The sequence below is a fragment of the Oncorhynchus keta genome, chromosome 14 (genome assembly GCF_023373465.1).
Source record: "Oncorhynchus keta strain PuntledgeMale-10-30-2019 chromosome 14, Oket_V2, whole genome shotgun sequence".
Classification (NCBI taxonomy): domain Eukaryota; kingdom Metazoa; phylum Chordata; class Actinopteri; order Salmoniformes; family Salmonidae; genus Oncorhynchus; species Oncorhynchus keta.
In genome coordinates, this window is record NC_068434.1 from 52,390,651 (window position 1) to 52,534,829 (window position 144,179).

At 42.0% G+C, this 144,179-nt stretch overlaps 4 protein-coding genes across 5 annotated transcripts in view; 2 read left to right on the forward strand and 2 right to left on the reverse strand.

Moving 5' to 3' along the window:
- The window catches only part of LOC118393614 (interleukin-6 receptor subunit beta), a 25,731-nt gene extending 20,729 nt beyond the window's left edge, over window positions 1–5,002 (forward strand). Inside the window, exons 14-17 of the mRNA XM_035786449.2 lie at window positions 160–300; window positions 1,615–1,699; window positions 3,232–3,313; window positions 3,465–5,002. Coding sequence (XP_035642342.1) covers window positions 160–300; window positions 1,615–1,699; window positions 3,232–3,313; window positions 3,465–3,836 — 680 coding nt within the window. The 3' untranslated portion in view covers window positions 3,837–5,002. The remainder of the gene's footprint in view (window positions 1–159; window positions 301–1,614; window positions 1,700–3,231; window positions 3,314–3,464) is intronic.
- Window positions 5,003–8,948: 3,946 nt separating this feature from the next.
- nudt12 (nudix (nucleoside diphosphate linked moiety X)-type motif 12) lies at window positions 8,949–19,160 on the reverse strand. The gene is made up of 7 exons (XM_035786452.1): window positions 19,016–19,160; window positions 12,046–12,269; window positions 10,445–11,013; window positions 10,195–10,362; window positions 9,938–10,051; window positions 9,647–9,846; window positions 8,949–9,479 (listed from the first exon to the last, which is right to left on the reverse strand). Exons 2-7 carry the CDS (start codon window positions 12,249–12,251, stop codon window positions 9,369–9,371), a joined length of 1,368 nt encoding a protein of 455 aa, XP_035642345.1. The 5' UTR covers window positions 12,252–12,269; window positions 19,016–19,160; the 3' UTR covers window positions 8,949–9,368.
- A 117-nt stretch (window positions 19,161–19,277) lies between these two features.
- Window positions 19,278–61,643, reverse strand: LOC118393615 (solute carrier family 12 member 2). The gene is made up of 26 exons (XM_035786451.1): window positions 60,953–61,643; window positions 49,821–49,952; window positions 49,465–49,540; window positions 48,949–49,044; window positions 47,949–48,088; window positions 47,721–47,831; window positions 47,495–47,603; window positions 47,116–47,243; window positions 44,977–45,061; window positions 44,697–44,848; window positions 43,323–43,430; window positions 41,612–41,735; window positions 41,334–41,435; window positions 32,771–32,926; window positions 32,424–32,523; window positions 26,032–26,143; window positions 25,750–25,890; window positions 25,150–25,256; window positions 24,803–24,882; window positions 24,264–24,413; window positions 23,414–23,536; window positions 23,091–23,202; window positions 22,788–22,874; window positions 22,252–22,387; window positions 20,604–20,671; window positions 19,278–20,454 (listed from the first exon to the last, which is right to left on the reverse strand). The coding sequence occupies exons 1-26, from the start codon at window positions 61,421–61,423 to the stop codon at window positions 20,319–20,321; spliced, it is 3,342 nt and encodes a 1,113-aa protein (XP_035642344.1). The 5' UTR covers window positions 61,424–61,643; the 3' UTR covers window positions 19,278–20,318.
- Window positions 61,644–106,722: 45,079 nt separating this feature from the next.
- Window positions 106,723–121,341, forward strand: znf608 (zinc finger protein 608). 2 transcript variants are annotated; one of them, XM_035786453.2, is made up of 9 exons: window positions 106,723–107,386; window positions 112,136–112,364; window positions 114,731–114,818; window positions 116,093–118,388; window positions 118,812–119,214; window positions 119,456–119,610; window positions 119,863–120,010; window positions 120,217–120,276; window positions 120,477–121,341. In XM_035786453.2, the coding sequence occupies exons 1-9, from the start codon at window positions 107,030–107,032 to the stop codon at window positions 120,494–120,496; spliced, it is 3,756 nt and encodes a 1,251-aa protein (XP_035642346.1). In that variant the 5' UTR covers window positions 106,723–107,029; the 3' UTR covers window positions 120,497–121,341. The 2 variants fall into 2 exon arrangements, with proteins under 2 accessions (XP_035642346.1, XP_035642347.1); XM_035786454.2 differs by lacking the exon at window positions 120,217–120,276 and having other exon boundaries at window positions 106,724–107,386.
- Window positions 121,342–144,179: the final 22,838 nt, after the last annotated feature.

Sequence of the window (144,179 nt, forward strand, 5' to 3'; positions counted from 1 at the left end):
TTTATATATTTGAGGGATTTTGCATGAATGTTTGATCTCAAGTTAGGATTTGGTCCTATGTGATAAAGTCATTGTTTTGTCCATGGGTTAACAATCACAGTCTTTGAAACTATTGTTGATATACAGACAGATCAATTGCTATTCTATTCACCATCTCAGCTATCCCTGTCTGGCCAGAGGTATGGCAGCACACATTCTTCAAACTCCGTGCAAACACAGGCTATTCTGTTAATTTACTGGCGGAGACTTCTAATGACAACATTTCAAGAGAAATGATTCCGATTAAAACACATATTTTTGGTAAGTATTTCTTTAAGTACAGTATTGTTGAGAACATACACTACTGTTCAAAAGTTTGGGGTCACTTAGACACGTCCTTGTTTTTGATAGAACATTTTTTGTCCATTCAAATAACATGAAATTGATCAGAAATACACACAGCTGAAAACTGTTATTCTGATTAAAGAAGCAATAAAACTGGCCTTCTTTAAACTAGTTGAGTATCTGGAGCATCAACAATTGTGGGTTCGATTACAGGCTCAAAATTGCCAGAAACAAATAACTTTCTTCTGAAAGTTCTTTGTTGGCAGCTTCATTAAATGCTACCCGCAAAACTCTGCCTAGAAGGCCAGCATCCCGGCGTCGCCTCTTCACTGTTGACGTTGAGACTAGTGTTTTTGCGGGTACTATTTAATGAAGCTGCCAGTTGAGGACTTGTGAAGCGTCTGTTTCTCAAACTAGACACTCTAATGTCCTTGTCCTCTTGCTCAGTTGTGCACTGGGCCTCCCACTCCTCTTTCTATTCTGGTTAGGGCCAGTTTGCGCTGTTCAGTGAAGGGAGTAGTACACTGCGTTGTACGAGATCTTCAGTTTCTTGGCAATTTCTCGCATGGAATAGCCTTCATTTCTCAGAACAAGAATAGACTGACGAGTTTCAGAAGAAAGTTATTTGTTTCGGACTTTTTTGAGCCTATAATCGAACCCACAAACTAGTTTAAAAGAAGGCCCGTTTTATTGCTTCTTTAATCAGAATAACAGTTTTAAGCTGTGCTAACATAATTGAAAAAGGGTTTTCTAATGATCAATTAGCCTTTTAAAATAATAAACTTGGATTAGCTAACACAACATGCCATTGGAACACAGGAGTGATGGTTGCTGATAATGAGCCTCTGTACGCCTATGTAGATATTCCATTTAAAAAATCTGCCGTTTCCAGCTACAATAGTCAATTACAACATTAACAATGTCTACATTGTATTTTGATCAATTTGATGTTATTTTAATGGACAAAATGTTTTGCTTCTCTTTTAAAAAAAGAAGGACATTTCTAAGTGACCCCAAACTTTTGAACGGTAGTGTATTTTATTAGTCAGAAAGCCTTACAGTATTAAGATGGTAGTGTATAATATCATTAGAATTGGGCAATTCTAAATTATGCCATCTACCTACAGGCTTGATTCTGTCCAAATCTGCTTGCTTGTACATTGGTGTATTTTAATGCATACCTCATTATAATGTTGGTAGAATATTAAATACAAGATTATTTTGTCCACATTGGTTTTGATTGACAAAATAAACATAAGTCTGAATATATGAAACCTGTTCCATTTTCAGAACATAATGAAATAATGTTCACCTTCTGTCTAATCGTCCTGCTTACTCTTGGCCTTGGAGTTTTCTTGATCTTATCCAGAACTGTGTAAGTCATACATTTTTGTATTTTTCTTCATAATTAAAACCTACACATTGCTTTTGCTTTCGTCATTGCTTATGTGTACTTAGCTTCATCAGTATCATAACATAAGGCTCAAGGCTCTTTGTCATTAATGATCAGGGATGATGCTTGTTTTTTCCTGTTGCTCTCTGTGATATGTGAATAGGCCTTATCTGACTGTCCTTTGGGTTATGTGTATGCAGCTGTAGGATCTTAACTTGATCAGTATAGTCGTAGCAAACTAATCATTCAGCAACAGGATTTGAACATTTAGTCCATAATGTTGCTTGATCAATGGTTAGGCTATTAGCTGGACAAAAATAGGCAACTGTTCATGAAAAGTGTAATACTGTTAATATAACCTTATGTTAGTGAGGGTTTTCAGTGAATTTATGTAAATCATGAAGCTCATCTGCATTTACTGCTGCGCAGGAAAATTATCTGCACTAAAAGTGTTATCAAATTAAGATCCAACATCTGTATATGAATGACGTGATGGCCAATCAGATAATGCCAATACACATATCACCGAGAGTAATAGAAAAAAATGTCACTCTTATGCGTGTTTTTTTCCCTTCTTATTTTCAGCTTGTCTCTGTATATTCGCTGTGTATGTTTTTGTATGTATGTATTTGGCTTTTTTATGCTGCACAATCATTTTCTTTCGGGGGACAATCAAGACACACTACCGTTCAAAAGTTTGGGGTCACATAGAAATGTCCTAGTTTTTTAAAGAAAAGCTATTTTTTTGTTCATTAACATAAAATCAAATTGATCAGAAATAGTGTAGACATTGTTGATATTGTAAATGACTATTGTAGCTGGAAATGGCAGATTGATTTTTTAAAATGGAATATCTACTGTATATAGGTCCATTGTCAGCAACCATCACTCCTGTGTTCCAATGGCACGTTGTGTTAGCTAATCCAAGTTTATTATTTTAAAAGGATAATTGATCATTAGAAAACCCTTTTGCAATTATGTTAGCACAGCTGAAATATGTTATTCTGATTAAAGAAGCAATAAAACTGGCCTTCTTTAGACTAGTAGAGTATCTGGATGGAGCATCAGCATTTGTGGGTTCGATTACAGGCTCAAAATGGCCAGAAACAAAGTCAGGATGTGGCCCAGAAGTTAATTGACAGCGTACCAGGGCAGATTGCAGAGGTCTTGAAAAAGAAGGGTCAACACTGCGAATATTGACTCTTTGCATCAACTTCATGTAATTGTCAATAAAAGCCTTTGACACTTATGAAATGCTTGTAATTATACTTCAGTATTCCATAGTAACATCTGACAAAAATATCTAGACACTGAAGCAGCAAACTATGTGAAAATTAATATTTGTGACATTCTCAAAACTTTTTGCCACGACTGTTTATTGAATGGAATTGAATTAACCATAAAGTCGAAGAACTGTGTCATGTCGAAGGTTAAGGGCTTTTCTCTATAATTCCACACTGCATATTTAGTTTAAACACATTGTGCATATTATTATTGTGCTCTTTTCTCTGCAGCTACAAAACATATTTCTTTCCAAATATTGCTAACCCTGGGGCCAGTGTTGTTGGACGATGGCTTTTGGAGTCACACCATGAGGTAATTTTCATGGCCACGCACAGTTGCATCCACCATTTGGGACACGCACAACATTTCCGAAATTGTTGTGTACAAAGAGAGAGTGTTGTGTTAAGCTCCTTAAAACCCTAGACCGCAGTCTAATGTGTATAATGTACATTTTCCCCAACAGAAAAACCGTGTGAAGAATGTACTGAAGCTGGAGGAGTTCTTAATCACTGATCTCTCAGGGGAAAACGGCTTTGTTGAGCTGGGGCAAGAAAGGCCACCTGTGAGAGAGGACGGGATTTTTAACCCTGGTTCATCTCACAGTACCCTCAATATAAAACATGTTTTTATTCCGCAAAATACAGAATACATTGAAAATACTCCTAAAAGTAACAGAGAGAACAGGGATTCCTCCCTGATGTTTAACAATGTTGCCCACATAGAGAATGGCCAGGGTACACACGTAGAAAATTGCCGGGGTAGCTTACTTCCAGAAAGCACCCAAATACAGTGCAATTTTGACTATATAAAGAACAAGCATACTCTTGAAAGATAGCATTTTTAGACACCCCAACACCCCAAGCAATGTTGAGTAAATTGAAAACACTTTTTCTCAGCAATAAAATGCTCAATATGGATCGTCTTCAATGGATGCCGTTTTAATATTCTCAATAAACAAACCTAGATTTTACATTTACAATTTGTAAATGTAAATGTTTTTTCCACTTATGTTTTGAGGTGTGACTTTAGCAGGTATAGCTCGTTAGCACATAGGGCGCACCGATTGGTGTCACCTCGTTAGTCAGTATGTGTTAAACCTGTGCCGACCTAGTGCTCTTGAGAGATGTAGAGGGTTAACACTTTTATTCGGCGCTCCTTCTTTTTGATTTCTAGGCAAACAGTCCTTTATCTGATCATCCCTGTTTTCGTTTTGCTCCACTTTTTGGTTTGCTTCCTGTATAAGTTTGGTGTTTTTTTGTTGTTGTTGCCTCTTCTCCGACGTCTTCCAGAACTCCCCCTAAAACCCCACTTGTTTCATTTTCGTTGTTGTTCGTTGTTCCCGCTTCTGTTTGAGAGACATTTTAGGTTTTCTTGCTAGGGAACTTAATTAACAATGTATACAGTATTTGTTCTGCTGTAAAATATATTGTACATATATTTTTACATTTTATATTAAACTTCAACCCTATCCCATGTCATTTTATGGGTTAACTAGATGGGTAAACAATGAGAATGATTCATATATCGGATGTCATTTTTTTGTATGTAGTATTCTCTTTATGTATTATGGGGACTTTAATTCAATTTAAATAGATATATAAATAATTACCCGAATTCAGCTTACCTGACTGATGGTATCCTATACGAAAATAATATACTATGGAATCACTGATAGAGAAAACTATGAAGGGGAAAATACACACTGAGAAGGGACAGTTAAAATATTTGATTAAATAGATGTAGCTGCAGCTCTGGTCCTTCTGTAGCTCAGTTGGTAGAGCATGGCGCTTGTAACGCCAGGGTAGTGGGTTCGATTCCCGGGATCACCCATACGTAGAATGTATGCACACATGACTGTAAGTCGCTTTGGATAAAAGCGTCTGCTAAATGGCATATATTATTATTATTATTATTATTATTATTATTAAATAACTTGTCAGTAATTGTATTGCATAGTAATTTATATTACCTGTATAGAGGGCTTAAAGTTGACGTACGATGCCTCCTGGTGGTCATTCATTCCTTCAACGAAAACAGCCCAGTGGCTACCCAAAACTGTATGATAACAGTGCCGAACCCCAAACCCCATCACCACGGTCATTTTCAGTGTAGTATTTGGCTGCTCTAACAAGACAGGAAAGACAACGGGCGAAAATATGCTTACAGATTCCCTGCAATCCTAAAAATACCATTGTTGATACCAATGAGATGAGACTCAACTGTCAGAAAGGCGAAGAAACCTTTTGGCCCGTCAAATTAAATCAAATTTTATTGTCAAGACTTTAACCCAGACATCTGCCAGTACAAGACCTGCTACTATCATTTCATCACTGGTAAGTACAGTTGAAGTCGGAAGTTTAGCCTTAGCCAAATACATTTAAACTCAGTTTTTCACAATTCCTGTCATTTAATCTGAGTAAAAAAATAATTGTTTTAGGTCAGTTAGGATCACCACTTTATTTTAAGAATGTGAAATGTCAGAATAATAATAGTGAGAATTATATATTTCAGATTTTATTTCATCACATCCCCAGTGCGTCATTGGTCAAACGTTTTGGGTAGCCTTCCACAAGCTTCCCACAATAAGTTGGGTGAGTTTTGGCCCATTCCTCCTGACAGAGCTGGTGTAACTGAGTCAGGTTTGTAGGCCTCCTTGCTTGCATCCGTTTTTTCAGTTCTACCCAAACATTTTCTATGGGATTGAGGTCAGGGAGATGGCCACTCCAATACCTTGACTTTGTTGTCCTTCAGCTATTTTGCCACAACTTTAGAAGTATGCTTTGAGTCATTTGGAAGACCCATTTGCTGAAGACTGATGTCTTGAGATGTTGCTTCAATATATCCACATAATTTTTCTTTCCTCATGATGCCATCTATTTTGTGAAGTGCACCAGTTCCTCTTGGAGCAAAGCACCCCCACAACATGATGCTGCCACCCCCGTGCTTCACGGTTGGGATGGGGTTATTCGGCTTGCAAGCCTCCCCCTTTTCCTTCCAAACAGAATGATGGTCATTATGGCCAAACAGTTCTATTTTTGTTTCATCAGACCAGAGGACATTTTTCCAAAAAGTACAATCTTTGTCCCCATGTGCAGTTGCAAACCGTAGTCTGGCTTTTTTTAATGGCGGTTTTGGAGCAGTGGCTTCTTCCTTGCTGAACGGCCTTTCAGGTTATGTCGATATAGGACTTGTTTTACTGTGGATATAGATACTTTTGTACCCATTTCCTCCAGCATTTTCACAAGGTCCTTTGTGTTGTTCTGGGATTGATTTGCACTTTTCGCACCAAAGTATGTTCAACTCTAGGAGACGGAACCTGTCTCCTTCCTGAATGGTATGACGACTGTATGGTCCCATGGTTTTTATACTTGCATACTATTGTTTGTACAGATGAACGTGGTACCTTCAGGCGTTTGGAAATTGCTCCCAAGGATGAACCAGACTTGTGGAGGTCTATAATTTTTTCAGTGAATTATAAGTGAAATAATCTGTTTTAATGACTCCAACCTGAGTATATGTAAACTTCCGACTTCAACTGTAAGCTCTTCTCTGCTTCAAATGCACAATTTCAAGGGATCCATTGGAAATGCCCTTAAGGCTAATGGTCTAGGACACTGCATCTCAGTGCAAGAGGTGTCACTGCAGTACTTGGTTCGAATCCAGGCTGCATCAAATCTGGCCGTGATTGGGAGTCCCATAGGGAGGTGCACAATTGGCCCAGCGTCGTCCGAGTTTGGCCGGGGTAGTCCGTCATTGTAAATAAGAGTTTGTTCTTAACTGACTAGTTAAATAAATAAAGGTTTAAAAAATCGGTTTGATAGATTGAATCAGGTGTGTTAGTGCTGGCCTTGAATAGAAGCCTGCACACCCAGCAGGGTTTGACGGCCCTGTATACTGTATCTGAGGGACAGAAAACATTACAAAGAAACAGAGATGTTGCTATAGCCTCCGTTTTTCTCTGGAACTGGGGAATAGTTTAATAATGTCCTCCAACAAAGTTACCGGCCATATCCAGGGTAACAGTAGCCTACTCTCCCTTCTTTGACCGCTGGAAGTGCTAGCTAATAATTTCACCCTCTTCCATGGCTGTTAGCTAGCTACCTAACTAATGCATTTGGAGTAAGAATGATAAATCCAACAAGATAGCTAACTGACGTTAGCTAAAATGAAGTTAGCAAGCTGGTGAATTCACGTAGCTAGCTACTGTAGCTATAGAGTATGTACAGTTAGCTAACTAGCAAACATAACTTACATGTTAGCATTTGAGTTAGCCTGGGTCCTTAGAAAAACGAATTAATAGTCAAAGTTTCGGGTGGTAGCAAAACGCAGCAAGCCATATAGACGATTGGAGGACTTTCAGACTGATGCTTGGTGCGGTTGCTAAGCGATTTGTGACGCAACTGCAAGCGCTAATTGACTGCCTGTACAATATGTATTTTTGACAACAAAAATATTCTTTCATATGAACAATTTATAACATTGAATGAGTTTACAATACCTTTCAGAGAGTTTATTTCTGTGATCAAAGACATTCCCAGTGGTTTAACTACACTAATGAAAACTCATCTTAGCTTTGGTGATGATCACAGAGCTTATCCAGAAATCAGTTTGGAAGGCGTGGGCTTACATGAGAAATCTTATTGTACAAATACACAAGGCACATTTTCCATTCACAGAAACAATTTACGCCTAGGGGAAACATTTTCCGGAACATGCTTATTCCTGACATTGTCTGAAAAAAAGCTTGCTTGATGCCTTATTGTATATATATATACACACAGTTAAGGAAGTGCACTTTAAAACTCTACATAAGATATATCCATGTAATTCTATGTTGTCCACATTTGTTGATATTTGCATTTTCTGCTAAAAAGAAGGTGAACATCCAACTCACTTTTTGCAAGATTTTTGGAAAAACCTTGCAGAATACTTATTTACCTTTTTGAACACTGTGTTTTTGACATGAAGAATATGTTACTATTGCAATGATAACAAGATCATTGAAATGATTGTGAATTTCTTGTTGCCAAATACTTTATACACAAACAAAAATTCCAGAATTCTATACCAACATTACAAATATTTTTGATTGAATTTAATCACCTTGTCAAGACATCCATAGTGAATAACAAAAATAATATATTCCTGAATCATTATGAGATTATTTTTTCTGAGTGAATACAATTGCCCTGGAATTGTCATATTTAAAAAAAAGTATTTTGTAAATGTTATTTCTGAGTCCAATCATGATAATGGTGCCGAAGGAGATGGCTGCTGTTTTGCTGATAAAACCACTAATTCCTATGATTAACAGTGTTAAAAAACTTATATGTGAAAACAATATTTTTATGAATTACATTTTTTTTTGTTTAAATTAGAAGGTTGGTAGCAACATGTGAAAATCATTGTGGAAATCTGTTGTAGCTCAAGTTGACTACACAACCCAATGCTCTCTCTCTGGGCTAGCTATCAAATGTCGGTAGACACAATAATACCAAAGTCAATATCAGAATGTGAAGTAGCTACCTAACTGTAAAATCGCCTAAACAAACTGCACTATCAATTTAGGAGTCCATGTCACAGAGTTCAACTTGCAGTTCGCCTCTGCCCAGAGCAGTGGATATAGTATGTTGCTATGGCAACAACGACCCTTTCTCATATTTCCCCGATACAAACAAAATCGCATTGCGAGATGGTACTCGAAAAACTGAGTTGAATAATTTGGTACACTGTTTGATTTAAATATATACTTTGTAATGACCATATAAACGGATAGATGTGTTCCATACCATCTATTGGCTGATTTGGCGATGAAGTGCAGGTATTTTTTTCTAAGTGTTATGAAATGTGATAGTGTGTTATCTCCAGTGACGAGAACCATGTAGCTAGCTATGACACGTTCCTACACAATTTCCTAATTTCACAGACGGACCACTTAGAAGTTAAATCATGGGTAAGATTTTTATTGTACTCACTGATGGATCATAGGCTTTCACAAAATTGACTGGAGTTTCAATTTTTTCTGGGCTCGATTATCCCTTTAAAATGCCTACTTTTTCTTGACATACTTTTCTCCAATTAAAATACTGCAATGATGAAAAAGTATTCCATATAAAATTATAGATTAGTCGTGTTCATATATAAGGCATCGTGGAAATAAAATAAAAATCTACTTTGATCACTTTATGACAATTTAAATGTCTAAATGTGATAATACCTTAGGCGTTATAGTAAACACTACTTTGATTGGATGGAAAATCAGACATGAGAATGTTTTGATAATTCATTAATAGATTTTTCTATTGTATTTCATTATAAATTACATTTAGTGGTGTAATCCATTCTGGAGAAGTGCCCTTCATTAGGTTTAAAGATTTGAGCTCATACCAATCCAATGTTTCACCAACTGATGTGCAATGGCCTGTCTTGGCGGCACGGTAAAAGCTGGTTTTGTTCCCTTGACAATGACATCTATAACCTGCATTACACAGACATAGCACTGAGTTAATACATTGTAACAATACAAGTTCACTGACATAGTTTACATGACTTCAATCACCTCTTATTACATTCAGGTGATGTTTTGTTTCCATCTAGCCCTATGTTATAACATGTAAATCACAGATTAGGAAAAGTAGCATTTACCTGTTGCCGTGTAAACCAACGAGCCTCTTCAATTTCCTTTTCATCGACTTTGATGTCTGTTGACATGGCAACAGCCAGGCATCCAATCATTAGTGAGGAGGGCATTGGCCAGGGCTGACATGACACATACTGAACAGGACCCACTTTGACCCCACTCTCCTCCTCCGTCTCTCTCCTTACTGCATCCTCAATGGCCTCACCTGCATAGAGAGATGTCACTGACATCTATCTGCACACTCCAAAATCAGACTAAATATTAAGTGTTTTGTTTAGTGTGTTTAGATAAACTACCTGGTTCAATGAATCCAGCAAGACATGAAAACATCCCAGCAGGAAAAGTCTTCTTTCTACCCAATAAGCATTGGTTGCCATCTGGGTGAATGACCAACATGATCACCACAGGATCTGCATGCATAACACAACACATTACATAAGTCAGATCATTTTGACCTGATATTGAGGTTAGAACATTATAATAATGATTAAGAGAAAAAAACATGCAGTAGTTCAGTTTCAATTAACAAATTCAAAAACAGGAGGCTCTTTACCAACTCGTGGGTAACAAGTGTTGTGGATGCCTTGTCGGCTTCTGCAGTCTTTGTTGAAGCAGGTCCTCTTATAGCCTCCTTCCTCCACATTAGTGTTACTCCCACATGTTGGGCAGAAGCTGTATCGGTTGTGCCAAGCGAGGACAGAGCTGGCTTGAGCTATGATTCCTGAGGGGAAAAGGGATCATCATTTTTTTTGGGGGGGGTTTCAATAATATTTTGATGAAGAACCTCCCAGAGAAATACTCACCAGCCTCAGCCTCACTAAGTTTCAGAAGACCTGGCATGGGTGGTTTGAGGAAGAAGCTATTTGGATTGGTGAGTTGGAGATGATCCATGGGATTGTCATCAGTATTGAGAGCAAACCAAGCAGTGGGTTCATTCCCTTCTTTTGGAGGAGAGGATGAGGAGCTTCTCTGCTTCTCTACTCCGAGGAAGATGACTGTTGTTCCAGATTTTTGAAGTAGTTCTTTATTAACCGAGCTTGCATCAAGTCGACACAGTTTTATACCTGGATGGGCTGTTTTGCTCTCCTCGGAAGCAGACACAAGAGGATTCAAGTTAAAGAACAAGATGAACACGGTGTCTGGAGAAGACTGTTTTGCTTCTAGCCACTTGCTGTCAGACCTCTTTTCACTCATTCTGTTGAAAACTTCTCTGGTGAAGTAGTTTTCATGCTCTTCCATTCTGTCGCTGGGTAGAATCCGTTGACATTTGTTCTCAGTCTTTGCCAATAACCTGGCAATATGTCGGTGTCCCCAGAATTTGGCAATGTCATAGGCAGTTTGAGCAGATTTATTGACTAAAAACATATCACACCTTGAGGGAAAGAGAAGTGTGATCAGTACACACTGATGTTATCTTCATGTTTACATGGTTAATCATCCGTTATCAGGTCATTCATTCACTAGGAACCAAATGGAAGCAAACAGGACAAAATGGGGAGGGACATACCTGAATTCGTATAATAGAAACTCTTGTTTTCATTACAAAACATTTTCCATTGGGAAACATTTTGCTACGGTGTGTTATTTAAAAATATATATATATTTTTTTTACACCCTTTTCTCCCCAATATCGTGGTATCCAATTGTTAGAGGCTACTTGTCTCATGGCTACAACTCGGGGGAGACGAAGGTTGAAAGTCATGCGTCCTCCGATACACAACCCAAGCCGCACTGCTTTTTTACACAGCGTGCATCCAACCCGGAAGCCAGCTGCACCAATGTGCAGGAAAGGAAACACTTTGCACCTGGCAACCTTGCACTGCGCCCGGCCCACCATGGGGGTCACTGGTGCACGATGAGGCCAGGCCCTCCCTCCGGCCAGGCCCTCCCTAAGCTGGACGACGCTAGGCCAATTGTGCGTCGCCCCACAGACCTCCCGGTCGCAGCCGGTAACGACAGAGCCTGGGCTCTGGGGTCTCTGGTGGCATAGCTGGCGCTGCATTACAGCGCCCTTAACCACTGCGCCACCCGGGAGGCCCCTTCCCTGCAGTTATTTTAACCATATGTTTAAACATTTAAAGGCACACTCTCTAAGATGTGAATACTCAAAGTGGGCCACCATAAAAACATAAACAAACAAATGCATCCCATGCCATTTTCAAATACAAAAATAACTTGATTTCTATGATATATATGTAGTGTTCAAGATTGACATTCCATGAGTACTTGTTTGAAATATGATTTTATCCTAATAGACCTACAATCTCCTGTGACAACAAAAACATACACAATTGAGTAATAGTTCTCACTTACTTACTTAGAAAGTAATATTTAGACAATGTAAAACAGCTGTAATAATCTCATGTATCCATGTAATTTTTGTTCAGTATGTTTTGATATTTACCCATTTGAAAGTAGATTGTCTACAATATCAGTGTGTCCATTCCTTGCAGCTAGCATCAACGCAGTCCAGCCATTCTCCCCACTTTCATTGACCAAAAAGCTGGAATGAGAGATCATCCCAGAGACTTTTGCCAGGTCTCCTCTGGAAGCATAATCCAGGAATCTCTCCAACAGCTCCTCTTTGGGACTCATCTGAATATTTGCCATTTGAGTGTGATAGTATACCTGTATGAATATGATAGAACATAGTTTATTTTATGTTTTGCTATGCTGTGTATGCACTGCCATGTGTTTAATATACTGTATGTGTTTTTATTGAGCTGCCTTCTTGGCCAGGTCTCGCTTGTAAAATAGGTATTCTGACCTCAATGGCCAGGTCTCGCTTGTAAAATAGGCATTCTGACCTCAATGGGACTTCCTGGATAAATAAAGGTTTAATTAAACAAATCTTTACTCATGTGTGTATGTGATATTCGGTTACTTGAGACTGAGATTGAATAAAAGAAGTAGGCCTACATCAATTTGCCTATGTCTAGCAATTTACTAACTGGGATTAATGCCGCGTTCATGTGCTGGTCGCAACTAGGAACCTCACAACTTTCTGACTTGCTAACTGGTTGTGCCGAGTTCAAAGTTGGAAATGTCCTAGTTCTGACTAACACGTGAAAGCGGTATAGTGGAGGCTAACTCCACTATGGATCATTGGCCAAAGCCTATGGGGAAATGAATGGGGTTTCGGAGGGTTTTTGGATAAACGCCGAAAATAAGGTCTGTGGAAACACAGGCTTAGGAGAGTTTATATGTTTTGTTCTATGAGATAATCTTCATCAGCTAACAATAATAATAATAAATTACATTTGTAGAGCGCTTTTCTTTTGCAGACATCACTTTTTCAGTATTTTGAAGCATTTATGTAATCAAAAATAGCACATAATTCATGAAGATCATATTAACTGACTGATATTCAGGGTGATAATTTGGGTTTGGAAAGTTGAAGCTCATTTGCTGCATTTCTATAGAATTAATTAAACTTTAAAATTCCATTATCACCTTGGCTGCTGTAAGTTCATTCACCTCAGACGATCTACAAACACATAGCCTATTAGCTATACTATTGTAATGTTATACCCTTAAGGGAAAGCTTGGCTGGAGTTGTCACAAAAAAAATGCACCACACAAAAATGCACCACAAAAAAAAATGCACCACCCTCTCCAATAGGGCTGTTCGATATGGCAAATAAATTGTCACAATCTATATATTTTTTAATTCGATAACGATAATTATCAAATAATGTTTAAAAGGTGCATGTCTGCTTCAGACTCAAGAATGCCTAATGCCTGAGCATTAGAGCGTTGGGCCAGTAACCGAAAGGTTGCTAGATCGAATCCCCGAGCTGACAAGTTAAAAATCTGTCATTCCACCCCTGAACAAAGCAGTTAACCCACTGTTCCCCGATAGGCCGTCATTGTAAATAAGAAGTTGTTATTAACTGACTTGCTGTCATGTCGTGTATGTAGGTGGCAGGGAAGTCAGGCGCAGGAGAATCAAACTTGGTATAAATGGAGTATTTTAATAACTTAAAACACAAACTCCAAAATCAAAGTCCATAATAAAATAAATGTGGGTACAAGAACCCGTCGCACACCAATCCATGAAACACGAAAATAACAATAAACCATCTCTGACAAGGACATGAGGGGAAACAGAGGGTTAAATACACAACATATAATGAATGGGATTTGGAACCAGGTGTGTAAGAAGACAAGACAAAACCAATGGAAAATGAAACATAGATCAATGATGGCTAGAAGACCGGTGACGTCGACCGCCGAGCACCGCCCGAACAAGGTGAGGCATTGACTTCGGTAGAAGTCGTGACACTTGCCTAGTTTAAATAAAGGTTACATTTTTTTAAATTCTGTGAGCTACACATAAAATTATACTTTAAGGAAAATTGGGGTCAATTAAATTGATAAGCCTCTTGAAACATTCCTTTTTGACTATGCTAATTAGCATGTCATTAGCAATGCGATGCATAATAGCATAAACGATGTCTTTGTTTTTTCAATGTTTGCTTGCAGGGCATAAACGCTGTCAGTGTTGACTGCTTATTGGGCAAACATACCTAGATTGGCTGGTGCTTGAGGGGCATTTATCAATACCGTGGAGCAAACTGAAACTTCCTGCACGTTCCGAAGAGTGATTTTGCTTCAGATGTTGAAAAAGATTTGTCGTATTACCAGACTTCGTAGCCACCCATCTACGGCACAATTTGCACCGGACATTGGTCTGCTCTTTGTCGGACTTCAAAAAGCAAAACCACTTACTAATTACTGAAACAGTTTAACCCTTTTTATCAATAATTACTTTGTTGGAAGCTGCTCCTTCTCCATGGCTATAACTGCCACTGTTTTCGCCTACATCACACCTTTTTGTGGTTAGTGGCTACTCCATCACTCAAGGTGCTAAGTTGTTTTTAGTGGGCGTATACCTCTCCACGTGTATATTGTCACTTCTCCGCACGTTCCTGCTGTGTCAGAGGTGAAATGGACTGCTGTACCTAATTATTCTATATCGACATTATCGAAAATGAATCTAAACGTTTTTATATCGTTATTGAGGGAAGACATTCCCTCTAATTATTGATATTGATTTATCGCCCAACCCTACTCTCCAATGTTAAAAATATTTGAACATGACCCTTCCCTTGTAATGTCAAAAAATTGCAAACGCTCCCCCCTCAGAATTAACTCAAAAATAATGATTACCACCACAAATAACAATAACTGTAGCAACCCTGTGTTTATAAACAAGGATATTGACTTGACCATTTCAGCTTGGTTTTGTGGCACAGTCGATTCCACACAGGGCTACAAACCAGATGATTGAGGGTACTCCGACCATCACCGACGACCTCACTCTCGTTGCCTGTCTCATTACACTTTGATCAGAGCCGGCTGCAGACAATTATCAGCTAGGGAGAAATTCAATTTTCAACATTTTGATGCTATATTTATAATTATACAAAATATATGCAACCATCTGATGCCGCCATCAGGTTTCTGTGCCATTGCACCACAACTACCATAAGCAACGCATAACTGCATACCCGACTTTGAGCGCTTCTTCATGGTTTGCGTTTTCAACACCACAATCAAATTGACATACCATATCTCGACAAAAAATAAAATACATCACTCCCTACTCCGTATCAAAGGTTTGGCTTGACGATTTCCGAATGTCAAACTTTTTGGTGTAACAGATGTCACTTTCCATTCATCGAATGGCTGGTCCGCAGTTTGGATGCTAGAATTATATTAGAGTGGAGTGGATGAACATGTGCAGGTAGCCTACAGGAGACTTCTGAAGTAGCCTTATGCCACACATAAAAAGGTAAACAACAAATATTTAGGCTGTATTGAAGCGTTAGGTTCTAGGTCAAGGAAGAGCTGCTCGGATCGGGAAGGAGGCAGAATGGTGTTCAGGTTTCATGAATAACTGGGCCTGCTGAGAGCATAGGCCTATGTGGCTGCACTATATAGGATGACTTGGGAGAATGATGATCGGCAACAAACAGCACATCAGTAGCAAAAATACAGACTGTCCTGCACTGTGCCCTTCTAGACTTTCTAATCTGTCAAGAGTAGACCCACAACTGCCCAAATGGAATGAAGCATTCAAATAACAGGGATTTTGTGCCATTATTCAAATTACACTTTCACTTCAGTTTACAGCCTAGACTAGAATTGTACTCACTTGAAAACAATAATGCAAATATTCATTGCATTGTGGTGTTGTAGGCTAGTGTAGGTATGATCATTTTAATGTCCTTAAGGCCATACCTAGTTGGCTCAGGGATTCAAAACAGCAACCTTTTGGTTACTATCCAAACGATCATGGCTCATATAGCAAAGTTTGTAACAGTATAATGGTTTTGGAATGACATTCACAGGGACCCCCCTAATCCACTATATTGGTGTCAGGTGTTTCTGTCAAGTATCTGTACTGCACATGTGATGGAAGAGTATGCAAAACAAATGTGCGCCTGATTGATACATATCTTCATTATATTATTCTGCCAGGTAGGCCTACTTAGAAGTCAACATTTAATTGTGAAGGTTTTTGGGGAAAAAGTTAGAAAAATGTTCAGCATGCATCACAGAGCCGATTGTCTTCAGAAGTATTTACTTCAGGCTGACGACTACCATCAACTTAATTATGTACAAAATATATACAATTTGAAAGGAAGACGAAAGCTAAATATTTTCCTGTCACTGTTTGCGATTCACAAATGATAATTTTGATTAATCGCTATTTAACCGAACTACTACTAGTTCTACTACTACAATGGCGAAGCACATCATTCAATTCATCACAAAAGAATCATATGAATTCAACGAATCACCATTTTTTTTATTTTACTATTATATATCCATTACATAGTAAATTAAATTTGTATGGCCTAAACAAGATCAATAGGGGAGCTGTTTGAGCTGCTCAATCAGCTAATCCTCTATGTTCTTGTGGATTTATATTGAAAATTGGTGCAGATTCGAATCATTTTATGTGTGGTCTGATTGCTAATTAACCTATCGCAGAAGGGTATGTGTTAGAAAGAGAACAACAGAAGAGAACCACAAGATGCAGGACTCCTTGTTCCCCCAATATCTAAGAAAATAGATGAATACAGGGATTTTTTCTACAGACCTCTTATGTGAGAGAATCACGTTACGTACCTACGCCTTGGACAAATAATCCTTGTCTGAGCATGAATGGCCCATATGGCAGAAGTCTATATCCTGTTTCTGTCATGTAAGGCAGCTTGATGTACAAGTAAACTATACCCCCTGGACAGGGCGCTAGTTCACTAATGCCTTAATGCTGAGAGCCAAGCAGAGGCATCAGGTCCCAAGGTACTGGACTGATGAACTATCCTTGCTCTCTCTGCTTGGTCGGCTCCACACTCTCAACTGGGATTCCATACCACTGACTATTACGGGGGCTGAGTCCCTGGCTTGTTGCAAGCAGGGGTGGCGTTGGAAGGGGCCACATTGTCTCTCGGTCCCCCTGTTCCAGTCTCCGTTGTTTATGCTGCAATAGTTTATATTTTTCTAGAGGCCTTGATCAGCTTGCCTCAGCTGGTGCACTGTGTCTTATCTGATGTAACAAAGCATGTTCCCACTAACCCCCTTCTTTTTTCCTTTTCTACATCTAATAACTCCTGGATGTGCCTGGCCCAAGCCTACTTGGACGTGCTGCTGATCCTGGACTGGGGCTGAGGACATTGGGCGTGCCTACCCCTAGCCCCTCCCTGCACCCCCTAGCATTCTTGTACCTAAGCTAAATACTGTATATTCCATCTCACCCTCTTCTTCTCCTCTTCTGTCTTAAGCCTAGTCCAGGACAAATAAACAATTTTATATTGAATTTATATTGAGCATGGTATTTTGTCAAGGACAATGTGTAATCTGAGTCTGGGAAACCAGACCATACTGTAGGCAATGAAATTATTCCAGAATACTATCAAAATAAAGATTGTTTTCTATGATTATCTATAGTACATTAAACATTTCCATTCTACGTGTGGCATCTGACAAAGAAAACTCTCAAAATCCTATTATATTTGTGGTGTGGTCTGTCCCTCACAGAATAGGATGCAGAGGAGATTTACACAAATGTAAAAAATAAATAAAATTAAAAGTTACCTCAGTGGGAGTTAACACACACACACACCCATCTAAATACAGCAGATAAAGCACATCTAGGACTAAAGACTAACCAATCAAACAAGGGTTAGGGTTGTTTTACCCATTAGCATACTACTTAAGCCTATCCAAACATATCCACAATTTCATATCTATCTACAGACACAATGTTTTACTTTTCATGAGAAGAGAAAGGAGAAAACATTTAGGGGGAAGTTAGGAGAGGAGTGGTGAAGAGAAAACAGAGATGATGGGGTGGAGAGTGTTCGATTTTATTTTAAGAGAGAGAGGGTTCTTTGTAGTTTTTGGTGTTTTTAATAAAGGGAAAAAAATCATAAAAATGAAATCTAGGCAACCAATGACTTTGTTCCACCCTCTCTCTCATGTCATATTCCCATTGCTAACGTTAGTTATTGCTATAGATTCTGTAGTCTAGTGGACAGTTAGTATATGGAATAAATGCCATTCTTCCCAATATGTACTAGTAGAGCTGGGACACCAGGTGGGTGCAATAATGATCAAATTGAATGGGAAAACAGCAGTACTCAGAACCTCTAGCCGCTGTAATCTATGTTCTACGAGGGCAAAATTACTATCTGATAACACAATTCATGTTTGTATAACATCATGTAATGTATTGCTCAGTAGAAAGTATATTTGTCGATTTGTAGCTAGATTTTCCGCAATGGTTCCGTTAGCCACGTGTGAGTCTGTAGAAATTAAGAACAGTCTGCTGTACAACTCGACGCTGTGTACAACGCAAACTCTCGTTGTAGGAATGGGACTTTGACCCCACAACAGTGACAGAGTAGCAAGTGGAGAATTTAGCTATGAAACAACGAAGTGCAGACTAACTGCTACAGTAGGTGTTTTTTCCACATTCTCATTGGTCCATCCGACGTCAATCACATGTAATAATGCCCTTTCACATGATGTAACTTTGTTTATATTTGGTAGACCTTAGCCCCTTCAAAAGATATGTTGCAATCTTTTAAACACATGGATATTTCAAGATTCTTAAGATGTTGCCTGTCCGGCAACTATAACAATGCTGTACTGCTTTTGACAAATATTATTATTTTGGCTACAGGACTCCGGTTATGTCACAACTCCATGTTTAAGCTATAGGCGATACGAGAGGAAATATATATATAAACAAATGCAACTTGTCACGCAAAACAATTATATAGCTTTCACCCGACATGTAACCTATATCGAGTGTCACTAGATAAAACCAACGAAATAAGGCACTTTCAACCACTAACCTTAGTACGTGCCTGCGGTCTGTAGTCCTCCCGAGACTGGCCCAAATGGTTGTATAATTCAGGAGCAAATGCAACAGCGACGCTGGCAAGACATGCTTATTACACTCAAACACAATTTAACTGGCCCAAAGTCTAAGCTTTAGTGCGCTTATTTTCCAATGCTTTTGATGCTTATGTGTAACAGTATATTCAATGTTATGCTTAATTTATACAAATTCTTCAGATACGAAATACATTTCAGACTGACGTACCACACAAATCCTAGTATTGCAAGTGAGCATGATTTATTTTGTGGCCGAACCAGATTACAAATCACACATGACTGTTTGTGGTTGATGTTAATTTCATAATGTACAAAATAGGCTATAACAATGTTATTTAAGAATATAGAGGCTTTGCTTTTAAAGATTGTTTTACATTTTAAATAAAAAATGTAACGACTGTCATCAAAAAGACAAGACAACATACAGAAAACAACCATTGTTCAGATACAAAAAAATCTAATGGAACCTTAATTATTGACCAAACGAATATTTAACATTTTTAAGAAACACAATGTAAAATTAAAATATTTAAATCTCAGATAATACTAACAATCTAGCTATCGTCATCAAGGGGGCAATGAAAACCAACCGGTGTCAAATAATACATAACGACAAACAGCCACACCAATTTCTCATTGGCCTGTTATAACCCCCATCCCTTACATATTAGTTGACTAAATGTAATTTAAAAGAAGCATTATATATAAATAAAAACAAGTCAAAACACTCTGACTGCATTCAAGTCGGCTAACTGGTGTGTGATTTTAGCATGGAATAATTTAGTTCACCACAGCATTGAGGCTCCAAGAGGATGTGACCTACTGCATTCTACATGTGTAACTAGCCTGGGTACTAGTCTGTTTAGGTTACACTACAGTCTTTGTACTCCGTGTCATATGGCAAATCTCAGTACAGGTGTGTTTAGCTGGAAAAGGAGTGGCAATGACTGGAATGATAGCTAAAAAGACAGGTACCCAGACTAGTGTATAACTACATAAATTAGCAAAATGTGTTTATTTAGACACTCCGCAGTATTGTTATGTGACATTACAATTAGGTCTACTGTACTTGTGAATTGTTATGACAGACTATTTATGGTACTGTAGCCTACTTCTACTAATAATACTTGATGTAAAGGGAATGCAATTAGTACACAATTAGTTCCATAATATCCCCATGCACTTTGAGCACCCCCCCCCCCATTCTATAAATTCCTAATATAACAGTTTTGGTCAGTTAAATTGAGAGTGCGAGGAATTTTAAGAGTAAAAAGTAAGGACACTCTGGTGGTTGCCTCGTACTAAGAGAATAGGAGGCAGGTCTTTCGACAGAGTCTCCAACCAGCACATGTAGAGGGCACTGGACACCGTTCCCTTCCGGGCCAATGGCATGCTCCTGTTGGACAGGGAATGAGTCAGTCGGTCAGAAGGACGGACGAACAGACAGACAGTATTAAATAGATAATTAAATAGATCAACAGTCCATTTCAATACCATCACTTTATATTTGTGTTCTAGACATAATGTAATATTATAACTACTTACATAACGATGAGTTTTGCTGAGTTTGAGTGTTCTTTCAGCAATTCATTCAATCTGATCTGTCGGTTAGTCTGTGGAAAAATAAATAGGAACAACTCAGCTTATATTAGTTATATATACAGTGGGGCAAAAAAGTATTTAGTCAGCCACCAATTGTGCAAGTTCTCCGACTTAAAAAGGTGAGAGTGGCCTGTAATTTTCATCATAGGTACACTTCAACTATGCCAGATAAAATGAAAAAAAAAAATCCAGAAAATCACATTGTAGGATTTTTAATGAATTTATTTGCAAATTATGGTGGAAAATAAGTATTTGGTCAATATCAAAAGTTTATCTCAATACTTTGTTATATACCCTTTGTTGGCAATGACTGAGGTAAAACGTTTTCTGTAATTCTTCACAAGGTTTTCACACACTGTTGCTGGTATTTTGGCCCATTCCTCCATGCAGATCTCCTCTAGAGCAGTGATGTTTTGGGGCTGTTGCTGGGCAACACAGACTTTCAACTCCCTCCAAAGATTTTCTATGGGGTTGAGATCTGGAGACTGGCTGGGCCAATCCAGGACCTTGAAATTCTTCTTACGAAGCCACTCCTTCGTTGCACGGGCGGTGTGTTTGGGATCATTGTCATGCTGAAAGACCCAGCCACGTTTCATCTTCAATGCCCTTGCTGATGGCAAAATCTCACGATACATGGCCCCATTCATTCTTTCCTTTACACGGATCAGTCGTCCTGGTCCCTTTGCAGAAAAACAGCCCCAAAGCATAATGTTTCCACCCCCATGCTTCACAGTAGGTATGGTGTTCTTTGGATGCAACTCAGCATTCTTTGTCCTCCAAACACGACGAGTTGAGTTTTTACCAAAATGTTCTATTTTGGTTTCATCTGACCATATGACATTCTCCCAATCTTCTTCTGGATCATCCAAATGCTCTCTAGCAAACTTCAGATGGGCCTGGACATGTACTGGCTTAAGCAGGGGGGGACACGTCTGGCACTGCAGGATTTGAGTCCCTGGCGGAGTAGTGTGTTACTGATGGTAGGCTTTGTTACTTTGGTCCCAGCTCTCTGCAGGTCATTCACTAGGTCCCCCTGTGTGGTTCTGGGATTTTTGCTCACCGTTCTTGTGATCATTTTGACCCCACGGTGTGAGATCTTGCGTAGAGCCCCAGTTCGAGGGAGTTTGGAGTGTGACTCTTTGAGGTTGTGGACAGGTGTCTTTTATACTGATAACAAGTTCAAACAGGTGCCATTAATACAGGTAACGAGTGGAGGACAGAGGAGCCTCTTAAAGAAGAAGTTACAGGTCTGTGAGAGCCAGAAATCTTGCTTGTTTGTAGGTGACCAAATACTTATTTTCCACCATAATTTGCAAATAAATTCATTACAAATCCTACAATGTGATTTTCAGGATGTTTTTCCCTCATTTTGTCTGTCATAGTTGAAGTGTACCTATGATGAAAATTACAGGCCTCTCTCATCTTTTTAAGTGGGAGAACTTGCACAATTGGTGGCTGACTAAAAACTTTTTTGCCCCACTGTATATGCAAATAAAACAACCTCTAACTTTCCCCAGTGTCATCCTCCCTCTATATCTGTTCAATAAAATTAGAAATGAACTTAAAAATCTGTTTTTAAAAAGATCCAGACCTTGGCCCTGTAGAGCTCCAGCTCGTTGTCTGAGATCCTCCAAGGCTCCTCAGCCTTCAACCTTTCTGCAGCGTCCTGCTCCATGTCGTCCTCCTTTAGCTTATACGGCTCGATCATTTCCTCAAAGCTAAGCACACTACAAGAGACAGGTAAACGGTACACACAATGAACGTCATTATTATTGCATTATAATTATGATTACATTGTCATTATAGTCCTAGGCTAATGGTTTCTTTGTACTTCACATATTGCACAGTTTCTTTGACGGAGGCTTCTCAGTGACCTATAAATGACTTCATGTTGAACATGATCTTGTGGCCTGGCTGGTTTAGTAGTAATGCCGCATCCTCCAGCCACATATCTACAGTGTTGGCATAGGTTTGAATCTGGTATACTGCCCTATGGTACAACCTCACCCTATCTTACCCTACTGTTACCCTCTTTCTCTATCTGATCAAATCTTAAAATACATTTTTTTTAAAAATATTTATACAGTATGTAAATAGAGTATGATCTTGACACAGCAGGCATCTTACTTGTGTTTCTTTGGCTTGGTGTTGATGTCCCCGAGCACATAGATCGCAGAGAAATCTATCCTGAACTTGCTGAGCAGAGCAGCCATTCTATTAAAAAACAGGAGAAAGTATCTAAATTTTTCAGACTCAGTTGATAGGTCATGGCGCTTGCGATACCAGGATCGGAGGTTCGATTTCGGCTGGGGCCACCCATACAAAAAATGAATGCATGCAAAGTCGCTTTGAATAAAAGCAGCTGCTAAATATTTGATTATATTATAGATTCCTCAACCTCACATCATGACTGAAGGAACGATAACTCACGCCCTGCGATCATGGTCAATCCTGTTGATCTTCCCACCAATAAAAAGACGGATTTTGCAGTCCTTCCACTTCTTTTTTTCCGTGAGCAAGTACGGAATCAACAGAGCCAAGCCTGTAACATTTGGAACAGATAAATAAGGGATGATGGTAATAAATGACGACTCTTTGGGGTCCAATCTGATTGTTGACACTTGGGTCATATTCATTGGGGCTCACTGTAGCAAAGTGTTTTGTAACAGAAAATGAGCTTTTCCTGTTGGATATAATGCCTATTCATTTGGTGCATACGAATATAATCACAGCATTGACTTGCCATACTGTACCTCCGTCATCAAACAGCCACCACACATCCACTGTGCCTTTGCACTGCTTCTTCTTGAACTGCTGGCTGGCCTCCAGAAGCCTTTGGTCTGTGAGGCTCAGTGGCTTAGCGCTTCTCTTCGTCTCTGTGGAGCAACCACATCAAAGGCAGTCACACAGTTATTATCAAAGACGGTAATTGACTGTGGACTGTTAGAATTTCCCATAGGAAAACATGTCTCACTAGCTGGGCATGCACAGTTGAATACTAGGCAGTGCATCCATGATTTAAATTTTTTTTTTGTGATATTTGTGGACAAAAATGCTCAACTTTGCTGTGGCAATTCTGGCATTTTGTATGACAACAAGGCACATGCACAGAGGGCTCTATCTTGTGCAGAGCACAAGCCCATTTGCCCTTCCAGTTTTTTTTATACATTTTTTGTCGTTCTTGCTCTGCACCCACTGCCTCCATGTCATTGGTACATTCTCATATATGCTTCAGAACTAAAATGTTGCACGTCTTGTTTCAGCATTGGCACACAAAGGCGGGCACGCTGCGCATATTCAGATTAGTGTCAAATTTGAAAGCACTTGCATAATATACAGGGAATTCTTGATTTAGAAAATCCTGGAGGGACTGACCAAGACACATTGTAGCTTTTCAAATGAGCATAAACAGCAGACATTAATTACTTTGGTGCGAGTTAGGCCTGTTTATGGTTGTTTGGAGCTGGTTTCCTGAACCCAGGATAAGTCAACTGGACTAAAAGTGGACTTCAAGACATGAATAGGCTTAATCTGAGTATTTCTGTTTTACAACATTACCTGTGAAGCACTGTGCCTATATACTAATTCTAGTCTAAAGATTACCTCTGAGAATGAGAGGGCTGTTTTGAGCACTGGTGATCAGGGATGGAGGAAAGGAGTTACTGTCCTCGGAGTCTTTACCAAGCATGTTGACAGACACCACTACATCCTTCATACCCGCGTCCTTCTTCTCATGGGATGACAGGAGCTCATCTGGAGAAGGGGCAATCAGACAAATCTCAGAGCACTTTATCTAGTCCTTAGGCTTGCGTCTGAAATGGAACTATATTCCCTATATAGTGCACTACAATAGACCTCTGGTCAAAAGAAGTAATAATAACAGAAGGAAATCTCAGCGCTTTATAAGTGCACTTCAGGGAATAGTGTGCCATTTCGGATGCACCCTTACTACTGTGAAAAAATCCATAGAATAGCTAGAAAGGGGGTGTGCTCAATCCATCTGAAGCTATCCACTGAAGCTAAGCTTCCATCTGAAGCTATGTCTGTACTACTAAGGAATGTCACACTTGATTGTGAGGAATGAGTGTGTTGAATGAGTGCTCCTGGGAAAATGAAGAACACAGCATGACACAATACTGTACCTGGGTCTTGAATATGGGAGATATCAAGACCCTCTTGTAGTCTGATGATGACAACACCATGCTGCAAGTCAAAGGCATCACTGAAACACAACCGTACAGCATGTTACTAACACTGAAGAGGGAATATAGTATAAGAATAGATGGCCAAAGTGATTTCAATCATGATTTCCTCAGGAAAGCATGTGATGTAGGGTGAAATTGCCTCTATATGCTGATCTTGGGTTTAGCATTTTTCCGTCTAATGGTTAAGGTCAGGATTGGGAAGGGGAAGCTGATCCTAGATCTGTACCTAGGGGAAACTTCACCCTAGAGCAAACCATGTAGTCAGTCAAACTAGATACACTTACTGGATGATGTTGATATACATTTCCACATCTTTCATCTCGCCATCACTCCAGTTGTTCTTAAAGCCCATCACAAGTGTGTTGGGCTTCAAACGCCCCAAACCTGTGGCCTTGAAGATGAAAAATGTTTACATCAACATATTAATATTGGAAGGCCATTATCTGACTCTTTCAATAAAAGTCCCTTGAACAACATGCACAAAGTGTAGTCATAACTACCTATTTTATGCGGCAGATAGCCTAGTGGTTAGAGCATTGGACCAGTAACTGAAAGGTTGCAAGATCAAATCCCTGAGCTGACAAGGTAAAAATCTGTCGTTCTACCCCTGAACAAGGCAGATTAACCCACTGTTCCTAGGCCGTCATTGTAAATAAGAATTTGTTCTTAACTGACTTGCCTGGTTAAATACATTTAAAAAAAAAAATAAGGTTAGATGGTGTTTGGCACATTGAAAAAGATCATGATAGACAAGACCACTCCTTTCCACTCCTGGTCATGAAAAAGACTTAACATGATAGCATAAACATATCTGGGACCAGGCTAGGCAGACACCATACTGAGGATATACCACATATTATAGCAGTGCACTGCAGAACAATCACCTGTAAAAGGTACTGAGCTCCATGTCTCAGGTCTTCAGCAAACACAGGGGTGTAGAAGGCCTTGATGCGATTCTTCAGCAGCCAGCGCTGGTAGCGGGCATGATCAAGAGACATCTCCTTGAAGTTTGGCCGACGGGACACCTTAGGATAATGAAACAATCTAAGCTGTTACTCCTAAAAATACAAGTAAGCTGTAAACTATATGTAAGATGTATACTGTGTATGTACAGAGATGCTTTGTAGTTGATAAGGCTTAGCGGCTAGGCTTGTAATGATACGTACCGTGCGGACGTGGCCACACACCATAAGGCCTACGTTCTTAGTGAATGCGTTTACCAGATGGAGTAAAGCAGGCCGGGCATTGGGGTATCCAGTCATCACCAGACACTGGGGTCTATCCCATATGAAAAAAGAATAATAATAATCGATTTACGTTTTTCAGGATACATGTGACATTTTTAAATTGGCCAAATAATGTATTATTTTAAAAATGTATTTATTAGATTTGAATACATTCCAACAGATATTAAGTATTGTACTTACAGTAAAATCTATATATGCGTATGTGTGTAAAATTGAAATCACAATATCTGTTAAATGGATCAGAAAATGCTTTTAAAAATACATTCTGAAATGCATGAATGTATTTTAGATTTTGTTTTTTTACATATATATTAGGTAAATATATTAAAACAATTTATTTGGAAATGTTTTGTGAAATATATTCCAACAGGCACTTAAAAATTATTTGTACATTTTTTAAAAATTAAAATGTATGGCAAATATACAAAATGTGCCAAATCATATTGTAACAAAATGCAATGAAACATTAGTAGGCGCAGTGTACAAACTTAACCTTTAAATTACAGAACGCAACATGACACATTAAAACCACCTAAAGTCTAAGCCCTGTCTACTAAGCTATATGGAACTGTTTTAAGAAGGTCATAACAAGGATCATTTAGCTCTTTGATTTGGAATTTTAAGACTGATTGAAGAATAAAAAAAACATTTAAAAAAATTGTTTGATGAAAAACAATTGTGGGCCTTACTGCTATTAGTCCATACAAAAGCACTGAATAACAAATTCACTACAACAGTCCCCGCAAAAAATCTAAAGGAAATTTGTTCTGAAGTGAGACAGGGATGTTTCTAGAACTGTTCATTAGCCCACCTAAATAAATCAATATATCAGTCAATATATTTTCTCTGTGATTTTATTTTTCTGACAACCGTTCCATCACATCTTAAACTTTCTATCAGGGGGGCACTAGGACCTGGGGGAGGCTGTTGCTGCAGAGGCTGCTGCACACGCTTGTGATAGTTAGACCTACCTGTAGCTAACATTTTGGAAAGGCTCTGACACAACGAATTCATGCAGATAGGCTACGATGTGAATGTGTGGTAAGTTAGAACAGAGAGAGAGAGAGAGAGAGTATTCACTACTATAGACTTTGGTCATAATCAAAGCTTTGTTAACCAATACGTTTTATTTTTTATTTTTATTTCACCTTTATTTTACCAGGTGGGCCTGTTGAGAACAAGTTCTCATTTACAACAGCGACATGGCCAAGATAAAGCAAAGCAGTGCAACAAAAACAACAACACAAATTTACACATGGGATAAACAAATGTACAGTCAATAACACAATAGAAAAATCTATATACAGTAAGATTAGGGAGGTAAGGCAATAAATAGGCCATAGTGGAAATAATTACAATTTAGCATTAACACTGGAGTGATAGCTGTGCAGATGATGATGTGCAAGTAGAGATACTGGGGTGCAAAAGAGCAAAATAATAATAACAATATGGGGATGAGGTAGTTGGGTGGGCTATTTACAGATGGGCTGTATGCAGGTACAGTGATCGGTAATCTGCTCTGACAGCTGATGCTTAAATTTAATGAGGGAGATGTGATATGTCTCCAGCTTGAGTGATTTTTGCAATTCGTTCCAGTCATTGGCAGCAGAGAACTGAAAGGAAAGGTGGCCAAATGAGGTGTTGACTTTGGGGATGACCAGTGAAATATACCTGCTGGAGCGTGTGCTACGGATGGGTGTTGCTATGGTGACCAGTGAGCTGAGATAAGGCGGGGCTTTACCTAGCAAAGACTTATAGATGACCTGGAGCCAGTGGGTTTGGTGACAAATATGTAGCAAAGGCCAGCCAACGAGAGCATAGAGGTCGCAGTGGTGGGTAGTATATGGGGGTTTGGTGAAACGAATGGCACTGTGATAGACTACATCTAATTTCCTGAGTAGAGTGTTGGAGGCGATTCTATAAATGACATTGCCGAAGTCAAGGATCGGTAGGATAATCAGTTTTACGAGGGTATGTTTGGCAGCATGAGTGAAGGAGGCTTTGTTGCGAAATAGGAAGCCGATTCTAGATTTAATTTGGGATTGGAGATGCTTAATGTGAGTCTGGAAGGAGTGTTTACAGTCTATCCAGACACCTAGGTAGTTGTAGTTGTCCACATATTCTAAGTCAGAACCGTGCAGAGTAGTGATGCTAGTTGGGCGGGTGGGTGCGGGCAGCGATCGGTTGAAGAGCATGCATTTGGTTTTACTTGCATTTAAGAGCAGTTGTAGGCCACAGAAGGAGTGTTGTATGCCATTGAAGCTCGTCTGGAGGGTTGTTAACACAGTGTCCAAAGAAGGGCCAGAAGTACACAGAATGGTGTCGTCTGTGTGGAGGTTGATCAGAGAATCACCAGCAGCAAGAGCGACATCATTGATATATACAGAGAAAAGATTCGGCCCGAGAATTGAACCCTGTGTCACCCCCATAGAGACTGCCAGAGGTCAGGACAACAGGCACTCTGATTTCACACACTGAACTCTATCTCAGAAATAGTTGGTGAACCAGTCAAGGCAGTCATTTGAGAAACCAAGATTATTTAGTCTGCCGATAAGAATGTGGTGATTGACAGAGTTGAAAGCCTTGGCGAGGTCGATGAAGACGGCTGCAAGGTACTGTCTTTTATCGATGGTGGTTATGATATCGTTTAGGACCTTGAGTGTGGCTGAGGTGCACCCATGACCAGCTCGGAAACCAGATTGCATAGCGGAGAAGGTATGGTGGGATTCAAAGTGGTCGGTAATCGGTTTGTTAACTTGGCTTTCGAAGACTTTAGAAAGACAGGGCAGGATGGATATAGGTCTGTAACAGTTTGGGTCTAGAGTGTCTCCCCCTTTGAAGATGGGCAGCTTTCCAATCTTTAGGTGGTCCTTCTGTAGCACAGTTGGTAGAGCATGGCGCTTGTAATGCCAGGGTAGTGGGTTCGATTCCCGGGACCACCCATACGTAGAATGTATGCACACATGACTGTAAGTCGCTTTGGATAAAAGCGTCTGCTAAATGGCATATATTTAGGGATCTCAGACGATACGAAAGAGAGATTGAACAGGCTAGTAATAGGGGTTGCAATAACTGCGGCAGATAATTTTAGAAAGAGAGGGTCTAGCCCAACTGATTTTGCAGCTCTTTCAGAACATCAGCTATCTGGATTTGGGTAAAGGAGAAGCGGGGGGAGAGGGGGACTTGGGCAAGTTGCTGCGGGGGGTGCAGAGCTCTTGACCAGGGTAGGGGTAGCCAGGTGGAAAGCATGGCCAGCCGTAGCTTATTGAAATTCTCGATTATCGTAGATTTATCAGCGGTGACAGTGTTTCCTAGCCTCAGTGCTGTGGGCAGCTGGGAGGAGGTGCTCTTATTCTCCATGGACTTTACAGTGTTCCAAAACTTTTGGGGATTAGTGCTACAGGATGCAAATTTTTGTTTGAAAAAGCTAGCCTTTGTTTTCCTGACTGTGTATATTAGTTCCTGACTTCCCTGAAAAGTTGCATATCGCGGGGGCTAATTGATGCTGATGCAGTACGCCACAGGATGTTTTTTGAATGTGACATGCTTATTTAAGCTGGTCAGGAAAGCACTTTTAAAGAACAACCAGGCATCCTCTACAGATGGGATGAGGTCAATATCCGGATCAGGTTGATTAGAAAGGCCTGATAGCTGAAATGTTTTAGGGAGGGTTTGACAGTGATGAGGGGTGGTCGTTTGACCACGGACCCATTTCGGACGCAGGCTATGTGTCACGTTCTGACCTTTATTTCCTTTGTTTTGTCATTATTTAGTATGGTCAGGGTGTGAGTTGGGGTGGGCAGTCTATGTTTGTTTTTCTATGATTTGTGTATTTCTATGTTTCGGCCTAGTATGGTTCTCAATCAGAGGCAGGTGTCATTACTTGTCTCTGATTGAGAATCATACTTAGGTAGCCTGGGTTTCACTGTGTGTTTGTGGGTGATTGTTCCTGTCTCTGTGTTTGCACCAGATAGGGCTGTTTTGGGTTTTCACGTTTCTTGTTTTGTTAGTTTGTTCATGTGTAGAGTCTTTATTAAAGAACCATGAATAGAAACCACGCTGCATTTTGGTCCGCCTCTCCTTCAAGTCAAGAAAACCGTTACACTATGGGGCAGTGATCGCTGAGATCCTGGTTGAAGACAGCAGAGGTGTATTTAGAGGGCAAGTTGGTCAGGATGATAACTATGAGGGTGCCTATGTTTACAGATTTAGTGAGGCTGCCTGTAAGTTACAGTGTAATAGACGATGCGAGATAGCTAACGTTAATGTTTACGGTGTCTTTAAAATTCGACATAAGTCATGTGGCGATGATATCTAATTAACATTGTATTTAACATAGTTTTGCTATCTGTGCCAGGCTATAAATGAGACAGATGACGTAACATCATGCACATATCTTTTCATACTCAATTGCTTTCATTCAGTAGGCCATTGCAAAACAATTATCAGTGGGTCATGTGTAGAAAAGGTGACATAGTGTTGATCACAATGTCATTGTATTATCCTCAATTTCTCAACTGTAGGCTAGCTAACGACTAACGTTAGATGGATATACGGATATTCTTTGAGAGATGCAGTGCCAGCAGCTCTGTCGAAGGCCAATCCGGTGAGAAATGAAGATTTTACCAGTTCAAACAAACAAATCCAAACTGAAACTGATCATCACATATTAAGCCTTGAGTTATTGTAAATATGAGTTTAGTAACGATACATGTCAAAACACAGCAGACAAGAATGAGGGAAAGAAGCTGGAGGCTGACAGGGCTGAGAGGTTAGTGATAAAAAAAGCATGTAGATATTAAGCTTTCAGTTAAATTTGTACAGAATATGACAGCATATGTTTTACTTTTGTTAGGCATAAATACATTTTATTCATGATATCTTAAAGGGTCATGCAGAAAGAGAGGCTTCTGTGCCATGCAGAGATCAACATGCGAGCTGTATAAGTGAGAGTAAGCCCAGACCCCCCTAAAAGAGGCTTAGCCCCCTATCCATGAATCTCTAGTGACTTCCCTGCTGAGAGATATAAGAAGATCTGGAAACATGATATATACATATATTTTTTACATGTATTTAACCCCTTATTTTTAGCACTAAACAGTCTCCTAATACATGTACTTCCATTCATTTTTTAAAACTGGTACCGGGGTACCTTCAGATGAGTCTTGTGAGGCCTGTAGGCATCCTAGAGCAAAACAACCGACATGTACTTGTCCGTGAGATTCTGACCTTTGCACATATTAGTGTGTAGCCCAAACTGTTCGGACACTACAGACAGAAGTTTGCAGATCGTCTGTACTGACTTCAGACGAGTCCCAAGATGCTTGTGGGTGTCGTAGAGCAAAACAAAGAACACCATCGTGTTTGTGAGAAATTTGTGAGAAGACCGATTTTTGGGATGTCTCAAGGTCTGACAACACCACTCTAGCTGTGTCACCTTTCACCGCAGATGCAGAAGTGCGACAAATGCAACAAAAACTTTTTATGGTGACTTTTTTTTACGATACTAATTAGATTTCTGCAGGGCGAAAATATTATCTCTAGCTTTCTTTTTACTGTCTTGAAAATCGGTCTCGTTGGAGGCCAAAAAGCACTACACTCCCAACAAGCCACGCCCCCAATACTTCTAATAGGTTGCCACCGCTACAATATATTTAGTCAGAATGCATTTGTATTGTACATGACACATCCTAATTTAAAGGACTACAAAAATTCTACACGTTAAATGTTAATTTTCTTTTGTGAATCTTGCATTCAATTGCACACAACAAGCTTCCACTCCCCCGTCACAATGGGATTCATGTCTGATTTAACTCATAATTACCAGTTGTGTAGGGCCATTCAGGTGTATTTTTCCCAAATGTGGTAAATTAGTTACCGCTTGGTTATGCACGCACCATAACACCTCTAACCGTCCACTGTATAATACCACTCATTGGAAGCACAATACCAACATATACACTTTCACATATATTGTGGAACATTGTACAATGTATAGTTTTTGTTTAAATTGATAAAGACTGAAATAAAAGAGTAATTTAAGATAATGGTAAAGAGTAATTTAAGATCCCGAATTTGCATTTTAGATGATAATGAATGGACAGGGTGACCTGATCCTAGATCAGTACTCTTGCTCTGAGACACTTGGTATAAATGGGCCCTGATGTTGAACATTGAATGTTGTTGCTGAAGTACACAACGTCAAGGTGCAGGGTTCATTCCATAGTACGTGGGTATTTTTTTAGTAGTGTGCAGTATGATGTGTAACAGTTACGCTGATGCTCCTCTAAAAGGACCTGCTGCTGTGCTACCTGAAGTTTTTGACGTGGTCCTCTACACCAGTGAGAAGGAGGCAGTGTGTCAGGGCATGGTTATAGATCAAGGCTTGAGTGGAGGAGCCCCAGTTAACATCTGTGTGGGAATAAAATAAAAAATGAAAAAAGAATGAAGAAAAAATAAAACAATAGATTAGAGACGAATATTGAACAGAAGTGTAACAACAGCCGACATCAACACTAGAATATAGTGAAAATACATGTAGTATTATAATATGTGTGTATGATAAAGACACAGTGTTCTTACAGCAAAGAGAAAATATTGGCCATAATTTTCTGTCCCAGATTACATACAAATACTATGTGAGAAGAGGACCATTTACCTGGTTTCTTATAGCTGACATATACATAGAGAGCCAAGACAATGATATTGGTCATAAGGGCGGCCCACCAGTTTACAACAAACATGACAGCACAACAAAGCACGGCTCCAGCCAGCGAGACCCACTTATTGAAATATTTGAAGCTTGGCCGCCATCCTATTTAGAAGGGAGAGAGTACAGTAGAACAGAACATTAACAATGAATTCATATTGACAAAACACAGACTGGGAATATATATGTAGTGACATAAGTGTGTAAAAAGTTAGAACGCCATTTAACCCTTTACACTCGCGGGAATTGGCCTATAGGGACAGGTCTGAATTGAAATGTTTCTTTCAGAATAGAAATATAAAAGCATTTGCATAACCATGGTAGCCATTGAAAGGGAAAAGTTTGGAGATAATGGGAAAATTATTAGACCAAAAGGTGGAGACAATTCACCTGACACAATGATGAATCCAAACATTACACTGTTGAATTTATGTGCATTTTACATTTATTGTACTTTTCACCGCGTTTGTTGACAGCGAAATCTGAAAATAATCTGGATACATGATAAGAATATTCCTGGAAAGACAAAAAATTACAAAGGTTTGAGTGAGAGGACTAACTAGTGTCGCCAAGTGGCCAAACACCTCTCCAAAGTGTGCACAGTTCCTAAGTCCTTTTAATGCACTTTTATGACTCAAAGAAGAGTCTTCAACTATAAGGTGCCTTTTGAACACTCCTAGCTGTGCCGTTGAGTATATAGAGCAAGCACGCTTGTAGTTTTTTTGTTTGGAACACAACCCGGCATCCCCACCATCACACAATTACTGTTGTTGTTTACACAATCCAAAAACTGGCCATTATAAATCGCAATCTGGGTCAGTTGGGAATCATTTGAAAGCTTGTTCTATTGCCAACATGCCTAGCTAAGTTATAAAATACGATATTACAGTGTTAAGCTTACACAAAGCAATTCAGGGAAACAGATAATAATTTTGGTGCGCATAGAAAAGAGTCATGATTGCATTCAGGTGTGTGTGCCGTGGCGAACTTGAGTTTTATGATATGGAAATGTGAAGCGCACATTTGGACTCAAGGGTGTTTAGCAAAATACATAGTCCACTTAATTTGCCGCATTTCCCTCACTCAGACAACAAAAACATTTTTTAAAGTTGCCCAATTAGCGGGAGAGATGGGGGAAACTTCTTGTCGCACTAGGTGCTCAAATTCAGAAGGGCTATCAGTCAAAACCCATCCAGTGCTGGGAAGAGAAAAGCCAGCCCACTGGGCACACCACATAATTTCAACGTGGATATAATTGGGTAATATTTGGTTGAGATGTTGATGTTGATATGATTACAACCTACAGTTCAAGTCAGAAGTTTACATACACTTAGGTTGGAGTCATTATAACTTGTTTTTTAACCACTCCACAAAGGTCTTGTTAACAAACTATAGATTGTATCACACTGTATCACAATTCCAGTGGGTCAGAAGTATACATACACTAAGTTGACTGTGCCTTTAAACAGCTTGGAAAATTCAAGAAAATTATGTCATGGCTTTAGAAGCTTCTGATAGGCTAATTGACTTAATTTGAATCAAATGGAGGTGTACCTGTGGATGTATTTTAAGGCCTACCTTCAAACTCAGTGACTCTTTGCTTGACATCATGAGAAAATCAAAAGAAATCTACAAAAAATTGTAGACCTCCACAAATCTGGTTCAACCTTGGGAGCAATTTTCAAATGCCTGAAGGTACCACGTTCATCTGTACAAACAATAGCACGCAAGTATAAACACCATGGGACCATGCAGCAGTCATACCGCTCAGGAAGGAGACGCGTTCTGTCTTCTAGAGATGAACGTACTTTGGTGCGAAAACTGCAAATCAATCTCAGAACAACAGCAGAGTGAAGATGCTGGAGGAAACAGGTACAAAAGTATCTATATCCACAGTAAAATGAGTCCTATATCGATATAACCTGAAAGGCTGCTCAGCAACCACTGCTCCAAAACCGCCATAAAAAAGCCAGACTATGGTTTGCAACTGTACATGGGGACAAAGATCGTACTTTTTGGAGAAATGTCCTCTGGTCTGATGAAACAAAAATAGAACTGTTTGGCCAGAATGACCATCGTTATGTTTGGAGGAAAAAGAGGGATGCTTGCAAGCCGAAGAACACCATCCCCAACTGTGAAGCACGGGGGTGCCAGCATCATGTTGTGGGAGTGCTTTGCTACAGGAGGGACTGGTGCACTTCACAAAATAGATGGCTTCATGAGGCAGGTAAATTATGTGGATATAGTGAAACAACATCTCAAGACATCAGTCAGGAAGTTAAAGCTTGATCACAAATGGGTCTTCCAAATGGACCAAGACCCCAAGCAAACTTCCAAAGTTATGGCTTAAGGACAACAAAGTCAAGTTGTTGGAGTGGTCATCACAAAGCCCTGACCTCATGCCTATAGAAGATTTGTTGGCAGAACTGAATAAAGTGTGTGCGACCACGGAGGCCTACAAACCTGACTCAGTTACACCAGCTTTATCAGGAGGAATAGGCCAAAATTCACCCAACTTATTGTGTGACGCTTGTGGAAGGCTACCTGAAACGTTTGACCTAAGTTAAACAATTTAAAGGTAATGCTACCAAATACTAATTGAGTGCATGTAAACTTCTGACCCACTGGGAATGTGATGAAATAAATAAAAGCTGAAATAAATCATTCTCTCTACTATTATTCTGACATTTCACATTCTTAAAATAAAGTGTTTATCCTACCTGACCTAAGACAGGGAATTTCTACTAGGATTAAATGTCAGGAATTGTGAAAAACTGAGTTTAAATATATTTGGCTATGGTGTATGTAAACGTCCAACTTCAACTGTAAGCCTAAAGGTCGAGACAATAAGTAGACACAGTGACAGAATAAATTCAACCACACCTCTGTTCATTGAAGTCCACAAAGCATATTACATGGAACAAACAGTTACATGACCTACAGAATGGTCAAGCAAGTTAATGTTTCCGACATTTTCGTACCACTTAACAACTATTGATTTAGAACCACGGAGAGTTACCGCAAGTCGCAAAGAAAACAGGAGCTGCCTCCACTATTCCAGCACCATCAACTTCAACATTATCAAATCACCTTTAGTGTAATACAGTGACAACTAAAAGATACCAAAAACGATTTAGTTCAGTCAAAGTAAGCAAAATATGATGTGGCTGTCCATGTATCTGATTTCTGTGCGTGTGTGCGTGCATGTTCGTACAAGTAGAAAAACCATGTTGACTCACCCTACTTGCAGAGAAATGCCAATGCCATCCTGCTCTCTTTCATGTTGACGCCATGGTCTATCACTCTATCATACAATACACACTTTTATTTTTTGTTGTCTTAGGCTACCAGGCTAAAATGCTTGCTCGCTAGCCTAACTTCCTTTCATGGACAACGTTAGTTAGTTATCATTAGCCTTCTACATCTAGCTACATATTGAACTCCCATTCTCTCCGGCCAGGGGCACAATGTATGAATTACTGGTTGGATCAGAATCGCTATTATAATCATTGGCCAGTATGGAGAATTAAGTAAAATTAAGTAAAATCAAGTCCAAATCCATATCTCCATCCATGGCTAATTTAGGAAAGGGACAATTTTAGCTAGCTTGCCACCGGAAGACAAAAACACGAGATGAAACAATTTAAGTTATTTCTGTCAATGACGCATGCTCTCAATGCGATTTGATAGGAGTGAGGCCAAGTCCAAACTGTCTTCCCGTAACACTTTATTTTGGTGCGCCAGGACCATTTACAGTTGAGCTCACTCAGTTTAGCTCAACGCTGATTGGCTATTCTTTAAATAAACAATTTGTCAAGGGAGGCCAATATGCTCACTGGATTCCCTTGCATTCAATGCTTCGGGCGGCAACAATGTCATACTGTTTTGGAATAGACAGCATCAGATAGATGGCCTACACATACAGAGACGAGAGGGGTTCTGTTGTTTTCTCCGGTGAGATACATTCAGTCACTTGCGAATTGAAGGAAAATTATGAAACACAGAGAGAGGAAAGCTAAATAATTGTATGTTTTTTTCATGGTCATTTTGGGGGGAGGCCTGGGTTCCCTTGGCATCCATGAATACATGCCACTCGTTATCACTGTGCTTTTAACCATCTAAAAGTACAACCAAATTCCAATGGAAAAACAATGTTAGATTTTTGGTTTAGTTGTCACCAAATGTCTATCACTGCGCTTTCAACCATATAAAAGCACAGCAAAGTTCAAATGGGAAGACAATGTCAGATATTTTGTTTATTTATAACCAAATCACCTGGATTGCAGTTGATGTGACATTAAAAGTACATGGTGCAAGGTCAATTCTGTTTGAGATTACTCACAGATTATTACAGCAATTGTGAAGATATCCACAAACCTGACACAACCTTTGCATGCTATCTTGAACATGCACACTGTATATGATTACATAAGAAGAAATGTATAGTTACAGTAACATCTAAACTTCAAAACACCAAGATGGAGCCCGCAGACATGGCAGCTCTGCTTCTAGCTCCTTAGCAACTTTGCAATATTTTGTTTCGTTTGTGTGTTATTTCTTACACTATTATCCCAGAACGTTTTTTGTGTTATTACATACAGCTGGAAATTGGTTTTGGATATCAGATCGTTGGTAACTCACCAGCACCACGACCAGGAATACGACATTCCCGAATTGGATCCTTTGTTCCAACCCCCCAGGGCAATTGGACATATCCTAGAGGCTCCTCCAAGAATCCACCGGCAGAGAAGAGGTATTCGGAGTAGCATTCTAGTCCGACTCAGGAGGCAGGCACACCATCCACCACTTCTGAGTATATTACTTGCTAATGTTCAGTCTCTAGACAATAAAGTAGACAAGCTCAGGGCGAAGATCTCATTCCAAAGAGACATCAGGGACTGTAACATACTCTGTTTCACAGAATCATGGCTCTCTCTGGATATACTGTCCCCATCCATACAGCCAGCTGGGTTCTCAGTACATCACGCAGACAGGAATAAAGAACTCTCTGGGAAGCATAAGAGCGGTGGCGTATGTTTCATGATTAACCACTCATGATGTGATTGAGATAACGTACAGAAACTCAAGTCATTTTGTTCACCCAACCTAGAATAACTCACAATCAAATGCCGACCGTATTACCTCCCAGGATAATTTTCTTGTTATAGTCACAGCTGTTTATATTCCCCCCCAAGCCGATACCATGACGGACCTCAAGGAACTACACTGGACTTTATGCAAACTGCAAACCACATATGCTGAGGCTACAGTTATTGTAGCTGGGGATTTTAACAAAGCACTTTTGAGAAAAACGCTACCGAAGTTCTATCAATACATTGACTGTAGTACTCGCGCTGGGAAAACACACGGCCACTGCTATTCTCTCTTCTGGGATGTCTACAAGACCCTCCTCCGCCCTCCCTTCGGCAAAACAGATCATGACTCCATTTTGCTCCTCCCTTCCTATAGGCAGAAACTCAAACAGGAAGTACCTGTGCTAAGATCTATTCAACGCTGGTCTGAGCAATTGGAATCCATGGTTCAAGATTGTTTTGATCAAGCAGACTGGGATATGTTCCGGTTATCCTCAGATGATAATATTGATGTATACACAGACACGGTGACTGAGTTCATCAGGAAGTGTATAGGGGATGTTGTTTCCACTGTGACTATTAGAACCTACCAAACCAGAAACCATAGATAGGTGGCAGCATTCACGCTAAACTGAAAGCATGAACCACCAAATTTAACCATGGCAAAGTGACTGGGAAAACAGTGTAGTTATTCCCTTCGTAAGGTAATCAAATAGGCAAAACGTCAGTACAGAGACAAAGTGGAGTCGCAATTCAACAGCTCAGACACATGTGGCATGGTCTATAGACAATCACGAATTACAAAGGGAAAACCAGCCACGTCGCAGACACCGATGTCTTGCTCCCAGACAAGCTAAACACCTTCTTCGCCGCTTTGAGGATAACACAGTGCCATCGACGTGGCCCTCTCCCAAGGACTGGGGGCTCTCCATCTCTGTGGCCGGCGTGAGTAAGTAATTTAAGCGTGTTAACTCTTGCAAGGCTGCCGGCCCAGGGGGCATCCCTAGCCGTGCTCTTAGAGCATTTGCAGATCACCCTGTAGCACTCACTTCTGTCATCATGAAGTGCTTTGAGAGGCTAGTTACAGATCATATCATCTCTACCTTATCTGACACCCTAGACCCACTTCAATTTGCTTACCGTCTCAATAGATCCACAGACAATGCAATCACCATTGCACTGCACACTGCACTATCCCACCTGTACTAGAGGAATACCTATTTAAGAATACTGTTCATTGACTATCTCAGCCTTCAACACAATAGTACCCTCCAAGCTCATCATCAAGCACAGTGTCCTGGGTCTGAACCCCGTCTTGTGCAACTGGGTCCTGGACTTCCTGACGGGCCGCCCCCCAGGTGGTGAAGGTAGGAAACAACCCTTCCACTTCATTGATCCTCAACACGTGGGCCCCACAAGAGTGCATACTCAGCCCCCTCCTGTACTCCCTGTTTACCTGTGACTGCTTGGCCACACACGCCCCCAACTCAATCATCAAGTTTGCAGACGACACAACCATAGTAGGCCTGATTACCAAAAATGATGAGACAGTCTACAGGGAGGAGGTGAGGGCCAGGAAAATAACCTCTCCCTCAACGTCAACAAAATGAAGGAGCTGATCGTAGACTTCAGGAAAAAGCAGAGGGAACATGCCCCTCTCCACATTGACGGGACCGCAGTGGAGAAGGTGGAAAGCTTCCAGTTCCTCGGCGTACACATTCACTGACGATCTGAAATGGGCCACCAACACAGACAGTGTGGTGAAGAAGGCGCAACAGCGCCTCTTCAGCCTCAAGAGGCTGAAGAAATTTGGCTTGGCCCCAAAGACCCTCAAATACTTTTACAGATGCACAATTGAGAGCATCCTGTCGGGGAGTATCACTGCCTGGTATGGAAACTGCACCGGCCACAACCGCAGGGCTCTCCAGAGGGGGGTGTGGTTGGATAGTTGCATCTGAGCCCCATCATTGGAGGCACACTGCCTTCCCTCCAGGACACCTGCAGCATCCGATGTAACAGGAAGGCCAAAAATATCATCAAGGACATCAACCACCCGAGCCACGGCCTGTTCATCCCGCTACAGTATCATCCAGAAAGCGAGGTCAGTAGAGGTGCATCAAAGCTGAGACCGAGAGACAGCTTCTATCTCAAGGCCATCAGACTGTTAAAAAGCCATCACTAGCCAGCTATCACCCAGGTAATCAACCCTGCACCTTAGAGGCTGCTGCCCTATATACATAGACATGGAATCACTGATCACTTTAATAATGGAACACTAGTCACTAATAATGTTTACATACTGCTTTACTCATTTCATATGTATATACTGTTTCTATTCTACTCTATTTTAGTCAATCCGACATTGCATTTTAGTGAATCCGACATTGCTCATCCTAATATTTATATATTTCTTAAATTCATTATTTTACTTTTATATTTGTGTGTATTGTTGTGAATTGTTAGATATACTGCACGGTTGGAGCTAGGAACACAAAGCATTTTGCTGCATCCACAGTAACATCTGCTAAATATGTGTATGTGACCAATACAATTTGATTTGATTTGAAAATGTGGCCATGAATGTCTTACTCATTTTAAGGTTGAATGCTACATTAGTTTCTAAGATAGCTTTGACTTTAGGCTATTTATTTACTGTATTACAAAGAAAATGTTGAATTGTGTTTGGTTGACAACACAACCAAGTATCAGCTTTTAAAGGAGCTGTTTCTACTGCTTGGATAGTTGCATCTGAGCCCCAATGACTCAGTGGCGACCCGTCATTCAGGGTAGAGCACCAACTGTTTGGACAGTGTCTGTTTTCAGTTTAGCAAACAATGTAAACTAAAAATATAGTTGACAACCAACCACAATTCAATATCACTAAATATCATTACAAGTTAAATAAACCAGAGCTTGAAACACATTGGTTAATTTGCTTTGTTAAACCTACCCTTTGGAATGACTTCAATAGCAACAGTGAATCTATTTGTTTGGAAGTGGAGATCTCTAAAAAAATATTCTCATGATAGTACATTGGTAATAATCAGTGACAAATATCATAGCAGGACTTGATTCAAACCCAGGATGGGAAACCAAAGGGTAACTATAGATACATTTTCCAGTAGGAGGTGCTACCCAGCCTATTGTTTTTTTTCTGATAGTGGATATAATATTGAAGATCTGACATTGTTTTAAATGTACAAATTCAACATATTTTACACAAGGTTTGTTTATGTTGAAATTGGGTTACCGTGATGATGTATAGCATGTTACTGTACAGCCGCTGCATTCCAATTTAGGATTTATCAGTCAGATCTGCCATTTTCAACCAGTATATGGCTACGAGTGTAAAGGGCAACGATTAATTTGAATAAAAAGTGAATATATCGGAGAGTACATATATCAAAACCAATCCTTACCTGGAGAGTTGGCCAGAGATGCATGGAACACAGAAAAATTTATCAAGGCATATGAGGCCAGAAAGAAGTTTGAAATGATGGGAGCAATGACATTCAGCTCAGCTAAGGGGAGAAATCACAAATAAAACTATAAATAGACTGATACATGAGTGACAGGGAAAGAATGAAGTGGATCTTTTCAAGCATTTTGTACACTGTAGTCATCTGTTTGTTGGCCAGTTTGGAAACTAGAATGACTTCATTACCCATAATGCTCAATAATGTACAAAATAACCTACCAATAAGAATGAAGGCCAGACCAATACAGAAGGTGAGGACGTAGCCCCGTAAAGGTTCATTGTTCTTTCCATATCCCTTAGCAAAGACATGGAGCCCTGGGTAGATGTTGTCCTTGCACAAAGCCTAAACAGCCACACAAATACATTGAGAAACCAAATCCAAGCATATAAAGCGGGAAAGGTCTAACATCCAATTAAATTGACTCGTTTTTGACATAATATTGGATATCTTAAATAATCTCTAAGGGGCAGTTTCCCGGACACAGATTAAGCCGCATACGTGTCTTTTTGTTGAGCAAAACTTTTTGTGGAATGTACTACGCTGCGTTCAGACCCCCGCACACTCAAAGTCGTTGAGATATATAGTTTCCTTGTCGGCCTATTTGGCGGGAAACTGTGAAGAGAGCTGTAGCCAATTGCCTGTTTCTGTTTCTGAGTCTTTTATTAAAGAATGTGAAACAATGTTGTGTTTCTTTGCTGCTTTTCATTAAATCATGTAGCTGTTCTTTAGGCTATGGGCAGAATATTATATTTTGTAGCATAGGCTACCGAATTTATGACAATAAACAGTTCATGTGAAAAAGGCCGATATTTGGTTGTTTCAATTGAAAAAAATACTCTTTGTCACATGACAATAGCAATAGCAACATTATGATTTTAGAGACACAAAGTAACAATAGCCTCTATGATTAAAGGGATCGGAGTCCATCTACTATTGGGCTCTCACCATCATCATCAATATTTACATCATTCAAATTCACCAAATCAGTTTGTTTACAAGCCCACTAGGCTACTCATTTGTTTTCATTAAAAGTCCTGAATGAATTGATAGGAAAATACCATTGGGTGTTTGCCTAGGCTATCTTACACTATTGCACACAATAGCCTCCAGTGTCCAATCCGACGCACAGAAACATATGAAAACATTAACTCATTACCTTGATGCTTTCTTTGTTACATCTTGTAGACCCTGCTGCAAATCAAGCAGATAATCAACATAACTGTTTTTGCATCGCATGCTATCTCACAACAGCTGTTTGTCACTTGACTGTCATTCAGAAAAATCCTGGATTAGCTGATGATGGTTGACAATAACACTAGGCCTAACCTAACAGCTGGACACCAAAAGCACATCTAACAAGTAGGTAAATTAGCCTACCCATAGCCTATTGAAGAACCAAGCAAGTTAGGTGACTTTCGGGTAAAAGCGTTCGATTTTGCAATTGCATACATCGTTTTGGATTTGTGTGCCCGTAAAAACTGTTTTCACGGCATGGTTTAAATTATCATTATGAACATTTGATAAAGTGGTGCTGCCATTATTAGCGCACCATCTCATAGACTAGGTTTCTTAGTGTATTCATGATTGATTCGAATGAAACTTTCAGAACATGCGCACTTTGCCTACTGGTCAATTATCTCACAGTCATCTGGACACTTTCCTATGTGCAGTGCAGGTCAGTTATATTTTTGTCTCCTTTTCATATCGAAAAAATGGTAGCTTATTGATTACAGAGCGACCAGCCAGCTGTCACATGTTTATTTATTTATTTTCTACAATATTCTGCCCATATGAAGAAATGTATATACAGTATATTCTCCATTGGCATGCTTTTAGGTCCAGGCCCAATCTGTGTCTGGGAAACCGGCCCTAAAAATGTACTCCTCGAAAATACTCGAAACATAACAAATACTGAAGGAGGGTTCTCACCTGGAAGACTTTTGGGGCACTGACGAGAGAGGCCAGGGCTGATGACAGCGTGGCAGAGAAAATACCAGCAGTGATCAGAGGTCCAAACCCAGACACCAAACTCATGACCTAGCCAACAACAAGCCTAGACGTTACTTCACTAGTTGGCACCTTCAATGATATCAGGCAACACACACATTCTCTCATGAACTGAGATTAAACTACAGCTATTGAAAAGATTGAAATGCAAAAACAAACGTCATGTTATAGAGGGTACCATAGGGGTGCTAAGCCATTAGTGGTAGTGGGGAGAAAGTCATGCAAAGTCATGGCAAAACACCTCAAGGTATAAGAGCATGTCAGAAAATACAAAAAGATTAGTGCTAACCATGACCAATTTGTAAAAGGCTTGCAGTGTGTATTCATAACAAAAAAACAACAACAGCAAGGTGTATTGTTCAACTCTATGTCTGCCGTGCAAACCAATCGACAAGTGCCTTTGTCAGTAATGCCATGTAAGTGCACTTGGCTTTGGTACTGGGTAACCCTGTACCACTTGCCTATGATATCAGTGTCACAAAGAGGGTGGGTGCCTACGCACAGTGGTTGCTGTCAATGGTCTCATTCAAGACCTAGAGAATGCCTTGTGACTCACAACACAAGCACTATTATCCCAGCTCCCATTGTTTACCACTAACTAACACTGCAAGCCCCTACATCTATTGTCAAAAATTCAAGCAGAAAGGAGAATAGCGTAGTGAGAGAAATGCAGCTTCTGAACTGCCGTGAGAGACAAAATAATTATTTGCAGCCCATTTTATCACTAAATTGCCCAACACTAACCCAAATCAAATTCTCAGCGCTCCACATCAAACAACTACCATGGTGTTAAAGGATCATATAAGGTTACCCTCTCTTTTATAAGGCTCTATGCCAGGTGACTATTTTAAAGAATAATTACTTTTGGGAAAAAAGCATATCTGAAAACATCCAAGCAGAGCATTGTGCTAGACTAGAGGTCAACTTTCAGCAGAGGTAGGAGACCTGCTTCTACCAGTAGTTTGAATGACAATCAGAATCGGGGTGGGGGTTATAATGCGTGAGACTATTTTAAAGGGGACGGTTCACCTAAATTACAAAATTACGTATTGGTTTTCTTCCTGACAGCGACCAGGTAAACAAAACCAAATCAGGATAGGTGTCTTACCTTGTCCATAAACTGCTTACACGGTAAGGAAACCAATATGCAGTGTTGTAGTTTGGGTGAACTATCCCTTTAAGTTGTAGGCTCTCTGGCTAATCTTTGTTACATCATGTGAGGTTAATAATTATTGGAGGTGTATGTTAATGTCAATGTTAAGAGAATCCTACACATCACCCCAGGCCCAGACATACTTGGAAATCGTTCATAAGTCCAAATTTGCAGCCTCCTTCCTTACAAATCGAGAAGTCATAACCAAGTGTGCAGGCAGCATCCGTGCAGTTCAAGTCACTGACACTGGAGGTATCATTGTGATCGCCAGTGGCGTCTCTAAGGATACAAGATCCTGTAAGAAAGGATGAGAATATTAACTTGAGTCTTCAATTAACGAATTGTGGAATTTTTATTCATTTTAAGCAGTGTACTCGTCTTGCTACTGTAACTTCATGTTCATTTTATAAAGAGAAAGATTACCAGTAGAAACAGTCACTGCCACATAAGTAATTCCAGTTATAAGGATGGCCAAAAGAGTGCCCTTTGGAATGGCTGACTGAGGATCCTGGGGGACAGAACAAAATATTTCTCAATGTTTTGTTGTGAATACATTAAAAACGCATGACAGTTTTTGCTCTATATTGAAAGTGCTCCATCTTGAAAACGTCACTGCTGACATGCACCCTTTCTAGGGATTATATTAACAGTGGACTAATGAACAAAATGCAAAAATTTAGTTTTCGAGTGTACAGTAGTATTCCTTTAAAGGCCCAGTGAATTCAAAAACTAGGATTCCCTGTGTTTCATATACATTATACATATACATTTCATACACACTATGGAGGTTGAAATAATACTGTGCAATTGTGAAAATAATGATAATGCCCTTTTAGTGTAAGAGCTGTTTGAAAAGACCGCCTGAAATGTTTGCCTGTTTTGGTGTGATGGAGTTTTGGCCTAACCTAGGGTTACAACAGTGGTGTAAAGTACCTAAGTAAAAATACTTTAAAGTACTACTTAAGTCGTTTTTTGGGGTAGCTGTACTTTTACTTCACTACATTTCTAAAGAAAATCATGTACTTTTTACTCCATACATTTTCTCTGACACCCAAAAGTACTTGTTACATTTTGAATTCTTAGCAGGATAGGACATTTTTTCAATTCACACACTTATCAAGAGAACCTCCCTGGAAATCTCTACTGCCTCTGATCTGGCGGACTCACTAAACACAAATGCTTAATTTGTAAAATATGTCTGAGTGTTGGAGTGTGCCCCTGGCTATCCGTAAATTTAAAAAACAAGAAAATGGTGCTTAATATAAATAATTTGAAATGATTTATACTTTTACTTTTGATACTTAAGTACATTTTACCCATTTTATTTATTTTTAATACTTAAGTATATTTAAAAACCAAGTACTTTAGACTTTTACTCAAGTAGTATTTTACTGGGCAACTTGCACTTTTACTTGAGTCATTTTCTATTAACGTATTTTACATTTACTCAAGTATGACAATTGGGTACTTTTTCCACCACTGGGTTGCAAAGCTACCGGTAATTTATCAATGTTACCAGAATCTTCAGTAATTTTGGTAATTAAGAGAAAATCGATGGCAATCTATTGTAACTTTGGTAATTTATACTGGAAAAACTTAAAACAAATGTATTCACATATAGTATTATTTTTTGTATAAATCTGTGTCCATATTGTCCATGAGTTTCTAGTAGATAGACCATTTGGTCCAATAGAAAATATTGGCCTAATTAATAAAAAAACATCTGAACAACAATTTTCAATTACTGTACCTCTGCAACTCATCCAACTATTTACTTTTCCCACAACTGCCACCAGTTTGACGCCAAAACATTGACAAGAAAAACATTGACATAGTAAAATAAATATAAAGGATATTAAATGCTGAAACCCAGGGTAGCCTAGTGGTTAGAGCGTTGGACTAGTAACTGGAAGGTTGCAAGTTCAAACCCCCGAGCTGACAAGGTACAAATCTGTCGTTCTGCCCCTGAACAGGCAGTTAACCCACTGTTCCTAGGCTGTCATTGAAAATAAGAATTTGTTCTTAACTGACTTGCCTGGTTAAATGCCTGGCCTGGTTAAGTAAAATAAAACATCAAACACCAATAGTATTCACTAAGTTGATGGTTTATATTTAGGATAACATTTTACAGCTTTGTCATTCTATTTTTAAATTATCTTATTTAATTATTTCATATATTTTACATGTGATAAGTACACAGAGAGAGCCAGAGATAATTGCAGACACGTGATAAGTTTAATAAAGGTTCAATTTCAAAAAATAATCTACCCAAAAGGGCCACTAGAAGTATTTTGATAGATTACATAAAAGCCTTGAAATATACCAAAATTCTGGTAAAGTTTCCAGTAAAATACCCTCCCTTTGCAACCCTACTCAGACCACTCACAGACAGTCTTTGCAAAATTCTTGGTTGAGAAATTGCTATCTGCTAAGAAGCTTTTTTTGTTTATTTTTTTACCGTTTTAACACAATCACAGTAAAGTATTTCATTGTTACTGGGAAAGGATTTGATATTGATATAAAACGGCTGCATTGGACCTTTGAGAGAGGCCAAGGTCTTACTGTAAGGTCTCCTGAGATGTTGGCACCTGCCAGAATGCCTGTTGCAGCCGGAAAGAAAATGGCAAACATGGAAAAGAATGTCTCGCCGTCTCGGAAATCCGGTCCCATGTTCTCCATCATGATAGCCGCTTCGGATGAAAAAGAACACAACGTGAGAATTTCATCTTGATTCAATGGGGGCAGTCGTAAGCCATTAAATATAATGCTAGCCTGTGTGCCAGTCTGTTTCTGCACTCTTGCCAACTCCTTATGGAATTACAATTAGGTAGGCAAAAGCACAAACACATCTGAGATTAGATTAATGTAATGCATGCTCAACAGAAGGAGAATTACAATTTGGGATATGGAAATGAGTGCATTGTTGAACTATCAGACAAACCTTTGTAGCCAAAGAAGCCTTTGGGCTCTTTTGACTCCATGGTGATGACGGTTCCGATGAAATAGTTGAAGATGGCAGCCAAAAGAATGACCAACAACACAATCTGGGCCTGGAAGGGAATGTTGGGTCAGGAGTGGTCCATAAAGTCACTACGGCAAGAGTCTAAAGTAAAGCAAGGTTTCCTTGTGTTACTATGTGTGACAGTGCATTGCTCTGTAGGTCTTACCTTCGCCTCCCACTCCATCCCTGCCACTGAGATGCCCAGAAGCAGGATGACAGTGAGGGTGCCCACTATACGGACGTCATTGAGCTCATCTGTCATCAGGGCATCTACATCCTGTCAATCAGGAAACAATCACCCAGGGCTGTTACTGTTGTTGCTATGTAAAATGTCAACATTGCACACAGCGATCCAATCAACGTTCACTATACAGGCATATCAAATGTTCCTTACATTAAGCATCTCAACGACAGTTTCAGCAAAGCCCACAACATACATGGCCACAGCCACAGCATTAGCAAAGGCGAAGATGAGACCAATGGAGCCGCCAAATTCAGGGCCCAAACTCCTTGATATGAGGTAATATGCTCCACCTAAAATAGGAGGAAGAATTGAAGACGGGTTAGACCAGAAACATGCTAGGGTTAGACCAGAATCACAATTCAAGCGTGTTAATGCTCAGCACACTATAACTGACTTTAAAGGTAATTTCCGATTGAGCTGACATTTTATGCGTTTATTGTGATTGTGATGTCCGCAAATGCTGGAACATTGCCTTTAAAATCCAGTGTCGACAGCCAGGGGCGTCTGGCACCACAAAAATCTGAGGGGGCACAAATACGTAAGGATGGCTGGGGGGTGGTCTGAAACAGCTTTTTCCTGCAATCTAGAGCCATAAACATTATGCTTAGTTCTATATAAAAAAATAAGTATATTTTTCTGCATATCTAAGCATACCTCTTGAGCTGTCTGTATCCTCCTGACAGTAATTCTGTACAAAAACTAACTAAATATGCTTCTCACATCTCTGAGGAAATCTGGGTAAAAGATTGAAAGGAATGTGAGTCTTATTCAGTACGTTTAATTGCTTGCTTTTCTAGAAAAAGAAGGTCTACCAACCTTGCCCGCTACTTTAACTTGATCGATAGGCTGAAATGCTTTTGGTAACTAGTTATGAGGTTGGGAGATTAGGAACCTATCTGGGTTACACTAAAAGGGCATTATAATTTTTTTCGACAAATCTGAGGGGGCACATGCCCTTCTGCACGGGCGTGACGCTTCTGTCGCCAGTGCTCTACGGATTTAATCCCGGCATCATGAAGGATCCCAAAAACTTTACCAAATTAATACTCCTTACAATCTCTTCTAATACCTAATTTATATAATTCTGCTACAGGATCCTAATACATTGTTAATATATTAGCATTTCATCAGGAATAAAGCTTTCCCTTACCTCCTCGCACAAACCCATTGGTTGCTATGGCTGAGGTGGAGAGTCCAGTGATGGTGGTTACAACTGTTGCCATCAGAATAATAACACATGTCAGACCTGTTAAAAAAAGATGAGTAAATTATCTTTTAGTAGATAACTTTCCCATCATGCTTACAGGTAAAATCGATTGGGACAAAGGCCTGTAGGAATTTGTTTTACCTGACCTGGAAAAACTCTGGGCCCTAGTTATAGACCATGTTACTAGGCCCACTTGGTCAAAAAGCATAATAATAATATACCTGCAAGTATATAATTTTATGGTAACAAACTTTATAACAAGGGGTGTGTTTATTTTGTGTCACCTGGTGCCCCAGGTGGAGATTTCACTTTAAGACCAATGGAATGGTCTAAAATGAACAAACCCTGAAAGGGGTTTGGGTGATGCAAAACTAACATGCCCAATGCTCAAGCAATACTATGAGGTTTGAAACCTTAAATATTTTGGTCTGGATTGAACATGAGTCATCACCTACGTACCAATGCCTGCCTGTCCCACGATCCATGACATGCGAATAAAGAGCATCACACCCCAGATGTTCAACATGCAACGTATCTGAAAACACAGACACACAGGTGACAACATTCATGTTACCAACACATACTTCTATAGTGGGGGGAAACCATTCATTTGAAAGCTTGTTTCTAGATTTGTGTTGGATGTCTTTGAAATGATTTAATTTACATTGATGTGAAATTCAATGATTCACCACAGAGCAATAAGGAGAACATGGTAGAGTTTGAATAGTTCTAAAAGAAAAAAACGGGATGTTTGGGCCAGAGACAACAAAATGTTTAGTTCCCAGATCCAGTTCTGGTCCAGATCCAGTACTAACCAGGACACCTTTGACCCAGCCAAACTTGATGGTTCCTCCCTTTGCTTGTTCCTTTGTTCCTTCTTTGGCTGCAGCCTCCTCAGCAAGAGTAGACTCTTCCCCAATAGGAAAGCCATCCTCATCCAATGGCTCCTGAAAAATACCACACATAACAAATGCTGAAAAAAAAATATTTTAGACGTTCAAACGGCTCTTGTTTCATGAATTGGGTCACATATGAAGCGAACGCAAACTCGGAAACGTTGCCTTTAATATGATCATAGGCGATCGGATTGAATCTAGCCATTAAATCTTAAAATATATTTTTTTAATCAAAATGCGTTTTTTGGGGCAGAAATGCCTTCTCAAACATGTGAACTTTCATGTGCCTTCATAACAACCTTGTATGCCATCTGTAAACACAATTGTTAAATTACGAGCCTTGTTGTTTAAGCCACAGAAAAGGTTTGCAACCTTTCCACTAGCCATGATTGGCTAAGATATTGTGTGGCCTGGACATGCCGAGAAATGAGTTCAGATTGATCTGCCATAGAAGGCTTCTGTCTATTATTTTGAGCTCGTCAGTGTTGGTAATCCTGTCGAACGCGGCTTTTACATTTTTTTTATTGTGTTGTGGACCTGCATAAGTATTGCTCTCCACTTTCTGGAGGATCAAGTTTTGAAATCAATGGAATTAGAGTATAATAGTTAAATAGATGGAGAAAACACCTGTCTCCAATTACATCTTCAAACTAACAGAAACCGTGGTATGGCATTCTTGACAGGGAGATGCGTCCATCATGCATGATGATGTATACACTTAAGATAGTCTAGTGTTAGCTAGCTACATTTTCAGATATTACACATTTCGAACTTTGACAGAAAGTGGTTTCATTTCAAGCTGTGTTCATTGTTGCTTAACTAGCTAACGTTAGCTGTCTGGCTCGTTAGCTAACGTTACGTGAAGTGTGTGATCTTAAATGTTTTTTTACCGAGCTAGGTTCATTGTTTACCCAGCTAAATACAAGTCTTAAGATAAAGTGTACGGTTAGCTAGCTAGCTAATGTTAGCTGGCGGGATTGTTAGCTATAACGTTACGTGACGTGTGTGATCTTAAACGTTGTTTACCTAGCTAGGTTCATTGTTTACTTAGCGAGCTAGCTAGCTACATGTCTTAAGATAAAGTATACTGTTAGCTAGCTAGCTAACGTTAGCTGGCGGGCCCCGTAGCTAACATTACTTGTGTGTGAACTTACACTTTGTTTACCTAGCTAGGTTCATTGTTTGCCTAGTTAGCTATATGTCTTAAGTTAAAGTGTACTGTTAGCTAACGTTAGCTGGCTGGCTTGTTAGCGAACGTTACATGACGCGTGTACAACACCCGTTGAATATGGCCGGTGTCAATAAACATCTGCAAAAAAGCCTAATGAAATTGTTGCCAGCAGAGCTGGTTAGGCTGTTTTCATGTTATCCATAAGTAAACAAATCATCGGCCAGAGCGTCAAGTGGTCCTTCTGTGGCTCAGTTGGTAGAGCACGGCGCTTGTAACGCCAGGGTAGTGGGTTTGATTCCCGGGACCACCCATACGTAGAATTTATGCACACATGACTGTAAGTCGCTTTGGATAAAAGCGTCAGCTAAATGGCATATATTATTATTATATATTAAGTGTGCGCTACGAGAGCGAAACAAGTTGGGTGGGGCTAAAGCTTAAGATGGTGTGAACGATGCTGAATGGATGTAGACAAAGAAGAGCTCTTTGCTAGATACCAAAACATTCAAAGGCCAATTTCTCAAAAGTGAGTTTACAAGTTAATCAACTTTCAAAGCAGAATTACTCTCCCATTGTTCCTCAAATGTAGTGTATGATGTACCATTTTGTAGCTCTGAGTCTCTACTTTTATCCAATGTAGAAAACACAATTTCAAATGTTGCTACATAAGACTGAATCCAGGTGTTGAGTCACATATGTCGACTCAATTGGAAATGACCTTTAACCCTAAAAGCGGCAACATATTTTTTGCTATAATGTGGATCTTCTGATGAACTGAAAATCGGAAGTTCAAACAATAACAAAGGGTCACCGCGTCACTGTTTTGGTTAACAGCTGAGGGATGGGCCTGGAGAAATGTGATTAATCCCATTCAAATTCATAGACAGAGCTATGAATGAAAGGACTGACCATGAATGCTTTCAGAATAATAGTTGTAACCATGTTTTGCATTGTCTGCATTATTTACAAACAATGGAGTAACACAAGCTTATATTTTGGGTTCTGATGGGGTATGACAGTTGAACTAAGGTCATGAGGCATTCCTAAGTTATATTCTTCAAGAATAATTTGGTAGCATGTTATCTATGGTTAAAACTCAGATTGTTTTGCCCCAATGCAATGTGTAGACAGGGCTCCCGAGTGGTGCAGTGGTCTACATTTACATTTAAGTCATTTAGCAGACGCTCTTATCCAGAGCGACTTACAAATTGGTGCATTCACCTTATGACATCCAGTGGAACAGCCACTTTACAATAGTGCATCTAAATCTTTTAAGGGGGGTGAGAAGGATTACTTTATCCTATCCTAGGTATTCCTTAAAGAGGTGGGGTTTCAGGTGTCTCCGGAAGGTGGTGATTGACTCCGCTGTCCTGGCGTCGTGAGGGAGTTTGTTCCACCATTGGGGAGCCAGAGCAGCAAACAGTTTTGACTGGGCTGAGCGGGAACTGTACTTCCTCAGTGGTAGGGAGACGAGCAGGCCAGAGGTGGATGAACGCAGTGCCCTTGTTTGGGTGTAGGGCCTGATCAGAGCCTGGAGGTACTGAGGTGCCGTTCCCCTCACAGCTCCGTAGGCAAGCACCATGGTCTTGTAGCGGATGCGAGCTTCAACTGGAAGCCAGTGGAGAGAGCGGAGGAGCGGGGTGACGTGAGAGAACTTGGGAAGTTTGAACACCAGACGGGCTGCGGCGTTCTGGATGAGTTGTAGGGGTTTAATGGCACAGGCAGGGAGCCCAGCCAACAGCGAGTTGCAGTAATCCAGACGGGAGATGACAAGTGCCTGGATTAGGACCTGCGCCGCTTCCTGTGTGAGGCAGGGTCGTACTCTGCGGATGTTGTAGAGCATGAACCTACAGGAACGGGCCACCGCCTTCTACGGCACTGCATCTCAGTGCTAGGGCCGTCACTACAGACCCTGGTTTGATTCCAGGCTGTGTCACAACCGGCTGTGATTGAGAATCCCATAGGATGGCGCACAATTGGCCAGCGTTAAGAATTTGTTCTTAACTGACTTGCCTAGTTAAATAAAGGTAAAATAAAATTTGCTACATGTTACATGATGTCATGTAGGCTAAATGCATTTGTCTGACGCCTGCTTATGTTTGTGCTACTGCAATATCCTTAGTTATAACAGACAGAAAAGGTTGCATCTACATATTGATCATGTAGTCCTATAGTCCTATATTAGCCTAAAAAAAACATTACCGTTCAAAAGTTTGGGGTCACTTAGAAATGTCCTTGTTTTTGAAAGAAAAGCAATTTTTTTGCCCATTAAAATAAACATATAATTGATCAGAAATACAGTGTAGACGTTGTTAATGTTGTAAATGACTATTGTAGCTGGACTATGGAATATCTACATAGGCATACAGAGGTCCATTATCAGCAATCATCACTCCTGTGTTCCAATGGCACGTTGTGTTAGCTAATCCAAGTTTATCATTCTAAAAGGAAAATTGATCATGAGAAAATGTCACGTTCTGACCTTAGTTCTTTTGTTATGTCTTTGTTTTAGTATGGTCAGGGTGTGAGTTGGGTGGGTTGTCTATGTTCGTTTTTCTATGTTGTGTTTTGTGTTTGGCCTGTATGGTTCTCAATCAGAGGCAGGTGTCGTTAGTTGTCTCTGATTGAGAATCATACTAAGGTAGCCTTTTCCCACATGTGTTTCATGGGTGATTGGTGCAAACACTGAAACGGAAACATTCGGGACTGGTTTCGGTTTTCATTTTGATTATCTTGTTTTTTTGTATTTTCGTATTCATTCCTATTAAAATACACGATGGATACATACCACGCTGCACATTGGTCCTCCGAGCCTTCCTACTACTCCTCCTCGTCAGAGCAGCAGTATCGATCTCTAGACTCCTGGACATGGGAGGAGATTTTGGACGGCAAAGGACCCTGGGCACAGGCTGGGGAATATCGCCGCCCCAAGGCAGAGCTGGAGGCAGCGAAAGCGGAGAGGCGGCGATATGAGGAGGCAGCACGGCAGTGCGGCTGGGACGAGAGGCAGCTCCAAAAAGTTATGGTGGGGGCACACGGGGAGTGTGGCTAAGTCAGGTAGGAGACCTGAGCCAACTCCCTGTGCTTTACCGTGGAGAGAGGCGGACCGGTCAGGCACCGTGTTATGCCGTGAGGCATATTATGCCGTGCGCAGGCATAGCCCGGCACGTTACATTGCAGCGAACTCGTGTCGATAGCCCGGCCGTTCATTCCTATTAACATACATGATGGATACATACCACGCTGCGCATTGGTCCTCCGATCCTTCCTACTACTCCTCCCCGTTACAGAAAACTTTTTGCAATTATGTTAGCACAGCTGAAAACTGTTCTTCTGATTAAAGAAACAATAACACTGGCCTTCTTTAGACTAGTTGAGTATCTGGAGCATCAGCATTTGTGGGTTCGATTACAGGCTCAAAATAGCCAGAAACAAAGAACTTTCTTATGAAACTTGTCAGTTTACAGTGCCTAGCGAAAGTATTCGGCCCCCTTGAACTTTGCAACCTTTTGCCACATTTCAGGCTTCAAACATAAAGATATAAAACTGTATTTTTTTGTGAAGAATCAACAACAAGTGGGACACAATCATGAAGTGGATCGACATTTATTGGATATTTCAAACTTTTTTAACAAATCAAAAACTGAAAATTTGGGCGTGCAAAATTATTCAGCCCCCTTAAGTTAATACTTTGTTGCGCCACCTTTTGCTGCGATTACAGCTGTAAGTCGCTTGGGGTATGTCTCTATCAGTTTTGCACATCGAGAGACTTGACATTTTTTCCCATTCCTCCTTGCAAAACAGCTCGAGCTCAGTGAGGTTGGATGGAGAACATTTGTGAACAGCAGTTTTCAGTTCATTCCACAGATTCTCGATTGGATTCAGGTCTGGACTTTGACTTGGCCATTCTAATGACTTGGCCATTCTAATTCTAATCTCCGTCCCAGTCTCAGGTCTTTTGCAGACTCCATCAGGTTTTCTTCCAGAATGGTCCTGTATTTGGCTCCATCCATCTTCCCATCAATTTTAACCATCTTCACTTTCCCTGCTGAAGAAAAGCAGGGCCAAACCATGATGCTGCCACCACCATGTTTGGCAGTGGGGATGGTGTGTTCAGGGTGTTGCTTTTACGCCAAACATAACGTTTTGCATTGTTGCCAAAGTTCAATTTTGGTTTCATCTGACCAGAGCACCTTCTTCCACATGTTTGGTGTGTCTCCCAGGTGGCTTGTGGCAAACTTTAAACGTCACTTTTTATGGATATCTTTAAGAAATGGCTTTATTCTTGCCACTCTTCCATAAAGGCCAGATTTGTGCAATATACGACTGATTGTTGTCCTATGGACAGAGTCTCCCACCTCAGCCGTAGATCTCTGCAGTTCATCCAGAGTGATCATGGGCCTCTTGGCTGCATCTCTGATCAGTCTTCTCCTTGTATGAGCTGAAAGTTTAGAGGGACGGCCAGGTCTTGGTAGATTTGAAGTGGTCTGATACTCCTTCCATTTCAATATTATCGCTTGCACAGTGCTCCTTGGGATGTTTAAAGCTTGGGAAATACTTTTGTATCCAAATCCGGCTTTAAACTTCTTCACAACAGTATCTCGGACCTGCCTGGTGTGTTCCTTGTTCTTCATGATGCTCTCTGCGCTTTTAACGGACCTCTGAGACTATCACAGTGCAGGTGCATTTATACGGAGACTTGATTACACACAGGTGGATTGTATTTATCATCATTAGTCATTTAGGTCAACATTGGAACATTCAGAGATCCTCACTGAACTTCTGGAGAGAGTTTGCTGCACTGAAAGTAAAGGGGCTGAATAATTTTGCACGCCCAATTTTTCAGTTTTTGATTTGTTTGAAATATCCAATAAATGTCGTTCCACTTCATGATTGTGTTCCACTTGTTGTTGATTCTTCACAAAAAATACAGTTTTATATCTTTATGTTTGAAGCCTAAAATGTGGCAAAAGGTCGCAAAGTTCAAGGGGGCCGAATACTTTCGCAAGGCACTGTATTCTTGTTCTGAGAAATGAAGGCTATTCCATGCAAGAAAATGCCAATAAACTGAAGATGTCATACAACTCGGTATACTACTCCCTTCAAAGAACAGCGCAAACTGGCTCTAACCAGGATAGAAAGAGGAGTGGGAGGCCCCGGTGCACAACTGAGCAAGAGGACAAGTACATTAGAGTGTCTCGTTTGAGAAACAGACGCCTCACAAGTCCTCAACTGGCAGCTTCATTAAATAGTACCCGCAAAACACCAGTGTCGACGTCAACAGTGAAGAGGCGATTCCGGGATGCTGGCCTTCTAGGCAGAGATGCAAGAAAAAGCCGTATCTCAGACTGGACAATAAAAAGAAAAGATTAAGGTGTGTCCTCCCACTCCCACTCCACCGGGGCCTCCCACTCCTCTTTCTATAATTACAAAAGGGTTTTCTAATGTTCAATTAGCCTTTTAACATGATAAACATGGATTAGCTAACACAACGTGCCATTGGAACACAGGAGTGATGGTTGATAATAATGGGCCTCTGTACTCCTATGTAGATATTCTATTAAAAATCAGCCATTTCCCGCTACAATAGTAATTTACAATAGAACATTAACAATGTCTACACTGTATTTCTAATTAATGGACAAAAAATGGGCTTTTCTTTCAAAAACAAGGAAATTTCTAAGTGACCCCAAACTTTTGAATGGTAGCTTGTTCAAATCGTCGCAGGGAACGGAGGGTGGAATGGGGCGGTTCGATCTGGTCTCCTTGCCTCAACCTTAATATAAGAGTCTAAAAATGGGTATAGCAATTGCAGTTTGCCCCTTTAAAGTACAATTCAGTTCCATTTGTGCAATACAATGCAATATTCAAATTCAACTTCCGTTGGCACTAATATCACTCCATATCACGCTTTCCTATGGAAATGGAACCTTTGACATGCAGGTATGCGTGTACAGTTGAAGTACGAAGTTTACATAGACCTTAACCAAATAATCCTTGTAAAAATTCCCTGTCTTAGGTCAGTTAGGATCACCACTTTATTTTAAGAAAATATATTTTGTGAAATGTCAGACTACAGCTCGGCATTCAACACCATAGTACCCTCCAAGCACGTCATCAAGCTCGAGACCCTGGGTCTCGACCCCGCCCTGTGCAACTGGGTACTGGACTTCCTGACGGGCCGCCCCCAGGTGGTGAGGGTAGGCAACAACATCCCCTCCCCGCTGATCCTCAACACTGGGGCCCCACAAGGGTGCGTTCTGAGCCCTCTCCTGTACTCCCTGTTCACCCATGACTGCGTGGCCACGCACGCCTCCAACTCAATCATCAAGTTTGTGGACGACACAACAGTGGTAGGCTTGATTACCAACAACGACGAGACGGCCTACAGGGAGGAGGTGAGGGCCCTCGGAGTGTGGTGTCAGGAAAATAACCTCACACTCAACGTCAACAAAACTAAGGAGATGATTGTGGACTTCAGGAAACAGCAGAGGGAACACCCCCCTATCCACATCGATGGAACAGTAGTGGAGAGGGTAGCAAGTTTTAAGTTCCTCGGCATACACATCACAGACAAACTGAATTGGTCCACTCACACAGACAGCATCGTGAAGAAGGCGCAGCAGCGCCTCTTCAACCTCTGGAGGCTGAAGAAATTCGGCTTGTCACCAAAAGCACTCACAAACTTCTACAGATGCACAATCGAGAGCATCCTGGCGGGCTGTATCACCGCCTGGTACGGCAACTGCTCCGCCCTCAACCGTAAGGCTCTCCAGAGGGTAGTGAGGTCTGCACAACGCATCACCGGGGCAAACTACCTGCCCTCCAGGACACCTACACCACCCGATGTTACAGGAAGGCCATAAAGATCATCAAGGACAACAACCACCCGAGCCACTGCCTGTTCACCCCGCTATCATCCAGAAGGCGAGGTCAGTACAGGTGCATCAAAGCTGGGACCGAGAGACTGAAAAACAGCTTCTATCTCAAGGCCATCAGACTGTTAAACAGCCACCACTAACATTGAGTGGCTGCTGCCAACATACTGACACTGACTCAACTCCAGCCACTTTAATAATGGGAATTGATGGGAAATGATGTAAAATATATCACTAGCCACTTTAAACAATGCTACCTAATATAATGTTACATACCCTACATTATTCATCTCATATGCATACGTATATACTGTACTCTATATCATCTACTGCATCCTTACGTAATACATGTATCACTAGCCACTTTAACTATGCCACTTTGTTTACATACTCATCTCATATGTATATACTGTACTCGATACCATCTACTGTATCTTGGCTATGCTGCTCTGTACCATCACTCATTCATATATCCTTATGTACATATTCTTTATCCCCTTACACTGTGTATAAGACAGTAGTTTTGGAATTGTTAGTTAGATTACTTGTTGGTTATTACTGCATTGTCGGAACTAGAAGCACAAGCATTTCGCTACACTCACATTAACATCTGCTAACCATCAAATAAGATTTGATTTGATTTGAAAATGATTTATTTCAGCTTTTACTTCTTTCATAACATTCCCAGTGGGTCAGAAGTGTACATACACTCAATTAGTATTTGGTAGCATTGCCTTTAAATTGTTTAACTTGGGTCAAATATTTTGGGTAGCCTTCCACAAGCTTCCGACAATAAGTTGGGTGAATTTTGACCCATTCCTCCTGACAGAGCTTGTGTAACTGAGACAGGTTTGTAGGCCTCCTTGCTCACACACACTTTTTCAGTTCTGCCCACAGATTTTCTATAAGATTAAGGTCAGGGCTTTGTCATGGCCACTCCAATACCTTGACTTCTTTGTACATAAGCCATTTTGCCACGACTTTGTAAGTCTGCTTGGGGTCATTGTCCATTTGGAAGACCCATTTGGGACCAAGCTTTAACTTCCCGACTGATGTCTTGAGATGTTGCTTCAATATATCCACATAATTTTTCTTTCCTCATGAAGCCATCTATTTTGTGAAGTGCACCAGTCCCTCCTGCAGCAAAGCACCCCCACAGCATGATGCTGCCACCCCCGTGCTTCATGGTTGGGATGATGTTCTTCGGCTTGCAAGCCTCCCCCTTTTTCCTCCAAACATAACAATGGTCATTATGGTCAAACAGTTCTATTTTTGTTTCATCAGGCCAGAGGACATTTCTCCAAAAAGTACGATATAGGACTCGTTTTATGTCGATATAGGACTCGTTTTACTGTGGATATAGGTACTTCTGAACCTGTTTTCTCCAGCATCTTCACAAGGTCCTTTGCTATTGTTCTGAAATTGATTTGCACTTTTCACACCAAAGTACGTTCATCTCTAGGAGACAGAACGTGTCTCCTTCCTGAGCGGTAATGACGGCTGCGTGGTCCCATGGTGATTATGCTTGCGTACTATAGTTTATCAAGATGAATGTGGTACCTTCAGATGTTTGGAAATTGCTCCCAAGGATGAACCAGACTTGTGGAGGTCTAAAAAACTGTTTTCTGAGGTCTTGGCTGATTTCTTTTGATTTTCCCATGATGTCAAGCAAAGAGGCACTGGGTTTGAAGGTAGGCCTTGAAAAAAACATTGTTGGAAAAATGACTTGTGTCATTCACAAAGTAGATGTCCTATCCGACTTGCCAAAACTATAGTTTGTTAACAAGAAATTTGAGGAGTGGTTGAAAAACGAGTTTTAATGACTCCAACCTAAGTGTATGTAAACTTCCGACTTCTACTGTATACATAAACATTGTGCAATATCTAGATTATTAGATATAGAAGGCCTAGAACCCGTGGTTTGAATAGATGCTACAATATTTTGGCCTGTGGGCTGGACTGATGTATCTACTCTGTCCTCCATTACTAGTGACCTGCCCCCATGAGAGGCATGTGAGTGATCCAACAGGATAGCGTGGCTATAAAGTGTTAGAGACCAGAGACTGGGACACTGGACCATTGAGTATAGGGAAGGGAGAGAGAACCACGGCAGCATTGTTTGTTGGGCATGGGTTTGGGTTTGGGCATGGTCAGAGAGAGCATTGTCTGAGCAAAATGTGTGGGTCATGCCCCTGATGTCACACTGTCCATTCAAAGGACTGCAAAGGAGAAGAAATGTCCCTGTGGAAGGGAATGCTGTGATTGTGACAGACGAGGTCACTTCAGCTTAGCATAGACACATTACACTGGCAGTTGTGATACAGCATCAATGGACTGGCCATTGGGCGTTCTGGCAAATTCATAAATGTTGATTTTTTTAGCGCAGAATGACTATTATTTGGGTAATAACGAGGTGCCTCATGGAAAACAATGGGCCGGGCTGGGGGCCTCTAGGGGAAAAATGGGCCAGTGTGTTATAAATGCACAGGTTGATTTTAGGTCCAAGTCTGTTCCTGTGGTACAGTGTCACTAGGGCTGAATGTACCAGTATAACTTTAGACAGTCCCTCGCCCATACCGGGCGCGAACAGTCACCCACGAAGCGTCGTTACCCATCGCTCCACAAAAGCCGGGGCCCTTGCAGAGCAAGGGGAACTACTACTTCAAAGTCTCAGAGCAAGTGACGTCACCGATTGAAACGCTATTTAGCACGCACCGCAAACTAAGCTAGCCGTTTCACAACCGTTACATACGGATGAACTATAGATTTACATACAGTGCTTTCAGAAAGTATTCATACCCCTTGACCTATTCCACATTTTGTTGTGTTACACCCTGAATTTTTCTCACCCATCTACACAATATACCCCCATGTTTTTAGACTTTTTTATACACTTGGCACCAATATAGGCTATCTCGAGGCGTGCGCTATCAATCCCCACCTGTCTGGTAAATAGCGATGTAGTGGCGCGTCAAAACAGAAGGTGGTAGCAGGTTACATACCTTGTCAAGCTCATCGTGTAGCTCCGAAAGAGTTGGTCGTATCAATTTATCTCCAAGAGGCGCTTCTGTTTGTCGGTAGAAATCGATGTTTGGGACAGCATCAATTGTGTTATGGCCAAATGTTCGCATATAATACGTATTTGAGTGGGTATCTGAAATGTTAGTATGACCGCTTGCGGACGAACGATGGCTGCCCGTGCTCCTGACAGTGTCACCATTCTGAGCCACATCAGATGCATCCGTTCCTGTTCCACCTGAATCAAGAAATTTGACTACGCTAAATCTCCCTTTGGACTCCTCTCCACCTGCCGACCCCTTACTACCAGTCGTACCCGTAGTTCCATCAGTCCCTCCCGACGTGCGCTCTCCAGATGTGACGGGTCCTAACTCCGTTACCTCTGTCACCTGAAACCTGCTTTGACCTGAACCCGCTGTCTTGAGAGCTGGTTTCTGACCTGAAGGTGATGACATGTCCACTGAGTAGTTATCACTGTATAATCAGATGTATTGCAGAAAATTGTTTTGAAAAGGACCATTTAAATTCATTCCTTCAGCAAGGTATGCATCAGTACTCAAGCCAAAGCTGCGCCCTGAGCATCTATCTACCCGATCCACTCTCTCCTGTTCTGGACCCCAACAGTGATGCCTCGAGTGTGGGTCGAATGTTCTGAGAAATTAGCAACTCTGAGTACGTCACTCGCCAACACAAGGTCTAGAAGTCGCAGGGCAGCGTCAAGGAGCAAACATGCAAATTTGTCCAAGCGCTTTTTGTGTGCGCTTTTCAACCGCAGACAACCCACTAAGATTATTAGCTTTGAATGTATGTGAAATTAATATTTTATTGTCATGTATAGTTAGTTGTTCATTCACAGAACTCTAAAGTCAGGCAACTATTTCACTAGTGATTTCAATAGAAAACAAGTGCTACATTGTAAACCTTACTATAACTCCCTAACCCATTAAATAAATTGAGTCATGCCTACTCAAACATCTCCAACTGTCTGTAAAAAACAAATAATATAAGTGGTACTCACTCAGATGTCAATAAAACATGTTAGCACTTCGTTTTTTGTGAGGAATGTTAACAAATATAAGGTCATTGAGTAACTATAACGTTATTTATCTTTGTTCTGCTAATCTAAAATTAACAATTTTGCAAGTTAGGATTATTTAATAGTTTAATGTCAATTTAACATTTATTCAATGTTTATTATAATTATTATTATATTGTTTTACATCTTTATCATTCTAAGTAAAGTATTAGTTAGACACATTGATATTTGAGTAAAACACACTTGATTTATTTTTGTTGTGCTGATAAGCAAATTATGAATACTTCATATTTTTATGTTCTTGCAACAACTTCCCTCGTTTTAATAGAGAACTGTGGGTAATTACATTTTTTAGTCTTTGATACTTTTACTCAATGTTGTATGCATGTTTGAAGAAATATAACTATATTTCTAAAATAGTATTTAACCGTTTGTTGCGCTATGAGGTGTAATGGATCATGATGAACAGATATCAAAACCGTTGGGCAAATTGACGTTCAATAATGAGACAGACAAGCCATTCCCACCATCCTACTATTGCAGGATCCTACAATGCTTACAGCTCTACCTTTAATTACTGCTTGAGGAGTGAGCACTGTGCTCATCAATGCCTGCAAGGTGGGTTAAAATTACAAATGGTCAAATACATAAAACAATGTTAAACATTAAGACACAGCCACTGAAAAATACTAATCACAAATGCTTACTTGACTTCTTCACAAATTTACAATACTTGAAAAAAATGAGCAATGAAGGTTAATAATTTAAGTAGAAGGGACCCTAAATGTGTATGTTTTAGACAACAAATATTAATGTTCAAGTAACTTCAATCATTATATTTCAGAATACACAAAGAAAATTAGTGTACAAAAGTTCATTAAACAAAAAAGTGATGTAATTACAACTTTAAAAAAGATAACCATAAGGAATATTTTGAGTTGAGTTGCTCGATTGGTTCTAGGCAATCGCTTTCCACAAACATTTTTAGTTAGCAGAACTAATGTGTAGACAGATATGCATAGTATTTATTTTATTTATGTCGAATTATTGAGTTAAATAAAAAGTTTATAGTTCATGATCTTCGTTCTATAATTATGAGTTATACTCAATAAAAACAAAGGTATCTTACAAGCCCCACACTCTCAAATACTCATGCATTCATATTCAGACCCTAGTCAATGGAACACAATGTTGTCAGTACTGCAACCACATTAGCATAGTGAACAACAAGTCTTTCACTGTCTGGTACTTGATGATTGTGAATAGAAAAGCTCTCCATACAATGATTCTATAAAACAAAAGTAAGGACTCTATTTTTATTTAGCCAACTGAAAAATAAAGTAAGGGGGAAGATGACTGTGTAGGCTAATACTATTGTAATAACAATGCAAGTCGATCATTGCAGGTAAATTGATTGAAAATCCGCCATCATGTTTCTGAAACAAACAAAGAGGGCAGTGTCCATTTAAGAATTGTATTAATGTTTCAATATTTTAACAATTCAGTATTATAATGTTTCAATCAATTGCTTGTAAGAATAGCTTTGAGTTGTCCTCAATTTACTTTTACTTACTAAAATAAATGTTCTGTTTCTGAAGCTGAACTCTGGACATTATATCCCTTTGCATCATACATCAATTTAGAAGAATAACAATTAAGTGAAAAGTGATGCCTCTTAGCAAGTGTGTCTGTCCATCGAGTCCACAATGGCACAGTACCAGTATTTGTCTATACTAGATACCACCATGTCCAACCCTCTGAGTGAACAATGTGGCAGCTCAGACAATTTCAATCATGGTCAGAAGTGTAGAAATGCTTTGTGGAAGCGACCCCAGAAGTATCATCATGACAATTTAGGTTGCTGTCTGTATAGTCCTGAAATTCACAATACATGTTTTTGAGGTGACAAGGACTGCTTTGCAGGACTGCATGGTTGGTTAAGTTCTATTGTCACATAGATGTACATCGCCTCCTACTGTGACCAACAAAGTGGTTGCTTACTGCCACCTAATGGATGAACATGTACAAGACTGACGGAACGCAAGCAGTCTGACAGGATACTCTTATAAGGGTTGGTATTCACGATAAGGATCTGTATAATTACTTTTAGACACATATTCAATTCTGCAACCACAAAGAGCTCATTACATAAGAGTAAACTATTTCAAGCTGTAAGATGTTTAAAGAAAGGAACATTGGGGAATGACATTTCCTTACATATTTATTGAGGGAATATCTGACTCCATTCCAAACGTTCCCCTGTTCTCTTAGGGATGCTGGTACAGTTGGCGAGCTATGACCACTGAACTGTTGTACATGGAAAAGTGAGTGGTGTTTCGAGCCTCAAGGCCTGTCTGTGTTGCACTGAATGCAGAGGGCTCTAATACCCCACCTCTGTCCTGGCCATGACACAGATGCACGCAGCCCTTGAAACACAGGCTTTCCTCCTGTGGCCCATGAGGAAACTCAGCCAGTGCCTCATTCTGCTCAGGGAGGGATAAACAATATATAGAATAACTTCATTTTCCCCAGAGGAAACTGTTTACCGTATACTCCTGTCTGCTGCGCACATATCCATAAAAAATATTTTTAAAGAAAAAAATACATCCTACTCAATATTTTTAAAGATAGAGTTAAATAATGACTTCGCAACACTTAATTATATGCTCTGTGAGAGTAACGTCAGGAAGTCCGACTAAGTTTAACATGTATTTTAATATAATATTTTAGGTTACAAAAAAACAATATATAATTTTACAAATTGTGACATCTTACCTTCTTACCTTTCACAATGTATGGAATTTCAATAAAGAACTATGTGTTTTTTATTATGGAGAGGAGATGCCTCTCGAAATGATGGCCTCAGCCTAAGCGAGAGTCTCTGGTTTTTCACATCTTGATTCCATTGCATTACATAGAGTTTAGGGAACATTGGATGTTTACTGGAGAACTCTGGGGCATGAGAAAATAAATCCATTAGAAAAATATATAATAACATTGTTATGAGAATGCCTCGCACAGCAAATTTCTCATTATCACACATTTAGTTTTGTACTGAGAGTGCTCTACTTTTGAAAACTTTAAATAACAATGGTGATGTTTGAGCTTAAGAGTTTATAATATATTTTATTGTAAACTCAGCAAAAAAATAAACGTCCTCTCACTGTCAACTGCGTTTATTTTCAGCAAACTTAATGTGTAAATATTTGTATGAACATAAGATTCAACAAATGAGACAAACTGAACAAGTTCCACAGTCATGTGACTAACAGAAATTGAATAATGTGTCCCTGAACAAAGGGGGGTTAAAATCAAAAGTAACAGTCAGTTTCTGGTGTGGTCACCAGCTGCATTAAGTACTGCAGTGCATCTCCTCCTCATGGACTGCTCCAGATTTGCCAGTTCTTGCTGTGAGATGTTACCCCACTCTTCCACCAAGGCACCTGCAAGTTCCCAGACATTTCTGGGGGAATGACCCTAGCCCTCACCCTCCGATCCAACAGGTCCCAGATGTGCTCAATAGGATTGAGATCCGGGCTCTTTGCTGGCCAAGGCAGACCACTGACATTCCTGTCTTGCAGGAAATCACGTACAGAACAAGCAGAATGGTTGGTGGCATTGTCATGCTGGAGGTTCATGTCAGGATGAGCATGCAGGAAGGGTATCACATGAGGGAGGAGGATGTCTTCCCTGTAATGACAACAAGCTCAGTCCGAGAATGCTGTGACACCGCCCCAGACCATAACGGACCCTCCACCTCTAAATCGATCCTGTTCCAGAGTACAGGCCTCGGCGTAACGCTCATTCCTTCAACGATAAACGTGAATCCAACCATCACCCCTGGTGAGACAAAACCCGAGACTCATCAGAGAAGAGCACTTTTTGCCAGTCCTGTCTGATCCAGTGACAGGTGGTTTGTGCCCACAGGCGACATTGTTGCCGGTGATGTCTGGTGAGGACGTGCCTTATAACAGGCCTACAAGCCCTCAGTCCAGCCTCTCTCAGCTTAATGAGAACAGTCTGAGCACTGATTGTGCATTCCTTGTGTAACTCGGGCAGTTGTGGTTGCCTTTCTGTACCTGTCCCGCAGGTGTGATGTTTGGATGTACCGGTCCTGTGAAGGTGTTGTTACATGTAGTCTGCCACTGCAAGGATGATCAGCTGTCTGTCGCATCTCCCTGTAGCGCTGTCTTAGGCATCTCACAGTATGGACATTGCAATTTATTGCCCTGGCCACATCTGCCGTCCTCATGCCTCCTTGCTGCATGCCTAAGGCACATTCACGCAGATGAGCAGGGACCCTGGGCATATTTCTTTTGGTGTTTTTCAGTGTCAGTAGAAAGGTCTCTTTAGTGTCCTAAGTCTTCATAACTGTGACCTTAATTGCCTACCGTCTGTAAGCTGTTCCACAGGTGCATGTTCATTAATTGTTTATGGTTCATTGAACAAGCATGGGAAAATGTGTGATACGCACACCTCTTGGAGGAGGGAATGCACTCTGCTACACTCTACTCCCCGTGGAGTGAAAGAGGTATGTGACTGCAGGTGCGGGTAAGGATGATAGAGGCAGAATATATCACCGTTTACAGGGAATTTATTTTCTTAACATGGTAGTTTGGGGAAAAGGAGCTGGACAGAAGCAAAGCAAAGAAAGTAAAAGTTAAAGAGCATCCTCTCCTTCCCACAACTTACATAACTAGCACAATTATCAAAATACCGGGGATGGTCCAACCAGGTCTTACCTAGTGTGCATAGACATAGTACATACTACGGCTATATGTATGCCCGCAGGCCTCTTGCCTAAGCACTGCCAAGGTGCCTTCCCCTTCCCCCCTGGGAACAAATTAAGCAGAATAATACAAACTTAACGTGGACAATTTCACTAATCAAAAACACAGTCCTAGGGCATACACAAACATCAGCTGGACCGGCTACAAAATACTTTACAAAAATATCCAGACCAACAACAAAACACAGGACATACCAAGAAGCTCTCTCTGAGCAACAACTAATACAGGACATACCCAGACTCTTTATCTGAAGAACAAACAATACAGGACATACCCAGAAGCACTCTCCCTTAACAAAGGGAACACTGGCTTATATCCAGCTGCAGAAGGAGTTTGTAATTGCCAACAGCTGTATCCCTAACGAGAGGGCGGGATCTGACCTCCAATCGCCGATGGGTCCGACCAATCAGCTGCTTCGAATCCAGGAAGCCATTTCCTGAAATACACATACATATACACTAACAAACCCAAAACACAGAAACTGGGAATGTAAACACAGTGTTTGAACCCTTAACAATGAATATCTGTGAAGTTATTTTGGGATTTTTACTAATTATCTTTGAAAGACAGGGTCCTGAAAAGGGATGTTTCTTCTTTTGCTGAGTTTACATGTCTCAAGACATCTCAAGACACATTTTAAAGACATGTCTTGAGACACAGCCTGTCTCAAGACACTCAATACCATGTTTTGAGACATTTTATGTGTGTCTTCAAGACATGTCTCAAGACACTAATGTGAAATAGTGCTATGTCTTGAGACATTTTCTGTATGTCTTCAAGTCATGCAATAATGTGAAATTAAGGCTATGTCAGACATGCTGTTTAATAATTTATTTCACAGTATTTAACTGGGAGTGGCTCCTAATCTGGGACCGAATCTTTAGTTATTTAAATTTTTTCTTGCAGTAATTTTTCTCATGCTGAAACTGGATTAGATACATAGTTAAATGCATTGGTTATTCACAATGTTACAAAGCAGAAAACAACAACCATAACATCAATAGCCACTACAATGTTAAAACATGATTTTGTCATGAGTTCAGTACCATTTGCTTGATTTTGTGTACCCATGACTATTGCGTAGCATGTTAGCGATGCTAATCAGAAAGCAATAGCTAGCTTGTTAGCCTAGCACGCTCTAGACCAGGGGTGTCAAACTCATTTCGCATCGTGGGCCACATACGGCCTAGGGAGATGTCAAGTGGGCCGGACCATTAAAATTATACCATACTCTGCTATAAATAACCAAAATATCATGTCTTTCCTTTGTTTTGGTGTAAAGAAGCACAAGAACATTAGGAAAATATTGAAATTTAATGAACTATCCTTTTACAAAACATTTCATGAAACACCTCATATTTCCTTAGACAAATGTGCAATTTACTTTTGTCATTCACAAATATGCATTGCAACTGATCCCACTGATTGTACAAAGGCACAAAACTTTAATTGGTACTGAAAAATATAGTAATGCACTTTAAGATTAAATGAGACTTTTAAAGAAAGGAATTTTTAAACCACTTACACATACGCATATAAAATCTAAATGTAATCCCTGCGTACACCTTACAAACTAAGGAGAGTGATTTTAAATGTGTAATGAAGAAAGTGTTCGCCTGTCCTGTAAATCTGTAAACTTCATACATGAAACATACATACACATACAATACATACTGAAAATGTATGGAGTTGTATGAACAGTAGAATTCCATCACACAACTTTTGTTTTGAAGCTGCTGACTAACATTAAAGTGCACATTTTTTAAATCACCACAGTAAGGATTCATCTTCACAGAGCTGTATTCTTTCAATGCAAACAGTATCTAAGGCAGCATTTTAAAGGTGTTAGTCTAGTCTGGACTTGTATTTGTACCTGAAACTTGGCATCTTTTGGCCTGTACAAGTGCATCAACACCAGGTGTCATGTCCTGACTAGCTGTCACTTTCAGAATGTCATTTAAGTGCTTGTTTGTGAGCCTTGAACGCATTTTTGTTTTATTGATATTCATCACTGAGAAAATTTGTTCACAAAGGTAGGTTGTCCCAAACATGCACAAAATTGCTTGTACTTTGTCTTTGAACTTTGTCGCGACACCTGCTTTCTTTCCGACCATGGATGGCGCGCTGTCTGTAGCCAGGCTGACAGCGCGGGACCAGTCCACTCCAACTCTGTCCAATGCAGCAACGACAGAGCCGAAAATGTCCTCGGCTGTTGTGGTGTCCATCATTGGCACCAACTCAAGAAACTCTTCAGTAACAGTCAATGTCTCATCAACTCCTCGAATAAATATGGCCAGTTGGGCCACGTCTGTGATGTCAGTGCTCTCGTCAATTGCCACGGAAAATGCAATAAATGACTTGACTCTCTGTTTCAATTGACTGTCTAAATCTGCCGATAGTTCCGAAATCCTCTCTGCTATAGTATTCCTCGTCAGGCTAATATTGGCAAAAGCTTGTCGCTTCTCGGGACATACAAGTTCAGCCGCCTTCATCATGCATCGTTTAACAAAGTCACCGTCGGAATACGGCTTCGATGCTAATGCTATTTCGCTAGCAATTAGGTAGCTGGCTTTTACCGCTGCTTCACTGACTTCTCGGCTCTGGATGAAAGTTGACTGCTGTTTCCTCAGACCCGCCAGCAATTCGTTAATCTTATCTCTTCTCAGTTGTCCTTGCAAGCCGTCATATTTTTCGCTGTGATGAGTCTCGTAGTGGCGTCGAATATTATATTCCTTCAATACCGAAACTTGTTGCAAACACACCAAGCACAAAGGTTTTCCGTGCATCTCTGTAAATAAATAGGACGTGGTCCATTTTTCTTTGAAAATTCTACACTCCTTATCTACTTTTCTCCGTTTGGATAACGACATTTTGGCTAATGAGGGTGTAGCGGAGAGGTAGAGACCAAGGTATTAACAACGTCGTAACAAGCAGCAGATGGTGCATTGATACCGTCTGCTGTTTTCAGTCTGTCTCAGTGATGCGGCTTGTCTTCTACTCTGATGGAAAGAGTGCGCCCCTTAGCGGATAATCCATGAATTGCAGCGAATTAAAAATATTAATTCCATGTCTTTTATGCATTTTTTCCACTTTCAAATTATCCTGCGGGCCTGATCGAACCTCCTTGGGGGCCGGTTCCGGCCCGCGGGCCGTATGTTTGACACCCCTGCTCTAGACCAATGGAAACTAATGTAAATCTGCTGGCTAACGTTACTAGCTAGATGATCAGTGGTGAAAGTGAAGACCCTCTGAGATTCAAGGCTCTAAGTGTAAAAATACTGTTTGATGAGCAAGCTAAGTTAGCTAGCAATGTTCACCAGTTACCAAAGAGAATGCTAGCTAGCTTTGCATGCATGGCAGTGTTGTCAAAGATGGTAAAGTTAGACCGTCTCATGTGTTGTGTCAACTAACTACATTACAACCAGGACGGACTGTTTTATGGGACTCAAAAACGCAGGCACATACACAGATGCAGCTCTCATGCAATGCAATGATCTTTTATTAGCTGTAGTTAAGAACAGTACACATACATTCACATAGGTTTGAGGGAGTGTTGTAAGATGTAAAGTAACTAGCTAGACAATTAGCTAGATGTGTTAACATTAGCTAGATGTGCCATCATCCCCATTATAATAACGAATGATTTGTGATAAAAATGTGATGCAAATGTTGATGCTTTGGGGAAAATCAAACATACAACTCAGCCTGGTCTCATAGACAAGAGGTAGCATAGTAAACATAAATCTGGGACACTCAAATGTGTATGTGTTACTTTTGGTATGGTTGCATAAGTCAGGAGGTTAATTAAGACCAATAATTAAAGGAGGGTTTTTGGTTGGGGTAGATGGGCATATAACACAAACGTCTATAAACCACATTAGCATTTTAGCTAATTTGCAACTACTTAGGCCTACTACCTATAGGCTACTTTGTAACTACTTAGGGTTAGCATGTATGCTAACCCATCCCCTAACCCTTTAACACAACTCCTAACCCTAACCCTAACCTTAGCCCTTTACCCCTAACCCATTAGCCACCTAGCTAACATTAGTGTTTGCCACAACAAATTGGAATTCGTAACATATGATATCTTCAGCAAAATCATACCATGTTGTGCAAATTGGAATTCGGAACGTATCATAGGAATTGTATTTCCTAACATATCACACAAAATGCATGATGGACATCCACAAATTAATACATACTGTACCATATGCAATGTAACATATCATACTAATTGGAGTGTCCTGGATTTACTTTTACTATTTTACATCAACCTGTGAGTCCAGGTTGTACGACCACTATTTGTCAATTAACCTAGCTCTTGTGCTCATGTGAACTCTCCAGCCTGCCAGCACAAACAAATGTGAACCCCTGTGCGCTTCTGCAGGGAAAAAAACTTGATAAAAGGGATTGTCCCATTAACCCTTATTTTCCTATATGAACAATGTGACACTTCAGGACATGCTGGATTTTGTAAAATGATCAAAGAGAGCATAATGTGCAGGTGTAGGCTTAACACTAGGTCAATAGCTGCAACAAGTCAAAGGTGCACTAAAAGTAATTGAACCCAGAAATAAAGTATGCAGAAATTGATTTCGCCATCCATGGAAGACGGAAATCCTGTCAAAGCAAGGGCTGATTTCAAGGTTTTACTGCTAACCTACAAAGCATTACATGGGCTTGCTCCTACCTATCTCTCTGATTTGGTCCTGCCGTATATACCTACACGTACTCTACGGTCACAAGACGCAGGCCTCCTAATTGTCCCTAGAATTTCTAAGCAAACAGCTGGAGGCAGGGTTGAGTCACTAATGTGACCCCCCTGGGTTGTGCCGTGGCGGAGATCTTTGTGGGCTATACTCAGCCTTGTCTCAGGATGGTAAGTTGGTGGTTGAAGATATCCCTCTAGTGGTGTGGGGGCTGTGCTTTGGCAAAGTGGGTGGGGTTATATACTTCCTGTTTGGCCCTGTCCGGGGGTGTCTTCGGATGGGGCCACAGTGTTTCCTGACCCCTCCTGTCTCAGCCTCCAGTATTTATGCTGCAGTAGTTTATGTGTCGGGGGGCTGGGGTCAGTTTGTTATATCTGGAGTACTTCTCCTGTCCTATTCGGTGTCCTGTGTGAATTTAAGTGTGCTCTCTCTAATTCTCTCTTTCTCTCTTTCTTTCTCTCGGAGGACCTGAGCCCTTGGACCATGCTTCTAGACTACCTGACATGATGACTCCTTGCTGTCCCCAGTCCACCCGGCCATGCTGCTGCTCCAGTTTCAACTGTTCTGCCTTATTATTATTGGACCATGCTGGTCATTTATGAACATTTGAACATCTTGGCCATGTTCTGTTATAATCTCCACCCGGCACAGCCAGAAGAGGACTGGCCACCCCACATAGCCTGGTTCCTCTCTAGGTTTCTTCCTAGGTTTTGGCCTTTCTAGGGAGTTTTTCCTAGCCACCGTGCTTCTACACCTGCATTGCTTGCTGTTTGGGGTTTTAGGCTGGGTTTCTGTACAGCACTTTGAGATATCAGCTGATGTACGAAGGGCTATATAAATACATTTGATTTGATTTGAAATCTACTTCAGAATAGAATTGTTCTCGGCCCGACACAAAGTAGGTAACCAAAGAACCTCTAGGCCTTAATCTTGTTATTGCCACATGTATGGCTTTATGGATGTTTTCCCTCTGGGTGTGGTCTTGAGCCAAACGGGATCCTCAAAACAGACAGAAATGTTATCCAGAAATGACCTAATTGGACAGAAAGGGGCACACCCCAACACCCATGAGCAAAAGCATGTTATACTGTAAGGATTTCTATGGTTTTGTTAGATATAAATATATTGAGGAATGTTATCTTAAGCTATATGTACAGTATATGAACCAGAGATGTAATATTTCTCTCATTCTCTCATGTCTTTTTTTGAGCTGAGTCTTGGTCTCGATACACAGGGTCTGGTCTGGGTGTTGATTGCTCTGGTATTGATTTGGATATGAATCATGCCCAAAAACATTCAAGCCCAAATTTGACAAATTCCATACTGTACATGATAGCTCCTGATGTTTACTCTAGTCAACTAGACATGTTTTTCTACTTGCTGTATGTTCAAAAAGGTTGCCCAATTACTATCAAATGCAGGGTAAAGGATGAACAGAAATGTTTTCTTCAGTCTATGAACCTGTCACACAAACATGGCAGTAGTGAGGTGAGTTGTAGGCTATGAATAGAGCGTATTGTGTTGCTCTTTCAGTAAAAATGCAATGTTTTATGCTCCCAGAAACACAAGCCCCCCTCCAAAGAAAACAGCTCACCTCAGAGGAGAAGCAGTTGGCCATCACCATCCTTAATATTCATGGCAGCAAAAAGCTTTTGCAGAAACGGATATTCAACGACACCTGGAAAATGTTAATATTCAAAGATCTTCACTATCTTCAGGGAAGAGCCAAACCATCAAATAACGCATCCACCCTGATAGAGGAAATGAAAAAACTTTCAGGTAAGTACAGTTATCTCTTTTGTCCCTTGAGAATTGTTGCTGTAATTCACAGATCACACTAAGATGATACATGCTAAATGTAAATGTTTAAATATTGTTGGGTTCTGAGAATATGAAATGTTACAAAGGAATGCTAAAGTTGAGGGTCTACACCAGAAGTTAAGGGTTATAGGAGGAAGGTATATAGTGGGTGCAACTAAGCATGGAATGTGTTGAGTGCAGGGAAGTGATTACATGTGGCAGGCGAAGGGTGGAGATTTTAGAAACTAACAAATGTCACTGAGGGAGAGAGGGTAATGTATAACATTTACATTATGTCAGGATATGTTATTGTTAGACATCAGGGATCCTCTGGGAGGAGAAGAGACACAGTCTGGTATCAATAACCATGACAGCCTTGCGTTGGAGTGAGCACTTTGGGGTAGAGGTCAGGCTAGATGAAGTGAGGATGAACAGATATCACTAAGGTTCTGTCTAGCAACAGGAATGCATTGACTGTTTGGTTGTGGAGGAGGACACTCAGTCTTGGTGAAAGAATTAGATATCAGTGCTTGTGTGTTTTTTTCCCTTCTGAATTACAGCTGTAACGACCCTTTGGGAAGAATTAAACTTGGTTAACTTCTCTAGGGTAGGGGGCAGCATTTGGAATTTTGGATGAAAAGCGTGCCCAAATTAAACTGCCTTCTACTCAAGCCCAGAAGATAGGATATGCATATAATTGGTAGATTTAGATAGAAAACACTCTAAAGTTTCCAAACCTGTTAAAATAGTGTCTGTGAGTATAACAGAACTGTTTTGGCAGGCGAAAACCTGAGACAAATCCATTCAGGAAGTAGGATTTTTGTTGTTGTTGTAGTATTCTATTCAATGCCATTACAGTATCCATTGATTTAGGATTAAAATTGCAGTTCCGATGCCTTCCACTAGATGTCAACAGTCTTTAGAAATTGTTTCAGGCTTGTATTCTGAAAAATGAGGGAGTAAGAGCAGTCAGAATGAGTGGACCCTGCCGTGTCACAGAGCTTTTTCATGTGCACGACTGAGAGAGTGCCTTTCTTGTTGACCTTTTATATTGACGACGTTATTGTCCGGTTGAAATATTAACGATTATTTAAGCTAAAAACAACCTGAGGATTGAATATAAACATTGTTTGACATGTTTGTATGAACGTTACGGATACAATTTGGATTTTGTTGTCTGCCTGTTGTGACTGCGTTTGAGCCTGTGGATTACTGAAGAAAACGGGCAAACAAAACTGAGGTTTTTGGATATAAAGAGAGACTTTATGAACAAAAGGAACATTTATTGAATAAATTAATGTCTTCTGAGTGCAACCATATGAAGATTATCAAAGGTAAGTGATTAATTTGATCTCTATTTCTGACTTCTACTTGGCTGGTTACTGTTTGTCATGATTTCTCTGCTGGGCTATTGTCTGCTGGGCTATTGTCTGCTGGGCTCAAATAATCGTGTCACGTTTTATCAAGGTGGGTGGAGTGATTCGACAGTTTATTCTCCGGCGCACAAAAGGAGGACACTCAGTGAGTTCATCCAGTGTGAATGTGGTGTCCCGACATGCCAGCTCCCTGCGGACGTCCTCCCTGAGACTGCATCTGAAATGATCGATCAAGGCCCTGTCGTTCCATTCTGCTCCTGCGGCCAAGGTCCTGAACTCTAGAGCAAAGTCCTGTACGCTCCTCGTCTCCTGACGCAGGTGGAACAGCCGTTCACCCGCCGCCTGACCCTCTGGTGGATGGTCAAAAACAGCTCGGAATCGGCGGGTGAACTCTGGGTAATTATCCCTCGCAGAGTCCGGACCATTCCACACTGCGTTGGCCCACTCGAGGGCTCGCCCAGTCAAGCAGGAGACGAGGGCGCTCACGCTCTCCTCTCCGGAGCAGGACGCACGGTAGCCAGGTATAGTTCCAGTTGAAGGAGGAAACCCTGGCACCCAGCCGCCGTTCCGTCATACTCCCGTGGGAGTGTCAGCCGAAGAGCCCCGGAGCCAGATGTGGTCGCAGGAACAGGAGGTGCTGGAGAAGGGGGTGCTTGAGATGAGGTGGGAAGGCCACTCCTCTCCCATCGATCCATCCTCTCCATCATTTGGTCCATGGCAGAACCAATCCGGTGAAGCACGCTGGTGTGATGGAGGACCCTCTCTTCCATCGATGGGAGAGGAGACGCGGCTGCTCCTGCTAATTCCATGGTGGTGCGGGATTCTGTCATTCTCCGGCGCACAAAAACACACGGTCAACCCAACACACAGGGTGAATAATCCAACACAGGATCAAAATAGACCGGAGAATAAAACACAAGTACTACACCAAATGACATGAATACAAAAACAATCCCGCACAAAACAAGGGCGGGACAACCTACTACATATAAGGACGTTAATTAAACTAAAATACACACAGGTGAAACTAATAAGACAAAACCAACAGACAAACGAAAAAGGGATCGGTAGTGGCTAGTAGGACGGTGACGACGACTGCCGAGCACCGCCCGAACAGTCAGGAGAGCCAACTTCGGCGGAAGTCGTGACAAATCGTAAGGTATGCTTTCGCCGTAAAGCATTTTAAAAATCTGACACCGTGGTTGGATTCACAAGAAGTTCATCTTTAAACCTATGTAAAATAGTTGTATATTTTCTGAATTTCTATAGTGAGTATTTCTGTACTTGAATTTGGCGCTCTGCAATCTCACTGGATGTTGGCCAGGTGGGACGCGTCCCACATACCCTAGAGAGGTTAAGCTTCTCTAATGTCCATGAGTTATAAAATTAGAACATAGAATATGGCGCTGCGAGCAGGGTTCATCACAATTTGTAGTCAAACCAGAGTCCATGTCAGTGGAGCAGAGCTGGCAACAAACAAAGTAGGCAAGTTCCTATATCTTTTTCCACTAAGTTTGACATCTTGGGGAGATGAGAATCTAGGCTGAACAAATTATGAGCTGGAGACCTGGAGAGCCTGAGTTTAATTCGGTAGACCCGTTGTGTAACGACCGGGCTTAGGTTTGTGGTATATGCTAGTACCATAAAGTTTAGAGTAAGTTCCGAGCAGGATAGATCCTGTGGAGGGTAAGTCTCATAGCTTTAAAGAGAGTAAATCCTGAGCAGAATAGATCTGTGGGGGGGTAATCTTATAAATCCCGAGCAGGATAGTTCCTCTGGAGGGTAAAATTTCAAGAATAAGTCCCGAGCAGAATAGATCTTTGGAGGGTAAGTCTCATAAGTCCCGAGCTACTAGATAGTTCCTCTGGAGGGTAGAATCGTATAGATAAAGTCCAGAGCAGAAAGCCTGTGGAGGGTAAAATCTCATAGAGAGAGGGGAAGTCCTGAACAGGGTAGTCCTGTGGAGGGTAAAAACATAGTGTAACGGTATATTGGCCAGACCTGTAAAAAAGGTGCAAGCCCAGTCATGGTGGCCGTGAGAGCGCAGGGTGTGAGTGTGTGTGTGAAAGAGAGGTTAGTTTTATGTCCTGTTGCGGTGGTGAACCATGGCAGATTATGTGGAAATAGGAAGATAAGTGTGAATAATTTTGATGATATGTGTTATCAATAATAAGGATAATGGAGGAAATACAGGACAAAGCCATTAAGTCATCCGTATTCTCCAGTAATACATTTGCAGACGCTATGGTATCGGTTCTAATACAAGGTATTAAGTGCCGTGACCAATCAATTATTATCCGGGGAAGTGTGTAGCGCTATCTTAGAAAATAGTTAATAAAAGGTGTGCATTATAGACGGGAGTGTGAAGAAATCCAGAACACCGTCGGGGGGAGGTTAGGGAATAATAACTATTGATATGGCAACAAACGGCTCCGATTCTCCCTGTAGAACAGAGCAAGAGGATTTTAACCCTTTCATATGTGAGTTCCAAATATCTCTAACGGTCTACCCAGCGTGAGTTTTGTGATGTTAAAACGTTCTCTCCATTCCAGAATGAGAGTGTTATGCAACAATTACATGTAATCCTCGCTGCCCTCAAACCAAGGCACGCAGTCTGTTTTTATTTATTTGCTGTTTTCAACTTGTCAATTTCAAATGATTTTCTAACAAGTTTTTTATTTTATAAGAACAGTTTGAATTGAGGTGTGTTCCGCCTCATTCATTCACATAAAAGTAGTAATTTTTATTGTTTTTGCATGTTGTGTTATGTAATTTCTACTGTAGCATAATATTTCTGTCTATATTTCTTATAACCGCAGACACGCGAGGTAACTTCATAACCTTTATGGTGTTATACTCATTTCATAACCTTTATGGTGTTATACTCAATGCTTAGATAGCTAGCTACATTATTCTATTCGCTCTGGAAAACAATGCTAATTGCGTCAGAGAAGTATTGGCATGTGTTGTATTATGAACCGAACCTGGCCTTATGACTGCCAAATGGTGCAGCTGTCTAAGGCACAGCATCTCAATGCTAGAGGTGTCACTACAGACACCCAGGTTCAAATCCAGACTTTTTTCTATCAAAGTAAGTACCTTATTACGTTATAATAGTTTCTGTATGTCGTGTTATACTGTTTCTACTGTAGCTCACTGTGTGTATGGAGCATAATACACTGCTCAAAAAAATAAAGGGAACACTAAAATAACACATCCTAGATCTGAATGAATGAAATATTCTTATTAAATACTTTTTTCTTTACATAGTTGATTGTGCTGACAACAAAATCACACAAAAATTATCAATGGAAATCAAATGGAGGTCTGGATTTGGAGTCACACTCAAAATTAAAGTGGAATACCACACTACAGGCTGATCCAATTTTGATGTAATGTCCTTAAAACAAGTCAAAATGAGGCTCAGTAGTGTGTGTGGCCTCCACGTGCCTGTATGAACTCCCTACAACGCCTGGGAATGCTCCTGATGAGGTGGCGGATGGACTCCTGAGGGATCTCCTCCCAGACCTGGACTAAAGCATCCGCCAATTCCTGGACAGTCTGTGGTGCAACGTGGCATTGGTGGTTGGAGCGAGACATGCTGTCCCAGATGTGCTCAATTGGATTCAGGTCTGGGGAACGGGTGGGCCAGTCCATAGCATCAATGCCTAGAAACTAGAAAAACTAGAACAAGGGAAAACAACTAGAACAAGGGAAAACAAGGGAAAAACAAAAAGGGTCAAAAAGCACAATGGGGGCATCTAGTGACCAAAACCTGAACAATCCTGGCCAAATCCTGACAACCTTCTCTGTGACCAACATGGTTACAGTATGGACAGTGGAGAGAACATGGATGTCTCGTTTGTCATGGCACTTTACTGCCAGCTGTTGACATTTCTTTTTTTGTATAATGGGTCATTTAAGATGCTAATAGCATTGTTGATGAAATGCAGTCATCGCAGCAGAAGTAGGGAGCAGTCTTGGGAACAGAGGGTGGCAAAGGAGGGAGTTGCAAACATAGGATCTGTGCTCCAGTATTCTCTTAGGGAGTTCTTCTTTACTATCCCCATGAGAAGGACTGTCACCAGGAAGGTATACATTTCACTAATTGTGGTTGTCCCAGCCACCCCTGGATCTCTCTTCTCCTGTAGCTCCAAGGCATAGCGATTGGTCTTTGCTACCAGCATAGCGATTGGGCTCCTCTGTCAGAAACAACTTGAAGCACTCTGCCTCAGATGGAAATGGCGAGGGACATTGCACTCCAGACTGGGACTCATCAAAGCAAACAGCAGGGCCAGGAGGAGTGAAATGGCTAGCAGCCTTCCAGCTACAACAGAACTCCTGTACTTCATCCACTGTCGGTCTGCCTCCATCACCACCAGCATCTTCAAAGGGAACTGGGACTTTGTCAGTGGACAAGGGGTCCTCAGATTCAGGGTTCTCAATTGCTGGGGGCAGCTCCTCACTGTCACTGTCAGAATCTGATTCCTGACTTTCAGACTCATTGTCAGAATTTTTTTAAATCTCCAGAATTTCCGCATTTGTGAGTTGTCTCCTTTTGAAAGGCATTGCTAATGCTAGAGCTTAGCTCACTAGCAACATACATAAACAACAACACTGAATGGCTCAGCGTGGGAGTGAAAGGTTAATTGACTGCCTGCACGTGCCATTTGAATCAATAAATCACTATCAGAATTTCTTTGTGTGGTAATTGATATATTTACTGTTTTATTCACACGCTTTTCAAGTACCGATGATAAATCATGCATTCCGATTCTTGCATAGATTGTAATGGGCATATATTATGTGTGTAAAATACTTTTTTGAAGATTGTACTGATTACGATGAGCTAAGCTAATCCTAGCTATGTGTGAAGCCATGTTTGTTGACATACAATGCATTCTGGGTTTCACGTAATCGTCTGTCAGACCAAAGATGCTATAGCAAAATGAGGTGAGGTAGGGTTCACACATTTTTTGAGAACTTCAGGAAGTGAATGGTGGGATGTGAACGATGGTAGACGACACACCCCTTCAAAATGCATACTATAAATAGACCAAACTCATCTTGCCTTCTCTTATTATCTTTGGTTTCTGTGCGGGAAAAAAGCATGGCGGCACTCTGAAACTAATCATCGCCGGATTTCTACTGTTTTACTCAATTATTTCGAACAATTGTGAGCTCACCCGTGATTAATTAATTGTGAGCTCACCTGTGATTAATTATAGATAGTAATTTCTATTAGCTAATTCATATTGTAGTTTGTCAGCTGAAAGTTATAAAATATGACCACTTGTGTTGCATCAATCTTTCCTCAGTTAGTGCTAGGACAAATGTAGCCTACATTTTTCCAGTTTTGATGATCGCGTTATGCTATGGATACTTCTGTGAATATCTGAACATTGCATCCAAAATAAACTGCTCACATTCTGGACATAACTTTGTAAGGTGTTTGTGTAAATAGTTTCTGAAAAAAATGTGGCCAGCTCAAATGCTGATTGTTGCATCATTTGAAGCTGGCCTTTCTAAATAAGTGTTCTAATCACACAGGTGTGATCGTACGCTTCAGGGACCATTGTAGAATGATCACACACATGTGAAAGGGTTAATATAGCCATTCATGGAGGCGCTAAAAGAAGCGCACCAGCATTCTGAGCAAACTGGATAAAATTGGGCAAACTTCCCTGCTGACGGCGAATTCAAATCAAATAGAGAATACAGGGAGGCAATTATGACTTGGCACAATGACATAAAACCAGAATAAAAAGCTCAATATAACAGCGTTTTGATGTCAGCAGCCTATCAACAAAAAAGGCATCACGATAAACCCGGAATGAGGGTGGAGGGGTCATGAGGAATTAGTATAGGAGTTACCAAACCTAAAATTAACATGACATTTCTTTTGTTGAGAATCATGGGGAAAAGAGACCAGTGAATCGTTAGACTCGGTGGCGAGATAATGTTTCCGTGTCTAAGGGTAGTACATGCTAAATAAGGACAGTGGATTTACAATTAACAGGTTTGGTTTATAATTAATACCTTTGGATTGCTGATTAAAATGTAGCACTGTGAATGCTAACGAAATGTACACTCTTTTCCAAAAGAGGGGGTTTCCTTATTTTTCGTTGCAAGGTCCTCGGAGACTGTGGGGGGAGAGCAGTTAGTGATATTCAGCAGTTTTAGGTATTAACGTATCTGTATTAGGCCATAAACGAGTTCCAGATAATAAGTGAGACCTGTTCATGTGTGTTCTGGACCTACCAGCACACACACACACCATTTACTGGTTACGAATGTGCGTTAGTGGTGTGTTGGTACTGTGGGATTTATTGGATGGGGTCTTTTCAATTCAGTTAAATTGAGTATACAGAAGGATGGAAATGTTTTGAAAATGTATTTAAATGGTTTCTGAAGGACAGGGAAGAAAAGGGATAGGAAACATTTGACTGGTGTCGGATTCCCTGTATCCCGACTTTTTCTGGTGAGGTCTGATCAATCTCACTAGAAATGATTGGAATAGGGGGATTTAATTATAAAATGAATGGGAAACACCAGTCTCTATTCAAATTGTACCATTACTTTAGGAGATTATTTTTATTTCTGTAGCGAGTTATTAAGAGTTGTAATTCTAAGTTGATTAGTATTTCGAATTTCATTTTTTTTTAAATTTAACATGTTGCTTTTGAATCACTTGTTTGAAAGGTGAAAACTACCAGTTCCCTGGGGTCCTGGTCTTTGGGTAAATATACAGAGGTACTGTGTTCAGTCTGCATGTAGAATGGAAAATATATGTTAATAAGGGATGACAGTTACTTCAAATGGATTGTGATATAGGTATTGCTGATTTCATTTTGTGTTTTTGTTTCGATGCAAATTTCACCAGATTGGAATACTGGAGTGGGGGATTTTGCGAGGGGTTAGGTGCTAACTTCATGATCTGGTAACTCTTCTGAGAGCCCGCCAGTAGAGTAAGGGAGTATGGACTAATTTTGAAAATGGTTTTAGCAGTAACAGTATGTTGTTGTGCTTTTTGACATTTGTCGTAGAGATAATGTTATTAAGAAAAGGTTAATGTAATAATTCGTCATATAGTCAATGCTTGTCTGGATTTCCTGAAACAGAAATGAATTGAGCTAAACTGTTGGGAACACTGGGAACTATTTAGACTAAGGATGCGTTGAGATACTGATCTTTCATTACCAGGCCACTTGTGACAGGACAACAGGGACAAAGGGGGGCTGTAATGAGAAGAGTTATTACCGGCAATAAAAGGTTGTTTATAAATGAATGTTCTAACAGGGATGATGTGTGCTAAATTGAGAAGCTGGAATTCGAGTCCTAGACTCAAAGTAAGCCCTAAGGACTGTCATTCTAAATTTGGGTTGGATAGTTTATAAAATGTTTTAGTTATGATTTGGAAACAGCGAGAGAGAGTTGCTACAGAACGGTGAGGGGTGGGGGGCGCTGCTAAAATGTATTTGGCCGAGGGAGTTTCCAGAAAACCTTATCTCTGAGCGTCCTCCTAAAGGGAGGTGGTTTGTGAGGGGAATCACTGGATGATAGCTTGGGACAACCATGAAAGTTTTTTGTTCTCTTTTGTTTCACCATATCGTCACATTTCTTATGTTAAAACGCATCAATGGGTGGTGCAAAGTTATTAAACATGTACTTTTTTTCTCTTTCCTTTTCCAGTCAACATGTTTTTTAGGTTTTGTGGAACATAAGGGTGATCATTGTTCCAGAGGAGGGAATGGTGTATATTGACTAATTGATTTGAGAATGTGTTAGTATGTTTATAACTGTAGAAATGCATTAGGAGTAGTGACTAGTGTGTTATGGGTTAGATGTAATGATAGAGGAGTATCATTCCTAGAGACTGTATATTGTTACAGGAGATCATACGAGAGGGAGGACAGCTAACTGTACACAATATGGGGATTTCACATTGCACATACCCAGATCATGGTGAGAGTAGAAGAGATAGTGGTGACATTTCAGACACTATGGTAAACATTCAGGATACCTGTGACTCAGAGTTTTGTTAGGTTGGATATTTTTCCCAAATCATTAATCTTTTTCCCAATTTCTAACAGCCAGCAAACATTTGACAGATTACATGCAGAAGTTATTCTCACGGCAGTCGTGGTAGGGACAGTAACTGAAGGAGCGAAGGATGCTATATTGATAGCATGGAACTGGACTACTGCGCAATGAGGAGTAATTGTGAGACTATAGTCATGGGCCATGTTCGTAGTGGCAGGGGTTACTTTATTAGCAGTGTTGGGATATCAGTTTATGAGGACTAGTGCCACAAGGATTGGTAACTGGTAACTGGGAGACCGATGGGAGTACAGGGGAAACTGTTTTCAAATGTCACAAATTAGTGATCTTGCAATAAGAGGAGAGTTTATGTTGTCAGGAATGACCCATGTGTTGCAGTGTGTATATCTATTTATGTTCTATTTTATAGTTGTACACTACATGAACAACTAAGGAGTTTTTTTTAGACAAACAAAACATTGTGCAAGACATCTTTTTCCAAATGCAGATGTCCTTCAAAGATTTCCTGAGGTGTAGCTTGTGCACGCAACAAATAAACTCAAGCTCGGGCCAGCAGGTAGCCTAGCGGTTAAGAGCATTGGGCAAGTAACCAAAAGGTCGCTGGCAAGGTGGAAAATCTGTCCTTAAGCAAGGCAGTTAACCCTCAAAAACAATTGCTCCACAGGCCCCGATAACATGGACATTGTTTAAGGCATCCCCCTTCACCTCTATGATTCAGAGAGGTTGGGTTAAATGCGGAAGACACATTTTGGTTGAATGCATTTAGCTATGCAAATGCCTAGGTATCCTCTTTCCCTGATCTCAGGATGTCACTCTATGTTTTCATGGTCATAGATATAAATGGTTAGTATCTCCATTTTCAATTTGTGGACCTTATTGGAAATGATCTCAATATTATTGTTTTGTACGCTTTAGAAACAATGGTTTCTTTATCTCAGGGAAAGTCCGATTGCAGCACTCTGGCTTGTGCAGGATGAGTTTTTTGGTGAACATTCTTCAGATGGTGGGGGTTTTCAAATCTCACACTCTGGATTGGGAAAGGATGAGAGTTGTCAAGGCAGACAAAGACATGACTGAGAGAGGGGTATTCCTCACTTTGCTGCCTGGCATCTCCCTCCTTATCGGTTGGTTTCAGGTGAGAGATCACAACAGACAAGATGGGTATCACCTCAGCCCGACAAGACGTAAATACATCTTACCATAATGTTACAATTGTTTTAACAAGCGGCACCATTAGTTTCCAGAATATCATGACACAAGCCTCACTTCATGTAAATATCGGAATTTACAGAACAATAACAATGTATTCTTTGTGTTAATTTTGCAAGCCTGTCAAGAGATGCTTCTCAACCTGACATGCGAAAAGTACTGAAGCCTATCAGGACCTGCATGACCAGTTTCAGGTAAATTAATTAATAATGGTTGGAGCTGTGATCCTCATTCCTTCTCCTACACTTAGACAAAAATATGTTATCTATTTGAACCAAAATATAAATGCAACATGCAACAATTTGAAAGATTTTACTGAGTTATAGTTCATATAAGGAAATCAGTCAATTTAAGTAAATTCATTAAACCCTACTCTATGGATTTCACATGAATGGGTATACAGAGATGCATCTGTTGGCCACATATACAGCACCTTACAAAGGTAGGGGTGTGGATCAGAAAACCAGTCAGTATCTGGCATGACCACCATTTTCCTCATGCAGCGCGACACATCTCTTTCGCTTGGAGTTGATCAGGCTGTTGATTGTGGCCTGTGGAATGTTGTCCCACTCCTCTTCAATAGCTGTACGAAGTTACTGGATATTGGCGGGAGCTGTAACACGCTGTCATACTCATCAATCCAGAGAATCCCAAACATGCTCAAAAAATGTTGCCTGGTGAGTATGCAAGCCATGGAAGAACTGGGACATTTTCAGATTCCAGGAACTGTGTACAGATTCTTGCGACGTGGGGCTGTGCATTATCATGCTAAAACATGAGTTGATGGCGGTGGATGAATCGCACGTCAATGGGTCTCAGGATCTCGTCACTGTATCTCTGTGCATTAAAATTGCCATCGATAAAATGCAATTGTGTTCATTGTCCGTAGCTTATGCCTGCCCATACCATAACAACCGCCTCCATGGGACACTCTGTTCACAACATTTACATCAGCAAACCGCATGATGACGAGCATGCATATGAGCTTCCCTGAGACGGTTTCTGACAGTTTTTGCAGAAATTATTCAGTTGTGCAAACCCACCGTTTCACCAGCTGTCCGGTTGGCTGGTCTCAGACAATCCCGCAGGTGAAGAAACCGGATGTGGAGGTCTTGGTCTGGCATGGTTACATGTGGTCTGCAGTTGTGAAGCCAGTTGTAGGTACTGCCAAATTCTAGAAAATGCTTATGGTATGGAAATGAATATTAAATTCTCTGGCAACAGCTCTGGTGGACATTCCTGCAGTCAGCATGCCAATTTCAAGCTCTCTCAAAACTTGAGGCATCTATGGAATTGTGTTGTGTGACAAAGCTACACATTTTAGATTGGCCTTTTGTTGTCCCCAGCACAAGGTGCACATGTGTAATCATCATGCTGTTTAATCAGCTTCTTGATATGTCACACTTGTCAGGTGGATATATTCTCTTGGCAAAGGAGAAATGCTCACTCACAGGGATGTCAGCAAATTAGTGCACATAGTATATATTTCCACACTATGTGGTTGGAATAAGTGTGAAATTGTGAAAATAATGATAATGCCATTTTAGTGTAAGAGCTGTTTTAAAACTGTCGTGGAAATTCAGTACTGAGAGAGACTTGGTCATTTCTTCAAACAATCATCTTTATTTAATATCGATTAATTATTGCAATAATGAAACCGTCAGCCCAACAGTATTGACTGATTGTTAGGCTGAGAGCCTAACTCAAGATGAAAAAACAGATATTATATATGTCACATTCTGACCTTAGTTCCTTTGTTTTGTCTTTTGTTTTAGTATGGTCACGGCGTGAGTTGGGTGGGTTGTCTATGTTAGTTTGTCTATGATTTTCTATTTCTGTGTTTGGCCTGGTATGGTTCTCAATCAGAGGCAGATGTCAATCGTTGTCCCTGATTGAGAACCATATTTAGGTAGCCTGTTTTGTATTGTGGGTTGTGGGTGATTGTTCCTGTTTCATGTGTGTGTGTGTGTGTGTGTGTGTGTGTGTGTGTGTGTGTGTGTGTGTGTGTGTGTGTGTGTGTGTGTGTGTGTGTGTGTGTGTGTGTGTGTGTGTGCGCGTGTGTGTGTGTGTTCACGTTACGGGACTGTTTAGTCTTCGTTCATTTTGTCGGTTTATTGTTTTTGTTCGTTGTATTCTATTAACATGGATAATAATCACGCTGCATTTTGCTCCTCCTCTCTTTCGCCCGACGAAAAACGTTACAATATAGGCCCTAAAAAATGGTTAATCAATCATTTCTAACCTTCCCATAAGACACCTTGGTTATCTACACAGGATGGTGTTTGACCCTTAACCCGGCTTAGTTTCCCAGATGCCAGGAAGATGAGGTATTGTTCTAAACTCTTCCTGCTCTCTCTACCTCGGATCACACACACCACAAGTTGTCTATTGAATGCTGGTTTTTAGGTTTTTATCACCAAGTCATTGTCAGCTCAAGCTATCTCTAGCAGACTAACTGCAGGAAGCTAGAGTGGAAACCATCTTTACAAAAACATAATTAAACAGAACAGAAATGTCCTATTTGTTAAGTATTACTTGCTAACTATTAATATTAAACAAATCAGGTAAATATGTAATTGTTCTATCACATTCCCCCATTTGAGAATAATCTCAATTTAAAATTAAAATTAAAAGGATTAAAAATACATTTCTTCCATTTAGTGCCTATTGAACATGACCCAGGTCATGCATCATGATTTCACTATGGATAAGGCAACGCCTTATGTTCCGTTAGCATAAACCTGCTATAGTTCCTGAGTATTATCTTTATCAAAGATTTCAATTTGACAATGGATATAAATCAAGTAGATTAGGATCAGTTTCACTCTGAGAATAGTCTCAACATAGTACACGACTTAACACACACCAATACTGGCAGAATGTACATTTATATTAACATACAATATCATTATAATTAACCCAATTAACTCTCTCATCAGGGTTATAATTACAGATCAGTATCTCAATGCATTCTTAACCTAAATCACTATACATTTTGCAGTGTAGACCTCCCCCATCACCCTGATACCCCAAATAACAATTTCAGAAGTCTAAATCAATTACGGGCACAGTTGACCAACCCCCTCCCCTCTCCGGCACTCAATCTTCTGCCATTTCTTCATTTTTCTTCTTCAGATAGTTATTAATATTCACAGTTCAAAGTGGATGGCCCATGATAATGTCCCAATTTCAATGTCTCACTTGAACCCCTACCACAACTCATTATGTCTTGTCAATTGACAAACAAAGTGTACCAATGATATGAGAACGGATCTCTCTCTCCATGCTCACTCCAAGTGAACTTCTGTTTCACTCATAAGAGAAAAAGGCTGTTGATACTTCAACTGGATGCTGTACACCAGTTGCTGGCTCAGACTCAGGTCTCTCGATAGAAGTGGTGCAGGACAGGCAGTATTACAAATTACCTTCAAATTAGTATTAAATATGACCTTTAAATCACCATCCAATGTCACTCGGCATTCCAGTGAGGGCGATCAAACCACACTAGAAAGTCAGGACAGAGGTTAGAGGTCATTCAAACCCTCCAAAGAAGTGTTACTTTTTCTATTAGACCAATTATCTAAAAACAGTCAAACATGTCATACATTTCATATCCCAGGTTTACAGTAAGTTTCTTAAGTACATTTTTTATCAAAATAATTCACGTTCAATTAAAACTCTGAATTCTTTTGGGGGGAAATTCCATATCTGTGTGTGCCCCTTTAAGATACCTCTGCACTAATTCATATGCATAACCAGTACGTTGTGTGTGCGTGCTGGTGTGTGTGTGTGGTAAACCATATGGCAAAAAAATAAAAAAGGGGCCAGGCCTTATTTAATTTGGTAACTGCTCTTTACCGCCGAATCCGGATACCTTTATACCTATAAAACTGCTGAATTTCAATAAAAAACTTTCACAAGACCATAGCCTCAGGAAACATTTCAAAGAGAGAGAAAAATGACAACCCCCATTCTCCTGGAAGAGTGTCAATTTCTTTAAGCATTTACTATACTGATATCATAATCAGCAACCCAAAGGTTTTAACTACATACAAAACATGATGATAATAATAAGTCCATTGTACTCCCTCAAATCATGAATTGTTCGTTTTAATCTACCCCAATGTTTACGTGCTCTTAATTAAACATGTGCTAGACACAATAGACACAATTAACTCCCATAACGTATTATATGATTGGTCTCTCTTTTCCATAACCATGTAAAATTATCCTGGTATCCTTACTAGACCATTGTCCAATCAACAAGCTGATTCACCTTAGATTCCTGTGAACCTTTATTTAACTAGGCAAGTCAGTTAAGAACAAATTCGTATTTACAATGACAGCCTACCCTGGCCAATGCTGGGCCAACTGTGTGCCTCCCAATGGGACTCAATCACAGCCGGATGTGAAACAGCCTGGATTTGAACCAGGGTGTCTGTAGGGATGCCTCAAGCACTGAGATGCAGTGCCTTAGACCACTACGCCACTCGGGAGCACTAATACAGTGTTTCATTAAGTGGAATCGACACAGTCTAAAATAAACAAACGCATAGTAATCTAATCATTGCAATTGTTGCATTAATTTAGTAAAAATATAAACCTGTTGTATAACAAATGTAGAACCTTCAAAAAGTTGGTGCTGTTTTATTAGCTTAATATTCAATACTTATTTCAATCTACTTTAATTAATGGACACTGTTCCATGTAATGGAAACATAATACAATTTTAGAATACATTAAACTTCCTGCTCAAATTCACTGGTGTTACCTAACTATAAAACCAAGCAGTAATAATAAGAAACTGTCAAAGAATGTTTCTCATACCTCTACTTCAAACGTCCCACTGCCTGCTTGCTTTCAACCGCAGCTAATCTTTTTTTACAATCTCATGGCTCAATCCCTCTACTCATCATTTAACCTTGTATTGAAACCTCAGCTTATCAAATGACTAAAATAACGCATCATTAAAGTGCTATAAAAACATGAATAACATATTACCATTCACGTACTGTCGACACCCATGAAGTTTACATCAATCCTCAATATCAATGTCTTCATCACTGTCACCCATCGTAAGGTTTAGAAAACAAAAGAAACCAAACCATGATAATTCCCTCCATACTAGAAAAATATAGTGTAGTCTACCCTAACAATATTACTCTATATTTTTTATACCAACCTCTGCTTCACACTCATTTAACGTCAATTATTTTAAGATGAACCTGTAATGCGCCAAATGTAGAAAATGCATCAGCCAATTCTTCAGCAATCCAAACAATTCAAATGCGAAATTCTTACTTTCCAATTGATTTACTCTCCTGTGTTACATTCACTAGTTAAGGCTCTGCTCAATCAGTGGCCCGCCCCTGTGAAGAGACATGGATTATAAAACTATGAAAACACACCCTTCTCCCTCCACTATATAAAGCCTTGATGAAAATGTAACCTCCTGTTCCGAGTACATTAGGATGACGATCCAATGTCAGAATGGTTCAGATAATAACTACAGAACGAAGCCAACTTCAGCGTGAGCGTTGGTTGCGAATGGTATGAACTTTGAACTCTTATTCACTACAGGAGTGATACTTCCTAGCCGTTGAGTTAGCAACAGCAGCTGCGAATGTGGGCTAGGAAAGAACAGACAGAGTATCCCTTCTACCACAACAACGTTACTACAACGTATCCAATTTACCAGCAGAGACATTCTTCAAAGGACAAAGGGATCTGTTGGGCAACACAGCCTTCCATCTACCACCAACCTACCGAAGCGCAGCTCAGAGTAAATATTTATTGCATTTTCCTTTTCCAAATGGCCGGTAATTAGAATGCATAAGATACTGTATTTAAGATAGAGACATCGCTTCTCCCTTTGTTCCTCAGTCTTCCCGCTCTTTCACTCAAACCCAGCCCCCTTTTCGTTTGTGTAACCAGCTGTCATATCTGTTCTGTCCGCTAGGGAGGTTTTCCTTTATGACATAATTTGTAATCAAGATATGAATCATTCTGTGTATATGTAATTCTGTTTGATTAGTTAGGTATTTAGTAAATACATAATTAAACCCAAGTTTGTATTGCTGATTCAACTTGTTAGCCAGGGTTCGTGAAGATAACCAAGAATTGACAACTTTCAGAGAAGACTGAAATAAGGTGACGATTAATGTTGACGGCTATTGATGTAAAATATTACTAGGTCTTTAAGAGTTTATTTGGAAGATAACTGCTCTATAAATATTATTTCGTGGTGCCCTGACTTTCTAGTTAATTACATTTACATGATTAGCTCAATCAGGTAATATTAATTACAGAGAAAGGATTTTATAGAATAGCATGTCATATCACTTAATCCGGCATAGCCAAAGACACGACAACAACTTAGAGCTAGGAGGTCTGTACACACATCCTACCAATATGGGTGCCTGGATATGGGTGCCATATAACCTCTACTTGACATACATTAGGTTCCTCCCTCCTCTTGAAAGGTATATGATTCTGATTCTCCACCACCATTCCTATTCCTGTCCCTTAGGCTATATCCATGAATGTTAATTTGCCCATCAATAACAGATGCATCCAAATGCATTTCGGTTAAAGCTAAAATAAGAATATTATTTATATGAACCAAGTTTAAAAAAAACCTCATGTATTTTGTTAGGAATGCTACATATATTAACCTGGGCAATATGAAGTCCTTTATTTGTCAAGTAAAGGACAATAGAGCATGTATTCGTTATAGATGAAGTCATCGTGATACACTCCATCACACAAACTCAGATTTGAACATTGGATTAAAATAGCCAGGGAGTTATTCTAGAGTCCCGATACAGTTCCCGTTGATGTAAAGTTTATCCAGCACCAAGGAGACTCATTGATTCAGGCAACGCTTTTCTTTCATGATGGGATACAGTTTTTTTTCTCATTTCATTGATCTCTGTGGGGAAGTGATCATTCATTCCAAAAGCCGTGTCTCGAGTTCTCTGGCCCTGCTCTTCGCCATTTCCTTTTGCTTAAAATGTTCAAAACATGCAATAATAGCCCGTGACCTATTCCCAGAGGCGTTACCCATTCTATGGACTCTGGAGAAATGACATAAAGTCTCGGACATTTTCCTCACAGCCTCTGCTGTTGTCATTCTTTGGTATCCCTGATACCAAAGATAAGATTTTCCCACATTGATTGACACTGTACATCAAGCAAGGTTTCTTTAAGCTGTTTGTTCTCCCTTTGCACCACCTCCACCTCACCATGAATAGAGTCTACAGTACCTTTCAGCTTCATGTTCTCTTTCCTTTGTTGGATTCGACATTTTGAACATTTAGATATTAAAGACATGATAGATCAGATGTAATATTAAGGAGTGAAAGAGACTGCGTCTCTGTAGAAAGACAGATAGCTGTGGAATGTGTTGGATGAGAGGAGAGCAATGTGTGAAACATGGGAGACAGGTGGACATCTGTGGATTAGATGAAGGAGGGGTTGAGGTCAGGAGGTGAGGACAGATTCTCTTAAGGGAGCAATAAAGGTTTGGTATCCTGTTACCCTCCTTTATTAGCTTCCTGTAGAGCCATACAATGTAAGGATTGGAGAGAGGGAGTGTCTTAAGTAGGATGTACATAACCGTGATGGAGAGAAATGTTTTGCTGTCTGAATACAGCTGTACAGAACAACGAAGGAGTGGCTTCGTAAGAAGCAAGGTCCTGGAGTGGCCTAGCCAGTCTCCAGATCTCAACCCCATAGAAAATCTTTGGAGGAAGTTGAAAGTCTGTGTTGCCCAGCAACAGCCCCAAAACATCACTGCTCTAGAGGAGATCTCTATGGAGGAATGGGCCAAAATACCAGCAACAGTGTGTGAAAACCTTGTGAAGACTTACAGAAAACGTGTGACCTCTGTCATTGCCATCAAATGGTATATAACAAAGTATTGAGATAAACTTTTGTTATTGACCAAATACTTTTCCCCCACCATAATTTGCAAATAAATTCATAAAAAATCCTACAATGTGATTTTCTGGATTTTTTTCTTCTCATTTTGTCTGTCATAGTTGAAGTGTACATATGATGAAAATGACAGGCCTCTCTCATCTTTTTAAGTGGGAGAACTTTCACAATTGGTGGGCTGACTAAATACTTTTTTGCCCCACTGTATAGGAATGCTCACAGTGAGGGCATGTCTGGTGATGCATGAGGGTCCCCTTAGTGGTCTTCTCTATGTTGCATGTTTGGCTGCAAACTGGACATCTCCCGAACAACTGCAGCAATGTACTTCCTCATGTTATGAAGTTATAAAGAAAGGACAATGTTTTTTGATAACGCACTTCACAACCAAAATGACTATACTATTTGTATCTGCTTGGCTGGGTGATTAACCTACTGGTTTATTAAACCGGGTATTTTTTTTATTTAACTTTTCACACAACACATATTACCGTTGTTGATGAAGCCGTCTGTGTCATCAAGGCAGTAACTCGGGTCAAGCTAATTCTAGGTTGTTCGTAGTTACCACATTCACAAAGTTATTAATCTCGCAGATTTCTACAATGTATCTTCTTAAAATGGGATTTTATACCTAACCTTAAACCACACTGCTAATCGTACGCCTACCCCTAACCTTAAGACAAAAAAGCACACTAAAGTAGAGATAGGCAAATAGTTTAGCCAAGCTGACAGAAGCTAGTCAGCATAGCTTGGGGATAGCTATCTGCAGCTGGCTAGCTTATCTAATGTTAGCCAGTGTCACATATACTCCATCTCTGGCGCTCGAGGTCACCAGGCTGCTCATTATTATGTTAACCTGTCACCGTTGTTACACGCACCAGCGCCTCATCAGACTCACCTGGCCTCCATCACCGGCCTGATTACCTTCCCCATATATGTCACTCCCTTTTGTTCTTCCCCTAGGCATTATTGTTTCTGTTCTGTTGTTTCATGTCTGTACGCTATTCGTGTTTCTTGTTAGGTCCAAGTTTGATTATTTATTAAATTATTCACTCCCTGAACCTTCTTCCCGACTCCCAGCATACACATTACAGAATAACACTTCACCAAAACGAAGCATCAGGGAGTGTTTTTTGTTGTTGTTGTTAGTGTAGGAGTGTTGCCACCGTAGCAACCGTAGATGCCTCAGCTGGCTCGTCAGGCTTCCGTGCCTCAGCCGGAACGTCAGGTTTCATGCCTCAGCCGGCTCAGCAGGCTCCCGTGCCTCAGCCGGCTCAGCAGGCTCCCGCGTCTCAGCCGGCTCAGCAGGCTCCCGCGCCTCAGCCGGCTCAGCAGGCTCCCGTGCCTCAGCCGCCTCGGCCGGATTGTCAGGTTCCCGCTCCTCATCAACCTTCCTGATTACCTTCCCTACATACGTCAATATATGTCACTCCTTTTGGTTCTTTCCCTAGATGTTATTGTTTCTGTTCCTGTTACAGTTAGCTGATATTTCTCTGTCAAATCACAGTTTGATAATGCTAGCAATAACCAGTGTCTGGAATGTGTTTCATGAGACACTTGTTCTACAACACCGAGCTACTTGCTCAACGTCAACAGTGAAGAGGCGACTCCGGGATACTGGCCTTCTAGGCAGAGTTCCTCTGTCCAGTGTCTGTGTTCTTTTGCCCATCTTAATCTTTTACTTTTATATGGGAATATGGCTTTTTCTTTGCAACTCTGCCTGTGCTCACTTGAACAGGAAGGTGACACAGCAAATGTTCTCATCAAACTTTCTCATCAAAGTTTGGCATTCTCTGAATTTATGGTGCTTTCAAGACAGCTGGAAACTCTGGGGAAAAAAACAAGGTTGAATCATGACGTCAGTGATCTGTTATGCACTTGAGTGAGGACCCAAAAGCGGTTTAACAAAAACAGAGTCCTTTAATGTAAAAACACAGGGAAGACATAGATCCTCTTCAGATGTATATAATGGCAAAATAGACAACCCGCAGAGAGGGCGACAAATGAAACAAAAAGTCCTTCTGATATTTACAGAAGAGTCCCCCTTCTTAGCAGCAGAGGAGAATAGCTGGGTTAGAGTCCCCTTCTTAGCAGCAGAGAAGAATAGCTGGGTTAGCGGCGACAGACTGCTGGTCTCTCTGGGTAGGCGCGGGTCGTAGAGGACAGAGTTACCTGATCACACGTAGCATCAGATGAACAGGCAGATTCCGACAGGACGGGACAAGGGTGAAGTAAACGAGACGATAGTTTGGTTCTGGCATGAGAAACTCAAACGAGAATCTGACAAAGAAAGAAGCAGGAACAGAGAGAGAAATAGAGACCTAATCAGAGGGAAAAAGGGAACAGGTGGGAAAAGGGTGAACGAGGTAGTTAGAGAAGATGAGGAACAGCTGGGGGGAGGAGAGAAAGAGAAGGTAACCTAATACGACCAGCAGAGGGAGACGGAGTGAAGAGAAAGAACAGGAACAAGACATAATATGACAATACATGACAGTACCCCCCCACTCACCGAGCGCCTCCTGGCGCACTCGAGGAGGAAACCTGGCGGCAACGGAGGAAATCATCGATCAGCGAATGGTCCAGCACGTCCCGAGAGGGAACCCAACTCCTTTCCTCAGGACCGTACCCCTCCCAATCCACTAGGTACTGATGACCACGGCCCCGAGGACGCATGTCCAAAATCTTACGGACCCTGTAGATAGGTGCGCCCTCGACAAGGATGGGGGGAGACGAGCGGGGGCGCGAAGGACGGGCTTAACACAGGAGACATGGAAGACCGGGTGGACGTGACGAAGATATCGCGGGAGAAGAAGTCGCACTGCGACAGGATTAATGATCTGAGAGATACGGAACGGACCAATGAACCGCGGGGTCAACTTGCGAGAAGCTGTCTTAAGGGGAAGGTTTTGAGTGGAGAGCCATACTCTCTGACCGCGACAATATCTAGGACTCTTAGTTCTACGCTTATTAGCGGCTCTCACAGTCTGCGCCCTATAACGGCAAAGTGCAGACCTGACCCTCTTCCAGGTGCGCTCACAACGTTGGACAAAAGCCTGAGCGGAGGGGACGCAGGACTCGGCGAGCTGAGACGTGAACAGCGGAGGCTGGTACCCGAGGCTACTCTGAAAAGGAGATAGACCGGTCGCAGACGAAGGAAGCGAGTTGTGGGCGTATTCTGCCCAGGGGAGCTGTTCTGACCAAGACGCAGGGTTATGAAAAGAAAGACTACGTAAGATGCGACCAATAGTCTGATTGGCCCGTTCTGCTTGACCGTTAGACTGAGGGTGAAAACCGGAAGAGAGACTGACGGAAGCCCCAATCAAACGGCAAAACTCCCTCCAAAATTGAGACGTGAATTGCGGGCCCCTGTCCGAAACGACATCTGTCGGAAGGCCATGAATTCTGAAAACATTCTCGATGATGATTTGTGCCGTTTCTTTAGCAGAAGGGAGCTTAGCGAGGGGAATAAAATGAGCCGCCTTAGAGAACCTATCGACAACCGTAAGAATAACAGTCCTCCCCGCTGACGAAGGCAGACCGGTGATAAAATCTAAGGCGATGTGAGACCACGGTCGAGAGGGAATGGGAAGCGGTCTGAGACGGCCGGCAGGAGGGGAGTTACCGGACTTAGTCTGTGCGCAGACCGAACAAGCAGCCACGAAACGACGCGTGTCATGCTCCCGAGTGGGCCACCAAAAACGCTGGCGAATGGAAGCAAGCGTACCCCGAACGCCGGGGTGGCCGGCTAACTTGGCAGAGTGAGCCCACTGAAGAATGGCCAGACGAGTAGGAACGGGAACGAAAAGAAGGTTCCTAGGACAAGCGCGCGGCGACGGAGTGTGAGTGAGAGCTTGCTTTACCTGCCTCTCAATTCCCCAGACGGTCAACCCGACAACACGCCCCTCAGGGAGAATCCCCTCGGGGTCGGTGGAGTCTACTGAAGAACTGAAGAGACGAGATAAAGCATCAGGCTTGGTGTTCTTAGAGCCCGGACGATAAGAAATTACGAACTCGAAACGAGCGAAAAACAGCGCCCAACGAGCCTGACGCACATTAAGTCGTTTGGCAGAACGGATGTACTCAAGGTTCCTATGGTCAGTCCAAACGACAAAAGGAACGGTAGCCCCCTCCAACCACTGTCGCCATTCGCCTAGGGCTAAGCGGATGGCGAGCAGTTCGCGGTTTCCCACATCATAGTTACGTTCCGACGGCGACAGGCGATGAGAAAAATACGCGCAAGGGTGGACCTTGTCGTCAGAGAGGGAGCGCTGAGAAAGAATGGCTCCCACGCCCACCTCTGACGCGTCAACCTCGACAACGAACTGTCTAGAGACGTCAGGTGTAACAAGGATAGGTGCAGATGTAAAACGATTCTTGAGAAGATCAAAAGCTCCCTGGGCGGAAACGGACCACTTAAAGCACGTCTTGACAGAAGTAAGGGCTGTGAGAGGAGCTGCCACCTGACCGAAATTACGGATGAAACGACGATAGAAATTCGCGAAGCCGAGAAAGCGCTGCAGCTCGACACGTGACTTAGGAACGGGCCAATCAATGACAGCTTGGACCTTAGCGGGATCCATCTTAATGCCTTCAGCGGAAATAACAGAACCAAGAAATGTGACGGAGGAGGCATGAAAAGTGCACTTCTCAGCCTTCACATAAAGACAATTCTCTAAAAGGCGCTGGAGGACACGTCGAACGTGCTGAACATGAATCTGGAGTGACGGTGAAAAAATAAGGATGTCGTCAAGGTAAACGAAAACAAAGATGTTCAGCATGTCTCTCAGGACGTCATTTACTAATGCCTGAAAGACAGCTGGAGCGTTAGCGAGGCCGAAAGGAAGAACCCGGTATTCAAAGTGCCCTAACGGAGTGTTAAACGCCGTTTTCCACTTGTCCCCCTCCCTGATGCGCACGAGATGGTAAGCGTTACGAAGGTCCAACTTAGTGAAAAACCTGGCTCCCTGCAGGATCTCGAAGGCTGAAGACATAAGAGGGAGCGGATAACGATTCTTAACTGTTATGTCATTCAGCCCTCGATAATCTATGCTGGGGCGCAGGGACCCGTCCTTTTTCTTAACAAAAAAAAACCCTGCTCCGGCGGGAGAGGAGGAGGGGACTACGGTACCGGCGTCGAGAGCTACAGACAAATAATCTTCGAGAGCCTTACGTTCGGGAGCCGACAGAGAGTATAGTCTACCCCGGGGGGGAGTGGTGGTTCCCGGAAGGAGATCAATACTACAATCATACGACCGGTGCGGAGGAAGAGAGGTGGCCCTGGACCGACTGAACACCGTGCGCAGATCGTGATATTCCTCCGGCACCCCCGTCAAATCACCAGGCTCCTCCTGAGAAGAAGAGACAGAGGAAACAGGAGGGATAGCAGACATTAAACATTTCACATGACAAGAGACATTCCAGGATAGGATAGAATTACTAGACCAATCAATAGAAGGATTATGACAAACTAGCCAGGGATGGCCCAAAACAACAGGTGTAAAAGGTGAACGAAAAATTAAAAAAGAAATGGTTTCGCTATGATTACCAGAGACAGTGAGGGTTAAAGGTAAAGTGTTTCACGCTGAATCCTGGGAGAGAACTACCATCCAAAGCGAACAAGGCCGTGGGCTCCTTAACTGTCTGAGAGGAATGTCATGTTCCCGAGCCCAGGTCTCGTCCATAAAACAGCCCTCCGCCCCAGAGTCTATCAAGGCACTGCAGGAAGCTGACGAACCGGTCCAGCGTAGATGGGCCGACAAGGTAGTGCAGGATCTTGAAGGAGAGACCAGAGTAGTAGCGCTCACCAGTAGCCCTCCTCTTACTGATGAGCTCTGGCTTTTACTGGACATGAAGTGACAAAATGACCAGCGGAACCGCAATAGAGACAGAGGCGGTTGGTGATTCTCGTTCCCTCTCTTTAGTCGAGATGCGGATACCCCCCAGCTGCATAGGCTCAGCACCCGAGCCGGCGGAGGAAGATGGTAGTGATGCGGAGAGGGGGGCAACGGAGAACACGAGCTCCTTTCCATGAGCTCGGCGACGAAGATCAACCCGTCGCTCTATGCGAATAGCGAGTTTAATCAAGGAATCCACGCTGGAAGGAACCTCCCGGGAGAGAATCTCATCCTTTACCTCCGCGCGGAGACCCTCCAGAAAACGAGCGAGCAACGCCGGCTCGTTCCAGTCACTGGAGGCAGCAAGAGTGCGAAACTCAATAGAGTAATCTGTTATGGATCGATTACCTTGACAGGACCCTGGAAGCTTCCTGCCCAAAAACAGAACGATCAAAAACCCGTATCATCTTCTCCTTAAAGTCCTGATACTGGTTAGTACACTCAGCCCTCGCCTCCCAGATTGCCGTGCACCACTCACGAGCCCGTCCAGTAAGGAGAGATATGACGTAAGCGATACGAGCTGTGCTCCTGGAGTAAGTGTTGGGCTGGAGAGAAAACACAATATCACACTGGGTGAGGAACGAGCGGCATTCTGTGGGCTCCCCAGAGTAACACGGCGGGTTATTGATTCTGGGCTCCGGAGATTCGGAAGCCCTGGAAGTGGCCGGTGGATCGAGGCGGAGATGGTGAATCTGTTTTGTGAGGTCGGAGACGGGCGGCCAGGGTCTCAACGGCATGTCGAGCAGCAGACAATTCCTGCTCGTGTCTGCCTAGCATCGCTCCCTGGATCTCGACGGCTGAGTGGAAAGGATCCGAAGTCGCTGGGTCCATTCTTGGTCAGATTACATTTACATTTACATTTAAGTCATTTAGCAGACGCTCTTATCCAGAGCGACTTACAAATTGGTGCATTCACCTTATGACATCCAGTGGAACAGCCACTTTACAATAGTGCATCTAAATCTTTTAAGGGGGGGGGGGTGAGAAGGATTACTTTATCCTATCCTAGGTATTCCTTAAAGAGGTGGGGTTTCAGGTGTCTCCGGAAGGTGGTGATTGACTCCGCTGTCCTGGCGTCGTGGGGAGTTTGTTCCACCATTGGGGGCCAGAGCAGCGAACAGTTTTGACTGGGCTGAGCGGGAACTGTACTTCCTCAGTGGTAGGGAGGCGAGCAGGCCAGAGGTGGATGAACGCAGTGCCCTTGTTTGGGTGTAGGGCCTGATCAGAGCCTGGAGGTACTGAGGTGCCGTTCCCCTCACAGCTCCGTAGGCAAGCACCATGGTCTTGTAGCGGATGCGAGCTTCAACTGGAAGCCAGTTGAGAGCGGAGGAGCAGGGTGACGTGAGAGAACTTGGGAAGGTTGAACACCAGACGGGCTGCGGCGTTCTGGATGAGTTGTAGGGGTTTAATGGCACAGGCCGGGAGCCCAGCCAACAGCGAGTTGCAGTAATCAAGACGGGAGATGACAAGTGCCTGGATTAGGACCTGCGCTGCTTCCTGTGTGAGGCAGGGTCGTACTCTGCGGATGTTGTAGAGCATGAACCTACAGGAACGGGCCACCGCCTTGATGTTAGTTGAGAACGACAGGGTGTTGTCCAGGATCACGCCAAGGTTCTTAGCGCTCTGGGAGGAGGACACAATGGAGTTGTCAACCGTGATGGCGAGATCATGGAACGGGCAGTCCTTCCCCGGGAGGAAGAGCAGCTCCGTCTTGCCGAGGTTCAGCTTGAGGTGGTGATCCGTCATCCACACTGATATGTCTGCCAGACATGCAGAGATGTGATTCGCCACCTGGTCATCAGAAGGGGGAAAGGAGAAGATTAATTGTGTGTCGTCTGCATAGCAATGATAGGAGAGACCATGTGAGGTTATGACAGAGCCAAGTGACTTGGTGTATAGCGAGAATAGGAGAGGGCCTAGAACCGAGCCCTGGGGGACACCAGTGGTGAGAGCGCGTGGTGAGGAGACAGATTCTCGCCACGCCACCTGGTAGGAGCGACCTGTCAGGTAGGACGCAATCCAAGCGTGGGCCGCGTCGGAGATGCCCAACTCGGAGAGGGTGGAGAGGAGGATCTGATGGTTCACAGTATCGAAGGCAGCCGATAGGTCTAGAAGGATGAGAGCAGAGGAGAGAGAGTTAGCTTTAGCAGTGCGGAGCGCCTCCGTGATACAGAGAAGAGCAGTCTCAGTTGAATGACTAGTCTTGAAACCTGACTGATTTGGATCAAGAAGGTCATTCTGAGAGAGATAGCGGGAGAGCTGGCCAAGGACGGCACGTTCAAGAGTTTGTTGGGCGGCCAGCCGTTACAAGACGCGAGATTTCATCTGGAGAGAGAGGGGAGAAAGAGGTCAGAGCACAGGGTAGGGCAGTGTGAGCAGAACCAGCGGTGTCGTTTGACTTAGCAAACGAGGATCGGATGTCGTCGACCTTCTTTTCAAAATGGTTGACGAAGTCATCTGCAGAGAGGGAGGAGGAGGGGGGAGGGGGAGGAGGATTCAGGAGGGAGGAGAAGGTGGCAAAGAGCTTCCTAGGGTTAGAGGCAGATGCTTGGAATTTAGAGTGGTAGAAAGTGGCTTTAGCAGCAGAGACAGAGGAGGAAAATGTAGAGAGGAGGGAGTGAAAGGATGCCAGGTCCGCAGGGAGGCGAGTTTTCCTCCATTTCCGCTCGGCTGCCCGGAGCCTTGTTCTGTGAGCTCGCAATGAGTCGTCGAGCCACGGAGCGGGAGGGGAGGACCGAGCCGGCCTGGAGGATAGGGGACATAGAGAGTCAAAGGATGCAGAAAGGCAGGAGAGGAGGGTTGAGGAGGCAGAATCAGGAGATAGGTTGGAGAAGGTTTGAGCAGAGGGAAGAGATGATAGGATGGAAGAGGATTCTGTTATGCACTTGAGTGAGGACCCAAAAGCGGTTTAACAAAAACAGAGTCCTTTAATGTAAAAACACAGGGAAGACATAGATCCTCTTCAGATGTATATAATGGCAAAATAGACAACCCGCAGAGAGGGTGACAAATGAAACAAAAAGTCCTTCTGATATTTACAGAAGAGTCCGCTTGCAGTTAGCCACTGATTCCTCATTGTTGAATTTGCCATTTCCAACTTGTGTTAATGTTTATATCCAATGGCCGATAAGCACGGATACATTTGATCTATAATTTCTGTTCATATGACAAGTGTTGAAAACGATTTGCCAGTAGATTGTCAACGTGACTCATGATGATGACTGCTTGTCTAGCTTGCTAGCTAAGATTTTGAAAGTATGATATTGGCATGATCAGTCCGAACAAAGCTACGGTAGATATTACGTGATTTGACGTAATTTTATCTGTGGCCAATGACCTTGAGCCTTCTTGGATGGGTACTTCTAATGTAAATCTATGACAGCACCCAGGGGCTAGAATTTTCCAGCTCTCCCCATAGATTTTGCGTTGACATAGTGTCGCCATGAGTGACAGAACACTGAGCCAATCACTGACGCAACTAGAGAACATTACCAACGCCTACGCTCCTTATTTTCCGCTGGCTGTCCCACCGTCACAGAAAGCACTGAGCTAGACTGAAATATCTGCCTTACTCAAGAAAGCAAAAATTGAAAATTATTGTATGCAGCTTCATTAACTCAATTATATATATATATATATTTTTACATTGGTTGCAAACTGATATTGGACTCAAAACAGGTGGGGCTCAAAACAAGTGGGGCTCTGCCTTACCTGCCCTGAACGACGGGTCACCAATGGTCTTGGAGAGCTGAGGGAAGACCAACACTATTAGATTGCTACATTATCTTCAGTTCAAGAAGTGGCCTTACTAATAACGAGGACAATTCTCTGTAATTCCTTCACTACCATTGTTAGTGAAAAGATGACTTCCTGTGATAATCGGTCTAGAGTGAAGTTCCCCATGAATCTCTACCTAGGGGAAACTTCACCCCAGTGTAATAATGATGAAGAGCTAAACTGATTATACTGAGACTTCGTCCTCACCATCACTTTGATTTTGTGACAGTAGTGAATGGTCGAATGTCTTCGGTCTATTAGAGAACTATACAGAGTATATGACATTGCTCTGCTAAGATATCATATCCTATGGCTCAAGTGTTATAAACGTGTATCTAAGTATAACTGTAACCTATTGGTAGTATTTATGCAGCAGCCCATACTACAACACCAAAATAAACTGACTGTTGTAAAAAAAAGTTGTGCCAAGTGTTAAAATAAGATTTGAGCAGTTTTCACACCTCCCAAGTGCTCATTTTCTTCTTCCAGATGCAATTTCTATTGTCAGTGTTTGACCAGAAGCAGGTCTCCCATTTCTGCTATGTTTGTCCTCTCCCACATTTTCTGCATCTGAACTGTAAGATATTAATGAAGTCAATAAAGATTAGGCTATTACAAAGTTAAGAGTTGTTGTTACCGTGTGGTAGGCTATCCTGCGCATATTGTTCCATATTTGACAATTAGCTCATCACCACAATCTCAATGACATACAAATATGGAAAGGTTCATTCAGTATTATTAAATAAGGAGCTCTTCTAACATCAAATAGCCTACTTAAGTGAATGTGAGATTAAAATGTAAATAAATAAAAGTTATTCTTAATATCATTGTTCTAAATCAAAATAAAACATTAAGACCACGTAAATATTGATTTGACTACATATTAAAATGGATCGAAATAAGGTAGCCTATTTTTGAGCTAAAATGAATGCACATAAACCTACTAATAATCTCTTGCGTCATTCTCGAGGTTTCCTTTAGTACGTTTTCTAACTTCCTCGGGTGCCGCTAAATAGTTTTGAGGTTGTTTGGTTATCATTGTTTGCTTCAAGAGATAGGTCTACTGCTGACCTGCATCTTAGTGTCACGTTCGTCATAATGATTGGACCAAGGCGCAGCGTGCGTAGAGTTCCACATATTTTAATAAATCAAAACTCAACAAAACAACAAAAAAGCACAAACGAAACGTGACGTGACGCTAACAGTGCTACTAGGCAACTATACATAGTCAAGATCCCACAAAACACAATGGGAAATTGGCTACCTAAATATGATCCCCAATCAGAGAGAACGATAAACAGCTGCCTCTGATTGGGAACCAAACTAGGCCAACATAGAAATACAATTCACCTAGATAACCCAGCGCAGTACTGGTCAGGTACCATGTTATGCGGTCAAGTGCAATGCGGTCAAGCGCACTGTGTCACCAGTACGCGCTCATAGCCCGGTGCGCTATAGGCCAGCCCCCCGCAAGTGCCATGTGAGAGTTGGCATCCAGCCAGGGCGTATTGTGCCAGCCGGCTCTGCGTACTGTGTCTCCGGGGCGCTGGGAGGGTGCAGTGCGTCCTATGCCTGCACTCCGCCCGTGCCAGGTGAATGTGGGTATTGAGCCTAAGGGAGAGGTGCGAGTGGTATGCACCAGATCTCCAGTGCTCACCCACAGCCCGGTTCAACCTGTGCCTGCACTCTGGAGGGTCCTGGCTAAAGTGGTCATCCAGCCTGGAGAAGTGGTGCCAAGGCTGCGCACTAGAGCTCCAGTGCTCCCCCACAGCCCGGTTCATCCGGTGCCTCCTCCACGCACCAGGCTGTCTTTCCGTCTCCTCCCTCCAGGTTCTCCAGACCGTCCGGAGCTGCCAGAGCCACCCCTCTGTCCGGCGCTGCCAGAGCCGCCCGTCTGTCAGGAGCTACCAGAGCCGCCCGTCTGTCAGGAGCTGCCAGAGCCGGCCGTCAGTCAGGAGCTGCCAGAGCCGCCCGTCAGTCAGGAGCTGCCAGAGCCGCCCGTCACTCCGGCGCTGCCAGAGTTCCCCTTCACACCGGCGCTGCCAGAGTCGCCCTTCACTCCGGTGCTGCCAGAGTCGCCCTTCACTCCGGCGATGCCAGAGTCACCCTTCACTCCGGCGCTGCCAGAGTCGCCCTTCACTCCGGCACTGCCAGAGTCGCCCTGCACTCCCGCCTGTCCGGCGCTGCCGGAGCCTCCCGTCTATTCGGGCCCGCTGCAAGGGTTCCCAGTCCGAAGTCGCTGGCGAGCGTCGCCACTCCAAAGGCGCCACTTAGTTGGGCCAAGACTATGGTGGAGTGGGGTCCACGTCCCGCGCCAGAGCCGCCACCGCGGACAGATGCCCACCCAGACCCTCCCCTATGGGTTTAGGTTTTGCGGCCGGAGTCCGCAGCTTTGGGAGGGGGGGTACTGTCACGTCCTGACTTTAGTTCCTTTTTTATGTCTCTGTTTTAGTTTGGTCAGGGTGTGAGTTGTGGTGGGCATTCTATGTTGTTTATTCTAGGTTTTGTATTTCTGTGTTTGGCCTGGTATGGTTCCCAATCAGAGGCAGCTGTCGATCGTTGTCTCTGATTGAGAACCATACTTAGTCAGCCTGTTTTCCCACTATGGGTTGTGGGTAGTTGTTTTCTATGTCTGTGTTTTACCATACAGAACTGTTTCGGTTTTCATTTATTTATCTTGTTCTTTTGTATTCAGTGTTCATTTATATTTCATTAAAATATGGACACTTACCACGCTGTGCATTGGTCCGATCTTTCCTACTCCTCCTCAGAAGAGGAGGAAAACCGTTACACATACTGTATAACACCTGCCCCATGAAAGTATTTTGGCCAAATTGAAAATGCATAAGATAGTTTTATAGCTGACCCAACACAATATGCCTAATAAGTAGGCCTAGACTACAATAATATTTGCTTACAGAACTGAGATGGAAGAAAAAGTCCCTTCAACAAGTGTGTATTGTGTAAACCTACAGTAGATGGCAGGCTGACCCATTGTACAAATAACCCTCTGTATAGTTTCGTATTGGCATTATGTTGGTGTGCATAGAAATCATACAGAAGACTTCCAGTCTTGATAATCTCGCCATTTTAGCATATACAAACATGTGGAGGAAAGGGATGATTGTCTCAGAAACGTAGCATGATGTTACAGGTTTTCTTATGTAGATGTAAAGCACCAAACAGACACACAGCCTACTGAAAAAGGTCAAATAACATACCGTTACAACACCAGCCCAGGGGTAGGCGGACAGGCAAGGGTTAAGATAAGATATTATCTTATCTTAAGATATTTCTCCATTGAAGAGATAAGAGGTTGCAATTCAAAGACTGCTCTGATGGGCTTCTGCATAAGTGATCTGACAGCTGAACTACAACAACTGAGTCTTGGCCCATATTTGTTATGCGTCAGTAAGTGAATGACCACTCATAGGCAGCATTGGAAATGTTAACAGGTTCATGCACACCTGGTCCCAGACAAAGGCATTTTGAAGATGTTAACTTCAATGAATGACTGATATTTCATGAATATAGTTATCAATGTTTAGGAAAGGTCTACAGTGACAACCAACATAATGATACATTAGAATAATTGTTTTAAATGGAATGGAGTAAAGCCTTTTCACTTCACTGTAAGTGGTAAATACAAAAAGATAAGTGATATTAAACCCAATATCTGTCATTGTGCAAAAGCAGTTTATACATCAATTCAGTCAATTGTGGTTTCCTCTGTACAGTAATGTTAGAACAGCCATATCAACACAATCACATTCAATATTGAATCAGTACTTCAAATCCCTGCTATAGGGACAACAGGAGTGACTATTGACAGGTATTGTTTTGTTAGGCATCCCAGGATACTTCCCTATTTGAGCGGTGAATCTAATGGTTTGCTAGCTGTTGACTGTTGAGCTTTATTCTAGAGCGTGATGGGCTTAAAGAGAAGAAAAATATCTATAGTTTATAAGTGGTTTGACACAGTTGCTCGGATGCAAGGATTGGCAGACAGAGGGGAATTCTTGTCAAGTGGTTGGCTGGGCAATATGGTAGACTCAATATGACAATGCCATGAGGCACACTAGGGAGAAGTCACACCCTTTTTCTGTAGAATACACATTTGGCCATGTTGGTAGTTTATAAGCTATAAGTTAATGTATAGAAATCTCACAAACATAATTATTTGCATGTTAGTGTCAACAGTGTGAAATCATATGTGTTACAATTGTAGTGGCCCTATCACAACCCCCAGTGCCCTTGTCAAGAGGTTAGGACCTCTTGATGTAATGGCTAAGGTGTTTGACTGACAGTTTGCAGGACATCCAGTTTCAAGTCCCAGTCAGGATACCCCCCAAATACGCTTACCCAGGCAAACCCAGGCTTAAGGACCTATGGGGGGAGATATTGAGCAATGATCTTATACTTTTATTCACTATTAGTTCACATTTCTAATTCGGGGGATTAGGGAACAATAGCAAAGCATGGCAAAGGTCTGCCAGAAGGCACAGAGCCCAACTAGCAACTAGATTGAACGACACAGGTGTATTGAATCTTTATGAGTTTTGAGCTGGGTGCGGCTCTGTCCATTGGCCGTGTTGCTGACATCGCTGATCCTTGTTTTACCTAGCACTGATTGCGGTGCTGTCCAGGTTGCTGAAACATTATTTACGTGTGTGCTGGTTTCATTGCACAACTTAGAGTTACCGTTAGATTCCCTTTATTTTACCTGCAGCCTTTCCCAAACAGTTAGAATAGGAAAAGGGAATATAGCGACCGTAGTATATCTTAGTAGGCCTTAGCCTGTGACATCTTGGTGTAATGGCTATGGTACCCAGGTTTGAGACACCATCGGGCTATGGCAGGATACATTGAGCAATTTTGCACAACAGGAGGTGTCCTCATAACCCCATGGGGTATATTACACCACAATACTTTTGGTTGTTTAAAAAAAATATTCTATTCATTAAATGAGATATACTGTAGGTCTACACTGAACCGAAGGTAGCCTAATGACAATTTATACATGATAGAAGGCATCTGACTATGACTTCCTTTTGTGAAGTCAGGGGGTATCACCGTTTTTCTGTCATAATTCAAGTCAGTCAATTTCACAATAGAATACTGTTAACCAGCTAGGCTGACACGCAGCCTACTACTCCCGTCAGTGATTGCGGTTGGCAATTTGAGAATTGACTTGAATGCTGATTTGAGGAGAGATCGACAAAGACAGGAGATTAGTGGATTTTTTCAAGGAAAAAATGGGACGATGACGGATTGTGAGGAGCTGTCCAATTGTTCAAACGCATCTGCTTTATCAGACAGACTAACAATTCCCTCCGTTCAAATCCAGGGACACTTCAGCAAGGAATCGAGGAAATATAGATTCAAACGAAGCAAAACTTCTAAGGGTTTTGAGCCGTCGGTCCTCGCACTGTGTGGTATCGCTGAGAGGACGCCCCATAGAGGCATTTGAAATGAATTCAGCACTGGGCCAGGCGGTCAGCAACCCAAAGTCGAGTGATGTAACCGTTTCATGCGCCAAAGGCAAAGGGGAAAAAAAGGGAAAAAATCTAATCAGAGGCTGGAAAAGGGAGAGGGATGCTTTCAGAACGAGGAAAGAGAAACATGATGGTCAAAGAAGTCCCATCTTAAATTCTATACCTGACCATTTATGCACCCTCGGAAGCAAAGCGAATCCGTGTCATTGTGCAGGGGGCAGAATGGAAGACATTACCAAAAACGGTTTGGATTGTGGAATAAAGGGCAGCGCTATTGTTGTGAGGAAGAATGACGACACTGTCACAACGGCAAAGAAACTGAGAACAGAAAAGGTAAGCTTAATGCACGTTTTAAAACATGTAGGCCACCAATCATTATCTTATTATCTTAATTGCCGTGGAATATTTTTTTTCATAAGAAAGGTAGCCTAACAGGATTACTTGGCAGATGTTTTATGCATGAGTAAGGTAGCAGCCTAATAGAGATACAGTTATATCATGGTAATCCTTTATGTGCACAGAATACACACAGCTGTTCAAGAATGCAGTTCCAAGGGCCCAGGCCAGAACATCCCCCCAAAATATAGGCTAAGAATGACAAACGAATATATAATGTACAGTGATGTGGCTACAAAACACTACCACACTATTATTTACAATATATGATGTTATTTACAATATGGACAATGATTTAATAATGAATATAATGACAAGGTACCCTAAGCACACACGCAAGCAGAGAGGTTTTGCATAGCTGTGACATGTGAAAGGCTATAACCAGATGTAAACCTGGGGAATCACCATAATCTCAGACCCATCAGTTGTATCCTAACCCGATTAGTTTATTTTATTAGCATGTCCTCTATTTTGTTTATAATATAACTGAAACTCCACAGCAAAAGGAAGGGAAGTTTCTTCGGGTACTAATTTCTTATGCTTATCCTTTTACAGTTTCTGTAATTTATGGTTAATGTTAATGCTATTGGAGGCTATTGCCCACCATTGATTGTTCTCAGGGAACAGTCCCACACTCTCCACAATTTTTACCTGAGTCTTTTAATTTGATTTATCTTAAATAGCTTAGTAGGGACACCACAAAGTCCCAACCTACATAGGCAGTTGTTTTTTTTACAATGATTTAATCTAATTTGTTACAAGAGAAGACGCCTATCTTTCTCCATGACAGATGCCACCAGTAATCAGTGTTTTTCACTCAGCAGCAGGGGAAGTGGAGTGTGTGAACGGTAGCCATCTTTTCTCCCTCCTCTTGGCTATCAGCTCCTCACCGTGCTGCATATTAAAATCACACATAGCCTGTAACAATGAACGCTTGTGTTGCTTTTATGGTTACAAGACAAGGCATTCGTGATGAAGACAAGCCCTAGGTTTTTGACTCATCATTGTGGTCAATGTTTGAGACGTTTGCTGAGTGATTCTGTCTGAGAGAGGGAGGGTACAGGACTGTGGCATTGCATCTTGCAATCAAAGCAGGGGAGCATGCATCAGTCTTTGTTTTTGTCCCTTCATATGTATCTGATCAGACACAAACAACCCTTTAGGAATGACTTCTCTTTCAAATGATGTTATATGCATACATTAACATTTTAAAATGACATAACACATTTAGTCAGAAGTACAAACATGTTCAGCACTGCATATAAACCTAAATAGCAAAAATACATGAATGACAATCTTTTTGCAGTTACAACACAAAGCAATAGTATTGCTTGTTCTTTTTTATTTGTTTCTCAGGTCATGCAGAAATGCTATTTTCATTAGAATATTTCATTAAACTGCTGAAATGTGTACATCACTGGTATTCAAAGATATGTATTTTTTTGAAGATTAATTGTCAATAGCTGCTTGTAATTTTATGAAATTACCAATATGCTTTGGAAAACAACACTTTCCGTTGTTTATTACCATCCCTATGATGAACATAGATATGAGATTATTTATGAATTAATGATCAGGATGCTTAAAGGCCCAGTGCAATCAAAAAAACATTTTTTTTCTGTGTTTTGTGTCATACAGTGCCTTGCAAAAGTATTCACCCCCCTTGGTGTTTTTCCTATTTTGTTGCAGTAATTTAAATATATTTTTATTTGGATTTCATGTAATGGACACACACAAAATAGTCAAAATTGGTGAAGTGAAATGAGAAACATAACACAAAATAAAAAACAGAAAAGTGGTGCGTGCCTCCCCTTTGCTATGAAGCCCAAAAATAAGATTTAGTGCAACCAATTACCTTCAGAAGACACATAATTAGTTAAATAAAGTCCACCTGTGTGCAATCTCATCTGTCACATGATCTCGGTATATATACACCTGTTCTGAAAGGCCCCAGAGTCTGCAACACCACTAAGCAAGGGTCACTGCCAAGCAAGCGGCACCATAAAGACCAAGGAGCTCTCCAAACAGGTCAGGGACAAAGTTGTGGAGAATTTCAGATCAAGGTTGGGTTATAAAAAAAGATCAGAAACTTTGAACATCCCATGGAGCACCATTAAATCCATTATTAAAAAATGGAAAGAATATGGCACCACAACCAACCTGCCAAGAGGGGGCTGCCCACCAAACTCATAAACCAGGCAAGGAGGGCATTAATCAGAGAGGCAACAAAGAGACTAAAGATAACACTGAATGAGCTGCAAAGCTCCACAGCATGGATTGGAGTATCTGTCCATAGGGCCACTTTAAGCCATACACTCCACAGAGCTGGGCTTTATGGAAGAGTGTCCAGAAAAAAGCAATTTCTTAAAGAACAAAATAAGCAAACATGTTTGGTGTGAGCTAAAATACATGTGGGAGACTCCCCAAACATATGGAAGAAGGTACTCTGGTCAGATGAGACTAAAATTGAGCTTTTTGGCCATCAAGGAAAACACTATGTCTGGCGCAAACTCAACACCGCTCATCAACCCGAGAACATCATGCATATGGTGGTGGCAGTATCACACTGTGGGGATGTTTTTCATCGGCAGGGACTGGGAAACTGGTCAGAATTGAAGAATAGTGCTAAATACAGGGAAATTCTTGAGGGAAACCTGTTTCAGTCTTCCATAGATTTGAGACTGGGACGGAGGTTCACCTTCCAGCAGGACATTGACCCTAAGCATACTGCTAAAGCACCACTCGAGTGGTTTAAGGTGAGACATTTAATTGTCTTGGAATGGCCTAGTCAAAGCCCAGATCTCAATCCAATTGAGAATCTGTGGTATGACCTTAAATGGAGGAGTGTTCCTCTGGCGGGATTAGATCAGCGGAAATTTAGAGCGCCACCTATAGTTTTTGATAAAACTCAAACTTTCATTAAAACACACATGTAAGGTACTGAATTAAAGCTACACTCGTTGTGAATCTAGCCACCAAGTCAGATTTGTAAAATGCTTTTCGGCGAAAGCATGAGAAGCTATTATCTGATAGCATGAACCCCCAGAATAGCAGACCGTCACCTAAACAACAGATTTTGCGGTAGCCGGCGCTACCCAAAACGCAGAAATAAAATATAAAACATTCATTACCTTTGACGAGCTTCTTTGTTGGCACTCCTATATGTCCCATAAACATCACAATTGGGTCTTTTTCCCGATTAAATCCGTCATTGTATACCCAAAATGTAATTTGCTGAAGGCCAGTCTGATCCTGGAAAATGCCCCTTTACAAGACGCAACGTCACTTTTTAAAATTACAAAAGTTGCCTATAAACTTTTACAAATCACTTCAAACTACTTTTCTAAACCAACTTTAGGTATTAATAAACGTTAATAATCTATAAAATTGATCACAGGGCGATCTGTATTCGATAGCAGCAAGTCTTGAAATCATCGTCCATGTTTACAATTTCACAACATCCTGTGGTGCGCCTCAAGACAGGAAGGGCCTATACGTGATCTAACCAAGGATAAAGCAGACATGAAATGCCAGTACTGGCGACATCGTGTGGAAGCTGTAGGCGTTTACAGGGGATCCTCATTTATTTTCTGTCGCCTTAGACAATACATTGAATGGCGGATGAATATTTTTTTTGTGTTTTTGGTAAACAGTTTTACCAGGGATTTTTACTCCTAAACACGTTCTGTTATAGCCACAGACACGATTTAACCTGTTTTAGAGACTTCAGTGTGTTTTCTATACACACATACTTATCATATGCATATACTATATTCCTGGCATGAGTAGCAGGACTTTGAAATGTTGCGCGATTTTTAACAAAAAGCTGCAAAAATTTGCATCATCCTAGATTGCTGTACACCAACAGAAACCCATCCAATTTGAAGGGAAAGGAGCCATTTTGCCTTGAAGAATGGGCAAAAATCCCAGTGGCTAGATGTGCCAAGCCTATAGAGCCTATAGAGACATACCCCAAGAGACTTGCAGCTGTAATCGCTGCAAAAGGTGGCTCTACAAAGTATTGACTTTGGAGGGGTGAATAGTTATGCATGCTCAAGTTTATTAGTGTATTATTTCTTGTTTGTTTCACAATAAAAAAGTGGTAAGCATGTTATGTAAATCAAATGATACAAACCCACCCCAAAATCGATTTTAATTCCAGGTTGTAAGGCAACAAAATAGGAAAAATGCCAAGGGGGGAGAATACTTCCACAAGCCACTGTATTGTACAACAGCTGGTAAAATGAACACTGTAACATGTGAAAAAAATGTGATTGGTGTTATTTTCTGATAGTTTCTGGTAGAAAATTCAATCTATACAGGACCTTCTAATCCGCCTGTTTGCATGGGTGGGAGTTTTGGCTTGCATGATGACATCACCAGGCGGGAAATTGGTTAATAGACCAATAACAAAGAGAGTTTCAAAGCTCTCTCCTAATAACAGCTAGTTTTAAGTTTCCCCTCCCCACTCAAACCACTCCAAGACAGTCCTAGTAAAATTCTTGCTTGAGAATTTTTTTTTGCTAAAAAGCTATATAATTCTTGTGATTTTATTGATGGAAAACTATTACAGTAAAATAATTGTTACACAGAAATGATTTGATATTGATGTAAAAACGGCTGCTTTGGGCCTTTTATGTTGAAAAGTCAGAGGTGATATTTGACTCCTCCTCCTCCTTTCCGTAGGTGGATTCAATGTTTACAGTGCCTGCACCCCCGCCACCCGGCCCTCAAAGCCCAATGTCCAATGCCCCCTTCTCTTCACCCATCTCAAAGCAACTTCTGGTGAGGACCAGATCCATAGGAACCAACACACAAGATGGAGGGCCAGACACCGATTCATGTCGCCCTGGCCCTTGTCAGCCAGGCACCAGTGTCAACCTGGAGGGCATTGTGTGGCATGAGACTGAGGAAGGTGAGGATTCCATTCCTCCAGCTCTCCTAAAATTTCAGCATTCCACCATGTGGTTCAGCATGTACATGATTGACCATGAATGAAAGGCTGGTACAGTCGCTCATATCAGTGGGCATAAAACAGTTTATTCCACGGTAATATTATTAACGGTAAGCCAGTATTAATAATTATCATCTGATCAAAGACAGGCCTTAGCCTTGCGGAGATGTAAACATAACCGTATTTACAGTAGCCCAAAACCGAGAGGCTCGATTTAATCTACTTCACTGAAGAAAGCAACATTGCTGGCTCACTTGAGTACTAGAGTGTCACTTATAAAACTGAATTTGGTCTTTGCACACGGCCAACAAAGTGATTTGTGAGCTAGAAAAGGCTTTTGTATTCAAGGCTGGTTTTAATTAAAGGCTCTCTGCTGATGTAACAGTGTAACAGACCATGAGAGAATTCATCTGATGTGTGTTCTGTGTTTAAGAGGCCTATTATTCCTGTAAAACTCGGATTTGAAGAGAAAGGCTGTTGCCGTCTTATTTGGAAGCTATGCCATGGGACCTCCCTAAGTAAGACACCTTAGCGTTCGTGGGCTGCAGAGATGCCGAGTGCATATTGATTAGGCAAATGCTAATTGCAGACCACCATCTTAATGTCCCCCCGACTGTGAGCTAGATTTTGATGTATGCATATCAAAATGCAATTGAGGGGTTTGATTTTATTTTCAGGAATGTTGGCTAATGTATATTAATTGAAAAACACATGTTGTGAAAGAGAGAGTTATTTTTGGGGGGCTAGTGAAAAGACGGACATGATTTTGTTTGAAATACTGAACATTGAACACTGAACACTGAACAAATATAACATTAGTGATTCATTGTATCCAGGGGATGAACAGTGTATATACAATGTGTGTTTTCCTTTTGGAAAAATTGTATGGGGGTTTTACAGGTTTCTTTTCATTAGGATAAATCAATATTTTTGAATTGCATTCTATACATTTTAGGGAAGGATTTAAGGAAGAATAAGGACATTGAAAGTCGTTTACATTAAGTTGCTGATCAAGGTTGGATGAATGGATTCTTATTGTTTGAGTTACACTGCCCGCCAGGGGTTAGCCTACATTATTTTATTTAACTAGGCAAGCCAGTTAAAAACCAATTCTTATTTACAATGACGGCCTACCCTAGCCAAACCCTAACCCAGATGACTCTGGGCCAATTGTGAGCCGCCCTATGGGACCCCCAATCACGACTGGTTGTGATACAGCCTGGAATCAAACCAGGGTCTGTAGTGACGCCTCTAGCACTGAGATGCAGTGGCTTAGACCGCTGCACCACTCGGGAGCCCCCTAACCCAAATGGAATGCGATTACATTCCTAAAGGTGGAAAAAATATTTAGAGAGACGTAACTTATGATTGGACAGACAAATATCATGGAAATGATTCACAAAATGACTCACTTTCGCACTAGCTGCGAAAACCATATGGAACGTTCCATCCACCTGGACAATGGATATAGAGCATCTTGGGGGGAAAAAAACGAGTGTGCTGGATATCACATTTAGCAATAAAACACATTTTAAAGCACACCTAAACTAAATGTTTGAAAGTTTGATAACAGCCATAATTAATGCACATAGAAAGGGACCCATGAGCATTAATTTCAGATGAAAAAATGCACATCTGAAAAGTTTATTGTGTTTTGGACATAAACCCTTCAATTGCAGAGCTCATTCAAATTGTCACAACAAGACATTTCGGTTTGCAGTTCACAGATTTTAGTGTTTACTTTCAAGAAAATTAGACTAGAATCCAAACAATTTTTTATGGCCATTTGCCAAGGCAAGATAAAGGTGTAATATGTTTTCATACAAATCACTTCTGTAAAAGCATTTGAATATACTCGGTACAGTGAAATAATAATGTGCAATATCTATTTGATTCTCGAATATCTTCATTCTCGACTTTTGGTTGTCTTGGAGAAATCACAGAGGGCGATTGGCTTTTAAAATGTTATTCATTCTTTGTGTAAAAAAAAGGTAAATTACATGATTCAGCCTTCTTGGTGCTGTGGTAAGAACAAGGCTATATCCCACATTGTACTCTATTCCCTATATATAGTGTACTACATGGGCCCTGGTCAAAATAATTGCACAATATAGGGAATAGGGTGCCATTTGGGACGTAGACCAAGCCTCCATAAAAGCCACAAAAAGAGGATCCCATCTATCAGTCTGATGTCATTTCATGTGATAAAAAGTTATCACAATGCCATCATGGTTGTCAACTGGACCTCCATCCATGCCACAGTTCAAAGCACATCATTTTAAAATGTCTTTAATGTAACATGCTCCTTTTTGCTTTTTGAATTGTAGGTGTCCTTGTAGTCAATGTAACATGGAGAAAAAGAACCTATGTGGGGACTCTTTTGGACTGTACCAAGCATGACTGGGCACCACCCAGGTAATAATAAATATTCATCCTTTGTTGTATAGTATTGAAAAATAGTATATGAGTAGCCTATTTTGTTTTAGCCTTTTCTGTTGCCAAGAAAGCTGTCAGTGACAATGTTTGTTGCATGTCATTACCATTGTAAGTATTCAATAATGAGTACTTATGTCATTTTTGATGGATTTGATTGATTGATTTTATTTCCGTGTCATACACCCAATTTTGTATAGATTTTTTTGTATGGTTTACTATATATACACTACCGTTCAAAAGTTTGGGTTCACTTAGAAATGTCCTTGTTTTTGAAAGGAAAACATTTTTTTGGTCCATTAAAATAACATCAAGTTGATCAGAAATACAGTGTAGACATGTTAATGTTGTAAATTACTATTGTAGCTGGAAATGTCTGATTTGCAATGGAATATCTACATAGGCGTACAGAGGCCCGTTATCAGCAACTGTTACTCCTGTGTTCCAATGGCACGTTGTGATGAAGGCCAGCATCCCAGAGTTACCTCTTCACTGTTGACTTTAAGACTGGTGTTTTGCGGAACTATTTATGAAGCTGCCAGTTGAGGACTTCGAAGGCATCTGTTTCTCAAACTAGACACTCAAATGTACAGTCCTCTTGCTCAGTTGTGCACTGGGGCCTCCCACTCCTCTTTCTATTCTGGTTAGAGACAGTTTGTGCTGTTCTGTGAAAGGAGTAGTACACAGCGTTGTACGAGATCTTCAGTTTATTGGCAATTTCTCGCATGGAATATCTTTAATTTCTCAGAACAAGAATAGACTGACGAGTTTCAGAAGAAAGTTCTTCTTTGTTTCTGGCTATTTTGAGCCCGTAATCAAACCCACAAATGCTGATGCTCAACTAGTCCAAAGAAGACCAGTTTTATTGTTTCTTTAATCAGTACAACAGTTTTCAACTGGGCTAAAATAATTGCAAAAGGGTTTTATAATGATCAATTAGCATTTTAAAATTATAATCTTGGATTAGCTAACACAACGTGCCATTGGAACACAGGAGTGATGGTTGCTGATAATGGACCTCTGTACGCCTATGTAGATATTCCATAGCAAATCAGACGTTTCCAGCTACAATAGTCATTTACAACATTAACAATGTCTTCACTCTATTTCTGATCAACTTGATGTTATTTTAATGGACAAAAAAAATTGCTTTTCTTTCAAAAACAAGGACATTTCTAAGTGACCCCAAACTTTTGAACGGTAGTGTATATATATATATATATATATATATATGTGTATATATTTTCTTCTTCTAGATTTTGTGAGTCACCATCCAGTGACTCTGATCTGCCAGGTGGCCGTGGCCGTGGTAAAAGGATGCGACTGGCCATCCCGGATCGACCCTGTGTTGAACCTGGGCTTGCCAAGGTCCGAGGGCTGCCACATAAGAGCCGTGGTGGGGGCATTCACAGCAAGGGCCGAAGAGGGAGCCTTAATCTGATCAATAACTGCAGAACACCTCCCTTTTTCACAGTTGAGGAGATCAAGCCAAACTCCATCCCATCTGGGAAGAGGAAAAACAAACCACCGACTGATCTGGATTTGAGTTTAGTCACAGATGACATGAAAAATGGAAACGGGAAGAGGATCCGTGCCAAGTCCCGGAGTGCTCCTTCCACTCCACAGGGAAAGTCGGATCCTACCTTTAACGATTCGGCATGTACCTCTCCCATACTGATAGACTGCCCCCATCCTCACTGTAACAAGAAATACAAGCATATCAATGGGCTGCGGTACCACCAGACACATGCACACTTAGATGTGGACCGGAAGCCAGAGTTTGAGGCTGAGATTGAGGACAGACTGTCTGATTGTGAGGAGTCCCTCAGTAACATGACTTTCGACTGCTCTGATATAACCAATAGCTCATCAAAGAAGCCCAGCCCCCTATATAAGGTTTCTACAATAGGGTCTCCAAAAAGCAGACGATTAATGTTCAATAGTGATCATAGTCCCATGGCGAATTCTAAAATGAGGAGGAATTCGTTGATCAAAGAGGGACTCATTGATGACTTGAGTAACTTGCCAATCATCTCGAACATGACTGTGGTACTGGAAAATTGCCTTGTTACTGATAGGAACTCCTCTGTGGAGATGCCTAAGCTTGAAGCCGAGGGTTTGATCGATAAGAAGGGAGTGTGTGATAAAGGGAAAAAGGTTAATGGGAAAGTTGAGAAGTGTTCATCTAAATCTAGAACCAACAGGCCTATAGCTCCTGCTCCCCCAAAGCTGATTGCAATCCCCAACACTGTGTTCTCCACTAACACAACAGAAGCCAACACACAGCAGTCTTCCCCATCAGTAGCTGTTGGTGTCACTACAACAAAGAACCTCTCACTTAAACCCATCAAGCCAAAGTTAAACATCATGGTAGAGCCAAGTCTGGGTAAAACAACCCTAGTCACTTGCAAGGAGACCAGGAACAAAGACAAACGAAGATTAAAAGACAAACACAATAAAGACACAAGGACCTCTAATGGCGATAGCATTCAACTAAAGATGGACGAGGGAAAGGTCGTGGGAAAAGAACCTTCTGGAAGCCTTCTGAAAGAGCACTTGAGCAAACAAGACGTCATGAACAGTCTAACGGAGTCTCAGGAGAGTAGAATGGCCAGCATCAGAGCTGAGGCTGACAAAGTGTACACGTTCACTGACAACTCTCCTAGTCCTTCCATAGGTAGCTCTTCAAGACTGGACTGTGGCTCCCTTGAAAGTGGAGATGGCACCACCACCAAAACTAACAGCCCGGCATACTCAGACATATCGGATGCAGGTGATGATGGGGGTTCAGACTGCCGTTCAGACACTAGGTCCAAAAGTCCAAGGTCCATCTCAGCCTCTGAGATGAACTCAAACAACAATCCCAATCTAAATCCAAAGACTCCTCCAGCTGTATGTATTCCTGCAGGGCCTGTCAAAGACCCCCAGTCTCCTTTTTACCACGGATATGACCCCTACTATATTCAGAATTACATGCAGACCGGCCAGTCAAACACAGCTGCTTTCCATAAGACCTCCACCCTTCAAGACAGTAAATGCAAAAAGGAGGACAATGAGGGGAGAAACACCCCGGAATTATTTGATTCGAAGAAGACTGATGTCATCAACTCAAGTTCGCAGTCCCAGCTTCAGATGGCGATGACACAAACACACACGGCTCTTGCCCAGTCCTTGTACTACGGCCAGTATGCACGAGGTCTTTACATGGATCAAAAACTCTTAATTGCATCCAAGTGCTGTGATCAGCAGCAAATCACCAAGCAGAGAGGAGGTCAAGCAAACCGAGAACCAGATGAGTTGAAACACATGATAACCTCGACATCTGTATTATCTAAGGGGACAGACTCTGTGAAAACGTGCTGTGCCAAACCTGGGCTCTCGTTTGCAGAAATGGATGAGCGACCCCAGACTCTGACCACACAGCCACAAGGGAAGCCAATGCTTGTCAATATGACAGAAAACCAGGGACTTGTCAAAGACAGTGATGAAATGAAATCATCCATGAATCCAAATAATCAGACAGATCTGGACTCAAATGTATCATTTTCAAATGTAAGTTTTTCACTCTGTCTTTAGCTATTTGGATGTTGGTGTGTACGACTGTTGTGAAGGTCAGATTGTCAGATTGTTGCATTATGTAAACCTTTAGTCCAGGTAAAGGCTGTTTATGTGGTACTGTAGATGTCCTTTTGCCTAATATTTTCAAGAAGACAGATTAGGAAGATAAGTTTTATTTTATCGGTCAAATCTAAGATGGCCATACTACTAAAGGACGTAACCCAATTTTAGATGTAAATGTAAACATTTAACATAAGTACCTAAGTAAGGAACATTTGAAAAGAAAAGTTGGTCTTGAGACAAATGTTGAATTTGCAGTTGATGGATTGACTTGTCAATTCACAAACTGGGATTACTGGTATTCAATTAAATATTAAGAAAACCCATCACAAACAACACTTTTCCTCATCGATTTAGCATGCAGAAGTCCAATGCTGGTCCCGCCCAAATCAATCCAATAATGTGGAGCAGCAAAGTGAAGAGCTTAGCCAGAGCTCAGAGGAGTTAAATGCTGACATGTCTAAGGAGTGGGAGATGCCCTCTGAGCCAGTGACAAAGTTGGGAGTAGAGCTCAAAAAGGCCACGAACCAGAACGTCACCACATCAGACATAGAGGACTGTGATAGGCTAGAGGAGCAGCAGCCAATAGGGGTCATGTCTGAGGAATCACAGAGTGCCAGGGTGGCTGTATCACCAGCGATGAACCCCCAACAACAACCCTATATCCAGTACCAGCATTCCTACCAATACCTACAGATGTGTGACCCCAGCAACAACTCTTACACGGTCAAGTCACCCACCCTGGTGCATAACTACCCACGTAAGTCTATATGGTTGGAGAAATTATGACTACAATGGGCAATAGAAACTGAAATCGAGTTGTTTGCTTGAATTTCTTTGCTTCATCATATTTTGTGTATTTAAGATTTTGGATTATATCACGTGTTCAAGATTCATGCCAAGTTTGTGTCTTGTTAAAGAGATTGATATTTGGCCTGGCATTGTGAATGAATTTATTGAAGGGCTGTTTTCTAAATTGTGTTTTGTACTGTACATATTAGGTTTCCACTATCCTCTCTATGGGAAAACAGCAGGCAGAGAGGAGTCAGATTTGACTCAGAACAGCCGTAGTGTGAGCAGTAAGCCAGCCAGTGAGTCTACTGCCCTTGAGCTTCTGCAACACCACAATCTGCCATACCATGGCAAATCCCCTGCGGTGAGTGTCCATCAAGTATAGGCAGAATTGAGGCTGAAAAATATAAAGCAAAAGGGAATCCATGAAATGAACATGCATCAGTTTATGGTGGAAGAGAGAGGAAATTGAAATGAGCATCTGTGAGATACTAGCCCTATTGCAAGTGTGATCTGTGACATGCTGTTGAAATTATGATATTAGTGTGCGATACATACTGCATATACAGTACTACAAAGATATATTTGAGTAAAGCATCACACTTTTTGTCAATAGCCTGGTGAGAAAGGATCCCTTGAAGGAGAGAGAGAGACTGACCGGGAGAGGAACCATGTTCCCTTTGCCAGGCACCTTCACACTCATCATCATACACATCTTGGAATGAGCTACCCACTCATGTCTGGGCAGTACGACATTTTCCAAGGTAAACAAACGTTTCCTGAATGATTGAAATGTAAAGTGAAAAGAATATTTTATGTTGAAAATATTGTATATTTAATTTCTAAAAACAATAAGTCTGTGATTGAGAGGAAGGCATGCTTTATTATGTCTATAATATGTTGTTTTCTTTACCTATACTAAAGCACAATAGTTCATTAGATATAGCTAGATCTCATCTCTCTTTTGAAGGGATAAGCTCTAGAGCCCTGGTTTCCAGCCAGAAGGTGTTGGTACACTCATCTTCAACTGGTATGTCCTCTTAGTTGCCCAATCCATACCCTCTCTATGATAGGCCTATTGTTTGATCCTTTTGTCAAAAGAGAAAAGGATCAGTACTGAATAATGACATGAAGTAAACTTTATTCAATTTTCTTTACTGTGAGAGGTAGGTATTGTATATAAAATCATTCTAAAATCAAATAAGATGTTCATGAACTCTGCTTCTACAGATAATGAAGGGAAGAAGTAAAACCATGTGACTGGCTCACATGAGGATAAGAAGATTTACAGGCATCAATTCCATGGTGTTATATTCATAGCCTCTATGGGAGGCAGAGACCAATTTCATTTGCGATTTAATCAATATTTTATAAGAGTCAGAGTAGTGGTAATTGTAATATTGGTGGAGATATGTATCAAGTAACAAGACTTAAGTATTTTGCATTTTGGATGCCTGTCTGAAAACACACGTGACAAACCCCATAGTGTCATAGAATCAGCCATAAATTGCCATGCTACAAAGTTTATATGCACATGTATCGTAATGTAAATCATATGGTTGAATGTACTGAAATTTGTATTATCCCAATGTTTTTTTCCGTTGGGAAACTGCAATTGAAGTGCAAGAGTCTATAAAGTGGTCCTCCCAGTATTACTTAATTACATTTGTATACTGTACTTGACTGTAGCCACTTGTTGATTGTATTGTCTTTGTGTGAGAGTAAATCTTCACATTTTACCAGTGCCATAGAACTGTGGTGTATATATTCTGTATAGTTACATGACATAGTATTAAATGCTTATTATTTATGTTTGTTTTCATTTCAATGCATTGTATTGTGATTTACATTACAGCACATTACTTGCATAGTCCCAGTGGTTGTTTTATTACTTGAATAGTGCTACAAACTCTGTTTACAAGTATTGACATCTCTAGAGAAACTCTTCAAATGAAGTTGCATGATGAGTGTAATTCACACAGTGTATCAAGTTACTTTGGAATCAATTAAACATGGAAACTGCTGTTGCTTTTTTATACTGTTTATGCCTTAATTCATATGTGTGGCAATCAGAATTAAAGGGTGTTTATATACACCTTATGTGTTCTGTCTATTTTGTCCTTAATAATGCCCATGCACTATACACTCTCTTCCAGGGCAGAAGGTAAAACAAGGGGGCTTGTGTCAGGGGGCATCTGGAAATTTTACAAATTTGATTACATCCCTGTTAGTGAGCATTTCTACTTTGCCAAGATAATCCAGCCATCTGACAGGTGTGGCATATCACGAAGCTGATTAAACAGCATGATCATTACATAGGTGTGCCTTGTGCTGGGGGACAATAAAAGGTAAATCTAAAATGTGTAGTTTTGTCCAACATTTGTGTAAAATCTTTGAAATTGTTGCATGTTACGTTTATATTTTTGTTCCGTATACAGTGCCTTATTAAGAAAGGATTCACACCCCTTGACTTTTTCCACATTTTGTTGTTACAGCCTGAGTAAAAAATAAATATTTAGATTGTGTGGGTCAGTGACAAAAACACACACACTTGAAAGTGGAATTTCTTTATAAAAAAATAAAAAATGAAAAGCTGAAATGTCTCGAGTCAACAGGTATTTTACCCCTTTGTTATGACAAGCCTAAATAAGTTCAGGAGTAAAAATGTACTTCAGTCACATAATACGTTGCATGGACTCACTCTGTGTGCAATTGTGTTTAACTTTTTTTTTTAATGGCTACATCATTTCTGAACCCGACACATACAATTATCTGTAAGGTCCCTCAGTTGAGAAGTGAATTTCAAACAGTTTCAGCCACAAAGACCAGAGAGGATTTCCAATGCCTCACAAAGGGCACCTATTGGTAAATGTGTAAAAACAGCAGACATTGAATATCCCTTTGAGCATGGCGAAGTTATTAATTACACTGTGGATGGTGTATCCATACACACAGTCACTACAAAGATACAGGCGTCCTTCCTAACTCAGTTGCCGGAGTAAAGGAAAACCACTTAGGGATTTCACCATGAGGCCAATGCAGACTTTAAATTAGTTACAGAGTTTAATGGCTGTGATAGGAGAATGGATGGATCAACAACATTGTAGTTACTCCACAAAACGAACCTAATTAACAGAGTGAAAAGAAGGAAGCCTGTACAGAATATAAATATTCTAAAACATGCATCCTGTTTGTAACAAGGCGAAACCGTAAAAATATGGCAAAGCAATTAACACTTTTTATTCATGACAAAAAGTTATGTTTGGGGCAAATCCAACACAACACATTACTGAGTACCACTCTCCATATTTTCAAGTGGCTGCATCATGTTATGAGTATGCTTGTAATTGTTAATGACTTTGGAGTTTCAGGATAAAAAAGAAACAGAATGGAGCTAAGCACAGGCAAAATCCTAGAGGAAAACCTGGTTCAGTCTGCTTTCCACCAGACACTGGGAGATGAATTCACCTTTTAGTAGGACAATAACCTAAAACACAGGGTCAAATCTACACTGGAGTTGCTTCCCAAGAAAACAGGGAATGTTAAATGTTTTACTTATATCTACTTGAAAATCTATGGCAAGACCTGAAAATGTTTGTCTAGCAATGATCAACCACGAAATTTGACAGAGCTTGAAGAATTTTGAAAAGAATAATGGACAAATGTTGAACAATTCGTGTGGAAAGCTCTTGGAGACGTTTCAAGAGAAGGCCCAGATGCAGACAGTGTCGATGTAACAAAAGTTTATTTCTAGAACAGGGGGCAGGCAAAACGACAGGCCAAGGGCAGGCAGAGGTCAGGAAATCCAGATCAGAGTCCATAAGGTACAGAATGGCAGGCAGGCTCAGTGTTAGGGCAGGGAAAATGGTAGAAACTAGAAAACAGGAACTAGAACAAGATAGGAGCAAGGTGAAAAACACTGGTAGGCTTGACGAACAAAACGAAATGGCAACAGACAAACATAGAACACAGGTATAAATACACTGGGGATAATGGGGAAGATGGGCGACACCTGGAGGCGGGTGGAGAAAAGAACAAAGACAGGTGAAACAGATCAGGGTGTGACAGTACCCTCCCTACCTGGGCGCACACCTGGTTGACCGGGGTTCTGGTGTTGGAAATCAGCGATGAGGCCTGGGTCTAGGATGTCCCAGCACCATTCCTCTGGGCCATAACCCTCCCAGTCAACTCGGTACAGGAATCCCCTGCCTCGAGGCCAAACCTTCACGAGACGCCTCACCGTGTACGCCGGTTAGCCACTGATTAAATGGGGGAGAGGAGTGAGCCTGGAAAGGCTCGGTCTATAAAAAAATGGTCAGATGAAGTGGATGCTAAACTACAGGTCTGCTTTACTATCACAGACTGGAACATGTTCCGGGATTCTTCCGATGACATTGAGGAATACATCACATCAGTCTGGCTTTATCAATAAGTGAATTGAGGACGTCGTCCCCACAATGACTGTACGTACATACCCCAACCAGAAGCCATGGATTACAGGCAACATTCGCACTGAGCTAAAGGGTAGAGCTGCCGCTTTCAAGGTGCGGGACTCTAACCTGGAAGCTTACAATAAATCCTGCTATGCCCTGCGACGAACCATCAAACAGGCAAAATACAGGGCTAAGAGTGAATCATACTACACCAGCTCCGACGCTCGTCGGATGTGGCTGGGCTTGCAAACTATTACAGACTACAAAGGGAAGCACAGCCGCGAGCTGCACAGTGACACGAGTCTACCAGACGAGCTAAATAATTTCTATGCTCGCTTCGAGGCAAGCAACACTGAGGCATGCATGGGAGCACCAGCTGTTCCGGACGACTGTGTGATCACGCTCTCCGTAGCCGACGGGAGTAAGACCTTTAATAAACAGGTCAATATACACAAGGCTGCGGGGCCAGACAGATTACCAGGACGTGTGCTCTGGGCATGTGCTGACCAACTGGCAGGTGTCTTCACTGACATTTTCAACATGTCCCTGATTGAGTCTGTAATACCAACATGCTTCAAGCAGACCACCATAGTCCCTGTGCTCAAGAACACAAAGATAACCTGCCTAAATGACTACAGACCTGTAGCATTCACGTCCATAGCCATGAAGTGCTTTGAAAGGCTGGTAATGGCTCACTAAACACTAGACCCACTCCAATTTGCATACCGTCTAAACAGATCCACAGATGATGCAATCTCTATTGCAATCCATACTGCCCTTTCCCACCTGGACAAAAGGAACACCTATGTGAGAATGCCGTTCATTGACTCAGCTCAGCGTTCAACACCATAGTACCCTCACCAAGCTAAGGAACCTGGTACTAAACACCTCCCTCTGCAACTGGATCCTGGACTTCCTGACAGGCCGCCCCCAGGTGGTGAGGGTAGGTAGCAACACAACTGCTACGCTGATCCTCAACACTGGAGATCCCCAGGGGTGCGTGCTCAGTCCCCTCCTGTACTCCCTGTTCACCCACGACTGCATGGTCAGGCACGACTCCAACACCATCATTAAGTTTGCTGACGACACAACAGTGTCGGCCTGATCACCGACAACGATGAGACAGCCTATAGGGAGGAGGTCAATGACCTGGCCGGGTGGTGCCAGAATAACAACCTATCCCTCAACGTAGCCAAGACTAAGGAAATGATTGTGGACTACAGGAAAAGGAGCACCGAGCACATCCCCATTATCATCGACGGGGCTGTAGTGGTTGAGAGCTTCAAATTCCTTGATGTCCACATCAACAACAAACTAGATTGGTCCAAACTCACTAAGACAGTCGTTAAGAGGGCACGACAAAGCCTATTCCCCCTCAGGAAACTAAAAAGATTTGGCATGGGTCCTGAGATCCTCTAAAGGTTCTACAGCTGCAACATCGAGAGCATCCGGATCGGTTGCATCACTGCCTGGTACATCAATTGCTCGGCCTCCGACCGCAAGGCACTTCAGAGGGTAGTGCGTACGGCCCAGTACATCACTGGGGGAAAACTGCCTGCCATCCACGACCTCTACACCAGGCGGTGTCAGAGGAAGGCCCTAAAAACTGTCAAAGACCCCAACCACCCCAGTCATAGACTGTTCTCTCTACTACTACATTTACATTTAAGTAATTTAGCAGACGCTCTTATCCAGAGCGACTTACAAATTGGTGCATTCACCTTATGACATCCAGTGGAACAGTCACTTTACAATAGTGCATCTAAATCTTAAAAGGGGGGTGAGAAGGATTACTTATCCTATCCTAGGTATTCCTTAAAGAGGTGGGGTTTCAGGTGTCTCCGGAAGGTGGTGATTGACTCCGCTGTCCTGGCGTCGTGAGGGAGTTTGTTCCACCATTGGGGGGCCAGAGCAGCGAACAGTTTTGACTGGGCTGAGCGGGAACTGTGCTTCCTCAGTGGTAGGGAGGCGAGCAGGCCAGAGGTGAATGAACGCAGTGCCCTTGTTTGGGTGTAGGGCCTGATCAGAGCCTGGAGGTACTGAGGTGCCGTTCCCTCACAGCTCCGTAGGCAAGCACCATGGTCTTGTAGCGGATGCGAGCTTCAACTGGAAGCCAGTGGAGAGAGCGGAGGAGCGGGGTGACGTGAGAGAACTTGGGAAGGTTGAACACCAGACGGGCTGCGGCGTTCTGGATGAGTTGTAGGGGTTTAATGGCACAGGCAGGGAGCCCAGCCAACAGCGAGTTGCAGTAATCCAGACGGGAGATGACAAGTGCCTGGATTAGGACCTGCGCCGCTTCCTGTGTGAGGCAGGTTCGTACTCTGCGGATGTTGTAGAGCATGAACCTACAGGAACGGGCCACCGCCTTGATGTTAGTTGAGAACGACAGGGTGTTGTCCAGGATCACGCCAAGGTTCTTAGCGCTCTGGGAGGAGGACACAATGGAGTTGTCAACCGTGATGGCGAGATCATGGAACGGGCAGTCCTTCCCCGGGAGGAAGAGCAGCTCCGTCTTGCCGAGGTTCAGCTTGAGGTGGTGATCCGTCATCCACACTGATATGTCTGCCAGACATGCAGAGATGCGATTCGCCACCTGGTCATCAGAAGGGGGAAAGGAGAAGATTAATTGTGTGTGGTCTGCATAGCAATGATAGGAGAGACCATGTGAGGTTATGACAGAGCCAAGTGACTTGGTGTATAGCGAGAATAGGAGAGGGCCTAGAACAGAGCCCTGGGGGACACCAGTGGTGAGAGCGCTTGGTGAGGAGACAGATTCTCGCCACGCCACCTGGTAGGAGCGACCTGTCAGGTAGGACGCAATCCAAGCGTGGGCCGCACCGGAGATGCCCAACTCGGAGAGGGTGGAGAGGAGGATCTGATGGTTCACAGTATCGAAGGCAGCCGATAGGTCTAGAAGGATGAGAGCAGAGGAGAGAGAGTTAGCTTTAGCGGTGCGGAGCACCTCCGTGATACAGAGAAGAGCAGTCTCAGTTGAATGACTAGTCTTGAAACCTGACTGATTTGGATCAAGAAGGTCATTCTGAGAGAGATAGCGGGAGAGCTGGCCAAGGACGGCACGTTCAAGAGTTTTGGAGAGAAAAGAAAGAAGGGATACTGGTCTGTAGTTGTTGACATCGGTCTGATCGAGTGTAGGTTTTTTCAGAAGGGGTGCAACTCTCGCTCTCTTGAAGACGGAAGGGACGTAGCCAGCGGTCAGGGATGAGTTGATGAGCGAGGTGAGGTAAGGGAGAAGGTCTCCGGAAATGGTCTGGAGAAGAGAGGAGGGGATAGGGTCAAGCGGGCAGGTTGTTGGGCGGCCGGCCGTCACAAGACGTGAGATTTCATCTGGAGAGAGAGGGGAGAAAGAGGTCAGAGCACAGGGTAGGGCAGTGTGAGCAGAACCAGCTGTGTCGTTTGACTTAGCAAACGAGGATCGGATGTCGTCGACCTTCTTTTCAAAATGGTTGACGAAGTCATCTGCAGACAGGGAGGAGGGGGGGAGGGGGAGGAGGATTCAGGAGGGAGGAGAAGGTGGCAAAGAGCTTCCTAGGGTTAGAGGCAGAAGCTTGGAATTTAGAGTGGTGGAAAGTGGCTTTAGCAGCAGAGACAGAAGAGGAAAATGTAGAGAGGAGGGAGCGAAAGGATGCCAGGTCCGCAGGGAGGCGAGTTTTCCTCCATTTCCGCTCGGCTGCCCGGAGCCCTGTTCTGTGAGCTCGCAATGAGTCGTCGAGCCACGGAGCGGGAGGGGAGGACCGAGCCGGCCTGGAGGATAGGGGGCATAGAGAGTCAAAGGATGCAGAAAGGGAGGAGAGGAGGGTTGAGGAGGCAGAATCAGGAGATAGGTTGGAGAAGGTTTGAGCAGAGGGAAGAGATGATAGGATGGAAGAGGAGAGAGTAGCGGGGGAGAGAGAGCGAAGGTTGGGACGGCGCGATACCATCCGAGTAGGGGCAGTGTGGGAAGTGTTGGATGAGAGCGAGAGGGAAAAGGATACAAGGTAGTGGTCGGAGACTTGGAGGGAGTTGTAATGAGGTTAGTGGAAGAACAGCATCTAGTAAAGATGAGGTCGAGCGTATTGCCTGCCTTGTGAGTAGGGGGAAGGTGAGAGGGTGAGGTCAAAAGAGGAGAGGAGTGGAAAGAAGGAGGCAGAGAGGAATGAGTCAAAGGTAGACGTGGGGAGGTTAAAGTCGCCCAGAACTGTGAGAGGTGAGCCGTCCTCAGGAAAGGAGCTTATCAAGGCATCAAGCTCATTGATGAACTCTCCGAGGAACCTGGAGGGCGATAAATGATAAGGATGTTAAGCTTGAAAGGGCTGGTAACTGTGACAGCATGGAATTCAAAGGAGGCGATAGACAGATGGGTAAGGGGAGAAAGAGAGAATGACCACTTGGGAGAGATGAGGATCCCGGTGCCACCACCCCGCTGACCAGAAGCTCTCGGGGTGTGCGAGAACACGTGGGCGGACGAAGAGAGAGCAGTAGGAGTGGCAGTGTTATCTGTGGTGATCCATGTTTCCGTCAGTGCCAAGAAGTCGAGGGACTGGAGGGAGGCATAGGCTGAGATGAACTCTGCCTTGTTGGCCGCAGATCGGCAGTTCCAGAGGCTACCGGAGACCTGGAACTCCACGTGGGTCGTGCGCGCTGGGACCACCAGATTAGGGTGGCCGCGGCCACGCGGTGTGGAGCGTTTGTATGGTCTGTGCAGAGAGGAGAGAACAGGGATAGACAGACACATAGTTGACAGGCTACAGAAGAGGCTACGCTAATGCAAAGGAGATTGGAATGACAAGTGGACTACACGTCTCGAATGTTCAGAAAGTTAAGTTTACGTAGCAAGAATCTTATTGACTAAAATGATTAAAATGATACAGTACTGCTGAAGTAGGCTAGCTGGCAGTGGCTGCACGGCAAGCGGTACCGGAGTGCCAAGTCTAGGACAAAGAGGCTTCTCAACAGTTTTTACCCCCAAGCCATAAGACTCCTGAACAGGTAACCAAAATGGTCTATTTGCATTGTGTGCCCCCCCAACCCCTCTTTTACACAGCTGCTACTCTCTGTTTATCTTATATGTATAGTCACTTTAACTATACATTCATTTACATACTACCTAAATTGGCCCGACCAACCAGTGCTCCCGAACATTGGCTAACCGGGCTATCTGCATTGTGTCCCACCACCTGCCAACAGCTCTTTTTACGCTTCTGCTACTCTCTGTACATCATATATGCATAGTCACTTTAACGATACCTACATGTACATACTACCTCAATCAGCCTGACTAACAGGTGTCTGTATATAGCCTTGCTACTCTTTTTTCAAACATATTTTTACTGTTGTTTTATTTATTTATTTATTTACTTACCTACCTACCTACCTACCTACCTACCTACCTACCTACACACACCCACCACCCACACACACACACACACACACACACACACACACACACACACACACACACACACACACACACACACACACACACACACACACACACACACACACACACACACACACACACACACACTCTCACACACACACACACACACACACTCACACAAACACACATACCTTTTTTTTCTCGCTTCATTGGTTAGAGCCTGTAAGTAAGCATTTCACTGTAAGGTCTACACCTGTATTCGGAGCACATGACAAATAAACTTTGATTTGATTTGATTTGGGTGTGTTATCGGCAGGCTTCCATTCATCCCCTTCCCGTATCCGCACCAGGTGGTAGGCGTTCCATAGGTCCAGCTTGGGGAACACGGTTTCCCCCTGAAGTGCTCAAAGGCCGAGGAGATGAGTGGTAGCGGGTAGTGGTTCTTCACAGTGATGTAGTCGAGGCCCCGGTAGTCAATGCACGGGCACAGGGTTTTGTTCTTGTCCACAAAGATGAATCCTGTGCCGGCAGAGGAGGCAGAAGGATGGATGTACCCTGCAGCTAGGGAAGCCTCAATGTAAATCTCCATAGCCTTGGTCTCCGGACTCAGAGTACAGTTGTCCCCGGGGCGGAGTGGTGCCTGGGAAAAGTTTGATCCCGCAGTCATAGGGTCAATGCAGCGGAAGCGAAGTGGCCCGGACTGTAAAGAACACCTCTCAGTGGTCCTGGTACTCCGCGGGAATGACGGAAAGGTCCAGGGCAACTTCCAAGCCCCCAGGAAGATGTCCCGGGGCAGGCTGCGCTGACTTCAGGCAATGAGCGTGGCAGAACGGGCTCCAGCACATGCTGGCACCAGCAGACCAGTAAATAAGTGGATTGTGTTGCTGGAGCCAAGAGAATCCCAATACCACGGGAACCTGAGGAGACTTAATAAGCAGGAATTGGATTGTCTCGCTGTGGTTCCCTAACACACCTAGGTTGATGGGGGTGGTATTGTGGGTGACCCAGCATATAGAGCGCCCGTCCAGTGCTCTAACGTCCATGGGAATGGAGAGGGGCTGAGTGGGGATGCCCAGTTCGGACGCCAGGGTAGCGTCCATAAAGCTCTCATCGGCCTCAGAGTCGATGAGTGCCCATAGAGATTGACTGGTTCCCCCACAGCAAGATGGCATGAAAAGGGGTGCGAGTAAGGGAAGAGGAAAAGTTCTCCATATGGTCCACCAGAGTACTCGCTCCTACCGGTGAGCCTGGTCTTTCAGTGAACAGGTGGCCACGAAATGACCAGTAGTCCCACAATACAGGCAACTCTTCATGTGAAGCCTGCATAGCCGTTCGGCTGGGGACAGCCTAGCTCTGCCTAGTTGCATCGGCTCGGAAAGAGGTGAGTTGGCAGACTTCGGAGACTTTAGGGGGAACTCGGGTAGCCTGGGTTCTCTCGACAATGGAGCTGTCGTGGACTTCAGGGATGTGGTCCTTCTGTAGCTCAGTTGGTAGAGCATGGCGCTTGTAACGCCAGGGTAGTGGGTTCGATTCCCGGGACCACCCATACGTAGAATGTATGCACACATGACTGTAAGTCGCTTTGGATAAAAGCGTCTGCTAAATGGCATATATTATTATTATTATGTCTCGGAGGTGAGGTGGAAGCCTTGGGCAAGCAAGTGAAATCAAACCTCCTCTCCTTACATTCACACCCGTAGGTCGCTCATCGATCTGAATGGTCAAGTTAATGAGCGAGTCGAGATCCGTTGGTAGTGCCGAAGCTACAAGCTTGTCCTTTACTTCCTCCGATACTCCGTGCAGGAACATGTCGTACAGCGCTTCCGGGTTCTAGGCAATCTCAGCAGCCAACGTGCAGAAATCTACCGCATAGTCTGCCACCCTGTGGGAGTCTTGCCGAAGCTGGAGTAACTTCTGGGCAGCCTCTCTCCTGGACAATGGAGCATCGAAAACTTTATTCACCTTCGCAACGAACTCCTCCAGACTGAAGCATACGGCCGACTGTTGTTCCCATACTGCCGTAGCCCAGGTGAGAGCCTTCCCGGACATCAGCGTGATGAGTTACGATATCTTAGAGCGGTCTGAGGGGGAAGGAGAAGGGCTGCAACTCGATGATGAGGGAACACTGAGCGAGAAACGCCCAATAGGTGCCTGAGTCTCCATTGAAGCATCCCGGGGGAGGTAAGCGGGGCTCCCGGGAAATGGCCAGGGAAGCAGCGCTGCGAACAGCCGGATTACTGAGGGGCTGGGAAGTTACCATCGTGGTGGCAGAGGTCAATAATCCAGGGTGTTGTGACAAGGTACAAAACGGGAGGCAGACGGAATGGTAAACACCGGGAAACCAGGAACAAGACAGGAGCAAGGGGAAAACCCCTAGTAGGCTTGACGAACAAAGCAAACTGTCAACAGACAAACATAGAACACAGGTATAAATTCACTGGGGATAATGGGGAAGATGGGCGACACCTGGAGGGGGGTGTAGACAAGAACAAAGACAGGTGAAACAGATCATGGTGTGACACCCTGTCAGGAGGTCTATGTGTAGCTGGTGTATAGGAGTCAGGCGCAAGACAGCAGATATGAGTAAATAAACATATTTTACTCAAAATATAATAAATGCAATACAAAAACAGAGCCCACAATAACGAACCTTCCTACATAGAAACAATAACTCACAAACAAACAAACATGGGGGAACAGAGGGTTAAATCATGAACAGGTAATTGGGGGATTGAAACCAGGTGTGTAAGACAAAGACAAAACAAATGGAAAATGAAAAGTGGATCGGCGATGGCTAGAAGGCCGGTGACGTCGACCTCTGAATGTTGCCCGAACAAGGAGAGGGACCGACTTCGGCGGAAGTTGTGACACACCCAGAAAGACTCACAAGTTCTACAAAGTATTGAATCAGGGCTGTGAATACTTATGTAAATTATACATTTCTGTATTTCATTTTCAATAATTTAGCAAACATTTTATAAAACATATTTTCACTTTGTCATTATGGGGTATTGTGTGTAGATGGATGAGATGTTTTATTTATTTAATACATTTTTAATTCAGGCTGTAACATGTCAAAATGTGGAATAAGTCAAGGGGTATGATTACTTTCTGAAGGCACTGTATAATGCAATTCTATTCATGGTGCAAAATGTATCTTCCAGACATAGGGTCTATGATTCAAAGGGGTTGTGCAACTGACTAGGTATCCCTTTACCTTTCCCTTCCCCTTCCCTTTCCCTTACTACTGTTGCCTATTGTCATTATGTGTAACACAAGAGCAGTAACTTGGAACAGCATTGTGTAAAACTTTGTCCATGTAAAAACTATTATGCAATTTTTGGCGGTTCAAAGATAAGAATGGCTTAAAAAATTAAAACATTTTTTGGCACCACTAGATAGATGTTTAAACCATTTTTTTAAATAAAAAAGCCTACACAATGAATATTTCTGACACAGGCTTATGGAAACAAATTCGATATACACTGAGGATACTAAACATTAGGAACACTTTCCTAATATTGAGTTGTATCATTCCCAGAATCATGGGCGTTAATTTGCTGCTATAACAGCCTCTACTCTTCTGGGAAGGCTTTCCACTAGATGTTGGAACATTGCCGCGGGGTCTTGCTTCCATTCAGCCACAAGAGCATTAGTGAGTTGGCGTTCCAATTCATCACAAAGGTGTTCGATGGGGTTGAGGTCAGGGCTTTGTGCAGGCCAGTCAATTTCTTCCACACAGATCTCGACAAAGCATTACTGTATGGATCTCACTTTGTGAATGGGGGCATTGTCCTGCTGGAACAGGAAAGGGCCTTCCCCAAACTATTGCTATAAAGTTGGAAGCACAGTCTACAATGTCATTGTATGCTGTAGCATTAAGATTTCCCTTCACTGGAACTAAGGGGCCGAGGCCGAACCATGAAAACGTCCCAGGACCATTATTCCTCCTCCACCAAACTTCACAGTTGGCACTATGCATTGGGGCAGATAGCGTTCTCCTGGCATCCGCCAAACCCAGATTTGTCCATCGGACTGCCAGATGTTGAAGCGTGATTCATCACTCCAGAATACTCGTTTACACTGCTCCAGAGTCCAGCCGGCGCTTGGCATTGCGCATGGTAATCTTAGGCTTGTGTGTGGCTGCTTGTCCATGGGAACCCATTTCATGAGGCTCCCGACAAACAGTTATTGTGCTGACGTTGTTTCCAGAGGCGGAACTTTGGAACTCGGTAGTAAGTGTTGAAACCGAGGACAGACCTTTTTCATGTGTTATGTGCTTCAGCACTCGGTGGTCCTATTCTGTGAATTTGTGTGGCGTACCACTTCGTGGCTGAGCCATTGTTACTCCTAGACGTTTCCACTTCACAATAACAGCACTTACAGTTGACTGGGACAGCTCTAGAAGGGCAGAAATTTGACGAACTGACTTGTTGGAAAGGTGGCATCCTATGACGGTGCCACGTTGAAAGTCACTAAGCTCTTCAGTAAGGCCGTTCTACTGTCAAAGTTTATCTATGGAGATTGCATGGCTGTGTGCTCGATTTTATACACCTGTCAGCAACCGGTGTGGCTGAAATAGCCAAATCCACTAATTTGAAGTGTCCACATACCTTTGTATATATAGTGTATTTCTGCCTCTGTAGCCTTTGTTTTGCCTATACTCACACCTGCTGTCAAGGGGGAAAACAAATATTAGCAGGAGCAAGTATTCAAATGTCATGTGATTTGGACTCCATTGTTCCTATAGTGACACTGGCAAAGGTTGGAGTCCTGAAATTTTACAAAAGGACACTAATGCATTACACATCTACAGGATTTTTCCATCCAGTAACACATGGCGATATGTCATTCAACTCCTACCAATGAAACATATAATTTCTCGCTATGCATTTTCAAAAATCATTCTCCATTAGCTGCTCTTCCATCTTTAATCAATTTTACTCCGTCTCGTTTAGATTGAAGTCGTATTCCTCAACCGGACTCGGGCGACTGTTCTTTAAAAGGTCACGGACATCAAAAAATGACATATAGTTTTACATTTGTTCACTTTCCAAATATAACAGCCTAATTATTTTTTTAAATCATTACATTTTTTTGTAATGTATTTGTAATGTGTTTAAGTTTTATTGAAATGGAAGAAGACTTTAAAAAGAGTCAACCTAAACACCAATCTTTAAACCCAAATTCTACAACAAGCCAAAGTTAACCTCCCAAGCCCCTACCCCCGAGCCTGGAAATACCGATGGATTTCAGCTCGGTTTCACATTTGTTTCACTACACTCGTATAGTTCTTTGGCTGTCCCCATAGGAGAACCCTTTGAAGAACCCTTCTTAGTTCCAGGTAGAACCCCTTTGGTTCCAGGTGTTTTTTTGTATTTATTCCTTGTCCTACATACGAGTTAATAATAATACTACCATCACCAAAGTTGAAAAAACAAATAAAAGAAATGGAACTGCAGGGATACAGAGTTCAAGGCGGATATAAGATAAGATGTACTTTATTTTCGATTAACTTGCACATAACAGAAATGTGTCTTTATGCTCACAACCCTACCCCCGAGACACACAGACACACACACCCAGAGAGGCTGGAATAAATGGGTTAACCGCAGTGCAGCGCAGCACCCCTGGAGCAATTGTAGGGGGTTAGGTGCAATTTTAGGGGGTTAAGTTATTTCTTATTTTAAGCTTAGAAAGGATGAAGAGTGCAGAAGGGCCAACAGCTTGGAGAAGCTCAAAAGGATTTACATGCAAGTTTAGGATTATTTGTTCTTCTCCATCTGACTGTGACATTTTCATTTTTTTCTGGGTAGAGTTTACATTGAAGATACAGAAGGGATTTGACTGCAGCCTTCCTGTTTAGGTAAGAGCAGTGTGTACAGTCGTGGACAAAAGTTTTGAGAATGACACAAATATACTTTTTCACAATGTCTGCTGCCTCAGTTTGTATGATGGCAATTTGCACATACTCCAGAATGTTATGAAGAGTGATCAGATGAATTGCAATTAATGGCAAAGTCCCTCTTTGCCATGCAAATGAATTGAATCCCAATAAGAATTTCCACTGCATTTCAGCCCTGCCACAAAAGGACCAGCAGACATCATGTCAGTGATTCTCACGTTAACACAGGTGTGAGTGTTGACGAGGACAAGGCTGGAGTTCACGCTGTCATGCCGATTGAGTTCAAATAACAGACTGGAAGCTTCAAAAGGAGGGTGTTACTTGGAATCATTGTTCTTCCTCTGTCAACCATGGTTACCTGCAAGGAAACACATGCCGTCATCATTGCTTTGCACAAAAAGTGCTTCACAGGCAAGGATATTGCTGTAGTAAGATTGCACCTACAGTATATCAACCATTTATCGGATCATCAAGAACTTCAAGGAGAGCGGTTCAATTGTTGTGAAGAAGGCTTCAGGGCACCCAAGAAATTCCAGCAAGCGCCAGGACCGTCTCCTAAAGTTGATTCAGCTGTGGGATCGGGGCACCACCACTACAGAGCTTGCTTAGGAATGGCAGCAGGCAGATGTGAGTGCATCTGCACGCACAGTGAGGCGAAGACTTTTGGAGGATGGCCTGGTGTCAAGAAAGGCAGCAAAGAAGCCACTTCTCTCCAGGAATAAAATCAGGGACAGACTGATATTCTGCAAAAGGTACAGGGATTGGACTGCTGAGGACTGGGGTAAAGTCATTTTCTCTGATGAATCCCCTTTCCGATTGTTTGGGGCATTCGGATAAAAGCTTGTCCGGAGAAGTCAAGGTGAGCGCTACCATCAGTCCTGTGTCATGCCAACAGTATAGCATCCTGAGACCATACATGTGTGGGGTTGCTTCTCAGCCAAGGGAGTGGGCTCACTCACAATTTTGCCTAAGAACACAGCCATGAATAAAGAATGGTACCAACACATCCTCCGAGAGCAACTTCTCCCAACCATCCAGGAACAGTTTGGTGAAGAACAATGCCTTTTCCAGCATGATAGAGCACCTTGATATAAGGCAATTGTGATAACTAAGTGGCTCGGGGAACAAAACATTGATATTTTGGGTCCATGGAAACTCCCCAGACCTTAATCCCATTGAGAACTTGTGGTCAATCCTCAAGAGGCGGGTGGACAAACAAAACCCCACAAATTCTGACAAACTCCAAGCATTGATTATGCAAGAATGGGCTTCCATCAGTCAGGATGTGGCCCAGAAGTTAATTGACAGCATGCCAGGGCGGATTGCAGAGGTCTTGAAAAAGAAGGGTCAACACTGCGAATATTGACTCTTTGCATCAACTTCATGTAATTGTCAATAAAAGCTTTTGACACTTATGAAATACTTGTAATTATACTTCAGTATTCCATAGTAACATCTGACAAAAATATCTAAAGACACTGAAGCAGCAAACTTTGTGGAAATTAATATTTGTGTCATTCTCAAAACGTTTGGCCACGACTGCAGTTAGTAGAATGTGTGTAAACACATGTTGAGGTGAGTTAAGAAAGTACTCTGCCTAGTAGTCATGGTCCATGTGTGTGCAGGTGAGAGCATAAAATGTGTCTAATTGGTTGTCTGTGTGTTCTGGTGAGTACAGGAAGCACTCTGATTTATGGCTGGGGTACACAGTTGATTAAAGGAAAGGTTCTGATTTGTGTGAAGTGTGAACACAGGGGTGAGGGGCCATGTAGTTGGTGGTCCTAAGAACAGCAGCAGGGTCAGCTCCACTCCATAATGACTGAGCACTGGGGGCATCATGCAGACAAAGATCAGCTTCACTGCGCTCCTCATCACTGCTCTGTGTGCAGAAGCCTCAGATCAACTCAGAGGCTTAGACTGACCTGGCCTTCATCAGCAACCAGTAGGAAGTAAAGCAGCTCTCTCAGAGTGGGTAATGACAGAGGCGTCATGGCCCTAGGGGGCACAAGGGCACAAATTTGTCCTGTTTTTTATTTGTTTCATTTTAAATTAACGACTAAACTTCATTTTTAAGCCAAAGCTTCCCCATAAGATCTGCCAGCTGTATTTTGCAAGTGGGCACACTGACGGGTCCAGGCAAATAGACCCTCTAAAAGTTATGCTTAGATAATCTATGCAGTGAATTAGACATTTTTTTAACAGAGAATTAGGTATAATGATTATGGCTCTAAGTTGCAAGAAAAAACTGTTTCAGGTGTTTCGAAAATGCTAAATCCTCCAACTTACCTTTCCCCCTCCGGACCCCCCTCCCCCTATCTCCCCATGAAGAAGGAAAGAAATTCCACTAGTTAACTTTTAACAAGACACACTTGTTCATTTAAATACATTCCAGGTGACTACCTCATGAAACTGGTTGAGAGAATGCCAAGAGTGTGGCTACTTTGAAGAATCTCAAATATAAAATATATTTCGTTTTGTTTAACACATTTTGGTTATTACAAGATTCCATATGTGTTATATCATAGTTTGGATTTCTTCACTATTATTCTACAATGTAGAAAATAGTAAAAATAAAGAAAAACCCTGGAATGAGTAGATGTGTCCAAACTTTTGACTGGTACTGTATGCTTAGTTTAAACATCTATTTAGTCCAATCAATGTTGCTAAATATTATTTGGCTGTCCATGGTATCGATTTTTGTCTGTGTGTGTGTGTGTGTGTGTGTGTGTGTGTGTGTGTGTGTGTGTGTGTGTGCATGCGTGTGTGTGTGTGCAAGTAAAACACATTTTTTTTGACTCACCCTACTTGAAGACTAGTTGAATGACAATGCCATCCTCCTCTCTTTAATGTTGGCTGTCACATCTGCTCCTGCTACGCCCTCTGGTGTTCATCCGGTGTCTTCTTGACCTGCAGTTACTCCCCCTGGACACTCTCACTCCCTCCCCCTCTGTGTGATTGTGTGGTTGGAGACAGGTGTGCTGGAGTCAGAGCAGGTCCCTACCAGCTGCAACTTCAACTCTGCCTGATCATAATCTCTGATCAGACAGTTCATGAGTCTAGCCATTTATGATTATTCAAGATCCCGGTACGCTGCTGTGCCTGTTTCCCTGCCTGACACTGTTTATCCTCTCATTGCAGTTATCGCTCTGGCTCCTTTGTCTCCTGTTCCACATCTCACCACCCAACTACCTTGCTCTGGATTTTATTCACCACCATTACCTTGGATTCCCCTCAGGACCTGTTTATCCTGTCTACTCAGCTAACTCCAATCTCAGTCTCCACATCTGGTTTTTCTGCCACTCATCCAAGCTTCCCCGGATCTGCACTCCATATCTCCCTGCATAACAATACATATTTTGGTTCATTCATCCCTGTTTCCTCATCTGAGTCTGCTCTTGGGTTCCCCTGTGTCACTCCGCTTAACAGTTGGCAAAATGGTCCATGGTTCTGTCATACAGTACACTTTTTGTTGTCAAATGACCCAAATGCGGAGACAGATGGTTTGCGTCTCTGATATTTATTATTAAACAATAGGCAGGTTGAGGACAGGCAGGAGTGTGTAAACCAGGTCAGAGTCAGATGGGTGCAGGACGGCAGGCAGAATGGTATGGCCGGCGGGCTCAGGGCAGGCAGAAAAGGTTGGAACGGGGAGGACTAGAAAAACACGATGGTTGGCTTGACAAGACAAACTGGCAACAGACAAACAAAAACCACCGGTAAAAATGCAAAGAGAATAATGGGAAAAAATGGGATACACCTGGTGGGAGGTGGAGACAAGCACAAGACTGAAACAGATCAGGGTGTGACATATAGTCTATTTAGCTCAAATACATGCTATAATGACTTCCTTGCATGGGCAACAATACATCCAGCTAAGTTAGCTAGCTAGTTAATGTGAGCCTACTTGGCTACATATTGAACTTAAATCGTCTCAGGCCTGTGTCACAATATATTCACTTATGGTTAGATCAGAATTGCCATCATATTCATTGGCCTGTACAGAGAATTATGTCAAAACCACAAGTCCAAATCCCCATCCATGGCTTGGGAAAGGGCCGATTTAGCAAGCAAGCTAATGCAGGTCATCAACACAAAATTACAAATCTAAGTGATTTGATTGGTCTCCCTTAAGGGACGTTGTGCTGCACCAGAACAATCCACAGTTAAGCTCAGCTCAACACTGATTGGCAAATTATTTTATTTTATTTTCAAGGGACGCCAAATGCTTGCTGGCATGAATCAATAAAATGTTACAGCCGGAAACATGTTATACTCTTTTGGTCCAGACAGAATCAGATACATGGGCCACATACTGAGACAGAGGGGTGCTGTTTCCCTCACGCAGACGATTGCTCCTGTGAGATTCAGCCATTTGTGAATTGAAGGAAAATTATTAAAACACAGAGAGATGAAATAAATTATTTTATAATTGCAATTTATTTATTGGTCAAATACTGTATTTGTGGAAGCCTGGCTTCCCTTGACATCCATGAATACACGCCACTGGATAAACACAATATGCACCAGCAGTAGACCATTCAAAATATGCAAGGAAATTAACTGCAGGATACCAGTAATACTAATAAAGTTACAAATGTAGGAAACAACTGGAAAGTTACTATAGATAACCAAGCATCGCTAAAAAGCATAAACACCCTGACAGTAAACCCACAACTGACTTCATGGATACACACACAATGGTCCTAGGGTAACCAGCAAACCATTCCACCAGCCAAACTCTCTTCCAAACCAGCCTCTTCTCACAAGGTCGATACCATAGTCAACTATAGTACAGCGTTTCTCAACTTTTACTGTACCAGTAACCAGTGAAATATAGTCGCTGGGTCGATCCTCTTTTCAGTTCGCTGCAGCTAGCGACTGGAACGAGCTGCAACAAACACTCAAACTGGACAGTTTTATCTCAATCTCTTCTTTCAAAGACTCAATAATGGACACTCTTACTGACAGTTGTGGGTGCTTTGTGTGATGTATTGCTATCTCTACCTTCTTGACCTTTGTGCTTTTGACTGTGCCCAATAATATTTGTACCATGTTTTGTCCTACTACCATGTTGTGTTGCTAACATGCTGTGTTGTCATGTCTTGCTGAATTGCTATGTTGTTGTCTTAGGTCTCTCTTTATGTAGTGTTGTGTTGTCTCTCTTGTTGTGATGTGTGTTTTGTCCTATATTTATACTGTATTTATTTATTTATTTATTTATTTATTAATTTTAATGCCAGGCCCCTGCCCCCGCAGGAGGCCTTTTGCCTTTTGGTAGGCCATCGTGTAAATAGGTATTTGTTCTTAACTGACTTGCCTAGTTAAATAAAGGTTAAATAAATACAATAAAGTAATTAATAAATAGTCCTCCTGCTTATTCTTGGGCTCCTCTGTTATCACTGTCATGCCTAAGTGTTAATTCCTATCACATATAGAGCTAACATATGAAGGAACTGGCAGTACATCTGTGTCTCTGTCTGTCACTACTAAATGTAAATTTCTATTACATATAGAGCCAACATATTAAACCACTCGGGTGTTGCTTTAGCAGTATGCTTAGGGGCATTGTCCTGCTGGAAGGTGAACCTCAGTCCCAGTCTCAAATCTCTGGAAGACAGAAACAGGTTTCCCTCAATAATTTCCCTGTATTTATCGCCATCCATCATTCCTTCAATTGTGACCAATTTCCTACATCACCGTAGTGTTGGTGCCAGGTTTCCTCCAGATGTGATGCTTGGCATTCAGGCCAAAGAGTACAATCTTGGTTTCATCAGACCAGACAATCTTGTTTCTCATGGTCTGAGAGTCCTTTAGGTACCTTTTGGCAAACTCCAAGCAGGCTGTCATATGCCTTTTACTGAGGAGTGGCTTCTGTCTGGTTACTCTACCATAAAGGCCTGATTGGTGGAGTGCTGCAGAGATGGTTGTCCTTCGTAAAAGAGGGAAACGAGGCGGTCTTCTGGTCAGACTCCGGAGACGGGCACATCGTGCACCACTCCCTAGCATTCTTCTCGCCAATGTCCAGTCTCTTGACAACAAGGTTGATGAAATCCGAGCAAGGGTAGCATTCCAGAGGGACATCAGAGACTGTAACGTTCTTTGCTTCACGGAAACATGGCTCACTGGAGAGACGCCATCGGAGGCGGTGCAGCCAGCGGGTTTCTCCACGCATCGCGCCGACAGAAACAAACATCTTTCTGGTAAGAAGAGGGGCGGGGGCGTATGCCTTATGGCTAACGAGACATGGTGTGATGAAAGAAACATACAGGAACTCAAATCCTTCTGTTCACCTGATTTAGAATTTCTCACAATCAAATGTCGACCGCATTATCTACCAAGAGAATTCTCTTCGATTATAATCACAGCCGTATATATTCCCCCAAGCAGACACATCGATGGCTCTGAACGAACTTTATTTGACTCTTTGCACACTGGAATCCATTTATCCGGAGGCTGCATTCATTGTAGCTGGGGATTTTAACAAGGCTAATCTGAAAACAAGACTCCCTAAATTTGATCAGAATATCGATTGCGCAACCAGGGGTGGAAAAACCTTGGATCATTGTTACTCTAACTTCCGCGACGCATATAAGGCCCTGCCCCGCCCTCCTTCCGGAAAAGCTGACCACGACTCCATTTTGTTGATCCCTGCCTACAGACAGAAACTAAAACAAGAAGCTTCCACGCTGAGGTCTGTCCAACGCTGGTCCAACCAAGCTGACTCCACACTCCAAGACTGCTTCCATCACGTGGACTGGGATATGTTTCGTATTGCGTCAGATAACAACATTGACGAATACGCTGATTCGGTGTGCGAGTTCATTAGAACGTGCGTTGAAGATGTCGTTCCCATAGCAACGATTAAAACATTCCCTAACCAGAAACCGTGGATTGATGGCAGCATTTGCGTGAAACTGAAAGCGCAAACCACTGCTTTTAATCAGGGCAAGGTAACATGACCGAATACAAACAGTGCAGCTATTCCCTCCGCAAGGCTATCAAACAAGCTAAGCGTCAGTATAGAGACAAAATAGAATCTCAATTCAACGGCTCAGACACAAGAGGTATATGTGGCAGGGTCTACAGTCAATCACGGACTACAAGAAGTAAACCAGCCCAGTCACGGACCAGGTTGTCTTGCTCCCAGGCAGACTAAATAACTTTTTTGCCCGCTTTGAGGACAATACAGTGCCACTGACACGGCCTGCAACGAAAACATGCGGACTCTCCTTCACTGCAGCCGAGGTGAGTAAGACATTTAAACGTGTTAACCCTCGCAAGGCTGCAGGCCCAGACGGCATCCCCAGCCGCACCCTCAGAGCATGCGCAGACCAGCTGGCCGGTGTGTTTACGGACATATTCAATCAATCCCTATACCAGTCTGCTGTTCCCACATGCTTCAAGACGGCCACCATTGTTCCTGTTCTCAAGAAAGCTAAGGTAGGTAACTGAGCTAAACGACTACCGCCCCGTAGCACTCACTTCCGTCATCATGAAGTGCTTTGAGAGACTAGTCAAGGACCATATCACCTCCACCCTACCTGACACCCTAGACCCACTCCAATTGGCTTACCGCCCAAATAGGTCCACAGACGATACAATCTCAACCACACTGCACACTGCCCTAACCCATCTGGACAAGAGGAATACCTATGTGAGAATGCTGTTCATCGACTACAGCTCGGCATTCAACACCATAGTACCCTCCAAGCTCGTCATCAAGCTCGAGACCCTGGGTCTCGACCCCGCCCTGTGCAACTGGGTACTGGACTTCCTGACGGGCAAACTACCTGCCCTCCAGGACACCTACACCACCCGATGTTACAGGAAGGCCATAAAGATCATCAAGGACAACAACCACCCGAGCCACTGCCTGTTCACCCCGCTATCATCCAGAAGGCGAGGTCAGTACAGGTGCATCAAAGCTGGGACCGAGAGACTGAAAAACAGCTTCTATCTCAAGGCCATCAGACTGTTAAACAGCCACCACTAACATTGAGTGGCTGCTGCCAACATACTGACACTGACTCAACTCCAGCCACTTTAATAATGGGAATTGATGGGAAATGATGTAAAATATATCACTAGCCACTTTAAACAATGCTACCTAATATAATGTTACATACCCTACATTATTCATCTCATATGCATACGTATATACTGTACTCTATATCATCTACTGCATCCTTACGTAATACATGTATCACTAGCCACTTTAACTATGCCACTTTGTTTACATACTCATCTCATATGTATATACTGTACTCGATACCATCTACTGTATCTTGCCTATGCTGCTCTGTACCATCACTCATTCATATATCTTTATGTACATATTCTTTATCCCCTTACACTGTGTATAAGACAGTAGTTTTGGAATTGTTAGTTAGATTACTTGTTGGTTATTACTGCATTGTCGGAACTAGAAGCACAAGCAATTCGCTACACTCGCATTAACATCTGCTAACCATGTGTATGTGACAAATAACATTTGATTTGATTTGATTTCTAGAAGGTTCTCCCATCTCCACAGAGGAACACTGGAGCTCTGTCAGAGTGACCATTGGATTCTTGTTCGCCTCCATGACCAAGGCCCTTCTCCCCCAATTGCTCAGTTTGACCTGGCAGCCAGCTCTAGGAAGAGTCTTGATGGTTCACCTGTGGACCTCCAAGGCTGCAGAAATGTTTTGTTACTCTTCCCCAGATCTGTGCCTTGACACAATCCTGTCTCAGACTATTCCTTCAACCTCAAGGCTTGGTATTTGAGCTGACTTGCATTGTAACCTTTGGGAACTTACAGTTGAAGTTGGAAGTCTACATACACCTTAGCCAAATACATTTACATTCCAGTTTTTTACAATTCCTGACATTTAATCAGAGTAACCTGTTTTAGGTCGGTTAGAATCACTACTTTATTTTAAGAATGTGAAATGTCAGAATAATAGTAGAGAGAATTATTTATTTCAGCTTTTATTTCTTTCATCACATTCCCAGTGGGTCAAAAGTTTACAAACACTAAATTAGTATTTGGTAGCATTGCCTTTAAATTGTTTAACTTGGGTCAAACGTTGGGTGAATTTTGGCCCAGCTCCTGACAGAGCTGATGTAACTGAGTCAGTTTTGTAGGCTTCCTTGCTCACACATGCTTTTTCAGTTCTGCCCACACATTTTCTATAGGATTGAGGTCAGAGCTTTGTGACACTAGAGCTTTCTCCGAT

Coding starts and splice junctions, on each gene's coding strand:
- nudt12 (XM_035786452.1), bottom strand. CDS start 12,251: ATGGCAAATATTCAGATGAGTCCCAAAGAGGAGCTGTTGGAGAGATTC. Junction 11,014..12,045: donor GACAATCTACTTTCAAATGG/GTAAATATCAAA, acceptor CTTTCCCTCAAG/GTGTGATATGTTTTTAGTCA. Junction 9,480..9,646: donor GTTGGTTTACACGGCAACAG/GTAAATGCTACT, acceptor TGTGTAATGCAG/GTTATAGATGTCATTGTCAA.
- LOC118393615 (XM_035786451.1), bottom strand. CDS start 61,423: ATGTCATCACCTTCAGGTCAGAAACCAGCTCTCAAGACAGCGGGTTCA. Junction 44,849..44,976: donor GGCAGTGACTGTTTCTACTG/GTAATCTTTCTC, acceptor CCTTTCTTACAG/GATCTTGTATCCTTAGAGAC. Junction 20,455..20,603: donor TCAGCAAAACTCATCGTTAT/GTAAGTAGTTAT, acceptor CCTGTCCAACAG/GAGCATGCCATTGGCCCGGA.
- znf608 (XM_035786453.2), top strand. CDS start 107,030: ATGAATTCAGCACTGGGCCAGGCGGTCAGCAACCCAAAGTCGAGTGAT. Junction 114,819..116,092: donor CATGACTGGGCACCACCCAG/GTAATAATAAAT, acceptor TTCTTCTTCTAG/ATTTTGTGAGTCACCATCCA. Junction 120,011..120,216: donor GCAGTACGACATTTTCCAAG/GTAAACAAACGT, acceptor TCTCTTTTGAAG/GGATAAGCTCTAGAGCCCTG.